This window comes from Prinia subflava, chromosome 11 (genome assembly GCF_021018805.1).
Source record: "Prinia subflava isolate CZ2003 ecotype Zambia chromosome 11, Cam_Psub_1.2, whole genome shotgun sequence".
Taxonomy (NCBI): Eukaryota; Metazoa; Chordata; class Aves; order Passeriformes; family Cisticolidae; genus Prinia; species Prinia subflava.
Window position 1 is genome coordinate 5,497,065 of NC_086257.1, and position 121,896 is coordinate 5,618,960.

At 50.0% G+C, this 121,896-nt stretch overlaps 1 protein-coding gene and 1 long non-coding RNA gene across 19 annotated transcripts; one reads left to right on the top strand and one right to left on the bottom strand.

The window, feature by feature from the left end:
- Positions 1–30,388: 30,388 nt before the first annotated feature.
- LOC134556124 (uncharacterized) lies at positions 30,389–112,691 on the bottom strand. Of its 18 annotated transcripts, XR_010081571.1 has the most exons (6): positions 100,085–100,287; positions 98,343–98,413; positions 89,928–90,017; positions 51,565–51,867; positions 50,494–50,541; positions 30,389–31,312 (listed from the first exon to the last, which is right to left on the bottom strand). XR_010081571.1 is itself a non-coding variant. In XM_063408368.1 (3 exons), exons 1-3 carry the CDS (start codon positions 95,679–95,681, stop codon positions 87,590–87,592), a joined length of 933 nt encoding a protein of 310 aa, XP_063264438.1. In that variant the 5' UTR covers positions 95,682–95,877; the 3' UTR covers positions 87,318–87,589. The 18 variants fall into 18 exon arrangements, 1 of the variants encoding a protein (XP_063264438.1); XR_010081569.1 differs by lacking the exon at positions 30,389–31,312 and having other exon boundaries at positions 50,393–50,541; positions 100,085–100,285; XR_010081577.1 differs by lacking the exons at positions 30,389–31,312; positions 98,343–98,413; positions 100,085–100,287 and adding an exon at positions 112,542–112,691 and having other exon boundaries at positions 50,393–50,541; positions 51,565–51,704.
- On the top strand, positions 96,159–99,127 carry LOC134556126 (uncharacterized). Its single transcript, XR_010081585.1, has 3 exons — positions 96,159–96,346; positions 96,944–97,589; positions 98,401–99,127. It is a non-coding gene; the product is annotated as an uncharacterized LOC134556126 (long non-coding RNA).
- Positions 112,692–121,896: the final 9,205 nt, after the last annotated feature.

Consider the following 121,896-nt stretch of genomic DNA (forward strand, 5'->3'; position numbering starts at 1 on the left):
GCTTTCCGCAGCCCTGCAAATGCTGTCAGGGGAGGGCTGAACATTGTTTCTTATAAATAATAGAATGTAAAGAGCTACAGGAAGAATCATCGCATTAGGATCGTGGAGTGGGGATAGTTCAGGGGGGAAAATCGTCCAGCAGCTAATATTAGTTTCTATTATTCCTATTTCTATTTTCTATTTCTATTCTATTATTTCTGTTTCTATCATTTTTATGATTTAGCAATGATGGGGGACTCAATTTCCATCTTTTGTGTGTTTTTCTGCAGTTTACAGAAGGTTGCAGGAGGAGGGGATGCACTGTGGTGTGTGTCCCCATGGGGAGGTGTGTGTACATAAATATAACTGTGAAACATCCTCCAAAGGGGTGAGCACAAACAGGAATATCGCAGCAGCAATTCCAGGGTTCGAAAGAGAAGGATCTCACCTGCTTCCCAGCTTTTCCTGCTTGCCACAGCCACAAGCAGAGGCAATCCCAGCTCTGCAGCTCTGCTCTGCCCCAGCCCGGCTCCCCAGTTTCTCTCCTGACCTATGGATTTGCAGGTAATCCTGCCCATGGCCCTGCTGGAGTGCTGCCAATCTTGTTGAGGTATTTAGAGGCTGAGAAGGCTGGTTATTTATCACAGCCGATTTTAAAGAGGCTTTAAACCTGGGAATTAAATTCCAGCCCACTGGACTCAACCAGAAAATGCTCAGCTGTTTTCGCTGGGGTCAGAACTTAATCCTTTAGATTTTCCAGGGCTGAGGAGGGAGGCTGAGTCCATTTAAGTCTCCTAGGGCTGAAGTTTCTGCTCTGGTGCAGCCCAGGTGACAGTGTGATGTCCAGTGGCACATTCCTGCTGTCCCCGAGCGGGAGGGGTTGGCTGGGAAGGGCCAGGACAAGGACAGGGAGCAGCGTGGGGCTTGCTGTCCTACAGTGGCTCTGATCAGGAGTGCCCTGATGTCCTCTCACTGCTCTTCATTTTGTGTGCTGCCACAGGTCCAAAGTGCCAAATGTGGGAGCCAAGTTTGGGCTCTCCATCCAGAACCAGCCCTGGCTGTAGCAGGGACCCACCCAGCTCCACATCTGCCCCCTCCAAGCCACTTTCTTCCTAGTTTTTGCTCCTTCAGTCTCTCAGATCAAGGTCTCCTGTCCCCTGAGGTCCTGCTGCTACCACAGGCAGCTGTGCTTTCCTCTGACACCTTTCCTGAGGCAGGGACACCAGGAGTGCTCACAGCACCCACCGGGTGCTCCAGGATGGATCCGGTGGCATCGTGACAGGCTCTGTTTGCTGCTCCCTGTAACTCCTCACACTGCCCTTGCCTTTGTGGATATTCCTGCTGACATTCCCAGGACTGCCCTGTGGTGCCTCTCCAGTCTCCTCCCACAGGGCTGACAGCTCGTTTGGACCACACAAGTGCAGCTCCTGCTGGTTTTGTCCATGTGCAATTGCCAACAATTAATCAGCTGGACTCCATGATCCCTGTGGGTCCCTTCCAGCTCAGGATATTCCATGGTTCTGCATCATCCTGAGCCCTCGTTATGCTGCAAAGCTTCTTTGCAGTCACCTTTTGCTGGCCCTGTCCTGAGCAGTGCCATGTCCTGGCAAATTTTACTTTGCTGCCTGCTCCCCTTCCCACATTTTTGTGCACAAGGAAGCAAAAGTCCTGCCACACATCTCTGGAGGGCTTTACCTGCAATTCCTGCCTCCAGTGCAAAGGGATCGTTGCTTCTCAGACTCCACTGGAGAAGGCTCTTGGTTCACAGCTTCCCCTTCACTCCTGGCGACTTTGGAAGTCTTTTGGGAGGGCTCAGACGAGAGTTCAGTGCCCAAAATGTTCTGAGCGTGTACAAATCCTGAGTCATGCCAGGACCATGAGCAGTCAACCCTCTCCTTCTCCTCTTGATGTGTTCTCATCTGTTTCCCATCCCTCTTTCCCCTCCAAGCCCAGCAAAGGCACAAAGTCTTGCCTTGCCTTCACATTTGGGGTCTGTTCCGTTGGCTGAAGCTCTCTAGGGGGAAGCAAGGCTTGGATTTCACACCCCACCACAGCACAGGGGGGAGGAAGAAGCTCCTCCTACACCTGCCCTGCATCCCTGACCCTCCAGTGTGATCCACACACTCCCACTGGATGGGAACCTGTGCCAGCACTGAGGCTGCAGCTGGAAGGTGCCTTGCTTTGGGGTTGCCAGGACTGCAAGAGCCCCCTAAGGGGCAGGAATCCCACCAGCCCTCAGCAGGGCTGCTCAGCCTGCAGGGCTCTCTTGCAGGGAGCCAAGGGAGTCGGACACTGAAGGACACACTGAGTGTTTCAGGGTCTGGGGCAATGCTCTGTGCATTTTCCTGTCCATGTCCCAGAAAATTCACCTGGAGCCCCACTGGAACACGTGCCGGGCCTTCAGGCCCTCTGGAGGCTGATGGAACATTCCTTAGGCAGAATGAGTGATCCTAGGAAGTCCTGGTTTTCTCCTCTGTCCCCAGGAGGAGCCAGGCCATCCAGCTCAGCACAGGAACCAGCCTGAAAAGGTGATACCAGGAGAAAACTCCACAGGAATTGCAAACCCCTCCCTCCCAAGCCTAAGCAGCCACTTCCACAGTTCACAGTGGGTGTCAGCTGCACCCGTGGGTGCCTGAAGGTGTTTTCACACCCAGCTACAGGGACAGAAGAGCTGGCAGGGACTGCCCATTCTCCATTCCCATGCAGCAGCTGGAGAACTTGGCTCCCACCAGGGCCTCTTAGCAGGGATGCCTCTGCCAGGAGGGTGAGGAAGCAGCACCTCTGGCAAGATCCAGAGTTAATCCTGCTTAGTAACAATGTGAGAGGCTTTGGAGGCTGCCCCAGCCCCTGTCTCTGTCCAGCCAGCCTAGGGATATGGCCAGCTTAGGGATGAGGTCCTGCCCTTCCTCAGAGGTTGGATTTGCCACGCGTGGGAGCGGCAGTGCCAGCTTCTTCCTCCTGCCCAGTCACACCGCAGCCCACTCTGTCCTGCTGGATGCAGGCACTGGGAGCAGCTCCCTCTCCAGCCCAACGTGGTCTTGCTTTAACGATCAGAAGGATGGAGAAACAAAACCCTTTATTGTCCATTGTTAAACTTTACTGTCTAATGTTTTAATAAACAGTCAAGTTCTTCCTCTGATCATTAAAGCTGCAGTAAAGCAGGATGGAAACCGGTTTGTGAGATTCTATCTGCATCACTGCCACACCAATGGGAGGTCCTGGCAGCTGCAAACAGCTACTCCCAGTCCCATGGCTTCCTGCCCACTCTGAGCTGTGGATCTGCTGCGGGTTTGGGAGAGGTGCAGCTCATCCCTCCTCAGGGGAGATGGGCACAGTGAGACTCTCCAGGGCCCTCCCCATCAATCCACTGAGCTCCCCTTCAGTGGAGAGAAGATAGTGCTGAGATGATGTTCTGCTCCTCAGGAGGAGCCGGAATTCCTCCTGGAGAGGAATGGAAACACCACCTTGAAACGGTTTCAGAGAGGCGAGCAATTGACTCCTGAATTTTTGACAATTGGAAGCATTTCCATGGCAGCAGTTTTCCATGTTCAGTGGTCAGGGGCAGGCTTTAAATCTGAAATTATTTCCCATTGTACCCACAGAATCACGGAGGAACTGGAAAATTCACTGGGTGGGAATTAGACCAGCTACAGATAAAGGCTTACAAACAGAAATAATTAAATCCTCAGGGTTTGGGGTGACAGGGATAGGGAATGTCATCCTACAGGTGGGAGCGAGCCGAGGGTCACCCTGCAGCAGCACCTTCAAAGCTGGGTCACTGCTCAAGTGCCTGGAGAAACTTGATCCCTTTGTTATCTCTGGGATGATCCCTGTTTGTTTGAAAGCATTAACACCCTTTAATCTTTGTTTTTCCAGGACTCTCCAGGCCCCAACTGTTGGCCGTGTGGACCTGAACATGAGCAGTGCTGGTGGTCCCTCACACTCGCTCCGAGCAGGATGAACTTCCAAACACCTTCCAAAAGTTCTTCAACGTTTTTCCTCTGAAAGAAACAATGCCCATCCCACCACCCGTCCCCACAGCGATTTTAATGGCTTTTAACAGTTGCTGCAGTCACAGCTCTGATTGTCAGCAGTGAGGGTTCATCTCCTCAGGGGTGGCTCTGTCGGCAACAGATCCCAGATTTCCTGCTCACCACCATTTGTGGGCTGTTCCAAACGTTTGTCCAGTCATAAAATTATCAGCACATTATCCCTGGGCAATGACTTGTAATTGTCTCTTTTTATTACTCAATAAACAGTTTGGAAACCAGGCCCCAGAGTGAGAGTAGGAACTCACTCGCTACTTACAGTAGTGCAAAGAGAGAGGTGAAGGAACACTGAAAGGTACCAAAAAAAGCCCAGGAAGGAGAGCATTTTGTTAGATTTATTTTAGTAATTAATGGAAAATGCAGTGTGGGACACTTACAGGGGAATGTGGAAAAAGAGGCACAACCTTGAGAAGTCCTGCAGGGGCAAGTTGCTGGAATAAATATCCTTGATAACAGCTCCAGCAGCTCACAGCCTAGTTTTCCATCCCTTGGTCCCAAATGTCAATATTCCCTTGTGAACACGCCCGGAGAGCCTCGGGAAAGAAAAATACAGCAGTTAGCTGGCACAGTACAGCTCCAGTCATTGCAGCTCTATTAGAGCCATATATTCCCAGCTGCAGCCATATATTCCCAGGCATCGCTGGGAAAAGGGGCTGTGATGGAGGAAGGAGATCGTTCCAAATGAAAAAGAGATGCAGTTTACAGAGAGCGAGAACTACTCCTAAATCTAAGCCTAATTGAATTATAAATAGCCTGGGTGCTTGCTTTTCCATCCACAATCTCGTTAAACTTCCAAATATATGGATATATAATCCCACGTTTTCTAAACATTTCTATTCAACTTTCAGTTCCAATGTGACGTTTTATATTTCAAAGTTGGCCTGTTTTGAGGAGGAAAAAAATTAGCTGAGTTCCCCCAATCAAAATGCTTCTCTCTGGGATGAATGAAATGTTGGGAGGGAATTTTTACCCCTTTTTCCAAAGGAACAGATTCCTCACTGGGAACTACCAGAAAGGATTTTATTCATTCATTTAAGCCCAGCTGAGCCATGGAACAGAAAAAAGCCCACCCTCCACCTGATTTGCACAGCAATGATTTCCAGCCTGCTTTCACATTTCAAATTAAGCTATCCAATCTATCCCATGGATTTGGGATATAGGAATTTGAGGGATTGATTAATTGGGTAATCGGTTGTGTCTAAAACAATGGTTTCTTGGGGAAATATCTCCAGCAAAAGAACTGTCCAAAGCGTGCTCTGTCCTGCTGGATGTGGATTTCTCCTGATTCCCATCACTGCAGCTCATTGTCAGCTTTGGAAATGAAAGGACTGGAGATTTTGTCTTACACACTGGTCTGACAGGCCAATCTCCAGAAGAATTAGGTTTAAATTGGATATTGGAAAGAAATCCTTCCCCGTGAGGGAGGTGAGGCCCTGGCACAGGGTGCCCAGAGCAGCCGTGGCTGCCCCATCCCTGGAAGTGTCCAAGGCCAGGCTGGACAGGGCTTGGAGCAGCCTGGGATAGTGGAAGGTGTCCCTGCCCATGGCAGGGGTTGGAATGGGATGGGCTTTAAAGTCCCTCCCAACCCAAACCATCCTGGGATTCTATGAATCCACTCCCAGGCTGTGTCACTGGAAGGTCTGGGCAGGATGACACAGCAGGAGGTTTTTATGGGTTGGGTTTTTTTTTAAGCTTTCCTGATGCCATCCTTCTATTCTGCAATAGTGTTGGGCTGGAGAGGAAAAAAAAAAAGCTCCATTTGGATTCCGATTTGCAGTTGTCAGAGCTTTTGCCCCAGGCTGCCTGGAGGCTGTTGGACAACTCTGCGCTCTCACCAGGTTTCCTTGACAGTGCCGGCAGGATTTTGTTTCCAGAGCCAGGCTGGGAAGCACAGATCCCACAGCAGCCTTGCAAACCAGCCCCAGCTGAGGAGCCAGTCCCCAGCACACGGGATGCAGTGGGATCTGTGAGGTTTGCAGAACACTCCCACCTTCCCCAAACTTTCCACAGAGGGCTCCCCTTTCCCAAAGGTTCCACAGAGGGCTCCCCTTTCTCAGACTTTCCACAGAGGGCTCCCCTTTCCCAAAGGTTCCACAGAGGGCTCCCCTTTCCCAAAGGTTCCACAGAGGGCTCCCCTTTCTCAGACTTTCCACAGAGGGCTCCCCTTTCTCAGACTTTCCACAGAGTGCTCCCCTTTCTTAGACTTTCCACAGAGGGCTCCCCTTTCCCAAAGGTTCCACAGAGGGCTCCCCTTTCTTAGACTTTCCACAGAGGGCTCCCCTTTCCCAAACTTCCCACAGAGGGCTCCACAATCAGGGCCAGAGGCACTAACGGGACCCCCTGAGTGCCCACAGCAATCACGGGATCTAGGAATGCTGTGGGATCCCTGGGAAGATCAGCCATGGGCACACAGGGTGACAAGGACATCCCCAAATGAGCACCCATTCCATTAGGACTTGGAGCTAATTTCTCCCAAGGGAAGGTTGTTGGTTCACGGCCTCCTGAAGAGTTTCTGACAGAGCTGAAGGAAGGGTGGCAGTTCCTCAGCACACCAACCCCCAGGATTATTCATTCCCCTCTGGAATGAAAACTAAAGCTCCTTGTAGGAGAGGTCAGGCAGCAGCACAGATGCTCCAGGTGCAAATTCCTGTTGCCTGAGGGAGACAGAGGTTCTGCAAGCCTGGCAACCAGGAATGACCCCTGGGATGTCCCAGAGTATTCCCCCAGCTTGCTGCCTCTCCAGGTGGGCACTAAACCCTCAGGGATGCTGCATCACACCTGCAGCTCCTCTACCTTCCACTGGTATCAACCACCACAGCCAGGTGCCTCTATTCCCACCCAAAAATACCAGATAAAGGGCATTTAGAAACAGAAAATCCTCTTCCTCAGGCAAAAGTGCTTCTCCTCACTCCACCACCATCCATACCCCCTGGATTTGGAAGGCAGCTGTACCACTGCGGGCTTGCCAGATCCTTGGCTGGCCAATTCCCAAAACCAGAAATACCATAAATAAGTCGATCTTTACCTCTTTTTCTTTCCCAATCTTTCTTTAAATATCGCTGTGAGACCACCAGCCTGAGACACACCTGGGCCTTGCTCACCTGGGCCCTTCAGTTCCACATGGACACCATTCCACACCTTTGGGAACAGGAGCCTCCTCTAAGCCTTTTGGAGGCCTGAGGACAGAGAAGAGTTGGTCAAAAGGAGTAAAGTCCCCTGAAAAATCGAGGAAGTGAGGTTTAGGCAGAGAGCTTCAATCTGAACAGCCAGTTCTGGGAGGCTTCAGAAAGCCAGAAGTTTGGGATTGGGGAGCAGAGCTGTCTCCTCCTGGGAAGCCTGGTGGGTCACACTCCTCTCCCAGACCACCAGCCCAGGAAGAGCTGTGCATCCATTTTAATCCACTCCCAAATGTCCTGCAGGATGGAGAGGGTTTAACCCCCTAAAACCCCAGGTGAGGGGATCACAGCCCTGCAGAAGGGAGGATGCTCCATGCAGGAATCACCACAGGAGCATCCAGCCCCGGGGCTCTGCTTCAGACACAGCACCTGACTCCAAACATGAGCCAAGACAAAACTGAGGCTCAGACAGAGCAGCAAAATAAATCAGTGACAGAATCTCCAAAAGAGACAAATGAAGTTGGAATTCGTCCTTGTTTATTTTAATGTTTGGAATGTTTACCAGGTGATTTATGCCCCCACTTCAATGTGTTTCTCTCTTTTTGTCTCTCTCTTTCCCTTCTTTCACTTTTTTTTTCTTCTTTAAAACAGGCAAAAAAAAATATATTTGGGAGTTAATTGGTTTTCCAGGCTTGGCAGCCAGACACTGTAATTGATCTCCGAAGAGATGGATTTGTCGGTGGGCTGGGCATGAATTTGACAACCAGGCAAGGAAAGGAAGAAATATTTCCCTCTGCACACCGAACAGAAGAGGGGTCACCCTGGCAGGGCCCCCCTTTTCCCAGTTTTCCAAGTTAAATAGTGCTTGGTGCTTTGGGCCCCTTCCAGTAAGAGGGACAGGAGATTTGAGCTGACTGGGAAAATCCCCTCGTTTAGAGCTACATCTCAGATGACATTTTTGGCTTTTCTTTTATCCCAGCTTTTCAAAGGTCCACATGGGAAAATGTCTGTTTGCCTTTAATATATGACATGGGACACTCCTTGCCTTTCTGTTCTCTCTGCTGTTTTGTCCTGCCTTGGAAGTCTATTAGCTCAGGATACCTCAAGCAAGACCCCTGTAACTGCAGCTCTTGCCACCCCACACATCCCCAGTCAGAACTGCTCCTCACCCCAGAGCAGACCTCACCCCAAACCCCACAACTCTCCCCTCTACTCTCCCCAAAAGGCTGCTGCCACCCTAAACCTCCAGGAGTTTCTTGTGGGAGCAGAGCTGTTTACACTGTGAGGGAAGAGGAGCCATGAGCTGGGGGGGACAAGGATGCCCCCAACTCCCCACATCCACTTTGCCCCACCAAACCAAATTCCCGCTGTTGGGCAGGAGGCTCCTTGGTAGCACAACAAACCTGGACCACGCACAGAGGTTTTCCTCTGTTGAAGCAAAGAAATTCATATTCTGGTCAGGCAAGAGGCCTGATCCTGCTGCTGCAGGGGGAGCTCTCCTGGAGGATGCTGTGCCTGAAGGCAGCTCCCTGCTCCCCGCTCCCAGCCCGCAGCAGATGGCAGGCAGCCGCTCCCGACAGACGTTCCGGCGGCGCCCGCAGGGAATCCAGGCTCCCACTGATCTCTGCAGGTAAACCCACCTGGGAATTTGGTGCAAAAAAGCACAGAGCAACAGATTTCCCAGAGCCAGCCCCGGGGTTTAGCGTTATCTGTCTCCACAGGGGCTGAGCAAGGCATTCTTGGGTTTGTGCCCACACTGCAGCAGGGCAAGCACTGGTTCCTGAGAAGAGAATCCCCCTCCCATCACAGAGGGGCACCCATCCCTCTATCCTAGAGCTTCCTAAAGACATTGGTTGTTTTGGAGGGTGCACATCCCAGGAGAAAAACACCCTGCAGAATTCCTCTCTTCAGCATAAGGCTCTTCCAGGCTCCTTTTGCTTTTTGCTGCACATTTATTCCAAACAGCTGTCGGAAGATCCACTGGCTGAGCTCAGAAGGAGCCAGGAAAAACCAACAGCCTCTCGTAGACAGACCCCCCTTCCCCTCATGGGCAACCCCGAGGAGGATATCACATTCCTATACACCTGCCAACCTGCCTGGGAGATGAGGAATTGCAGTCCTTTTATCCTTTAGGGCCCTCTTGGAAAAGCCAAGCTCAAGCCAAGCCTGCTGTAGTTAAGCTGCGCTGATGTGCTGCTCTGAATGCCCCCTACACCAACTGAGGCAGCGATTCCGTGCTGCTGACACTGCCCTGGCACACCCCTGCAGCAGGAAACCCGGGCTCTGCACAAGGCAGAGCTGAAGCCTGGAGCAAACTTCCACGGGAAGTTGTCGCGGCCAAGAATCCGTGACATTTCGGAGAGGAAGCGGGAATGTGCGTGGATAACGAGAATAGCCGGAGTTACGCCAGCTAAATACCAACATCTCTGCCGAAAGGGATATTAATATTGCAGGCCACCTCCAGCTAGAGGAGATGATGAGCAGATCTAACACGAGGCAGGTTTGCCTTCTGCTGCGCTTCCCTTTGCAACACCCGCTCCTCGGAGAGGATGCGGAGTTATGCAGATCCCATCCGGCTCTTGCAGTTCTTATCTTCCAGTGCTTTTTCCTAAAGACTCTGTCAAAAATACTAAACAGCCTTATTTTGCCGTTGTTTGCACCGGGTATAAAACTCCGTAATGGGAGATTTCTGGAATTGCAAAGCAGGTTTATGGCAGGAACGCTGCTCCGTGCAGGTGTAAGATATCACTCACTCCCGAGCACCGCAGCTACCGCAGCCTGTGACAGGGAAGCAGCTCACAAATGGTCACGCGAAGGAAAACATCTGTTCGGAGCTAGCAGGTACACAGATCATCTGCAAATTGCACAGCTTGTGCCTGATTTTCCCCGGCTTTGTTTAGCGACTGGCAGCTCGGCGCGGCGGGCGGCGGCGCGGGCAGCAGGGAGCTCCGCGGCGCCGAGCTGCGGCGGGAGCGCCGGGCACAGCATCCACCGACCGCGCACACGGTCCGGGACGGGCCGCGGACACTGCTCGGCTCAGCACCACTCCAGAGAGCCAGGCAGGCTTCACAGCAGGCCGAGCGGCCCTTCCCCCGCAGAGGCAGCTCTCTCCTGCCCCAGGGGTACCCCGTTTTCCCTTCTCACAGGTTCCTCGGGCACGCAGCGTTGCCTCCGCCTCACACACAAAAGATTTCCTGATCCCTGCTAGACCTTTACATCTGCTTTATGTTATGGGGCTCAGATCAGGAAACAGGAGGAGTGTGTTTCCAGCAGGCAGGATCTCTGGTTGATCTCCAGCCAGCCCCGGGACTCGAGAGCAGCTCCCAGCACTGCTCGTCACGGCTGGAAGGAAGGAGCACAGAATCCTGGAATGGTTTGGGTTGAAGAGATCTTTAAAGGCAATCTAGTCCAAGGCCCCTGGCATGAGCAGGGACACCTTGAAGTGATGAGGCTGCTCAGAATCCTCCTGTGCTGCTCAGGATCACCATCCCCTGTGTTCTGTGAAAGGACTCAGACACCTCTGACTGAGACCACAGTGCCAGCTGTGTCCCAGATCCCTCTGCCTGCTCAGGATTGTTCCAAGGAGCTAAGACAACAATTTTGCCTTGTTCTTTTTTTTTTTTTTTTTTTTTTTTTTTTTTTTTTTTTTTAATTAACAATTTTGGCACGCTCTTTATTCCTTGAGAAAAGCAAACAGAACAGGAGAAGGGGACCCATCACTGGTAGCACACTTCCACCACCCCCTTGGAGCTCCTGCTGCCCTCGGCTCTCCATCAGACACATCAACACCCTTGGCACAGGATTTACCCTGTCAGGAAGAGTTCACCACTCCTGGCACTGAGCAACGAGATTTATTAAGTCCAGGACACACACCTCAGAAATCAATGGGAATTTCAGCTGCGACTCCACTGAGAAGGGGATCAAGCCTTTTAAAATCCCATTCCTCAAGCACAGCAGTGTTGCAAGCAGCCCCATTAAGCACCTGCCCTGGGTGGGCCACGAGCTGCTGTACCCTGTCTGGTGACACTGCATGGCAGGCCCCGGGCAAGCTTTGTCACCCAAAACTGGGGTCAAGGCTGGTGAGCTCAGCCTGGAACTGCCTCCAAGGCTCATCAGAGTACAGGTGGTAAGAGGCAGCTGCTGGGAAAACCTGACTTGTTAGTGTAGAAAATGAAGGGGAAGAGGTGATAAAATTGTTCTCTTTCCATGTACCAGGAGGTTTAACATGAAGGAAGAGAAAGTGCTGTTCAAGCTGAAAGAACATCACCAAAAGGTCACAATTCACTCATTGATAAATTTAGGTGGAAAACTAGAAACTAGAATAAGGCTTCTGCCTGTCCAAGGAATTAGGGGATAGACAATGCAAGAGAAATGGTTTTTCAGCTTTGGAGAGGGACAAGATGTTTCATCAGCTGCAGTGGAAGAGGGCAGGACCTGCTGGTCCTGCCCCAGCCCAGTTCTGGTTGTTAAAGCAGCATCACTGCAACCCTGCAGAGCAAGGATGCCAGAGACAAGATGTGTGGGAAAGACAGCTGATTTAATTGAAAAAAAACCATGGCAGGTTTGAGGTTTGAGTCTGAGACAGAGCCGGAAAGCCAAGGGAAATATAAATCAAAAATCCCCAGTATTGCTCAGGAGGCAGCTGACCAGCCTTCCAGGAGAAGAGAGGGCGAAGCACGAGCAGATGTTCTCTGCTGACAAACCAGCCCTGCCTGTCCTGCAGCAGCCCACATGGAAATCCATATAGAAAATCATTAAACAATTACAACCTCCATTGAAAGGAGATCAGCCTTTGAAGACATTTCCCCAGAAACCTCCATTCGCAGTTTTCAAATAACCCCCTGCCTCATCAGAATAATTGCCAGGAGTAAACGCTTTGGAGCTCAGCAAACACTCAGCACAAGGAAAGCAAAGAAAAAAGAGCCAAGGCAACCCCGCAGATTCTGCTCTGTGCAAAGCCATGGCCCTCACACCAAGCATCCCATGGAGATGTCACCAGCATCAACCCTCGCCAGCCCCAGTGGCCTCCAGGGAAATGGGCTGTTCCCAGCAGAGAAAGGGCTTCTTTCACCAAATAATCCCTCTGTGCCAGCTCAGCACTTTGCCAGAGGAAAGGATTCGCCTGAAAAAATCGCCCAGCCAAAAAAAAAGAAAGTTCTAATACACTGGCTGGTTTAACACACAATATTATCACTCCCCACAGACAGAGGCTTCTCTTATTTTGAAGGTGCTTAAGCACCTGACTTCAGTTAGGCTGAAATACTGCTGAAAAATCTGGCCTTTCATGCAGAACCAAGATAATCTTTGAAGACACAGCAACTCAACCAGCTTTGCTAAATCAATCTCCCCGTTATTTTATTCAGCTCAGAAGAAGTTCCCAGGGATTGCATTTCTACCAGAACTTGTTAACAATTTATAACTATCACCTTAATCATTACAAACAAACAATGGGAAAGAAAAAGAAATCATTAAATTAATCTCTGATGGGGAATCCCAGAAGAGAAAATGAATGCTTTTTCAAGACTGCCAGAATTAAGGGCCAGATCGTGTGAAAACCCAGAGAGTGAACATGGGAGCAGCATCTGAGCTGCTGAGGGTGGCAAGGGTGGCTGCATTGCTCCAGAGCTCTTTGCTGTCATTCCCTACGGAATTGGCCACTGTGGTGTGATCCAGCAAGGTGATGGTCAAGGCAGGATGAGCCTTTCCAGCTCCCAGAGTGGTTTCTGACCGAGCACGGGCTGGGCAGCTGAGCTCAGCGAGGAGAGCCAGGCCCTGCAGGACTACACTGAAGGTCTGGAGCACAGCCTGGCACCCCTGGGCTGCTGGGGACAGCACATCCCGACTGCCTTGGGAGCTCTGACTGCGCTGCCTCAATTAAAATCAGCATCCCTCCCACCCCTCTGTGTCTGTGACAGCCCAGGGGGCTCCTGGTCCCAGCCTGAACCCATAAATCACGGCAGAAGGCCTGGAGGAAACACAAGGAGCTTTTATTAGCCCAGCTGATAGAGACAGAAACAAGGACACGTCTCAGAGCAGACACTGCTCTTGTCTCACGAGAACTCAAGCCCACACATTTGTCAGGTTTGGGCTAGATTTTTGGAGGCACTTTTTTCCCCACCATTTGAGGCTAAAATAAAGGCGTTAACTACCCTGCAAAAGTCATAGTTCACCACACTTACAGCCCCTGTGCTAAATGCAGAGTAAAAAGCCTGGGGGCATCTGGGGGGGATCTTTCAGTGGGAAGGCAGTGGAAGGCCTGGCCAGAGGATCCCCAGCTCAATCCCAGCCCAAGGGAATGCCACCACTCCCTTCATGCCTGGCCTGTCACTGAGTAATTGAAGGTGATAATGGGAATGGATGAATGGAGGGAGAAAAAACAGGTGGAGATATCTGCATCCATTGCAGGGAATGGATGAACGGAGGCAGAAAACACAGGTGTGATAACTGCATCCCTTGGACACTGCTGGATGCAGGCAATGGATAAAGGGAGGCAGAAAACACACATGGAGATATCTGCATCCACTACACACTGTTGGATTCAGGGAATGGATAAAAGGAGGCAGAAAACACAGGTGTGATAACTGCATATATTGCACACTGCTGGATGTAGGGAATGCATGAATGGAGGCAGAAAACACAAGTTTGATAACTGCATGCATTGCACACTGCTGGATTCAGGTCCAGTTTGGCGAGGCTTGCAAAACTCGAGACCTCCTCCACTCCCACCCTTCCCAGCAGAGCCTTTTGGGGGTGGCTGAGCGGGCTGGTCCCAACAGAGGGCACTGACACACTGACCACGGAGCGGCCTTCCCCCGCCCCTGGGCAGCCCGGTGACCTCCCCGCCGTGGAGTTCTGATCTCTGGCCTGGCAGGGCTGCCCCGGCCGCACCCAGCCCCTCTCTGTGCGGCTGCAGCTCCGCGGGGCGAGCATCCCCAGCGCCGTGCCGAGCATCCCCAGCGCCGTGCCGAGCATCCCCAGCCGTGCCGAGCATCCCCAGCCGTGCCGAGCATCCCCAGCCGTGCCGAGCATCCCCAGCCGTGCCGAGCATCCCCAGCCGTGCCGAGCATCCCCAGCCGTGCCGAGCCGCCTCCTCGGCGATGCTGGAAAAAGCTGCGAGGGGGGCGGGAAACGGGGGCCCTCACTTTTTCAGGCTGTTAACTGTAATTAGCCTGGTTTCTGCGATGTAATTATCCCGCAATCTCAAAGCAAACACCCTGGAGGAAATTGCACAGTTAAAGACAGCGCGGCATTAAAAATAAATTATGAGAGTCCTGCTCGCTGTTCCTGAGGATTGTCAGCGTTTTCCCTCAAAAAGCCCCGGCTTGGGGGAGCTGGAATCACCCAGCTGTGACTCTCCCTGCCAAACTGTCTGCCTAGACTGAGGACACGTCAGAATTCCAAACCCCCCGTTGCCAGCTCGGGAGATGTTTGTCACAGCCCAATTACAGCACGGCTGCACTCTGGGGGAGGGGAGGCTGTTTTGTTTGGGGTTTTTTCCCAGAGGAATTAAATTCTGCCGGCTCTTTAATACAGCACACGAACAAAGCGTGCGAGGTGTTTGGAAACAAGTCAGCTCCTCGCGGATCACAATATTCCTGCCTCTGGCTGAGGGAGGCTCCTCTGCACTGCCCTTTTTGTGGCTGCCCGAGCGATTCCCGTAAGGAGGACTGTGCTTTATCCCGAATTCCTGTCCCAGGAGGTGAAGGAAGGCAGGCAGTTCAAGAGTTGGAGGCTTGTGGCTCATCCTTTGGTTGGCTCCCTGGTGCAGAGCTTTGCTCAGCCCCCAGCTCCATGGCCACTGCTCTGAGCTGCGTGGCTGAATCATGGGCAAAGGAAGGAAGGAAGGAAGGGAGGGAGGGAGAATTGGGAAGCAGGGCCCAGCTCCTCACACAGCTCTGTAGAATGTGAGGAGGCCACTAGAAACGACTCAAAGCTTTCTGTGGGCCTATTTGTAATTTTGGAGCATCTTTTCCACTCTTCCTCTAAGACAGCACCAGACCAGCCTCAGCCATACACTTAAAGCCACCAGAGGACTTCCCAGTGTCATCCCAAGGTCCTTCCCTCCTGGCACTCCTCTCCCATGGCAAGCCCCTTCATGTGACAAAAGGTGTCCCTAAGGGAGGCTGTGCTGCTGTGCCCCATCCCAGGAAGGAAGCAGCAAAGCAGCACCTCAATGGCTTCAAAAGCTGCAGGAGACATTCAAACACCCTCTGAACATCTGCAGGGACGTGGCGCCACCTCCAAACCTCCACGTTCATCACCACACACTCCTTGGTTCATTCTGCCATAGTTCTGAGCCTCTGGAAAGACACTTTCTCACCAAGAGATGGCCCAGAAGAGACCAGCACTGTGCTTCTTATCAGAAAAACAGCTCCCTTCAGGAATCCTGCAAATGGGCTTCTCCAGAGCCGAGCCTTGCCCTGGCCTGTGGGTAATTATTGGGTGCTCCTGGAGAACAGACCCAGCCTCCAGCAGCACCGAGCCCCACTTAGTGAAACCCCTAATACAGCCTAAAGAATGAATCAATCCCAGTGACTCTGCTCTCCACGGATCCAGTCACTCACAGGATGCAAAGAACACGTCTGGAGAGCCCATTAAAAGCCACTCAACTGGAAAATAGTTTCTGGCCTAATTCTAGCGCTGGGGTCTTGGTTGGGGGGAGAAATCTGACAGCGAGAGCGTGTCTGCGGGGAGCACCAGGCAGAGCTGTTAACTACTCCACCAATCTAATGGATAGCACTCTCCAACAGTAATTAATAATTAATATTTGTAGCCTGCTTAAATCTGTTGACTCTGTAAACCACAGCCTCTCACTTAAAGGCCTCTCATCGTGCTGAGACAAACCGGAGAACAACCCCCACAGAGAGACTCAGCATAAACAAGAGCAGCAGCAACTCCCAGCTGCCCAGGCCCATCTCAGTCCCTCTCCTTATCCCATCTTTATTTTGTTGGGTTCAGCACCATTCCTCAGCAGTGTCTCTGTCCTGGGTGGGCACAGGATACTGAAGTCACCAAGCCCAGCCTCCTTCAGAGGGTCTGCTCATGTTTTCCTGGGCTGTGGACCCTGTCTTGCCTGCCAGGGGACGTTCAGGACAGCAGTGCAGGGTCTCCAAATGCAGACAAAAATCCCCAGTGGTCTTGGCTCCTTTTGAGCACTGGGGGTTGATTGGAAGGGTAATAAATTCAATTAATATCCCAGACGAGTCTGGTTTGCCCATGATGGTGAGTGATCTCCCCCTGTCCTTATCTCAACCCACAAGCCTTTCATTATGTTTTCTCTCAGGAGGACAGTGACAGCAGCCTGCTGTCCAGCCAGGGACACAAGTTCAGCCCACCCCAGTCCAAGATAAATCTGACGATCTATAGAAGGATTTATTGAATTCAGGAGCTGGACTCCTTGCACCAAAGATCAATTTGAGCTTTCTGGAGGCTGAAGTGCATCACCAGAGCACTGCAGTTTGCTGCCTTCCCTCCAACCAATCCTCCTTCCTGTGGATTACTCACAGCCTCCCTCTTTCCCCACCTCCCCTCATTGCCACCACCCTAACCAGAGTTTCAGCCACCAGGAGATCGCTGATGTCCCGGCCCCGTGGGGTCTGTGGGATTGGGCTGTGGGAGTTAATGGCACCCAGGGAGCCAAAACCCAGCTGGGAGGTGTCAGAACCCACGGCAGGTCACACACAAGGGACGGGGCAGGACAGGTTTGCTGGATGGCAACCACAGCTCCCGAGGACAACACCACAAACCTGAGGAACCTGAAGGGCTGGACCAAGAATTTGTGGATCTGGCCTGGGGGATGAGCCAAACCAACCTAATTTTGTGTCTGCAGCATCAGCTCCAGGGACAATGTGACTCCCACAGAAATCGCCTTTTCTTTTGACTTTGCTCCAAATTGAAAGACAGCCCTTAATAATTTTAAATCTCACGTTTTGGGGTAATTGCATATACACAGATGACTTTTTTGTAGCTGATTTGGGTCATTCATTCTGTGTGTCTGTTACTACTCCTGCTGTATTCCAAGTTTGAGAGAACACAAGAAATTCTTTTTTCCTGATAAAGAACATTATTCCATCATCTGCATTACAAATTGTCTTTTATCATAGCTGTGATTTAATCTGATAATAAACTTCTAAGACTCAGGCAATAGTTTCACTCACCAAGTCACATTTGATACTTTATTTCCCATGGAAACTTGAAATTCTGTTCAGTTCCTTTAATCAGTATTCAACAAATACAATCCCATTGAAATTTGTTTTTCTTTCCAAAGGGTAATGGAAAAAGGCCTCCTCGCTAGCATTCAGATGTGAGCACACCTAAAAATACCTAATATCAGGAAACAATTATACTTCTTCACTTGAATTAATAATTTGCATTTAGAAAGGAGGAAAATATGCCCATAAATAATTTTTCCCCAGCTTCCTATAAAAAACAAGGACAATCAATGTGAATCTGTAGTTAAAAGTACCAAGAACGTGGTTGTCCTGCAAAGATGTAAACTGGTTTTAAATTTGAGAAAATAAAACTGAGAAGCCAGACCTTGGGAGAATGGGACAATTTTTGCCCTGCGGTGCAAAACCCCAATATTTTGGGGGAAAAAAAAAACCCAAACAAAATTTTTTCTGGTTTGTGTACATTCTTTTATATTCCAAGCCACTAAGTCCTTCCCTCTGGAATCTCCTAGGGAGCTCGAGAGTTCTGGTTTCCCCAAGGTTTCCAAAAGCAGAAGGAAAATAGGAAAATAAAGAAATACTTTTCTCTTATTTCCTTTTTCTTTTTATTTGGGTTTGAATGAAACCTAATACTCAGCTTAATTAAAAATCTTTATTTGGTCCCTGAGTCTGTCAAGATTTTGGTGAGATTTCCAGAGAAATGGATGTGGGATTTGAAATAGGAAGTTCAACATTTTCCTTAGGAAAGTTGAATAGAGGGCATCGAGGTAAAGCAGGATATTTGGGGAAGTACAATCTCCCTCCCACATCCCACACCTGAAATGAGGAAAATTTGAATGAATTTTCAAAGCTTTCATTGTTGCCAAGTGTTGGGAGGGAAGGCACATCAAAAATATTTTTACGGAAAAACGTAACCCTCCTATCTGTCTTTTGTTTATCGAGGGGGACCTGGTGGTTCCAGAATTTCTGCTGGGGCTTCCAGCTGCTGCTGAGGTGGGCACCACTGTGCACGGAGTGGGAGGGACCCAGTGGATCCAGAATTTCTGCCACCTGGTTCCCACCAGGGCTGCTCACCACTGGACTCCCAGTAGCTGGGGGCTGCCAGCTGAATTCCAGCCTTCCCTCTTCATCCACAGATCCCCATCATCAGAGCAGAAGCACCTCTTCAGGTCCAAGCCAGATGGATTCAAGGGAGAGGTCTTGGACTGTGCTGCTAGGAACAGAGCTAAGACACCCCAAACTCGTGGGGAAATGGTGTTTTCCCTCTAATTTCTACTGATATTCCATGAGCAGCATCCCTGAGCACAGCACTGATCCTGACACCAGCATCCCTCCAACTAGTTCTTCTCCCTGTTCCCCCTTCTCCCCTCAGGTTCAACCCTAATATCCAACAATGCTCACTGTAGGGAAGATGGAGCGTGGGAGGTTGGAGGGCACAAAAGCAGCCCCAGCAGCTCTGGACATTCTGCTAATGACTGGAATAGTGATGGCATTCCTGTTAGGAACTGTGGGGATGACATGACAAACATCACTCACAATTATTGCAGAATGGAAGAATTGTGAAAGGCAATTTGGAATAATGAATATTTTGAAGGTAGAGCAAGAACAAAAGAGCCCCTTGGCAGCTGGACCTCTCCTCCTGTGGTGTTCCAGGGCACTCCTGGGAGGTTGCAGAGTCTGGAGCAACATCTCAGATGATGCTGCTCAAGTTGAACCACCCCGAGTCCCTCCCTCCATGTCCTGGCTCCTCTGTTTGCATCCTGCAGGAATTTTGGCCAAAACAAAACAAAATAACACAGGCCAACCCAGGCTCCCAAGAGGGAAAGGAAGAAGTTCATGATCATGAAATCATTAAGGTTGGAAAAGACCCCCAAGATGACCAATGTTCCTTCATTCAACCCCAGAATCCGGCACCCAAGGGCTGTGTTGGGAGTGGTCTTCCCTCCCCCCTGTGCAGGTGCCACCCCACTGTCCCAGCAGGATGCATGTTCTCTGCCTGGCCGTGTCCCCAGGCTGCTGCTGGGCAGGGACAGCTCGTGGTGCTGGAATGAGGCTGGATCCCCACACACAGGGAACGCCTTCACTCTTCTGCACATCAGCGTCTGAGGGGCAACACGAGCCATGGGCAGCAGCAGGGACGGGAGGGGATGGGAAAGACATCAAAGGGAGTAGGAGGAGGGGTCCAGAGGATGAGCAAAGGGGTTGAGGAAAGCCAAGGAAAAGAAGAGGGCGCCTGGGAGGCTCTCATTTGAAAGCTGAAGGCTCCCTGCCAAAGCAAACAGTTGGACATGGAGGGCTCTCCATGGCTCTGGTTCGCTTGGACCATCTGGCATTTATTGAAATTGTCTCCCTTTGTGTTTGCTCCAGTGAAGTGGGTTTGTACTCCTGCTTCCTCTCCCTCCTTCCTCCTCTCCCAGGCCAACACGTTGCTTCTGTCCCGCCTTTCATCTCACACGTCCTCACAACAGCTCTTGAACAAAGAGCTGGGGAACAAACCCGGGAGGAATCAGGGATGGGGAGAAAATGCCTGCACATGGACAGCCCCACGCATGGCCCTGCTAGCCCTTGTCTTACACACTTCCACTGCTTCCCTTGGCCCTCAGTCTGGGAAGGCAGCAGACTGAGAGGAAAGATGGAAAGAGAAATCAGAGCAGAAGTTAAGCGGGAGAACAGAAAGGCAGGGAGAAAAAAATCCTTCCAAAAGGTGCAATTGCAAAGTGATGACAGGCTGGTGGAAGGGAATTAGCAGAGAGGAGGGCTCTGTTCACCTCCTCCCCTCCCTGCTCTGCTGTGTGATCAGAAAGAAGCCAAAAGAGCCGTTTTGTTGGGAACTTTGGCATCCACTGCTCTCCCGCAACGAGGGCGAGAGACTGAAATAATCAACATTTTCTGCAGCACAGAAATGCAAACACTCAAATTCACATCTCAACTGACAGTTTCAGTCAAAATACATCCCCCTGACGCTCTTCAGTTAGAAAAGATTCACAGACTCGTTTCATGGCAGAGCCTGCAGTCCCAGGCCACATTACACAGCCGTGCTGCCAGAGTTTGGATTTCCTGTAAGTCAGCAAGAAGCCTCTGAGGCTCGGGATGCACTTCCAAGCCTATTGCATGGAGGAACCTTTGCAGCGGTTTTTCAGGAAGCCTGTCCCAGGGGAAAAGAAAAAAAAAAAGGCAAAGAACATAAGCAGGAGGGTGGGCAGAGGTTTCCTTTGCCCTGCTCAGCCTCTGGATGCTCCAGAGCCAGGACATCATTCAGCACAAGACCCCGTCCTGCAGATTCCCGACCCTGTCGCTCCACGCTCTGCTGCCATGCCCCCACTGGGAGGTCTGTGTGGACTCTGAGGACTGCAGAAAGGAGCTCGGTGGCTCTGCTGGCACAAATTAGTGGAACTGAAACTTTAGATCAGTGACAGAGCCTCTTCCTCCTGGGAGCAGTAAATTGCGACGCCGGTCCCTAAAGACCCTCCTTGCCATTAAGTGATTAATGAATTCATTAACACCTCCAGGAACATGGGAAATATGACACGGACAGCCTGCCTAGGGTTGCAAAGTATTTTTCCTGAGGAGCAGCAGAGAAGAGTGGCTAATTAAGCTATATGGCCCATGGCAGCAGTACTACATTTATCCAGAGGGGATGAGCAGAGGGATGAGATTCTGTCTCCTGCTCCTGACCAGCTTTTATTTGACCCATAACGATATGCTAAAATCAAGGGTTTATTGCTATTATAAACCTTTCATTTGAAGGGGGGAGGGAGAAGGCTTTTTACTGTAATGGCTTTAATGACTTTCCCAGCGTTCCCAGTCCAGAGCTGGAATGGTCTCAGGGTATCTGGAGGTAAGGAAAGGGGAAGGAATTGCACAATGGCCTCTTCAAATCCTACAGAGAGACTTAATTCTTGCCCTAAAGCCACGGTCACATGCTCCAGCCCATTTCTCTGACAGTTTTATTTACCAACTGTAACATAACCAACAGAGCAAACACTTGGGATGAAGTGTGAGCCGGGCTCGGGCAGTGACACCTGCACTAAATCACCTCCAGCCGTGCCTCAGCAGGGCACTCCTGCTGCTCCCACAGCCCCAGCCGGGCACCTGGGGGAGCCAACCCATCCCTGGCACAGCAGTGACAGTGCCACTGCCCCACACTTGCCCTGGATCACTGTCCCGGGTCTGGCCTCCCCTGCAGCCTTCCATCAGAGCCCAGGGGCAGCCAGGCAGGGTTAGCTCAGGAAGGGATGCCCACGTTCCCTGCTTTGAGGGGATAAATAGCTGCTACCTGCTGCTCATTTCCCTTCCTTCATCCTGGGCCCCTTTGTCCCTAAGGTTCGTATTTCACAGAACCCCAGAACGGTTTAGGCTGGAAGGGACCTTAAAGCCCATCCAGTCCCACCCCTGCCATGGGCAGGGACACTTTCCACTAGCCCAGATTGCTCCAAGCCCTGCCCAAACTGGCCTTGGGCACTTCCAGGGGGATGTGGGGCAGCCACAGCTTCCCTGGCCATTTGCTGTGTTGTTACAGACAACGTTGGGTTTAGCCACCAATGAGTGCAGAATTCCTTTCCATAAACCCAAGTGGGATAACTTTCCTTCAGCCCAGAATGGCACTGAGAGTTGAGACTGGCTTGTGCCTTTCCCAGTTCCTTGGGAGCTCGGGCTTCTTCACTTCCAGGGCAAGCTGAGGAAGATCCACAGCAATCCAGGGGGATGAGAGGTGCTCTGTACAAAGCAATTCTACCACTTGAAGGCAGTGGAGGTGGCAGGGAGCCACCAGGATTTCCTGCAGGTGTAGGGGCTTCAGGAAATTTGAAAACTGGGGAGAATCAGGCAGGAAAGATGACTCCATTTTAAATACAGTAAATTGGAGAGAGCTCAGAGAAAGCCCCTACGAAGATGAAAGGACAGCAGGTATTGATTTACGTAGGAAGATCAAAAGAGCTATATTTGTATATAGTAGTTTAGCTAAGTGATGACTAAGTGTTTAAGGGGCAGGGTTTGAAGGACACAAACCCAGAGAGGGATTGTGCAGTGAAGGAGCTGAACAGGAGCAGTAGGGTGGGAGAAAAGAATGGGAAAAGAGGCCGATCCCAGCTGCCTGCAGATGTTTTTTGGCAGGGGGATGTGAGCAGCCCTGCCAACACCCAGCCCCAAGACACACACGGCAGACCAGTGCCCCAAAGCTTTCCAAACCCCCTCCTGCACTTTGCTCACTGCAAGTTCACCTCCAGTCAGCTCATGCCCTGCCAGGAGCACAGGGAAGGTCCTCAAGGGGGCCCAGGGTGTCCTCAGAGCCCACACAGAGGGTGACACCAAGGTGACTGCACCTCTGAGTGCTGGGAGCTCTGCGATTGCCTTAACTCACACAATGCCCCAGGACAGAGACAGAGACAACCTTACATCTCAGATCCACTTCTGAGGACCCCACTGTCCTTCTTCATCCTCTCCAAGGCCTAAGGAATTCATCCTCAGTCTTTGAATTTAAATATGACTGAAGCTATCGCTTCTTTCCTGGAAACAGTGTTTGAAAAGATTAACCTGAGTATGGCACAGGACCTAATCCATCTGCAGGCTCTGGTGGCATCCCTGACTGCAGGGGATCTGCTCCATTCTGCCCCACCTCTGCTGGGTTACTCAGGATTTAGAGGGAGAAGAACGGGACCACAGCCAAAAGAGCAAAAACTCTTCTGCTCCTCGAGGTAATTAAGGCCCAGGTGGGAAAAAGCCAGTTAAAGTGACTGTAATGAGTGACTTAAATAAAATAAAGTGACTTATCCTCAGCCTCCCTCTGCAGGCACGTGTCTCCCTTGTGCTTCCAAGAGCAGAGCCAGGAGCGTTTCAGAGGCTGACACCTTGGGAATCCTCCACAGAGAAGAATCCTGAGTGCACAGCATAGGTAACCCCCCTGAGGGGTGCAGGGCTGCACAGGGAAGCATCTGGGGGCCACAAGCTTCATTAAACAGCTGAAATTTTAAGTTCCCTCATAGTCTGGAATTACTCTGCTCAAGGCTGAGCTGCCAACCTGAGCAATGCCAATCCAGCCTTCCAGAGAAGAGATGGAGAAGGGAGAGGGGAAGACAAGCAGGACAGGGAGAATCTGATAAGGGAGCCTGATTGAATCACCCTGTCATCACCCGGGACACCCTGAAAGCTTTATGGCCTTGCTTCATAGCCTGCAAATACCCAGAAAAAAGCTTTTGCTCCAGAATCTGGAGGGACATCCAGGCAGTTTAGATCAATTCTGGTGCTCTGCTCTCTGTCCACATCATTCAGCATTTTATCCACCATTTGCTGGAGTGATTCTCTTTGCTGGGAATGTTTATAGACAGCAGAAAGGGAGGTCACGAGTAAGTAACGATGAGAACAGGGCAGGTCACAGTGTGGGTTAAATGAGCCCACACGCAAGGGGCAGGATTCATGGACCCTGACAGAGCCACTAAATACATTTTTCTCACCTTTTCCTATCAAGTGTCAACAAGATCTACCCCAATCGAGGGCCCCTTGATCCGTGTGGCCAAGCAGGGGTTCAGGAGGATAAACATCCACACGTGGCTGGAAAGGGTGACAGAACACAGGGGTGTTCTGCTCAGCCAGACACAGTCACTTGACCACGAGCTGCTCACCCCCTCTTCACTGCTGAGGTACAGCACTGTGGAAAAATGTAGTCTGATGCAAGCCAGTGCAAGATAACACCTCTGGGAACCAGGAATGCAAATGACAGCTACTTCCAATGTGAGAGATTACCTCAGAAAGCACCGACTGTGGCAGGACTGAAGATGCTGTCCCTGGAGTAAGTGAATATTCATCCAAGCAGGCACAGGGACCAGGATCTCTCTGGACATTTGCATTTTCTTCTTCTCTTACCCTACATTTTCCCCTATTTCACCCACATTTGCATGACTTTATAGGAAAAAAACAACCCCCATCTAGCATGTTAGAGGCTGTGAGAGCCCTTGTGCAAAGCACAGCACAATTCTGGGTTTTTAGAGCTTTTCCAGAAGATGTGGAGTGTCCACACAGGGAGGGAGGGCCTTGGAGAGAATCTAAAATTATTCCATACACAGAACTGAGAGCTGGAAAAATTCTGAACTCATCTCATCTTCCTCAGTTTGCCAAAGAGTTGCTTAAAACAATCCCAAGACGTCTAGGCATCAGAGTGGAAATATCCCGGCTTGCAGGGGACTCCCCAGGATTTTGACAATGAGATGATGAGATTCAATGCCTGGAAGCTCAGGCCAGATAAATCCCAAAATACAGCGCAATTTCCCTGCAGGGAGGGACTTTGGAGGACCTCACAAGGGTGTGGATCCTCCTCCTTGGATGCTGCTGTAGCAGATAACTCCTTTACAGCCAGGCTTTAATCCAACTCCTGGGAGACAGGAGCAGAGGGAGCAGGGCTGGATGGCTCAGGGCATCCCTCTGTGCCCCTGCTCCCTTCCTTGTCCCCTCAGCCATGACAAGAACAGGAAATTCTGGGTAATCTGCTGCTCAGCCTTGCACTCCCCGTGAAGCTGTAGTCCAAGCTCACTATCCAAGACCTCAGGAAGGAATTTGTTGATTTATTTTCCTCCCCCAGGCTCATCTGGCCCAGCAGAAGTTGCTGGCTTGTTCTTTTTGTTATCTCCTCACCTTCCTCTGAATGGTCAGAGATGGGCTTGGCCAGGGTTTGTGGGGTGGGGTCACCTCGTTCTGCGCCCTTTGGGATCAGTTGGTGCCACCTCACCCAGTCACGCAGGGTTTCTGTGACATTTTGTGAGATGGAGGGTGCCAGATGCAGAGTTCATAACCTGGACACCACATCCTTTGGTCTGTCAAGGGATCCCACTCCTCAGAGCCTTCCAGGCCTGCCCAAATAAACATATGTAAGAGCTGAAATTCAATCTCTCCCCTACCCTGTCCCCTGGAAAACTCTTTGATGACTAAGCCCATTAAGGGAGGAGCAAATCTCCTGGAAATGTCACAGCTGATCTCTGCTGACCTTATCAAAGTGCAGGATCAATACACTGACCTGTTCGGAGCAGGAAACCTTAAGCAAAAGCCAAAGAGAAGCAATTAAAGCAGAATTTCAAGAATGGGAGGGGAGGGGGGGATGGAAAAACCCCCTATTCTTGCTCTGAGGAGTGAAAAACAAATGAGCCAAAAGGAACCGTGATGCTGAGAATTATCATCTACATAATTAGTATTTGATAAAGCAGGAAATAAAACACAACATCCATTCATCATGCTGACAGCTGTAGGGCCATGGTGCCAGGCTCTCATGGGGGCTCTGCCTTCAGCAGTGCAGGTGCCAATCCTCACCTCCAGCTCAGGAGCGTGCCCTGGGACATCCCAGGGATGGTTTGGAACATGCCAGCCATGCCCCTGTGCTCTGGACTGCCTGGACTTGAAGGCTGGAGAACCATCAGTCATGGGGACAGCTAAGGAGCTTCCAGTGAGTCTGGGACCTCAGGCACACAGGGACCTTCAGGCAGCCTAGAAAGATAACCTGACTTTCCTGACCACTGGAACTCGACCAACTCCCCCCTCATGGCTGCAGCAGTCCCTGCCCTGGCTCTGAACTGGACAAACCATCACCATTTTGAACACCTCATCCCATCCTGGGAGGTGGCAAAGCCATTTCAAACAGCCTGGAGCCAGCCTGCCTTGCAGGACAAGGGGCAAGGAATGGGCCTGGGTACCCAAGGAGATGCAGCCAAAAGATTCCTGGTCAAACACACCCATCTCAGCTCCTGTAGACCATAAAGCAGCACCTCCCCTCTGTGGGTCCTCTGATTTTCCATAAGATGCAGGAGTATTTTCTGATAAACTCATTATTAACCTTGCCATGAAGAGGGCATTCCAAAGTGAAGAGGCTCCAGAGTGCAAAGAGGAGCTGTGGTTCCCACAGAGGCCAATTGAAAGGAGCAGGTGACAGAAAGAGCACTAAACAAAATCAAAGAAAGGGAAATTAAAAGGTAAATCACTTGTAGGACATCTAGAGTGGCTCTCTCTCCAGGGTTTTGCCCAAAGGAGAGATATTTTCCTTTCTCTTTATAGCAATTTTTAAGATTTACCTTTCCTCACAAGGGTGAACACAAGGCTTTTGAAGGCAGCTCAGGGACAAAACAAGAAGAAGCCAGCTTTGCCTTTTCTGACACAAAGAGCCACGTCCCTCCTGGCAGCACCACACATCCATCCTGCTGGGCTGGGCTGGGGCAGGGCTGAGCCCAGCTCCAGACTGCCCACTTGGGACAGAACCCTCTCCATCTGCTGAGGGAGAGCATTCCACTGGAAAAGCACAAAGGAATTCTCTCGAGTACTGCAGGTGCCCCAGTCCCCACGTGGATCACATCACCATCAGCCACAGGCTGTGTGAGGCACAGGCAGAGCTCTGGTCCCAGCCCTCCCTCCTTCCCTCCCTTTTTATTTGCCATCCCCTCTAATTTCATCAACTTCTTTTGCTGGCTGGCTCTTCATAATCTCACCTCATTAACCCACGACAAGGCAGGATCTCAGCTCTCCAGCTGACCACCTTTTCCCAGCACAGACAGAGCCCTGTGAACAATGTCTTTGGGAGGTGTTTCAAACAACAACAAAAAACAGCAATCAAAGCAAGTCTCTGCTGTCCTGGGGAATTCTCTGTGCACTGAGAGCCTCATCAAACCAGGGGAAAGAAAGCAACAGCAAATTTAACAGTGCCATCCCCAGCAGCCACAGATGGCTGCAGTTCCTAAATAAGCATTACATTAGTGCAAAGGAGAGGGGGAAAAAATTAAAGGAAGAAAGGAAAATATAACAGCTGTATCTTAAGCCTGGAGGCTGATGCTAAATCTACATTTGTAGATGCTTTCAGCACTGGCAATAAAAGTCAAGTTGCTTCCATGTTAAAGGGGCACTGCTGAGTGTTTTATGCAGCATCCTCAACCTGCTGATCATTTGGTGGGAACATCCTCCAGCTGTCCAGCAGGACGGGGACCTGGGAAAACAGAAGGAGATGTGTCCACAGAGGAAAGAAGTCGGGGAAAGCATTAATATTTAATGGAGTGTTTTACACTGCTTTGAATGGAGTGTTCTGCTACAAAAAACACCAACAAAAACCAAACAAATACAAAAATCAATAGTGCACAATGGCCTTCAGTGCACTGACAGAAACATCATTCGCCCTCTCGTCACTGCTGTCATGTTAAAACCACAGCTCCAACAATTTCCCCAGCCTGGAATTCTGCTGGCTGGGCAAAACAGAGGAAAAAAAACCTGGGGGCCTTGACTTGAAATCTTGACCCCTCCAAAGCAGAGGAAATCTCACTCTGGAAGCAGGAGCTCAGGTGGGGTCCATGGAATGAATCAGAGTTACAGAATGAATCAGAGAATCCCAGAATGGTTTGGGTTGGGAGGGACCTCAAAGCTCATCTCATTCCATCCCTGCCATGGCAGGGACACCTTCCACTATCCTGGATTGCTCCAAGCCCTGTCCAACCTGGCCTTGGACACTTCCAGGCACGGGGCAGCCACAGCTCCTCTGGGCAACCTGTGCCAGGGTGTCACCACCCTCCCTGGGAAGAATTTCTTCTGTATATCTGAAACAAATTTCCCCTCTGTCAGTTTGAAGCCATTCTCCCTTGTCCTCTCACTCCTTATGTTGTCCCCAGTCCCTCTCCAGCTCTCCTGGAGCCCCTTTAGGCACTGGAAGGGCCTCTGAGCTCTCCCTGGAGCTTTCTCCAGGTGAACAGCTCCAGCTCTCCCAGCCTGTCTCAAGAGCAGAGAACCTCTAGCCCTTGGAGCATCTCTATGACCTCCTCTGGACTCTCTCCAGCAGCTCCAAAATACTTCTGATGCTTGGAGCCCCAGGGCTGGGGAAGCTCTGCAGGTGGGGTCTCACCTGAGCGGGGCAGAGGGGCAGAATCCCAATCCCTTTCCTGCTGCCCACTCTGGGGATCAGCACAGGGGGGGCACAGCTGGGTCACACTGAGCTCCTCATCCCCCACACCCACAAGTCCTGCACAGGGCTCTTCTGCACAGCTCTTCTCCCAGGTGAGGGGATGCTGGAGATTTTTCCCCATGATCTGGGAAGGAAACCATGAGTTTGCTGCCAGCAAAGAGCACAGTTGACACAAATATTGGAGGAGCAGCACATGGTGACATGACTGGGCCTCCAACATGGTGCAAGGGCAGCACCATGGCCCTGAGTCACCTCCACACCCCTGGCTGTGCCCAGCCTGCACCCCAGCACTGAGAGGAGCATTTTCCTGAGGCAGATTCTCTCCGTGGAGGGCTGAGAATGCCAAGGATGAGCCGTGGGAGCAGCCCAGGCAGCTCCCCAGAGATGCACCTTCCCAAACAGAGACAACCCAAACAGTGACATACACGTGTGTGTGTTCTCAGGATGAGGCCCCGTGCAGTCTCACACACCTCTGTTCCTCTCCTTTGCTTTTTAAAGGTCTCATTTCTCTCATGTTATATCAAAATGCAAGATTACCTGCACCATGTCGGAGCTGTGGAACCTTCTGCCTCCTCTGGACCTGTTCAGCATTTTTGCCACATTCATTTGTTTTTATTGCACCATTAGAACAGTGATGTCCTCTAAGCTAGTTGGGTTCTTCACAACCCATGGCTACTCCCTCCCTCACAAACCTTGCAGATTATTCCTGTTTTGCTGTCATATTCCCTCTCCATCCCTGAATTAGCTACGCCAATTAATTACCAGCCCCTGGGACTGCTCTTAGAGCACAGGCCCTGAGGGTGAGGAGTGAAAGGGATGTTATTACACAAGTGAGCAAGGTTTGGCTGCTCTTGCCTGAGCTCCCTTGGGATTTTCCATCAGAATGTTGATTTCCTGCAAAAGGAACAACTCACCTGGGCATGTCAATGCCAACACATTCTTGTTTCTAAACAAAAAATTACCGGAGTGTTTTGACAACATCAAAACATCATGTTTCATTATTTTGAGGGCATGAAATACTTTGATATTAATTCTAAAACACCTTTTCACTTAGAAGTTTCTCTTGTTATCCAATTGCTTTAAATGCCAAAATCAACTCAATATATGTAAACAAATTTTAATGGTTTCACAGGGACATGTCAGGACAAAAAATACAGTTAAATTAAACTCCATAATTTTTCCCTGAAATGAGAAATGCACTTCTTGCTCAGGTCTAGACATGAGTACAACATCTTGGTGGACTCTGATGTAACTGAGAGAGCCCACCCAGGAGAAATGGACAATGGGGCTGACAGGGAGTGTTGGAGGGCATGGAAAAATCCAGGCTGAGGCAGGAGAAGAAAGAGGCAGAAGGATGAGCTGGGAACAATGCTGCATGCCAAGGAACAGGAATTTGGGATGCCAGGTGGAGTATTTGCACCTGGGCCAGCTTTCAGGGAGTTTGGAATGGGAATGGAGAAGCTGCCAAAGGAGGCCATTTCAGAGCTCTCATTTCAAGGACAACCCACAGAATCCTTTCAAATCCCATCGATTAGAGAAAAACTCACCCTGGAATTTCCTTCCCTCTAAAGCAGACTGCCTGCTGTGCCAGTGCAGAGCTGCATCCTGGTGGCATGGAGACCTGGAAACATCATCTCCATCATCCCGAGCTGCTCTGAGCCTGGATCGCCGGAGAAAGCAGATCAGTGCTGAGTGCCTGGCTGGGAGAAAAGCTGGAGCCATGCTCTGAAGCACATTAATTGCTTATTAATTACCCCATTCATCACGGTGACACCCTTGTCTGCATTCCCAGCGGCACCCTTGCGGTTTGCTGGGACTGTCACACTGCTCTGGGTAACCTGAGATGCTTCTGCTGCCTCACCCCAGGCCCTCCTGCACCCAAAAGGGTGGAAAATAAACCCAAAAACCCCACATCTTAATGAGAATCCAAATGAGATCCGAATGGCAGGTTGGAAACTTACCCCTCAATGGCAGCAGGGAAATGCAGGTGAGAGGGGGCTTCCAGGCCAGGGGTGCTCCCCAGCCCTCCAGGTTTGGGATTCATGGTACAATTTGCAAAGTGTCATCTTGCAGAGCCCATCCAGGGCTTTGCTGCAGCTTCCCACAGGCAACTGCAAGTTCCCATTAAATCACAGAGAGCTGTAAACCAATCATCAGGGAAAATTTCTGTTCCATCACCGGTGCTTTTTCTTTATTTCATTATTTATAGCACTCTCTGATTTCCAGCAACTTTTTTTATTATAAAAAAAAATTATTTCCTTTGTCTGAAAATTGATATAAAAAGAAATCCATCTCTCAGCCGTCATTTCTCTTAATGATGTTTACATCAGCAGATGGGGAAAAAATCACTTTTTAAAGAGAATTTATTACCCGCTGACCCAAAGCTTTCCCATACATCACTGTGCTTTCACAAAGTTAGTTTCCACAGCAACATGATGTAACTCTCCAGCGTGTCTGGGAGCTGCTGGTGTTAACTCTTCCATTCCTATCCATATTTCTTTGTGATGGGATACCTGGGCCACATGGACACCTCAAAACTGGATGATCTCCTGAGAATCCAATCTGCTGAGTTGGAAGGAACCCACAAGCGTTATCCAGCCCTCAGCTGCTGTCCCTGTGCTGACACCCCAACAATCCCACCCTGTCCCTGAGAGCGCTGTTGAAGCACTCCTGGAGCTCTGGCTCAGGAAGAACTCTGGCTCTGGGAAAGCTCAGGCTCATCAGGAATGCTCTGCAGACAGGGACATCTTTGTCTCCTTTAATGAGACATCAAGCAAGAGGGAAAGGCTGCAGGTGTCCCAGGGAAAGGGACCAGCTGGACAGGGGCAGCAGAGAAGGAAGGATATGGATACCAGGAGATGCTCATCACAAAGTCATGGAAAGGCTTGGGTTGGAAAAGTCCTTAAAGGTCATCCAAGTCCCAAGGGAGGAACACTTTGCACTGGACAAGGTTGCTCCAGGCTGGCATTTTTACCAGTGTGGCTGAATTCAGGTTTATCACCAGGCACAGCAGGAACACCTAAACCCTGTGAGAGATCTTCCTCCAGGCCCAGCTTGTCCAGCACCAAGGCCATTTGCCAAGAGAATCTGGGAACAAAATATAACACAGGGTTCTTCAGAAAAAGGCTTAGTGAAGATGGACAGGCACCTAAGTCTTCAAAATAGTGATGAATGCCTCTGGGGTGAGCACCTTGTGCTGTGGTTCATCTCTTCAGTGAGGAGACCCTCTGTGGCTCTGAGGGACCACGTGTGCATGAACAGCCCCAGAGCCCTCCCCAGCAGCACAGTGCCCAGAGAGTGAGCACAAGAGCAACCAGCACCAGCACCCTGAGGAGGGGAAGGGCTCAGCACAGCAGCAGAAAACTCTCCTGCGATCTGGCTCCAGGCTTTGGTCCCGCAGCTCCAGCCCAGCTTCAGGCCCGGGGGGATTCAGCAGCAAATCTGGCCTCTCAGCAATCAAGGTTCAGTTCCAATAGAGACAGTTGCAGCTATCACTGCATTTATTGATTGCCGGGATGTTGATAAACAATTGATTTTTTTCCTGCAAATGTCACCTGGAAGGAGTTTTATGCCTCTCTCTACTGGGAGCAAGCAATAGCAGGAGCCTAACAAACCCAGGGAACACAAACTATCTCCTGCTAGGGCAGATAATTCCTGCTAGCAAGCAGCTGAGTAATAGAAAGAAGTTGCTTCTGCTGGGATTTGGGAGTCTACCATGGTCAGAGATGGGAAAAGCATTTACTCAGTGCTTTGGCTCAGATATCAGTGTGTCACTTTGGCACCTTATCAAAGGAATCCAATATCTCCAGCCCCTTGGCCTGAGCCAGTTACAGAGCAAGTGATCCACCTGAGGAGAGATGGCAATCAGCTGTCAGCACAGGCCTGCCAGAGATCAGAGACCAAAGAGAAAAAGGCTGTGGGACCGTGGGAGGCATGTGACAACCCCCAGAGACAAACTGTGCCGAGGGGAAAGCAGCCCCAGGAGAGCCTTGTTAGGTGAATGTGACACAGAGGGCTCTGGAGTCAAAAAACAAGCAGGCATTTCAAGGGGACAGGAGAAGTGCAAGTTCCCTGCATCTGTGGCTCCCTGAGAATTGGTGCCATAGATCAGATTAGAAACCAGAAATCTGGGAGTAAAATATAATCCAGCCATTGGGGTCCTTCAGGAGGAGAGGACCATGTAATTAACTTACCCCTAACTTTAGGGAAAACTTTTAGTAGCATTCACAGGAGACAGCAAAGCAAAAGGAAAGACTGGAAACCAGACCCTGGCAGCTCTGATCTCCCCAAACAGCCTTGGATACAGAGCTCTGCTGTAAGAGCCTTCCAAGGAATTCCAAGCGTACTGTGGATCTGTATTTCTCTCTGGACATCAGCCCTGTGTGTGCTGTGCAACAGATCACTGACACAGCACTGCCAGGGTCTACAGAGGCACAACTTTCTCCTAAACTTCCTTTGCTCTCCCTTCAGCACTTCCTAAAAAACACACAATGGCCAGAAAACATCTCCAACACATGCACAGCATGAGAGATGCTTCAATATCTGTTCCCCACAGCCTGGAAGAATGGAGGGAATCCCTGTGCTAAACCACTTCTCACCTTTCCCAAAGCACAGAGCTTCCCCAACCTCACAGCTTCCTCAGGAGCACCAAAAAAGAAAAAAAGAAAAAAAAAAAAAAAAAAAGAGCAGTCCTTGTCCTGGTCTTCCTGAACAAAAGCATTTGTGGAATTTAAAGGTGTTTTCTGAAATGAGTCTCCACCCATAACTGCACTTTGGCTGGTGTGTCAGCTGTGTGCTCATCACCACAATAATTCATCAGCAAACACCAACAGCTTTGGGAAAGCTGACTCAGGAGACTGAGACCTTATTTAGCCAAAAACACTTGCTCTGATTGATTTTTTTTTCCTAAAACAATTTAAGCTTCCTTTTCTGCATTCTGTGTGGCAGCTCTTGCACAAGTTAAAGCCTCCAGCAAAGCCACTCTGTGCTAAAAGGTATCAGTACTGCCAAAAATGATCCAAGCCCCATTTGCAATGATATGAGCATACATTGATGGGGTTACCATCATTATCAGAGATCAGACACAGGATTAGGATCATTATCAAATCAGCCTACCCATGCCATTTCCTCCACTTATCTTAAAATCCTTGAGTCTACCAGACGATGTTGACCTTTACATCAAAAAATGTCGAGCAGCCTATTTATTGGAAAGCTCCAAATTAGATGACCAAGAAGGAGCAAGCATTTCCAGCAGTGGCTCCCACCCCTACCAGCAGGATCCAGGAGCTCCAAAATGCAGAGAACTGGCTGCAGGCTGGTCAGAATAAATCCATCCATCCATTATCCATCCATTATTCATCCATTATCCATCCATCCATGCATCCCTCCATCCCTCCATCAGCAGAGCTGGCTGTGCTGGGTAGGAGCAGTGCGTGCAGTGGGGCTTTAAATTCCTGGCCTTTCCAATAACCCTGGCCCATGGAATGAGGGGAGCTTGGGATTGAGCTGGCAGTGGGAGGCTTCAGCAAAACCAGACCCTGTGGTGGACCAGGGCATGGGGCTTGGAAGTGGAACACAGCCCTTCTCCTGCTCAGGGATCCTGTAAAGAGAAACTACAATGGGTGCAGGACTCTGGAGTGGGATGTGGATGTGTGTCTCACATCAAGGACAATCCAAAACACAACCCAAAGCTTCCCATAGCCATTGTGTGGGCCAGGCTAAAGCTCCTGGTCTAACAGCAATGTGAGCCAGCAAAAATGACTCTGTTGGAAAGAGCAAGCCAGAATACACAGCCCCTGACCGTGACTGGAGCTCTGGAGGGTGAGCAGTAGGAACAACCCCACACATGCTCCCAAGGCTTTGGGATGCCAGCACCCAGCCACCACAGGCAGGATTTTCCTGGGATCACCTGTCCAGCCTCAGACTCAACATCCCATTTCCAGCGATCCTGAGGTCTCACACCTTATCCACACTGCCACAGAGCTGGGGCCACTCGAGACCTTGCCACCCATACTCTGCATCCCGGGCTGCTCCTGCTCCTTCCCAGCCTTTCCACCCGGTATTTCTGCTGGGGGGATCAGCCATTGAACTCAGCCCCAAATCCCACCCTGCTCGTGCAGAAGTCCCCCTGGAGTCCAGAGGAACATAAACCAAACCCAGCTGCTCTCTGCTGTCACAGCCTAAGTGCATTAATGTCTTTTTATCTCCATGGGGGCACTTCGGCCACCCCCTGTTTCCATCCAATTGGTGTTAATAAAATCTCTCTCTGCAGAAGTGACAAGGGAAGGCTCCACTTCTCTTGGCAGATTTTATCTGCATTGAAATGGAAGAGCAAGCCTTGTGTTCCATAAACCCCTCTGTTGATAGTTCTCATCTGCGACCCTCCTCCGAGACCGGCTTCGGGCTGATTATTCCCAAAGAAAACATCTCTATAAGGCAGCCCTCAGCTCTGGCTTGCCATCAACAAGTCAGCTCTGAAACACTTCTTTCAGCCAGCTTAGGTAATTTTCGCTGCAAAATTAAAAGGAAAAATTGTCTAGAGACAAAACATTACACAGAGCACATGGGAAATAAGATCCGGAACAGATTTGGAGTTGTGGCCAAAAACTGGTTAGTTTGGACGGAGGTGGGAGCCCTTGGAGCTGTGAGGCAGCAGCTGGAGGGAGACCTGAGGAAATTAAAGCAGGTGTTACAGCTTCCTTTCCTCCTCAGCACACGTGGGTGAGGGAGGACAGGAGTTCTGAGCTGTAGCTGAGCCCAGATGTCCAAGCTCCATGGAAAATCCTAAGAGGTGGGAAAGAAGAGAAGAACCAGCTGAGCAAGGAACACACCTGAGTGGAAAGCCAGGGGCTTTGTGCCTATCTCCAGAAGCAGGAGGTGGGAGGAGAAACTCCAGTCTGAAAGATCCTGAGGTGTGCAGAAAGCCAGCAGCATGGAAGGCAGGAAGAGGGATGCTGAGGAGAGCCAGGCAGCAGCATCCTGCCGGGATGCCATGGAATCAGTCTGTATTCCCTCCCATCCCAACAGACACGGATCAGACACTGCCTGGGTGTCCGCTGGAGTGTTGGGGTGCTGGGGGTAATGCTGTACCCCACGTGCCACCTCAGTCAAGCCTGCATGGCCAAGTGAAGCCCTAAAGCCACTTGGAAATTCTCCTGGAGGTATTTCACCAGAGCCTTGAGGGTCTAAAGACCAAGGAAAGATACTCTGGCTTCTCCCATCTCCCAACACCTTCCTTTTCCCATCTAGAAAGTTCTCCTTTCAGAAGAACTTCAGCAGGCTCAGATTTTTTCCCTGCTCTTGAAATCCCAGATTCATCTGGTGTGTCTCTGGTTTCACACTGCCTCTCCCCCATAAATCACTCACTCAGTTCTAGATTGATATTAGACATTATGCTCCTTATCTGCACAAGCTGCTGCTGAGCCCAACTGGATCTGTCCACGCCAAATGGAGAGAAATTATGAATGTGCTTCATCAGTCAAGGAAGGGAAAGGGATAGCAATGAGGAGAGACAGTAAATAAGGAAAGCATCCACTGAGTACTTCCAAAGTAAATCAAGTTACGGGAACAATTAGAGGAAATAGAGATTTTGTCTGCAATTACAGTCCTGTTGCTTCTCCCATCCACACAGACAGTTATGCAGCATCAAAATGAAGAACTGACTTGCATTTTTAAAGTTGCAGGTTTGGATTTTTTTTTTTTTCCAGCTGGGAGAACAAGTTTGAATCTCGCTCTCTCTCTCTCCTCTCCCATTAAGCCAGCTCTACTGAACTCAGCTCTAACTTGAATATTCAATTCAAAATCAGGGCAGAGCTGGGGGTACTGATGAAATCCAGCCAAGATCCCCCCCACCCACAGGTTCTGCAAAGCTTTATGCAGGAGGTTTTGGCCAGAGGGCAAATGAATGCAGCCCTAAAGCCCCTTGTGCTCAGCAAAGCACAACTGGAGGAATTCATTACCCTTTTTCTCAGGGCATTTTTCATAAGTCCAGGTTGTAGCAGGTGAACCCCTCTCTGCCCAGTCTGTGTTCAAGCAATGACAATAATGATTTCTTGATATTGAAAAAGGATAAAACCTTAACTGGCCCCATCTAATTGGTCACGGAAAGGCAAGTGATTATAGACTGGGATCTAGAAGGCAGCGATTCATAGAAGTTTTACAATTAATCTAATTAATAACCTTCTATTAATTTATTGCTGTTTCTTAAGAGGTAGAAAGGAGAGGTGTGACTGCTGTGGACGGAGACACAGCCCAGCAGCTCTGCCAGCCACAGGGTGACAGCTCGACCTTGCACGTGTCACTGCTTCCCGGGAATTCTGCTTCCAAATCCCACCCCTGCTGTGAGCATGGCGCGAAGGAGCAGCCCCCCTCGGAAGTAAGAAGTGACAATAAGTGCCCAAGAGTCCTGATGTGCTGGGACACGTGGGGACAGGAGCCAGGACAGAAGGACACATCTCCCTGCGAGGCGCTGGAGCGGAGCAGCCCAGCGGGATCTTGCCTTCAGCCAGGACAATGCCCTTGGAATGCTCTCCTGCCTGTTAAAATCTCGTCTGCTTCGAGCTGCCTGCAACCCTTTCCATCCTGGCCAAAGCCAGACCCTGGGCAGAGATACACAAAGTGCAATAAGCATCGATTTTGCCCTCAGTGTGGAGTTTGTACAGGGCTCATTGGGCCTTTTCGTCCCTGGGTATGGATTTTTCCACGTTGCAGATGGGAGATGGAGGCTCCTCACCTGGTCCAGCTTGCAGGAAGGGTCTGACTCCCCACAGGACCCCAGCTCGCTCTCAGGGCAGGATTTGAAGGAGCAGGAATCAACTGAGTTTCTCTCAGTGCTGCCAGAATGAAAGCAATGACTGCTCAAGGTGGCACTGCCTCGAGAGGACCCCAAACCCTGCTCCAGGTCGGACCTTCCTTCCTCAGCACCACCTGGGCTCCACCCTCCCCTTCCCTGCCTGGCTACATCCTCCAGCCTCCCGTGCCTTGCTCTATGTCCCAGTGGGATCACACAGGATCTCACATCCCTGCCTCATTATCCTAATCATCCCAATCACCTCGTTAGGCACTACTCCAGCACGAGCTGGCTTGAGGACAGGGGTGAGGTTGCCTTTCCCACCATCAGTCTCATCTCGAGAGCAGGAGAGTGACAATCCTGGATATGCAGAGAGCCTCAAAAGGCAGAAAGAGAAAAGTGGCTAAAAATCAGGGATATTGCAGTAAATAACACAGGATTTGACACATATGGCAGTTCCAGCCTCTTCCCTATCAGAGCTTTCCTTCCTAATAAATGTGTCCAGTTAAAACAGGGACTAAAATTAAAATAGAATTGCTGTCCTGCAAGAGCGGAGGAGAGCTTTTATGTCTTTCCCTCTCAAAAGTCAGACAAAAGGTCAGCAATCCCTAAAATTTGTAAAGCACACAGTTAAAAGAAAAAAAAAAAAAAAGAAAAAAGAAAAAAAAAAAAAAAAAAAAAAACCCCACCACACAATAGAGAAGAAATTTGATCTGAGGATTATGATGCTCCAATCCAAACCAGGCAGATTTCAGCTTCTCTGAAAGTCCCACACAGCAACTGGGGCTTCTAATTTGAAAAGAATATTTTAAACAGGCTAAATTTGCTGCCTTTTTCTTTGCCTTTTTTTTTTTTTTTAATCAAATGAGAAAATTAATTTTTAAAAATCCTCCCTGGAAAAAAAGCAGGTTTTCAGGGGAACGCAGCTGAAATTAAAAATTCTTTTGCAGGTTTTCTCTGAAGAGGAAAAGGCATTTTTCACTGAAATGGATGGAATCAGTTCTCTTTCCTGATGAAAGGAAATGGTGCTTCTGACAAATCCCTGCAAAGAGGACAGTCCATGCCAGGGCACAGAGCATCTCCAGGCTTTCCCCCAAAACCTGCCCTGGCAGAAACCCTCCAGTGCTGCATTGGCTTCCTAACTGCAGGTTTCATTTAAAGCAAAAAATTCAACTCAACTCAAAACAAAGCTCTTCAATTTGGATTTTTCCCAGTGGTTTTGTTGTGGTTTTGAAAGTGAAGCTAAAATCAACAATTACAGAAATTGCTGTGCCTGTGTAACGAGCACAGCAGTGGAAAATTCCCACCCGGCTCTGGACTCAAACTCAGAGCAGATCCTGCCCACAGGATTGGCTTTGAAGAGCCAAATGAATTTTCCTCTGAGTTACCAGGAAGCACTGCTGAAATACCCCCTGCTGGAATGAAACCCACCCTGATTACATCCAGCAAAATCCTAGCCTTAAAAGGGATCATGAGTTGCCCTCCCAGACAAGGCAGTGGTGCCCTACCAGCACAGATCCTTGTCCCTGGAAGTGCTTAATTCCATATGCTTCAGAGGATAGAAGAGAAAAAAAATAATTAAAAGGCCCTTAATGCATCTGGCCAATTAAATAAAGCTGTAAATGGCAAGGAAATAATTCCTTGCTGACCCCTGCAGCAATCAGCTGCTGACCTGCAGCATGAGAATTGATTAGCCCTATCTTAGCATGGCTTGTATAACTACAAATGTTATTATTGGCCATAAAATCATCCAGCCCTTTATGCAGCCCACTGGTGGCATTTGGCTCCCTGACCTCCCCAGCCGTGAATTTTGCTGGCTGGAAGGAACAGCCCCAGGCTGGGAAAAGCCTTTCTGTGCGTCCCTGTGGAACTGGGAGCTGGTTTCCAGTGGTGGGCAGCACTGTCCCAGTTTGCCCCAGCCCAGCCCGCAGTAAATTTGGTGCAGTGAGGGGTTAAGTGCCCAGGATAAGCTCAGCCTTGCAGCTCTGAGCTGCTGCTGTTGTTCTTCACCACGGCCTGGCCTTGGGGGCAGGGAGAGAGCCCAGGCTTCCCTCAGCCCCTCTCACTGCCTTAATAACAGGGCTGTCAGCACCAGGCTGAGTGAAATCCTGCCCTTTTCCTGAGAGACAGCAAAGCTGGGGCGGGATCTGCCCTTGTCTTCCTCCCTAAGAAAATCCCATTTTCCTGGCACAAGTGCTCACTCAGCACCTGCCCTGGAGCAGAGCTCCCCAGCCAAAAGCTGCTTCCAAACACCTTTGGAGCTGATCAGTAATGGTCCTCTCACAGCTCAGAGCCATCTCTCCACGTGTCATCCTTCTTTCCTCTGATTCCCTCGACCTTCTGAGCTGGGCTGGATGCACAGCAAGCCACACTTGGTCCCCAGGAGCTCTGGGAAGCCAACTGGCAGTGACAGTAGGAACAGGGAACAGCTTCTCTCTGGGCAGAGCTGGAGCTGTGGGATCTGGAGACCTGAGCTAGTGCTGACAGAACTGATGTGGCTGCATGGTACATTCCAAAAATCTGGATAAATCCAATGACTTTGGCACCTAAAAGGTGTGGAGGGTATCTCTGTAGAGATACAAGAGTTGGAGCCCAAAATCTGAAATCTGTGGTGCCTTTTTATCCAGTTCAACCCCTCAAGACCATCAGGGAGTGGATATTTCCTATGTCCCAGACAAACCTTGAAGACAGAGGTGTCTGGAAAGGAGTTGCTCTGTGGCAGGACACAGAATCCCATCATCTCAACAATCACTACAGCCTTGGAATAAGGAGAAGCAGGGAATGTTAGGAGTGCTACCAAAACTGGGGGTGCGCTGTGGACATATTTCCATTTGGCCTGTGTTGAGAAAGGAGATTGAAAGAGGAATAACCAGCAAAGCACAGCCTGGTGCTGAAACTTCCCAAAATGATACAAATGATCAATGCACAGGTTTGATCCCTCTGGGGACCAGTGGCCAAACTAAAGCAACCCACTCTGTGTTGGGCACAGCACCAGGGACCATCTTCAGATGAGGAATCAAAGAATTTGTGAAGGGATGCTGAGACAGAGAGTGGAGGAGTTGGGAACACGTTCCAGCCTTTCCTGGAGGGCTGGCTGTGGAGAGGAGATGCTCCATGCTGGGGAACCTTCCCCTTACCCCCTGTTCCCAACACCAGTGTCCCTCCAGCAGCAGAGCCCTGCCCATGTGCCTCACAGCCTCAAAACAAGGCATTTCTTTCCAAAAGGAAAAGAAGCAGAGGGCAGAGAAGCAAAAGGAAAGGCAGGAGGGGAAGGGGGACAAAAGGGAAGGGGCAGCTGTGCCCTCCAGCCCCAGCCCTGCCTGAACCCCACTGGAAACTCCCTCCCGTTGATGAGAGCCCCAGTTAGCGGGGGGCTGGGGACAGGAGGAGCTGGTCCCTGTGGAGAGCCGGGGAAGGAGGGAGGCTTTCACTCACCTGCAGGGCTGGCAAAAGCCTGAGCTGCTGAAACCTCTTAGAAAGGCGCCTGTGTGGGTATTTAGCGTGTTCACACGAGCAGAGCTGAGAGGGGCGGGTGTGAGTGTGAATATGCAGCACCCCAGCCCTGAAGGCTCCTGCTGCAGCTCTTCCCTCACAGCCTCAGGTCCTGCCCTGAGAGGGGCTCAGAGGGCAGCATTCACACAAATGGAAAAGCCACCTGCTTCCACGTGGCTGCTCCACGGGTCTCCCTACAACATCCACACAAGCCAAGAATACTCTCCAGAGCTTCCCCTTCACCTAAAGGAAGGGAAGGAGGAGCAGAAAGTCCTTGCTGACAGTCATCCAGCTTGGCCATCAAAAGCCTGGGATAAAATAACCTGCATTTTGTTGGCTGCATTCTCTCCTACCCAGTACCAAAAGTCCCCAGTGTTTGGGCAGGGACATTTCCCATTGTGGCTCCGCAATCAGGGTGGCAGGTGCCAGAAACAGAGAAGGGAAAAGGAAAGGGAATAAAGACAGCAAAGGAATGGCAGTGAAGGGACAAGAAGGAAAATAAAGAGGTGAGTGGGCACAAGAGCACAGGGCAGGGGGAGCTGAGTAAATCCATCAGAGGAACAACTCAGCAGCTGCTCCTGCCTTCACCCCGAGCTTTGCCAGAGCTTTGGCTAAGTCCAACAACAAATACCCACTGTACCAGGGAGATTATCCACATTCAAACAAGCAGGAGGGAAGCAAGGCCGGAACAGAGGAGCAAATGACATCCCTGAGGACGGAGCATGGCATTCCAGATGCTGGTGCTGGCTGCACATCCCATTGCTCAGCCCATCATGGGGAGCACCAGAACAAGGCTCTCCCCTCTCCCAGTCTGGAGGCCAGGACTAGGATGGTGCAGCATCTGATGAAATGTTTTTAATCACATCCACAAGCTCTCTATTTCAGCTTGTTTTAACCACAAATGGCTGCACTTGTGAGAGCTTTAATGAGTTGGCTGCACTGGGGTGAAAAGGAGCAGAATTTTGTTTCACATACACATAAAATCCCAGGATGGCTTGGGCTGGAAAGGACCTTACACTCATCCCATTCCAGCCCCTGCCATGGCCAGGGACACCTTCCACTAGCCCAGGTTGCTCCAAGTCCCAACCTGGCAACACTCCCAGGGATGGGGCAGCCACAGCTTCTCTGGGCAATTGTGCCAGGGCCTCACTGCCCTCACAGGGAACAATTCCTTCCCAACAGCCCATCCCAATCTACTCTCTGGAAGCCATGCCCCCTTGTCCTGTCCCTCCATCCCTCGTCCAAAGTCCCTCTCCAGCTCTCCTGGAGCCTCTTAGGCACCGGCAGGATCTCTCAGTTTCCCTTCGAGCCTCCTCTTCTCCAGGCTGAGCACCCCCAGCTCTCCCAGCCTATCAGTGCCCAGATGAATGCACCAAAAACGCCTTTACCTGTCTAAAAGAGACCCTTGGAAGAGCTGTACATGTAGAGAAGCAGAAGATTCAGTAATGAAGTGGTGCTGAAAACCCCCTGAACAAGTCAAGGCAACAAATGAGATGCTGCAGTCAGAGTTAAACATCATAAACAACTTTAACTCAGCCTTCTCCTTCCAGGCAAAAATCAAACCTCAAGACAAGCCTACAAGCACAGCGAGTTGTTTGTAGGAAGATGCAGGTTTTGAAAAGTGGCATATGGGTAACAGTACCTTGAATAGAAAATATTGAATTCCCCTTATTAAATCTCTGCCTGCAAAATCCATTGTGCAAAACACGAGGTCAGCTCTTCTTGTTCTGCCTCTCCTCAGCTTAAATGCATCATCCATACCAAGGCAAGGCTCCAGGATAGAGATTTCAAATAAATGTAAGGGTTTATGGAGCTTCCCAGTCAAGCAGCTTCGAGGATTCAGAATTACAAACCAAGTTAGGAAAAAAAAACCAAGTTATTTCTCAGAGATTCATTAAAATCCTTTACTAGACCCCTTAAAAATATGCACCTTAAAAAAAAAAAAAGGGAGGAAAAGGAGAAGGAAAAAAAATACTGTTGCTGCATGAACAGGTACAACTGAAATGAATTAATTTCATGTACAGTATTCAATTACAGTAATTGTTTAAAGTTCTGCTCATGTTTCCGTGTTTCTTCATCCCCACCGATGCCATGAAAGCATCAAAGAACACAACTAACACATGTCACACATGGTACCTTCTCTTACCACCTCTCCCTCACACAGAGAAGGACAATTGTGCACTGCAGTGTTTTCTTTCAGTGTGATTTTGATTCAGAGGGGTTATTCTTCAACTTTCTACTCTTCTAATCTGACACTTGACTCAAAAGAGGGGCAAGGTATCCCACTCCTGCTGGAGGAAAAGCCAAAATGTAGCACTCTTGTGCTGAACACTGAATTTTTTGCATGATGCCACCTTGAGTCATTTTCTTCTCGTCCTTTCAGTAAATACCCTGAAGGAATAAAAACACCTGAGGCTGAACAAAAGGGCTCCAAACTAACACATAACAAGCTGCTTTTTAAGAGAGTTGTGTGAGCCCTTGAAAAAATCCAATAGTCTCTTGACTTAATGCTGGAATCCACTAGAGCAGGTTTTTATCTACTTGTGCACGTTCCCATCAGGAAGGTGAAAATACAAACACAGGCACAGGGAAGCACTCACAGGCATCAGGGATGGAATTGTCAGTTCTGTCCCAGTGCCCCTTGTAAAGGACACAAGGTACTGCCCCAGTCCTCACTGCTGGCCAAAGCTGCTCAGACCACATCAGGACATGTTTTATGTCAGGCTCCCTCCTTTTCCTCAGCCAATATAAACTACTCCATGAGATCTGGATAGAGCAGAGGTGGAACAACATTCCAGCAGCTGATCTGAAGCCAGTGCTCATGACAGGTTCCCCAGAGATTCCCAAGCAATGAAACCACAGCTCCCAAAACCAAATCCTCCTGAGCCTTTACCCCTTGCACTTTGTTGGACTTCCAAAAGGTGAAGAGAATAAATGGCACATCATGGAATTATTGAGGTTGGAAAACACCTCCAAGACCATGGAGTCCCAGCTGTGCCCAATCCCCACCTTGTCACCCATTCCAGAGCACCGAGTGCTGTGTCCAGGCATTCCTTGGACACCTCCAGGGGTGGGGACTCCAAACCTCCCTGGGCTGCTCCTTCCAAAGCCTGCCCATCTTTTCATGAAGAAATTCCTCCTGATGTCCAACCTGAGCCTCCCCTGGCACAGGGTAAGGCCATTTACCTTGTCCTGTCCCTGCTCCTTGGAGCAGAGCCTGACCCCCCTGGCATCCCCCTCCTGTCAGGAGTTGTGCAGAGCCAGAAGGTTCCCCCTGGGCCTCCTTTCTCCAGGCTGAGCTCTTTTCCCAGCTTCCTCAGCCACCCCTGGTGCTCCATTCCCTTCCCTGGACTCACTCCCAGCTCCTCGATGTCCTTCTTGTCATGAGGGGCCAGAACTGGACACAGCTCTGCCCACGTGACCTCCCCAGCCCATCTGAACTAAATCATCTGTGTAAACATTGGATGTACTGAGCAGTTTCAGGAGATTCCCCAGAGCAGACCCAGCTTGGTCACTCAGCTGTCCCATCTCAAAGGCCACCAAAGATACACCAGGTCATTCTGAGGACAGCTGAACTCACAGAGCAGCACCTGGCACCACACCCAGACATTTTGGTGATGCTGCCATGGACCAGCACACAGCACATTTTCATTTCAACTCTCTGCTTCTAAGCAGGAAGCATTTTTAATTTCCTCCAGCATTGGAGATAATGTTAGCCACCACAAATGACATGAAAGACACCTCCCAAAATGCATTTTCAAATGCACCCTAAATAGTAGACACCATTCGAGTCAGATGCAGCCAGGATTGTAATTGGAAGCTGCAGAGAGTGCACTTTCAGGATTCATAATGACTGGCATTTTGCTGAAAAGGTTCCTGTAATAAAAACGTTCACAAGTAAGGGCCAGCTCCTCCAAAACATGCAGCTCATTCAAGCAACACAAAGTACCCCAAAACTCTCCAGGTGAGCTATGTGGATGTGTCCCTGCATGGCTCCAGCAGGACAAAGCAGGGGGAGTACAGCAGGAAAGGTTCCTGGAAGGACAGCAAGAACTTTGTAAGGTCTGGAATGGCTTTTCCATGAAGGGCAACCCAATGGGTTGGGATGCTGCAGCCTAGAAAAGAAGCAGGTGAGAGGAATTCAAAAATCTTGAGTCACTGGAGGAGTGGGAGAGGATCACAGACCTCCAGGATCATTGAGGATGGAAAAGTCCCCCAAGACCATTGAGTCCAACCTGTGACTGATCCCCACCTTGTCACCCAGCCCAGAGCTCTGAGTGCCACATCCAGGTGTTCCTTGGACACCTCCAGGGATGGGAACTCCAAACCTCCCTGAGCAGCCCCTTCCAATGTTTAACAACCCTTTCCATGAAGAAATTCCTCCTGGTGTCCAACCTGGCACAGCTCAAGACCATTTCCCCTTTTCCTGTCACTGCCTGAGAGCAGAGCTTGACCTCACCTTGCCACAACCTCCCTTCAGGTACACAATTGCTCCTTGAGCACCTTGTCCAGCCCCAGAGCAAGGAGCATTAGAGGGAGGAGTCAGAGATCCACAGCAAATCAGGGAGAACGGTTATGAGGAAAGGGGGTTGGAAAGTTTGCATGCAGCGCAAGGCAGGGCTGGGCAAGTACTCGGAAGTGAAATCCAGCAAGGATTGTTAGACAGATGAGTCTTGCCTGGCACAGAAAATATCCTAAGCTGAAAATAATTAGGGCCCAAGAGAGTATTCAAGGAAAGTATCAGAACTGTTTGCCTCTCCCTCCTGTTCTCCAGGAAAGCAATTATGGTCAGTGGGTCTGCAGAGGGTGGGGTTTCATCAGCTGCCTTTCCTCACTGCAGTGGGCAAAGAAACCCTCCGTGCTCTCCTGGGTTAGAAAAACACAGGGAAAACTGATGTGGGGGGACTAGAAATGGGAAAAGGGGGGCAGAGTAGGACAAACACAAATGTACAGGGTTCTACAGGCAGCCCTGAGGACTAATCCTGTTCTTACTGACTTCAAGGGAGAGGGAGGAGAGGCTGAGCTCTGTGATGGGGCTTTTGCAGCTGTGACGGGTTTAGAGAAGAGGAAAGGAAAATTTACAGGGAAAAGCAGCACCTCCAAGAAAAGCAGGTGCTCAGGTGGGGAGAGCAGTCGGCACTCGGGAAACGCAACCACTGGATGAAACTGTAGTGGTGCATCCCAAAACTCACCTATTTCCCTCCCACCCAACTGCAGCACCCTGAGAGCAATCAAAGGTGCTCCTCTCCCTCCCAGGGGTGGCTCCCTGAGCTCACTAAGACAGATGAGCCCCAAATGAGGATCAATAACTGGGCTGTGAATAAGGCAAGATGGACGAGGGAGGGAATGGGCACTGAAAAGGGCAAGTTCCAGGCAGGATTAATGATGAAGAGGGAGTTGCACTGGAGCAGAAGTCACACTGCTCTTTGTGCCTTCAGGAGGGAAAGGGTTTGGAAGGAGTGATGCGTCCCAAGGAATCCAGATGCCAGTGAAAACTCACTGGCACATCCAGAGTGCTTGTGTCTCAGTGTTATGGGGTTTAAATGGCAGCAGGGACAGATCCAGGAACAAGGGAAGGAGCTGGAAGGCCACAGGGAAGGCTCACAAAGGCTAAAGCTTGTGTGGTAACAGCTCAAGAAGGGATTGGGGAAAAAAAACCCCAAATCTGCTCATCTCAAAGCCCCTCTCTACCTCTCCTACAACAGTCCACACTTATTTCCTTCAGCTCTCATCTTCCAGGTCACAGCCCTGTGCCCAGCCAGGCTGCTGTCACAATCAAAACCATTCCTTCAGTCTTGTGTCTCCATCAGGATGTGGGGGAGGCAATAAACACCCCTTCTCCAGCAGCAGCTGCACAGCTTGCTCCAGGCACAGGGTGCTCGGAGGAATGTTACCCCGGAGGAAATCATTAAAGAAATCCGGTTAATTTTGTAATTCACACCTGGACTGCAAATGTTAAAGAGCCTGCAATAATCTCTAATGAAATATCACATTGTTTAAAGAGTTCCCAGTGAAATTCGCCCTTAATTGATTTTTGATCTGTGAAAAAACACCGTGGAGAGAGAGAGAGAAGGCATCAGTCAGACTCCTGTTTTATCCCTCCTGCGAGCGTTTTCCTGCCTTTGCTTCCTTTGTCCCCAAGGAATCAACACTACACCGAAGAAAGCAGCCTGGAAGACACTACAAAACTAATAAATAACACTCGAGTGGGAATCCTGAACAGCACAGCCTCTTAAATCATCCTGAAAAAGGTGAAGCAGTCTCCTAGGACAGCTCAAAAATCACAGAATGGGGATTCGTAGCAAGAACCATCCCGTACAAACGCCGTGGGCTGGACCTTCTCCAGCCTCAGGAACCTCCCCAACAGGACCAAGGCTGATCCCCTGTGCAATGACACATCTCCTCTTGCCCTCAGGATGTCACAGGGGAGCTTAATCCAGACATGAATGACACAGAGCAGTGGCCAAAAGTATTGACAGCAAAAACCTGGTAGAAAATTTCTGACAGTGGCAGCGTCCGGCTCAGGACGTGCCAGGGCAGCTGCTGGAGCCAAGGAAGCAGGTCAGGATTAACTCACAAGATAATGCACTGCAAAGCTCTTCCAAAACCCAGCAGCAGACTGTCATCAAGCAAATGAGCAAACAGTAAAATATAGCTGGGAGAGATGAGAGGAAATGCATCTCTAAACATCACCAGAGACCCAAATAAACTGCTGAAGCAGGCGGCTGGAAAACACCGGGCATCAATAAGGCTTTAACTAACATTTACAGCTGCCACAGAGCCTGCTGCAAATCACCAGAGCTAAAAGGAAAAAGGGAAAAAATGAAGGAAGAGATGGGCAAAGGTTTTCTGAAGAGCTGCTGGAAGGAACCACAACTAAACCAGCAGGGGAATACTTTCCATGGCAAAAAAGTTGTGATGGGATTGATGGCAGGGTGGAATCTGGGAGGCTGCCAAGGGAACAGGAAACCCCTGGACATGTTGAACATCTTCAACAATAAAGTCTTTGATGAAATAAAGAGATTATTAATTAAGGAATTACAGGGAGAAGAATCCTCACAACTGCCACGTTCAGATCTCAGTAACAGGTTCATGTGGCTAAACCTGGGATAACAATGGATAACCTGGGACAACGGGAGATGCCTTTCCCTCAATTACACAGCACTGATATCAGGTTATAATATGGCCCTGGCACAGGTGTCCCAGAGCAGAAGCTGTGGCTGCCTCTGGAACCCTAGAAGTGTCCAAGGCCAGGTTGGGCAGGGCTTGGAGCAACCTGGGATAGTGGGAGGTGTCCCTGACCATGGCAGGGGGTGGGACAGGCTGAGATTTAAGGTCCCTTCCAACCCAAACCAGTCCATGATTTTATGATTCTGTGGTTCTTATGGGAATGATCAGATCAATATTGCTTATTGTAAAGCATGTGTTGGTTATACCCTCAGCAAGGGTGGTGCTTTACAGCTCCTGCTGGAGAGCTTTCCTTATCATTCCATACATCCAAACGTCTCTGTGAGATCCAGTGAAATTTCCACCTCAGCTGAAATGGGGGAATCAGCTGGATGGGATTCCAGTGGAGTGGTTCCCCTGTCACCATGAGTTTTATCCTTGAGCAGGGCTCAGCTGGGACGAGCCTCTGCAAGATTGTCCAGGCAGAACCACCAAGGGAAGCCTTGTGTGGAGTTGTCCACCCTGAGGGCTTTTCCCTCCTGTACCAATCCAAGGAACTTCCTTCAGCATCTCTCCCTCAGCTGCCTTGTCTAGACTATCACGCTGAGCATCTGGGGCATTTCATAATCTTCTTAAGAATTGTGACCTTCAGTTCTGTGTTACAGTGACCTGAAAGTTTGTCCAAGAAAAACATGAGCTTCATTTTTAAAATACACAAATTCCCCCAGCTCAGCTGTTCCCAGGCAGGTCCAAACCATGCCACATTTTCTCAGATCTGCAAAGAGCTGCTGTATGTGAAGTGTATTTCTTCCACCCCACTTCCTTGGGTATGATCATGCACAATTAATTTTTAAAAATTCAACAACTCAGTAATTTGTCCCCTTGTATATCCCTCCACCTTCTGGGGACAAGGGAAAAAAAAAAGAAAAAAGAAAAAAGAAAAGAAAAAAGAAAAAAGAAAAAAGAAAAAAGAAAAAAGAAAAAAGAAAAAAGAAAAAAGAAAAAAGAAAAAAGAAAAAAGAAAAAAGAAAAAAAGAAAAAAGAAAAAAGAAAAAAGAAAAAAGAAAAAAGAAGAAAAAAGAAAAAAAAGAAAAAAAAGAAAAAAAAAGGAAAAAAAAAAAAAGCCAAAACCAGCTCCATACAATAGATATCAGTGATATCCCTGGAAGGTGCCAGGTGCCAGGACAGGCCATCCAGGAAGCCTTCAGCTGTCTCCTCTGGAGCTGGGCACATTTGGAGATATTTAAAACATCTTTTATGTCCAGTGCCTGCCATGCCCCACAGCACAGAAGCTGCTACAAGGGACACATGGTGACCTGGGCGAGGCCATCATGCCCAGTGGCCAGGACACATGTGGGAGCCACTCCCATATCCCAAACCACTGTTCTATCCATTCTCCCTGGAGGCTGAGGTACTTGGTTTGTTGTTTAAGGCACAATTTAGTGCACTCCTTACCTTCTTCCTTTGAATCTAATGATCCACGCTCTCAATTTGATTTGTCTGCCTTGGGAGTCTGCTCCTCACTAATTCCCATTCATCCATCTAGTTTTCCTTGTTCCCAGCAAACTGTCATTTTTCTGACTGCAACATATTCAACTCCATCATCCCAGGCGTTTTATTTGTGTGGTTCTGCTCTAACAGCGAGCATGGCTGTTTCAAATTATGCCTTGCTTTCAGTTTTGCTTGAGTGTAAAAATGTCGTGTAAAAATGAACTACCCTCTGATGAAGGCTTTCAGCCTTCCCATTTGAGGAACAGCAGGCAGCTTTTTGATTCTGGGAGCAATGGGAGAAGGAGCAATCCAGCTTTTGTTTTACAGATTGCTACAATAGATAGCTTCCCTGTAGGAAGTGCAGCACTATATTATGCTTATGTAAAGGGTAATGACTGGGAACTTGGAGAACTCTCCTCTTTGGAAGTGCCTGACGAGTGGGAACAGCAGGTGTGGAGGAAGAAGAAAGCTCCAAAGACAGCCTTTCTGTCCTGACTTTCTCTTCTTTTATGTTTGGAGACTGAACTCGGTGTCAGAAGCAAGTCGGCTCCTGCAGGTATATGAAAGTGGAAAGGTTTGAACGTGGCAAGGCAGAAACCCAAAGAAACAGGGGGAGGCACCTGTGGGGCTGAACCCCAGGGCCTGGCCCTGAGCAGCAGCAATGAAAGGGGCTGTGCTCAGCAATAGAGGCTCTTTAGCTCACTGTGGGGAAACTGGGCAATTACCCGAGGGGCTGGATGAGGGAGAGAACAAAGCGCTGCTGGGGAAAGCCTGCATCGTGTTGTGTTCCAAGAGCAGCACAGCACAGCACAGCAGCAGCAAGCTGAGGAAAACCCACTGACACCCTCCACAAAGACATCTCTGACCCACAGGAACATCAGATACTAAAGGTGCCCCTCTCTGTCCCTGCAGACCTGAGGCAAAATGCTCCTTCCCTCTGCTAAACAGCACAATGAGCCACCACAGGGAGCACAGCTCCAAAGAGGGACCCTTTGCTTTGCCTGTTCCAGGCACAAAAGACACCAAAGCCCCAGGAAATGCCACCCAGGATTTTTGCTCTGAGCTGAGCAAAGCTGGCTCAGGCAGCAGCTCGGGAAAGGACTGAAGGGTCCTATGAGAGAGCAAAGACAGCAGCTGGCACAGAGGGAGAAACAAAATGCAGGACACTGCTCCAAGCCAGGCCAGGAGCAGCTCCCTGGGATGAATCAGAAAATACAGCTTGCCTGGTTTGTCCCTGATGGAGAAACCCTCCCTCCTCTAGTCCAGAGCCTTCAGTCTGAGTCAGAGTTTTCACAATGGCTTTTCCAGTTTTGGGGGTCACATCCATTACCTACTCTGGTGTGTGTGCAGCTCCATGAGGTCCAACTCCCTGGGTGGCCTTTGGGAACAACAGAAAAAAACCCCCACAATTAAGTAAAAAGCAGCAGGAAATTCCCTGAATAGAGACTTGTATGAAAGAACTGAGGAAGGAGAAAACTCCTGTGTATTCCCCTAAACTCTGTAAGAATTGCTAAAAGCAGCTGAACAAAGGGACAAGAAGCTGCTGGGACAACACAGTAATGCACATTTATTGAGAACATGGATCAGAGCAGCCCAAGGATGTGATTTGCATCCCTTTCCAGGCTGAGTTTTAGGAAACCAGCAGCTCCCAAACAAGCAGGCAGAGGCATGGTGACACATAGCAGCCGTGCTCGTGCTGGACAACAAAGACCTCCCCGATGCTCTGAGAGGAAGGAAACAAAGATGCAGCAAAATACAGACAAATTAAAAGGACTCCACCAGTCACAACAGCACGAGGACAATGGGAGTTCTAAGCTGTATGCCAAGGGAAAGCACAGACTGAAATACAAGTGGTACAGTCAGCACAGGAGATGCTACACGAGCCTAAAATACAACTTCGTTCATGGAGCCGTGGTGCAAAAGCTGCAGGACATGAATATACAGCTGATACACACAAGGAATTGAAAGAGGGAGTGACCTGCATGATCCCCACATTATCTCTGCCAGAGAAAACCTCAAATGGTGTTTAAGGAGTGGGATGTCTCTCAAGCACACTGCAGCCAGCTCTGGGTGAGAGGAGAGCAGTACAGCAATATGTGACAGTAGCAATATATACTGGGAATGAACTGCAGGAAAAGGAAACCATTCTGAGAGCAACAGACATCTCTGATCCAGAAACGTGCCCATCACAGGATGAGGTGCAAGGCAGGAGAGTGCAGCAGTAAAATAAAACATTTGCTAGCACCGAGGGAATTCACCCAGTCAGAGAGCGCACATCCAAACACAGGGGACCAAGGAGACCCCAATTCCCTTGGGAAGAGGAAAAGCAAGCAGCAAACTCCAGCTGTGGCAGCAGGACACACACAGAACACACTCTGGAGCAGGGAAGCAGCAGCCTTACCGTGATCCCGATGCTGGCAGTCAGTGGCGATGGGGTGGGAACGCTCCTTGGGATCCAGGCTGCAGAGCCACCAGCAGTCCCACAGACACCCCCCCAGGCAGGGAGGATCCCTTGGAGGCTCTCAGGCTGTGGTTTAAGGTCTGGTGTACAAGAATTAAGTCCTCTCTGGCTGCTACAAACAGCCAGGAGGGGAGCGGTAACTCCGAGATGAGGCAGATAAAGGATCACACACAAGTGATTTCCCATCTCCAGCTTCCAACCCCGTCCCACGGAGCGAGAGCAGCACAGCTGACAGCCACAGATCTGAGAGAGACTCAGAGATTATTGGGAATGATCTAATAAAACCTCTTCCTAGTCCTGCTGTGCCCCAAGACAAACACACATTACAGCTGCATTAAGACAACACAGCTGCTCTGTAAAACAAGCAGCTCTTTCCGAAATGCCACGGCGTGGAGGAAGGTAAAATCCAACCACACAATGGCAGGGAACAGGGGCCTAAGCCATCCCATATGGAAAAGAAACAGCTATACCTGTGGTTACAGTAATCCCAGGAACAGGTCTGGCTTGCTGTGAGCCTGCTTACCAAAACAGACGCAATTTATGTTCAAAGTCAGGAAGGCTTCAAGAAGAAAACCTCAAATCACTGCTGGGTGGGTTTTTTTAAAGCCACAGCTTGCAGTCCAAAATATCTCCTGTGACTCCCACTGAATGGGAAATCTCAGAGCTTTGCCATGTGCTGCTGAAAGGAGGGCTGTCTCCAGGGATGCTTCTCTCCCAGAGCACTCTCCCAGCATCTGCTGACCTTCCCCCAAAATAAACACAGCAAACTGCCCAAAGACATGAAAAGCATCAAAACAAGTGAAACTCTTGGCCAACTGCAAAGCTGGCCCTGGAGGGCCTCCAGGAGCTCCAGGACCGAGCTCTCCTCTGCAGGAGCTCCCATCCATCATCCCAGTGCCAGTGCCAGGCTGCCCTCTCCACTGCTGGGAAAGGCAGCGCCAGCCGTGACACAGAGCAGCTCTCTGGATTAGCTCAGGGCATTCCTGGGGGAGATGGAAAGCTGTAAATCCATGAGAGATAGGCTGCTGACCTTCCTCCAGACCATTCCACCTGCAGTATTCCCAAGAGTGCCTCTCCTGCAGGTTGAGCTGGGCAGGAGTAGGGATGCCAGAGGTCTGGTAGATGCCAAACACCCAGAGAGGTGCTGAGCAGGAGGAAAAAGGAGACATAAATGAAGCACATGCCACCCTTCAGAGACCTTACAGCAAAATAGGAAGGAGCCTGGCATGAAGAACAACAACTCATTAACCTCTCAGGCCCAGCCTCTCGGGGAAGCATCCAGCAGGGCTGTGGGAGGAACCCCAGGGAGCACAGGGAAGCCAAGTGTCAGTGGGTCGATCCCAAAATTCCAGCTGTGTTCACTGCCTGTGCTTTTGTACTTTTTACCTGGGAGAGGGAACAGAGCCAGACAGCCAAGCACCAGCTACCACGGCAGCAAGGGCAGAACCAGGAGTTCAAATAGCTCTGAATTAGCTGCAGAAAAGCTGGAGGAGAGCAGGGAAGCAAGGCCCTGTCATGGGGAGAAACACCTGCTTGGGAAATGGAAGATGCCCTCATCCAGCATCTCCCATTCCCATGTGACCCCAGAGGGCTGTGTTGGGAACAAGAGATAAAGGGGTAATGGCCTTAAACTGAGAGACAATAGATTTAGATTAGATTTAGGAGATATCCTTCCCATTGAGGAAGGTGAGGCCTTGGCACAGGGTGTCCAGAGAAGCTGTGGCTGCCCCTGGATCCCTGGAAATGTCCAAGGTCAGGCTGAACAGGGTTTGGAGGAAACTGGGATAGTGGAAGGTGTTCCTGGAGGTGGAACTGGATGGGCTTTACTGTCTCCCAACCCAAACCATTCTGGGATTCCCTGATGAAGACAACAAACAGGTGAACTGGAAAAAGTAACCTAAGACTCTCAGAATTAAGCTCTGCCTGATCCCAGGAAAAACAACCCCTTTTCTGGGGACCAGCCATCCACAGGAAGCAAGCTTAGATGACTACACACATCCCCACTCCTGAAATACCCCAAACTCTTGGTACATTCCCCTCCACAAGCTCAACAAATGAGTAGAGGAAGCTAAAATGTGGAAGGGGACAGCTGAGCAGTGGGAAGGAGGAAGAACAGTCTCCCACAGAGGTTGACAGAGACCCTCACCCTCCTCACAGCCAACAGCTCTTGCATGAGGCAATTTTTTGTCACAACGCCAGAGATGTTCCCATCCCAAACCCCAGACTTCACGATGTGAAGTTTGTGCCAGCAGTGGGAAGGAGCAGTGTGCCTGCCCCTTCCAGGGAGCAGCAGGAATCGGGGGATGTCTCCACTCAGGGAGCTGTGGGTGCAAGGAGGGTGAAGGAGCCCCATGACTGCTCCCCCAGCCCAGCTCTCTGAATAGACATGGACATTTTTTCCCACATAATCCAACATTTCAAAGCCTGGGTGTCCATGGCTGGGGCTGGGACAGTGGTGGAGAGGATTGATCCCCTTTGCTGACAGCAGAGACACATGGAGTGAACAGGAGAGGGCTGCAGTGGTTATTGATTTGCTACATGACCTTGGCTAAGTCACTTAACCTCCGTTTCCTCATCTGGATATTGGGAATTATGGGACTTGCAGAGTGCCACAAATTCATCAGAGGGAGCTACTTAAGAGCTCTTTATGACTTAATGGGATTTCCCACTTGAAAATTACTCCCATGAGGATTGAAGCAGTGGGACTGGGATATTCATAGCCAGACTTCTACTCAAAGTGCTGAGCTTTATTTTTATATATATATTTAATGTTTTTTCCCCATAAAACACCTAAAACGTGTGACTCTTACAGCTCAGGAGCACACAGTCCAAACATGTCCAGCCTCAATGCTTCTTACAAACACTTTTTGAATCAACTCTGGCCATGGTAACAAGCCCCTCTCCTTGTCTGATTCAGATGGATTCAAACATTCAGAGTAGCAGACCCTGAGCCAGTGGGGAAAGATGCCCAGCTGGGTGCTCGTGGTGTGAAAGTCTGCTCAAATTCATCTGCTCCCTGGAAGAAGCGAAAATCCAGAGGATTACAAGCTAAAGGTAGCAACAATGCCCCAGTTGCCCCAGGAAGGTCAGCTCCAAGGTCCAGTTTCTCCTGTGGGATTCCACCACTGAATCAGGGAATCATTGGATAGCCTGGGTTGGAAGGGACCTGACAGACCATCCAGTCCCACCCCTGCCATGGCAGGGACACCTCCCACTAGCCCAGGGTGCTCCAAGCCCTGTCCAACCTGGCCTTGGGCACTGCCAGGGATGGGGCAGCCACAGCTTCTCTGGGCACCCTGTGCCAGGGCCTCACCATCCTCACAGGGAAGAATTTCTTTCTAATATTCAATCTAAACCTACTGTCTGTCAGTTTGAAGCCATTCCCCCTTGTCCTGTCACTCCAGGCCCTGGGAAATAGTCTCCATCTTTCTTGCACCTTCAGGCACTGCAAGGCCACAGTGAGGTCACCCCAGAGCTTCTCCTCTCCAGGCTGAACAATCCCAGCTCTCCCAGCCTTTCCTCCCAGCAGAGCTGCTCCATCCCTCTGATCATCCTGGGGCCTCCTCTGGGCTCTCTCCAGCAGCTCCACGTCCTCCCTGTGCTGGGCCCAGGGCTGGGGCAGCTCTGCAGGTGGGGTCTCACCTGAGTGGGGCAGAGGGGCAGAATCCCAATCCCTTTCCTGCTGCTCATGCTGCTTTCAATCCATAGGAAGGTTTAAATCCCTTTGTCCCCAAACTCCAAATCACTGCCCAACACAAACCAGGCCTTGAGGTTTCCTAAGAACAACCAGAGATTCCAGCTGCAGAGGAGTTCAAAGCACCTTGAGACAATGCAGGCCAAGGGTTGAGAAGCTGAACACAAAATTCTTCTCCATGGTGAATGCTTTCCTAGGGAAGGGGAGATAAAAATACCCAGTGTTTGTGCCTCAGTACAACCAGTGCTTTATGAGCTCTCACAGAGCCATACGCAGCCCTGGCACTTGAGGACCACGGGACCAAATTCAAAGATCTTTCCTGTGCTAACTCACTCCTCCATGGGGAATTCAAACACTTACCAGACTGAGGAATATCTACTTCTGCCCTGTCACACTCCCTTGCTCCTTCGTCACCCTTCCCCTCATCACCCACACAGTCACTTGGTATTTATTCTGCTCTATTTTATTTGGATTTCCTCTAAGCAGACTCATTAATCTTCCCTGCAGATGCACAGCTCTGACAGCTGGGGTCTTGACACCTCCAGAGCCAGCGAAGGACATTCTCATACTCTTCTCTTCTTTTCCCCTTCTCCTTTCTCCTTTTAAAGAAACCCTTCATACCTCACCAGGCACAAGGTTTTTGATGAGAAGGTCATGTGAACTAGAGACAAGGGGGCTGTGGGGGAGGAAGGCAGGGGAAGAGGATGCAACTCCCACAAGGAACTCCCAAAGTCCCACTGAAAAGGTCAGGATGCTTTTGAGTCCTCTGTACTGCTCCCCGACACAAAAAAATATGCTCAGCCCAGTGCAGAGATACTTGATAAAGAGTCTAATGAAGTGGAAAGAGTGTTGTAGGGGAAGAATAGTCCTCTCTCATCTCGACATCCCATGATGCTCCATCCAGTTGCTATGGAGACTTTAAAAGAGAAGGGGTTTTGTTGTCTTGAAGGGCCTTCTCCCTTCCCAGTAACCTTGACCTTTTCCAGGTTTGTGTGTTTGTGTGTGCATGTGTATGTGTTTGTAAAAAAGAGATAAGGAATTCCATTTCTTCTTATCTGGTCATGGCTCACTGGCTGGCACTGATGCATGTGGGGGGCCGTCAGCTTGGCTCAGCACGGAGATTTGGAGAGGATAAGAGCAGGAAGATACAGAGGGGAGCAGTTAATTAAGGCTGATATTGCAAAGGACATTGTTTGCCGGATAATGAATTCCATCCGCTCCAGAAACACAAGTGCAATTAAAGGTGTGAGAGATGAAGGGCAGGAGGGAGCAGTGGGTCACTGTCACTGTACAAAGTGGCCCCAGGGGCCCTGCAAAGCTGGGGTTTCACACCAGAAAACCACCACCAGAGATTATTTTTCATAAACAGGGCAGAGGAGCTGCTGCCTTGTTTTCCCCCCAGGTGAGGAAGGGCTCCCTGTGGTGTCGGTCCTTAGAGGGTCATGAGAGTCACTCAGGTTGAAAATGGGTTGATTTAGGAGGTACTAAAAGCAATGGGAATATGGAGTTAAGCAGACAGGCCCCTGCACAATATCACTGCCCACAAGTTCACATTCATTCCCTCCTCTTTCCAGGAACTTACTGGTAATTACTTAGCAGAAATTTACTTCCCATTTTTAGCCAGGCCAACAGAGATGCTCGGCTGTCGCTAGGAGCCCACTGTTCTCATGCTCCACCAGCCCTCACAATACCCAGCACACATCTACATCCCCTCTACCTTCCCCATCTCATTCCTGAAGGAGAGGGGGAACCTTGGTGCTGGAATTTGTGCTCCAGCTTGGGTCCCCTCCTGGCCCAGAGGCCACCACAGGCCCTCTGCTCCTTCTCCATGAGGGCATAAACCTCTGTGTGCCATCACCTCACAGGACAGACAAACAGGCGAGGAAAGATGATGGAAGATCATCCTTTTTGTGGGATAGGAGCCACAAAGCTTGGCTTGGAGCAGGCTGGCATCGAGAGGAAGGAAGACACGGAGTGTGCCTGCTCTATCCTCTACAACACCAGAGGAACCCCGGCAGCCCATTCTAGCCAGGAGCACAGCAAGGTCCAGGAGCCAGGCCTGGATCTGGATGGAGCTTGCACAACCCCGTTTTTAATTACTGAGGATTTTTGGTGTTAGATAAACAACCTGACACCATTTGGCACCTGGTTTGCTCCCTCTGTAGAGAAATGAGGATCTGATGTCTGGGATGCCTGGGAGCTCCTCTCCATTACCAGCAGCAGAAGCATCCCAGGGTCAGATTCCTAAGCCCTTTAGGGATTTAACTTCCCTGTCCCTAAAGAGATCACAGATAAGGTTTATGGTCACCACTAACCCTGTGTCTGTGCACTCTCTAAATTAACACAGCACTGACCCAGGCCAGATAAGGAATTAATCAAAATGAACTCCCTGAGCAGTGGCCTTGGCAGTTCTCTGCTCTCCTCCCTCCAAGCCTGGCTAAGCTTCCTCAGATCCTGACTGGCTTAAAGCAATTCTATTCCACTCACTGGTCCTGACAGCTTTCCATATCACATTCCAAGTGAGAAGAGAGTACAGAAAGAAAAAAAACCATAAAAGTTTTGTTGGAAAATATTTCTCTTTTCACGAAGGCTGCTGCTGATACAATCACTTTTCCATTTTCTGCAGGAGTCTGAGTGTAAACCTCTCCCTCAGCCCATCTCTCAAGCTTATGATCTGAATTTGTTTGTCCATTCCCAGCCTGCCAAACCATTTTCAATAATAAGATCCATCTCCTCCTGCTCAAGCCTGCATTGTCTTCATATCCTTGGAGATCAGATGTCTGTTCTCCCTTTTATCACTTGAGCTGCACGTGTTTTGATTGTAAACACCCTGATAACACTCCAGTTAGCCCCTCACATGTGAAATAATAAAGGAGAGATAACATTTCTAGACGTGACACTTAGACTGTCATCCTACCCTGAGATAACAAGGAGCAGACAGCCTGGGAGTCTGTCTTACCCCGATAAAGATCTTGTCACCATAGATACAAAAGAGATAAACTTTCTAAAATAATATCCCTGTTCATGTCACTTTGCTCAAGTTGGAGAAGTACAATTCCTCTCCCTCCTCCCACCAGGTGTGTTCCCAGTTCCTGCCATGCCCATCCCTGTGGAACGAGCCCCTGGCATGTTACAAGACAGGGATTTGTGTTTCTCACCCAGGAGGAGCAGCTGACAGGAACCATCTCCCACGATCATGTTCTGGGCACCACCAGCTCTGGCGGAGCAGGGAACTCACCAAACACTTGTTGTAGAGGGTGGTGCCCACCACAGCCCAACCAAGCACCAGCAATCCCCACGTGCTGCCCCTCCCTGCTCCCAAAACTCCCCCCTGTCCGTGGCTGTGTGGTCCATCGCAGCAGGACCCTGCTCCCTGCAGCAGGTGCCAGCATTCTGAGCTGCCTTTCTCCATGCTGACTACAAGAGATGCTTGACATTTCCGAGTTGAGGCATTTCAGAAATGACAAACGGGCTTGCAATCAAGATGAAAACGTGTGCAGAAACATCTCTGATCAGGCTGGGAGTTGCCAGGCTTAGAAGCTGAAAGCCGAGCATTTCTCCAATAAAGCAAAATAAAATGCAATAAAATTACATCATTTATTCAAGAAATACACCTGGCAATCCAATGCTACTGCGACCCTTGGGAGTTGCTTTTATTGTTTGGTTGGTTTTTACAAAAGTACTTTTAAAAGTGTTTTGAAGGACAAAAACATCCAAAGGGAACGGTTCTAAATTGACATTTTCTCTAGAGAAACAAGCTGAAATACCTGTTGGAAGTCTACCACATTTAGCTGTCTCACTGAAGAAGCAACTACCAACATCAATGTGTTTTGGTGATACCAATGTGTGTGGTCTCGGCGTTGCAGAAAATGCAAGAATTTATTCTCCTCCTGGTGAATATTGACCCTGGCTTTGCTTCACTGCATATTTGCCTCTCGGGTCAATAAATCATCATGTTCATCTCAATAGAAGTCAGTATCTGCTTATTATTATATTAACCTTTCCTGGGCAGATAACAGTTGGTTTTCCCCTCTAATAAGATATTGCACAAATTGAATAACCAAGAAAGATTCCTTTGTGACTGGACTTTTTCACCACCAGCATTCTTGCTCAGTTTGAGGCATGTGAAACCACACCCCTTTAATGCACCACATGGAGCTGTCTTTCTCCTACAAGCAGCTTTCAGAGCACACACTGAGCCCCAGGAAAAGCCCTGGGATATCTGGGAGATACACATCCATGGAGTCTGTTCTCTGGCCAACAACATGTAAAAAATGCTGCGTTATTTGGTCCTGCAAGAGGTCAGGCTTTCATCCTGGCCAGGTATTAGCACGAGCCTTCACAAAGCCCCCAGCACAAAGACAGGGAGGCTCAGCCAAAATTTGGGAAGAAAAGATATGTGAGTTCGTAAGGAAGGATGGCTAGGCAGAAGGACAGATGGAAAGCATGAGGGAGAAGGCAGAAGGAAAGAAGCCTGGCACACAGGAATAAAAAGTGACTCTTCATTATGGGGGGAAAAGGGCACGTGCTGAAGTGGAGCCCAGCCTCGGTTCCCCACACAGGGCACAGGGGACAGGAGATACCTGGTGGGGCTGTGCCTGCTGCCCTCCTGTCACCAGCCTTTGGGGATTACAGACAGCATGGCACTTCTTCAAAAGTGCAGAAGACAGCCTTGACATGCTGGCAAATTCCTGCCTTCAATAAAAAGCAATGACTTGCAAGGCTGTGTGTGAGATATGGCGACACATATGGCTGGCACAGTGTCCTACATGCTGCCTGAGCTGCCACCAGCCACCTCGCTGCCTGCAAAGCTCCTCAGCTATTAAAGTCACACGATAAAATGTAATTTGCCTTTATATCTTAAGCTCAAAAGCACCTTTAAATGTGATATATGCACTGCTTCCCTGAAATCTAGATTTTAACGGTGCTTCTTTCACATGCCCACAGGTGCCAGCCAGACTTTCGGTATAGGTGAAACAGAATGCTGGTAAAACTTAGGATAAAACATTTATCATGTTTCATTAGACTAGACTGGAACAGAATGAAATATCTGTCATTAATCTGATAGTCTGTGCATATCTGCCCAGTGAGGGTTGGTTTGCCTTGGGTACCTGCTGGGAGTGAGACCAGGGAGAGCTGAAGAGGAGGGAAAAGCTTGAGCCTTGTGGAAAAGACTGAATGAGAAGGATAATACTGGGCCAGAGGGCAGGGAAGAAACAGCACAAAGTCATTCCCATAATCTGTATAAAATACCCCTGGAGTCTGCTGCTGGATCCAAATGTGGTCCCAAACATCCCTGTGTTTATAAACACTCACTTCCAAAAGCTTCTGAGCTGCTGAACAAAAACAAACACCAGCCATGATACGAGATAAAGAGGAAACGAGCCAGAGTAAACCCTGCACTGGGAACAAAGCCTGGGAGAGCAAATACAGAGCCCCAGGGGACAGAGGCTGTGAAAGCACAGGGAAAGGATGCTCACAGGTGTGGCAGGAGCACCTATGGCCCCACAAAGAGGAAGAGCTCCACCAGGTTTTGTAGCAGTGTGGAGAACCAGGATGAGCTTTACAGCTTGGCAGTATCCTCCCTGAAAGACCCTGGGCTTTTCACCTCCAAAATCCACCAGAACTGTAATGCTAGGCACTTGGGCTAAATGGCTGCTGCCACCGTGAAATCCAGATTAATCCAGGCAGATGCTGAAGCCCTGGCAGCAAATGGCTGAGCAGTAACTGCTCCTCCTTTCCCCATGCTAGAATAAAGCTTGGCTTTGAGACAGCCCACTTCACCCAAGGTACCCAACTTCTGTAGCCAGGAAAATCCCTCCAGATTCCAGAGTGCCTGGCTCCCTTCACCAGGGGAAGGATGGGCTACAGCCAGCTCAGATAACCTGGGAACAACAGTGATTCACCCACAGCGGGGAGAAAGCAGCATCAGGCACCACAAAAAACCACAGTGGGGGACAACGTGCCACCACCTTGTGCCAACCCAGGCTTGCTCCTTGGAAAAATGTTGCTAGACATGCCCAGGGACAGGAAGAATTCCCGCACGGGGAATGGCATCATTTCACCAGCTTCCAGCCTTTGGAAGGAATGGAACCAGCTTCCATCCTACCTCCCAAACCCAGCCCAAACTGGTGAGAGGATGAAGGACCCCTGTGACACAGGGCACGGTTCATCATGGCAAGGATCCATCCCATGGAGAGGGGTCTTCCCCCTGCAAAGAGGAGGAAATGGCAGCCCAAGCTCTGTGGCACAAACACCGCGTGCGATGACGGGCACACACCCAGCCCAAAAACTTTTGGCTTTTTCTGTCTTGTTTTTCATGTGATGGAATTGAAGGGTTTCCTGCTGTGCTCTGAAAAGGGCAGAAACAATAACCTTTGCAATTAGCAGTTGGCAGAACAAGCTCCTGTCCACAATAAATTAACGGAACCAATTAGGGAGGAGGGAAAATCATCAGATGCCATAAGGTAAGTCCTGGCTCTGCCAAAGTGCAAACAGAGGCTGTTCTGGAGCACAGCCCCTCTGGGACATCCTGCTGGCCCTGAGGAGGGACAGACAAAGGCTTTCTCCCTGTGCCCAGGCTTTGTCCCAGCCATGGGAGGGGTGGAAAGCCAAGCCACACTCCTATTTGAGAGCTGTCATATGAAATTTGCTGCCATGTTCTCACCTTGCTGGTGGCAACCACATCCCAAAGGGACCTCTCAAGGCAAGGAGGGGTCACAGACCAGTCTCAGGAGGTGAAGTTCTCAGCTGGGGTATGATGAGTGGATGAACTGTGTTAGAACATTTCCTCTTGGCTTTGTTTGGAAAAGACCTTCAGTTCCTTCCTGTTGTAGCTTCTATCTGTAGGACACAGAGGTTCCCTGCCTGCCACTCCCCTGGGACAGCCATTCCCTGCAAGGGGGACACTGAGGAGCATGCCTGGTGTCCCTGTCAAACCTGACCAGCTGCTTGTGGCTGAGCTGCAGCCAGTGCCCCTACTGAGAGCACAGACCACCAGCACGGGGACATGTGCCAGAGAGGATTCACAAGGCTGAGCCATCCTCAACAACAAACGTGGCCTGAAATAATCAGAACACTGATTTTTCAGCCCCTACCTGGTCCAACATGCTCCATTCTTCCATCCAACTGAAGCAGAAAACTGTATTTCAGCTTTAGAAACACATTTGAGCCAGCATCCCAGGAAAGATCACTCTGATGCTATGTTCAAATTGACTTGGACATGAGAAAAGGCATGTGCTCCAGGAAGGGAGGAAGGAACCATAAACCAGGCAAAGTGACAAACAGCAGCATGTCAGGAAGGGGAGATGTGCCTGGTGGGCTCGGCAGAGATCACTCCCAGACCCATCTGTTGTCACCTCTTCATTAACGAGCTGGAAAAAGAAGTAAAGAGCAAATAACAGAATTGGCAGACTCCGCTATATTAGGAGGTGATGCCATCCTGCAGTGAAGGACAGGGACATAAAACAAATGAGAAGACAGGTTAGAAATCAGGGTAGGAAATAAAGAACAGTGAGAAAAATGCCTCTCCACACAGATTTACAGAGGGGATCAAAACCATTCAGGCAACCAGAAATTCCCTTCTGCAAAGGGTTCTGGTATTTCAGATTTGTAGGTGCTGTTAAACAAGAGCCAAAACCATCCCCAGAAGAGGGTGAGTGTCCCTGGTTCCACGTATCAGACAATTATTTACTGTTTGCTGGGGATTTTTCTCTCTGAGAGGAAGTTTATGAATATTTCAGGCAGCAGGGACATGAAGATCTGCCCCCATGGACATTTCCACAGTCACCCCGTGGGAATTCAGTCCCATCACTCACTATCCAAAAAGCCTGGGGATGGGCACTTGGTCTGATTTCATAACCTCAGGGTAAATCCAACTTCAGCTCCCAGGCTTTTCTTCTTTCTTTCTCCTCAGAATCCCTTTTTTCTTTAATAGGAGTTACATAAACACTTGAGTCCCAGAAGCACTGCTGTAGGAAAACAGGAATGCTCACATGAGCCTCCAGCATCCCTCTCCAGCCAGCAAAGCTCAAAGGACCCAAGCAATGAATTCATGCCTCCAGAAAAACTCAGAAATTCTTAAGGAGACCCCATTGACTGCATGCAAAAGAAAACCCCAATGAGCAGTGGCTGGGAGTGTTGTTTTTAAAGCCACATTCAAGGAGCAAGAGCAAGAGGTGCCTTGGTGGTTCACTTGGGGATCTCCTGCAGTTCACCTGGATGTGGACACAAGAACAAGATTTAGACAAGACAGCTGCACACACAAACAGCCAAGAGAGGTAGGAGAGCTGAATAAACACACAGCTCTGGGGTTTCAGTGGTTGTATACAGATATATTTTTTAAAGTATACATACAGTATTAGGTGGATGCAGAGATGCTCAGAAATCTTTGAAGATGACTTGATGAGGTCTCAGTGTGAAAAATCACCCTTCTCAGAATTTTTTCCTCTTCTTCCTTGCTTTCTCCTCTTGGATTAGAGAGCCAGCACACTGGACTATAAATGCACAGACAGCAACACTGGCCTTCTCCCAAGCCTTAAATTGTTTATAGCCCATTCGATCTGCACTTAAAGCCTTGGATCTGCTAATCTAATTGCATCTTATTTCTATGGCTGGGCTTTTTTCCTTTTAAACACCATCTTATCTAATCAACACCATTTGCATTGTGTGAAGTCTATACATGCTCCAGGAACCCAGTCAATCAGATTTAATACATCAAAGAGCTTTTTTCCTAAAGCTCAGCAATTTTTTTTACATTTTTCTTTAAGCATGAATATGTGTGCTCAAAGCAGGGATTTACGAAGATTCTGCAGGGCTGGGTTTTCTTCTCATTTTTAGGGAAAACTGTGGTGCCAAAGTGTGGCTGGAGTTTCTGTGTTCCTACACCACACCTGCTCCACTGCCAGCCCCCAGAGCGGAGATGCTGCTGTGACCTTTTCCCACGTGATTACCCCAGTTTGTGTGGGGGCAAGGAGAGAGACCACAGCTCCAGCAGGACCCTAGAACAGGCAACAGGACACAACAGTGGCATGGTGGGAATCCCAGGAAAGCCCTGCACACACCCCACATTCCCTGAACGGCTGGAGCAGGGTGATGGGAGCAGTGCCAGACAGTGACAAGTGGCCTGATGGACCTCAAGTGATCTCCTCACCTCCCTGCTGCCTCCTGCTGCCCTCAGCCTCTGGGGTTTCCTGAGAGGCCAAAGACACATCATCCCATAGGTCACGGGAAGGAGGGAGCCTTCCAGGCTGCTGCAGCTTGCTGGTTCCTGATTCATAAACACTCTGCCCCTTCCGGTGCTGACTCACGCAGCAGAGAATGTTCCTTCTCCCCTCTGTGCAATTACTGAGCACAGACATTGGCTTTTAATTACAAGAATAAAGTTCCCATTCAAAATGAACTTCTTAGAAGCTTAATAACCAAAGTTTTTAGGAAGGGACTGCGATCCTACCTGCAAAGACCAACCGCTCAGATGCCTTTAACTTGGCATATCAGGGCACACATTTGCTCTCATTCTCCAGAGTCCTTCCTCCATGCCTGCAATTTCTGCTCAGACTTGATCTCCAGTTTCCCTGGACTGCAGTCACTGCTGCAGAAATGCAACTGAAGTCTACAGGTTGTTCTCCAGCCCACTTCTGAAACGTGGTGGGAAAGCAACCGTGTCTCCTCAGCTCCTTCTGCCACTTCCCAGCTATGGTAGACAATAAAAGAGGGGGTTTGTCCAATACTCACACAGAATCCTTTGAAAAATTCATTCAAATCTGTGTGAAAAACCAGATTTCTGCTGTTTAGTCATGGTATGACTAGCCCAGGTCTCTCTTTTGTTCTAGACCTCATCCTGAAGGGTTTGATTTCGGAGCAGTGGCACCACAGCTTTTGCCTCTTGGATCTACCCTGAATGGAGAATCCCAACTGCCCCCTGCCACAAGGCTCTGGGTGGGATCAAATTAGAGTCAGGAGGAGGCCAGAACACTGATATGGGTCTGTTGGGTGTTATTTTTCCTCTATCAATAAACAAAAAAAAAGGAGAAAACACCCACATCTGTAATTTATCCACCAACTCGTTCACTCCTCCCCTTCCACAGCTAAAATTACACCATCCCAAAGACATCCCAACCCCACTGCTGAAATAATGACATGCCAAAGACTTCACAGCCTTCTCCTGCCAGACCCGCTGAGTCCCACCCTGGTGAGGGACAGGAATCCTCTTTTTCCTGGGAGAGCTGATCCTGAGCTTCAGTTAAAGTGGATTTCAATAGACTGGAATCCAACAGGCTTCCAAATTTTTCCCATTTTCTTTCTGGGTGTATTTGGTCACTGAGTCTTGTTTCTCTCCACAGGGAAGTCACTCACTAAACCTGCCAGCTTATTTAAACCTCAGCAGCCTCAGACCACTGCCATTTTGCCACCTGAGACCAAAAACCTGGAGTCCCTGAGTCATTGAAAGCAAGATGCAATTAGCACCAATTCTGCCTGGCTCACTCCCTCCTATTCCATGCCCAAGTCTGAAGCTCCTTCCTTTGTGAGCTCTAATGCGTGTTTAATGTGCAACTTAATTATTTGATTACAACAGCATAATTGTGTAATTGTAATGTATTGTGCAAGTTGGCTGGAAGGAGATGGGAGACATTTGCTGAGTGATGTGGAATCCACAGAACAACAACAGCATCGAGGAAAGAGAAGAAATCCAGTGAGACAATAATTTGGAGGAATAGTCGAGAAAATGGGCACTTTGGAAAATGAAAAGTAGCTGGACTTTTTTTTAATCTTTATAATTAATTTATTCTTCCCTCTTGCTGGGTTGTGATCAGCGAGGAATTCCCTGCTCGTTGCCAAAGCACGAGCGAGCACGGCTGTGCTGGAAGTGTGGGCAGCCTGTCCTGTCCCTGCCACATTCCCCCAAGGAAAACTCAAGATGGGCCCAATTTGTTGTGAGCTGGCCCTCGAAAAATGGTAGCAGAGCAAACACACAGAGGTTTTACTTGATCAAAGGCACCCACAGCTCAGCCACGACCACAATGGAGCCAAACAACCTCCTCTGGAATAACCTTGCCATGGAAACAGGAAGAGATGCACAGAGGGGCTCATGGCAATTAATCACAGAGTAGTAATTCAAGTTCCTGGAAGAGCCCTCTGGGCCATCTCAGTGCAACACATTTGCCCTCCAACATCTGGACTTTGGATGAGAATGCTCCTGTCTGTGGACTGAACCCAAAAATGAGGGGGGAAACCCTGGAAGACTTTGATCAAGGTAAGCAACAGACACAGGAGTTCACTGCAAGGATTGCAAACCACATCTTGGAGGTAAATTCTGAGCCCAGCTCCATGAGCTCTCCAGTTTCTCCTGCTCTCCTTCAAAAGACTTTAATGACTCCCTGTCCTCCAGCAGCCAGGAGAGCCACATTCCCAAGGAGACCCACATTCCCAAGGACACCACATCAACAAATGAGAGGAGCAGCAGCTGAGACAGCCAGCTCAGCTCCTCATCCCACATCTGGGGAGGCACAGCCTGCCTGCACCATCCCCAGTTTCTGTGGGAGATGCAAGCCCTCAGGAATTATCTGAGGGAGACCACTGAACCTGTTTCTCATCAGCAGTCGATGGATGGCTGCCGAGGGCTCGGAGCAGTGACACTTTCCACGGCGAGGGCTCCTCCTGCAGCGCTGGCAGCCCCACACGAGCCCCACAGACAGAGCTGTGCCCAGAGCCTGGCAGCTGCACACTCACTGCCACAGGCTGCTGTACAGGTGACATTGCCACTGCTGGGGTTACGCTTGTGGCTGTTTCAGCCAAGTTTCCCCCTTGAAACAGCCATCCCAAGCCAAGCTTCGGCAAACAAACTGTGGGATCCCGACCCGTTTCAAAGCCTGCTCTGGTGTGAGCACAAACTGCAGAGTAAGGAGAACTGAGACTCCCCTGATGTCAGCCACGCAGAGAGAGGCAGTGACAGCCTGTCCATCTGCCAGCTATCCAAACAAGATTAAGGAGCAGACTCTGGGACGTGGAAGTGGTCTCTCCGCCAGTAACAGTGAGCTCTTGTAGCAATGCCAGCCAGGGAAGGATAGTGAATGGAACCAAATAACTGCAGTTATAACCAGACTAAATTTGGCACAGTTTTAATTCATACTCTTAGATGAGACCTAATATCACTCCAAAGGGACTGTTTCTCCCAGGGGTCTTTCACTGTGTTCACACCAGGGTTAACAGCACAACACAATTGCAATGCAAAGCTTCCCTCCCCAGTTTGCCCATGGAATGAGCTGCAGGAATACCAGGAGACCTTTCCACCCTTTCCCAGAAACAGACATTTTGGGATTTGAATCATATACCACAACCCTCAAAAATTCTGCCATCTCCAAGCTTGCAGTGAGACAAGGAAATATTTTCTACCAAAACAAGAATTCAGCACTCAGAGATGATAAAAGTGTTTGTTTGGTGGAGTTTAGTTTTTAAAGAATGTCATCTGAAGCCAAAACATTTCTGGTTTACAATTAGAGAAAATAAAGATTTGTATGCACGCTCAGCTTAAAATAAAAAGGAAAAAAAAGAAGATTTAATGGAATCCTGACAGAGCAGATTTGGCATATCCCACACATTCCATTTCTTTATAATAAAAATGACAAGCAAACTTTCTGTGCTGAAGCTTTCTTGCTGTTTGGCTGACTGCAAGGCAAAAAGAGGCTGCAGACTGGCCTGGGCTATCAAGGATTTCCAGAGCACCTCTCTCAGAAGCAGTCAGGGCTATCAGCTTTAAAACCCACCGCTGATTCCTGTGCCATTCTAAAGGAATTCATTAACATTTTGCTCCCAGACAAAAGAGGAGAGACCTTCTGCTGTGGATGTGGGCAGCTGCTGGGCCCCCAGCAGCATCCATCACCCAGCATGTGAGGTCTGGAATTCCTGCCGCTGCACCAGAGGGTTTGTGTGCATTTCTGAGTGCCTCGGAGTTATGATGTTGTGCCAAGGCTTGTCTGACTCTTCGGGGAGGTCACTCAGACATGTTGTAATTCAACAGACGTGCAAGAAACACAATTTAGCACCATCTTTCCACCTTCCAACGACCCTCGCTCCAAGGAAAAGAAAAACAAAACAAAATGTTCATAATGTATCTGTGGCAGGTTCCCGATCTCACAGCACAGCTGCCACCCCTGCTGCCCAACACACAGACAAAATCTGGGATGGGAGGACACTGGGAGTTGCTTTTCCAGAGGAGTGAGCCTCAGGCTGGTCCACTGGTGTGATCCCTCACAGCTTCCCCGCAGTGAGGGCTGGAAACCTCTGTCAGGGAAGGAAATCTGGATTAATGCTGCTAATTAAAAGGGGCAGAGGACATGGTGGGCAGGACCAAACATCTTCTCTTTAGTGGAGGAGATGCACACAGGATATCAGAGAACTATGGAATGGCCTGGATTGGAAGAGACCTTAAAGCCCATCTCATTCCACCCCCTGCCATGGCAGGGACACCTCCCACTGTCCCAGGTTGCTCCAAGCCCCGTCCAACCTGGCCTTGGACACTTCCAAGGATGGGGCAGCCACAGCTCCTCTGGGCAACTGTGCCAGGGCCTCACCTCCCTCACAGGGAAGAATTCCTTCCCAGCACCCAGTCTAAACCTACCCTCTGGCAGTGAGAAGCCATTCCCCATGTCCTGGTACTCCAGACTCTTGTAAGCAGTCTCTCTCCATTTTTCTTGTCAGCTCCTTCAGGTACTGGAATGTCCCAGCAATCTAAGATCAAATAACTCAGTATGAGCTACAGCCTAAAATTGTGTGTGTGGACACTTGGCAATGCTCTGTACCTCCATCATATCTCTACACATCCTTCATTGTTGCCAAAAAAACTGCTAGAATTGGCACAGAGCCTGCCCCAGATTCGGGACCAGGGCTTTTTCACATGAGCACAGGCTACAAGCCCTGCCAGAGAAGCCACAAGGCAAAGGGACCAGGGCACAAGGACAAGAGGTAGTGGGCACAAACTGATGCCCAGGAAGCTCCAGCTGAAGAGGAGGAAGAACTTTTGCTGTGCAGTGACTGAGCACTGAACAGATTGTCCAGAGACAGTGGGGAGTCTCCCTCACTGAGGGTATTCCAGGACCACAGGACCCACTGTGATCCCTTCCAGCCTTACCCATTCTGGGATTCTGTGACATCCAACACATTCATTTTAGCTGGAGAGTTAGGGAATGTCAGGGCCAGGGAAGACCACAGAAATTATGGATTCTGGTGCACTGGGAACACAAGATAGATACTCCTTCCCATTGGGCTGGAGCAGATCTTCCAGAAAAATCATCCAGCTTTGCTGAGGCTTCACTGTCTGTGTTGGGAAACTGTCCAAGATTTTAGACACAAAGCCCATAAGGGAAGTTCCTCCTGGAGAAGCACACACAAAGGTACCACCCTGGCTGAGGAGGCCTCCTCAATGCCAGTCCTGGAAGACAACAACAGGAGAAGAAGCACCACCCTACTTTTACCAAGTTTCCCTGAACTTCTCACAAAGTATCAGAGGGACACTGGAGGGATGACTCCCTGATCCCCTGTCATCCTCTAAGAGAAGCTGGGGTGCTGCTTCTCGATTTTCTGTTGGTTCTTTGAATCTTAGACTCATTAGACCTCTGTTCTCAGAAGAAAACCCACCATGTCTCCTGCTCATAGACTCCAATCCGTCTGTCTTATCCGTGCATGGCTCTGAAACATCGAAATTTTTCCATTTCTCTAGGAATGTCCTGACCAGTTGCATCCCATCCTCTTCTCCCTCCTTCCCCATTGTTGATGATCCCCTCGGCCTCTCCTCTGCCAAACCCACAGGTGCTTAATTGAAAAAAATTACAACTCAACACTGTTCCTTATAGAAAAGCAGCTTTCCATGTAGGCATTAAATATCAATTACACGAGAAGCCATGCAGTGCTTTAATTACACTCATGAAAAATCATCCCATTAATCAAGTTTCTAATCAGCTAATTTCTCATAAAAAGGTGGAAACTGTTATTTTATCGATTAACTCTTAACAGTCACCCAGATGAATCAATTCTATGGGGTTTTTTGGATATATCCCATTTTACAGCAGGAAAAATTCTCCTTTATCAGAGACTTTCCTGAGTGTGAAATGAGTTCTTTGGTTCTTGTTTCTGGCAGTGCTGTGCTTCCCTCTGGGCCTGATGGTTGGAATGTGGGCTCCTTGCTCTCGCTCCCAGCATCCAACATCTCCATGAAAAGGCACTGTCATCTTTCAAAGCCCTGATTTGGGAGACTGGGTCCATTCCAGATCAAAAAGACCTGCAAAAATAGAGGGTGATACAAGGAACAGCTTTGCCTTTTGAGGGGAGATGAAAAGAGCTCGGCCCACTTAGTCCAGCAAAACAAAAGGCAAGAAGGGACAAGGCTGGGGTCTGGAAATACATGGAGGGCTGGAGAAGGAAAAAGGGAGGGTGGAAAATAGGGGGGAAAGGAGCCATTCCAATCGATGAACAAAGCAGCTGGGAATTAATATAAGCTGGAGTTTAGAAACACATGCTGAGACTTTCTAACAGGCTTCCCTTGGGAGTTGCTGGGCAAAATCTAAAAAAGGGTTTTTGCATAACTCAGGCTCCTGCAAGGCATTTGCAGTGATTGGAAAGGAACATCAGGCTCCACGGAGCCTGTCCTGTCTTCACAGAGGGTTTTCTGGGATCCACAGCCAGCCCAGACAAGAAGCCACTTGATTAATTATTGCCTCTGCTGACTTCTCCCACCTACTGCTCCGTTCAACCCCAATTACTCAGGATCAGATCCTAACAATCTATTGAAGAGGTACAGCTTTTCATTTGCATAAGCAGTTTCAGCCAACACAGTCTGTTGAGACAGAAAATATACACTGAATATTTAGCAAGTCTGATGGCATTTCAAGAGCATGTGACGGCACACAATTGATGACATCATGCATTTCTTCTGTTTCCTGGAACTGAAGTCTAATGTGGCCCAGAACTTCACCCAAAACTGATTGGCTCAGGGTTAAAAAAATTAATTAAAAGAAAGAAATTTATGCAGAGTGTTTTTACAGAGTGTTTCTAGATTTAGATGCAACTCCCAGAGAACACCATCCAGCAATATCAAATTTTATACAGAACTGCAAAATTAGATGCAAAGCCCTGGAGTAGGAATAGAGATTAGAGACAAGTATTTCTCTCCTTCTCCTGGGTGAGGTGCAACAAGCTGCTCTGTTGAGGTCCCAGGAGGGTTTGAGCCACAAACCCACTGTCAGATCATATAATCCCCAGCCTGCCATTCCAGCCTGGCAGGTGGCTGGGGCCCAGCTGCAGGAGCATGCCCAGGTTTCACAGAGACCAGCTCCTTGCTGGGATTGGCTCCTGAGTGCTCAAGAGCAGAGGTGTTCCCAGAGCAAATACTTTTTGTTGCTGTTGTGACCTCTCCTCCAATATCTGAGTATCCCTCATCTGGGGTGGGTCAGTATGGGTGCAAAACTCTCCATGGCCCCTTTCCCCTGTCCCAGGGCTCTTTTCCTGGCTCTGTTCTATACATCCTAGAGCACTTGGAGCAATCACCAGTCCATTAAAGGATGCTCCATGGGGGCATGGCTGGTCTCTAGGAAGGGCAGCCAGCAGCACACATTTGGCTGAGTATCACATGGTCTTACACAATCACAATCCATTTCAGCTCCCAAATCATGGAATCTGATAATGGGTTTCATTGGAAGGGACCTTAAGGACCTTCAACTGTCCCAGGTTGTTCCACACCCTGTCCAACCTGGCCTTGGACACTTCCAGGGATCCAGGGGCAGCCACAGCTTCTCTGGGCAGCCTGTGCCAGGGCCTGCCCACCTTCACAGGGCTCCTTGCCAATATCCCACCCAAACCTGCCCTTTTCAGCATTAAGCCAGCCTCCCTCGACCTGTCACTTCGCATCCTTGCCAAATTCCCTGTTCAGCTCTCTTGGACAACTCTCCCAATCCTATTTATTTCTCTCTTGCATTTGGCGTACAGTAACACCAGCATTATCAGGAGCTACAGACATACAAATTACCCCAGGAAGCTGCAGACACACAAATCCCCATTTGCCTTCATTCCATAGGGAGTGGCCACCCCTCTCTCCTGCTCTGGCTCCCATCCAACAGCTATGGAGGAGGTGTTTAAAGCATGAGCAGCACACAGCAGCACAGCATGGAGAGAGCAGGACAGACCTGGGTTAGCAGCTGGGCTGGGGAGCTGCCCGTGGAAAGGGTGCAGGATGCAAACAGCCTCTGCTGTGGGAGGGACAGCCTCACCCCCCTCCCAGCTGCTCTGAGCTGATGTCAGATGTGTCTGACAAGTCTCATGCATAAAGTGGCACCTGCACTGAATGGTCACATCCAACAGGCCTTGGGGAAATCCAGCTGGAAAAGGATTGACACCTGGACTAGTCCTGCTGGCAGCTCACCCCAGCTGTAGTGCCTGAGGGGTGCTGGGCACTGATGAGCTCTGCTTGGGGTAAAATAGAGATCTACAGCAGGCTGAGAAATACAACAAATCCCTGAGGGAGCCTCCAGCATCCCAGGATGTTCCTGATATCCTCAGATATCTGTAGTTGGGTCAGGAAAAAGTTCTGTTCGTTGTTGTGAGGACCAACACTGTCAGAAGTCTTGTCTGCATTGAAAAAAGCACCTCCACACCACTACATGCCCAGGACAACAGCCCTGGCCACCGATTTTAACTGGTATGAACCAGAAATCTTTCCAATGCCTGTTGGCTCTGGGGGGAAAAGGACCATAAATCTACACCTGACTGCTCCAAAGCCCTGTCACGCATCCCCACACACACACAGAGCCCCACCCTGTGCTCCCAACATCTTTCAATACCACAGCTCTGGAAGGAAAACCACAAAACCATCCCGGAGAAATCTTCCCCTAAAGAGTGCAGTGGCCCGAGTCTGTAAGGAATAAATAAAGGACCCCCCTGCGCCGTTCCCGCCGCCGCCCTCCCTCGGGAAACCACTTTCGCTTGTGTGGCCGGGACAGCATCCCCGGCAGGGCACCGAGGGAGGGGCAGGGCTGGCAGTGGCAGCTGGAGGGAAGGGGCACAGGGAGGAATGTGCGGGCTGTGCCAGGCAGCGCCGGGCCGGGGTGAAGGGACGGGACCAGCCGGGCCATCCTCCGCCGCTGCCAGCCTTTATTCAGAAATTAAACACAGCGAGCAGCGAGGCCCGATGCCTGCAAGGAGGCGGCATTTGTGGGAGGAAGGAAGGTACAACGACCCGCCCAGGGACGGCGGTGTGACACCCCTCCGTCCCCAGCCGCAATCATAACCTCTGATTTAATTAGCTTAATGGGAACGGGGCGGGGGGAAGGCAGAAGGTAGGAGCAGACGCTTTTTCTCAGGGAAAGGCTTCTCCTGATGCCCAGCAGCGGTCTCAGGCTCGCTGTGCCTGCTCCCTGGACATCCCCTTGCCCCACATCCCTTGGGAAAAAGCCACAGAGTTACAGCCCCGCGGTTGTTCTCACACACAAAGACAGGTGAGCACAAAGGTGAGCACAAAGACTGCTCTGTGAAACGCTGCCCACAGCGCTGACAGGGGGATGCTCCTCTCCTCATGCCCTTCCCGAGACCCTCCCCAGCCACATCCAGCCCTGCCAGCCGGGAGACCCCACCGGGGGATACTCCGACCAGCAAGGACAGGCTTTTGTGTCAGGGGAGGAGTGAAATCTCCCAGGGAAACAAAGAGAGAACAATTAAATGAAACAGCTCGCTACCACGCGATCAATGCCATTGAATAAGAGATTTTCAGGCCAAGCCTTGTGGGTCTCAGAGACAGCCTGAATAAGCGAGGAAGAATTTGGACAGATGATCAGTACCAATGAACCCAAGCAGAGCTTCCCAAGTGCCAGGTTTTGCTCTGGGGTCTGAAGACAGCACGCTTTGGGGAGGGGTATTTGCCTGCTGGCTCTTTGCCGCTCAGGAATCTCATTTTCCAGGATGTCAACAAGGCCAGGAGGGCCAGAACTGTACATTTGCCTTTTAGTGACAGCTGAACTACACGAAATCTGGCTCTGGGGCTCTTGGAAAGCGCAATAAATACCGTTAAGACTTGCAATAAAACTGCTCTGCTTGGCAACAGGAGGCTTTTCTTATCCACCGCTCCTCCGTGCTCCTTCGTCTTGGCTCACCAGCAGCCAGGGTTTGGAGCCCAGCCTTCCCCCCAGCACCTCAAATCAGCTCCCTGCCCTGGGGGAAGGAGAGAACGAGGTTCAGCTAAGCCCCAGGCAGCTTCACCATGCCTGGCATGGGGCAGAGGAGCCCTCTCTGCAAGGTCTTCCCAGCCCTCTGGCACTGCTGAGAAGGGGCTTCATCCCAAACTTGTGTGATCCCAGCCCCAGCAGGCACTAGCCTGGCTCCATGCTGTTGTACAAATGGGCCTGTCAGTCATAAGGGGATTTTATCTTCTCAGAGCAGGAGAATAAAGAGTTGAAAGAGACCTCGTGGGTCAACAGTCCCTGCAAGGGACACCTACTGCAAGTCCATAGGGATCCTAAACAAAGAACCACCCCAGAACCACCCTGGTTCCAGCTGGAACAGCTCAGAAATCAGACTCTCTTCTCAAGGAGGAGGCTGATCCATCCCAGCACCAACAGGGCTGTTAAACCACCATGTTCTTCCACTCTTGTCACTGCTGCCCCAGGCTCAGCAGCTCCCCCAGCTCTGGCCATTCCAGAGCATGGGGTTTAAATATTGAGTATGTTTAAATATTACATGGGGGGATTTAATAATAAATAGAATGAAAAATAATATTTACCCCCAAGTGGGGACATCACTCACAAGAACAAAAGAGGAAAGAGGAGTCTGTCCCCAGGGCTGCAAAATGTCACAGCCTCACCTCCACTTTGTCACCACAGAGTCCTTCACAGAAATTATGAGTGACTTAAACCAAGCAACACAGCAAGTGGTGAGAGAAGGGTTCCCTCTCCAAAACCTCAGCAGTGGGCAAACCCTCGCTCCCAAGCCCAAAATCTCCTTTGCCCAAAACTGCACCCTGAACCTGGTTCTTGTGCAAAGAGGAACCAGGCAAGATGGGTTCCCAAGTTCTCCACTCACACAAAACCAACCCATACCAGCTAGAGGAGCAGGATATGTGTTTCCATGTCCTTAGGATGGCACAAAATGTCTCTGAGTCATTCCTGAAAGTTATTAACATCTCCTCTTCTTGCTCCTCTGGAAGCTCCACTCCCAACATCTGCCATGGCTGAAGAGGACAAGGAGAACACATCACTCCTGAGGCCCAGACAGTGTCACACACACAGAGTGAAATGCAGCTTTCAGCCCATCTTTGAAGCCCAGCAGAGGTGGGAGCAGGCAGCCCTGCCTTTCCTAGAAGAATCTCTCTCCAAAGCTCCTGCAAACGGAGCTTCTGCACACTTTAGTGACAGCATAATTGTACATTATCTCCTACAATTTCACTCTGACGATTTAGGGGACAATACAAAGAGCAGAGAGACTGTAATATTCATATTGACATTCCCCCCAAAAGCCGCCTTTCCTGGTAAAGCCCTTGTCTTATGAATATGGAAAGCTGCCTGGAGGCTTTGCTTAAACACAGTGTGTTGGTGTTTAATCAGAGGAGGTGGAGCGGGAGCAGCTCCTGCACAACAACAGCCCGGCACTTTTTAGGATGTGCAAGACATTCTCCATTTTCATGGACAAGTCTGTTTACAATCCCTCCTTTAAAACAGCTTATAAAAGATTCACTCTGCCTCAGTGTTTGAAACAAGAGTTAGTCAGAGAACAGGGTTCTGTCTGCTATTCCTTCCCCCTGGGAATTTTTAATGAAAACCATTTTTTGTCTCAACTTTTCCACGAGAAACAAAAAGAATTTTTCTTTTTCTTCCTTGGTGAAAAAGATTTAAACACTTCAGCCACAGCCCAACATTCTATGAATTGGAATGACTGCCAGAGTGCTTATGGAGAAGAGGAAGCAAGGGAAGACTTGCAAGGGAAGAGCTGGAGAAGGGAAGAACGGTGTTTTGTGGGCTGAGTGACCAACAAAAGTGAGCCAAGTTTTTGTTGGAAATCCAGTTTCTATGACTTTCAGCAAGGATAAGAATTCCAAAAGCTGCCTGTGTCTTTAGGGGCACATCTCCCAGGAGCAGAGAAACTGCATCTTCTGAGGGTGTCTTCCACTGAGTTGACTTGGAGGACAAATAAAGACTTGGGCCAAAGAGCAAAAAAGAACATTCCATTTTCCTCTTCCCTCACACCAAAGGGTGAAATCCATGGGATCTTGCTGGATTTTTGTTCAAGAACTCAGCCGAGTCACGACTTCCCCCAAGTGGTTTTTCTCCACAGTCCATGGATCTCTCTCCACACCCTTGATGGACATGCAGCCCCTCAGCTGCTGGATCCCACCCTGACAGCCACGAGGAGGAATTCCCCCTGGCTCCCTCACTTTCCCCTCTGGATGCAGATCCTGGCCATTGATTGTTTCCCTTCAATGCTGCCACAGAGAAAGAAGTGTCTGATTTTGACAGATTTATATTTGAACTCACTTTATTTCATTTTTTTTTATTTATTTAAGGTTGTCTGTTTACCTTCTGGTAGAACTCTGAGTTCACCCACAGAAGCAACCACTGAACCATAGAAAACAACAAAACGCAAAGGAGGTACTAAAAAAAATCCATAGTATCTGTAATATCTCAATTAAGGGAGCATAAGTATTGAAGCCTGAAGTATCTTGATAATCTGAACCATCAATTCTGACAGCAGAAGGTGCCACTGCTGGAGCTGGGAAAAAATCTTTGACTTTCAGCTCACAAGCAGGAAATCTCTCTCACCCTGAAAAAACAAAAGTAATAACTATATAAAGGTATTATTTTAAGTTCTGTCAAATTCCACATTTTTGGTTTGACATTTTACCTTTTGGGTTCCTACTGGTAAAACTGTTTTTTTCCTGATCCCATGAGCATTCTGATTTGTCAATATTGCTGGAAAGGTTTAAAAGAAAAGATTTTTCCACTTCCCCGAGCTGGCCAGTTGCCAGGGATTCAAGGAGTATAAAAGGGGTAAGCAAACTTTTGGTCATGGGCCAAAGCTCAGAGCGTAGGGCAAGAAAATCTGTTCACAGAAGACACCAGTGAACTAGAAAACATCTTTAAAGATGGTCAAACACTTCCTCAAAGGGTCTGGAATGGGAATTCTGGGAAATAGTCGTGGTTCAGGGAGCATTTTGCTGTCAGGTGCTCTTTCACTCCAGTTCCTCCCTCTGAGGAGCAGCAGAACAGACAGCATTGGTATTTGGAAAGCTTTCCTGGTTCTGCACCCATGAGTCCCTTGGACAATCCCCCTCCAGAAGGTAAATCCTTCCATTTGATATCCTTCCAGGTCAGCGGCCAATCTGTCACATCCCTGGTGTGACCTGGCTTTTTTAGGAGCCAGGAAGCCACAGGGAAGTTCTGCTTTAATCCCAGCAAAGGGCAGAGCAGCAAAGCTCGACCCTCCAGGCAGTGGCTGAAGGGCACAGCTCCTTCCCTGGCCACCTGAAGTTTTATCCCAGTGATTCCAGGCAGGAGAAGGGATTTTCTTCATGGGCATGAGAAGAGGTTCAGCAGGATGCAGTGAGCATCTTGCTCACGGCTTCAAAACCAGGACAAAGACAGGTCCTCCTGGGAAAGGGCGATGAGTGTCACCAAGAGCACAGAAACAATTCCAGCCTCCCAGCTCCAGGGCTTGGCAAGGCTGCCCAAACCTGCCTGAGTCCTGCCAGGTTCCCCACGGTTCTCACCGCCTGCTCCAGCCCTGACTTCAGCCCAGGCAAACACCATTGTCCTATGGCTGGGCTGGACCTGCAGGGACCTCTCCCCAGGTCACTGGACTATTGCTCTTCCCAAGGAAAAGTGAGGCATTTTGCCTCTTCCCATGCTGAGCTGGATATTGGGACCACCCACCCAAGTGAAAAGCACAAGCTGGGCCTGCCCAAGAGCCATATGTCAGGAATGGGAAGGACATTCCAACCCACTCACCATGGAAATTGTCACTCTCTGCCTCCCGGGCACCAATCACACTCATCCAGCACAGGCCCCAGGCTCCCTGGGATGTCAGCTGCCAGCCAAGGACACAGGCTCCACTCATCCCTGCTCTCCCTGGAAGCCAGCCGAAGGGCTGGAACCAAACAACCACCAGGAATTCACATCAGACCTTTCTGCCTCTCTCCAGCCTTAATGTGGTGATGGGCACTGGGGAAATCCCTCATTATGGGCCACCAGCACTGCTGGGTGCCCAACACAGGGGGGAAAATCCCTCATTCTGCTGGCACCCAAGAGCATGAGTGCTTCCAGAGTGGTGCTGTGGCGTCTCAGCCCCAGGCAGCCTCCCAGCCCTCCATCCCAGCAGCAGGTTTCTCCCAGAGCTGCTCCCAGCAGCTGAGCTGTCAAAAGAACCTGGCCTCGAGCCACCCAGGTTAGTGCTGCGTGCTGGAGGATGAACTCAGGAGCCCGAAGCACAGCTTCATTTTATTGCAATAAAGAGGAATCAAGTAATGACAAGGCAAGGGGTGAGCGATGGGGTAATGGGAGAGCTGCCACAGAGCAGAGCCAAAGGACACCAGCTCCTCCTGCTCTTTGCCTTCACCTACTGCTTGGAATTGCCTGTGGAAGCGCCAGACTCTGAGGAGAAAGCTGTCACTGAAGGACTAAATCATGGACAATTTATGCTCAGCCTTTGAGCCCAGCAGCTTCCTCCAGCTATGGAATTAATGAGAGTCCGCCTGGCCCTGCCTGCTCCCACCTGCCCAGCCAGGCTGCACCCCTGCTTTGAATTCCCCCACCATCAATACTGCATTACCAGTACTGGCTGGAATTGCCACCGAGGAATAATTGCCAAGCACAGGGCACTTACTTTTATGGCAAAGGAAAAGTGGTCCTGCCCACACAGACACAGCTCTGCTCCAAGACAGGCTTGCAAAGGAGTGGGTGAAGCCCCGAGGTTTGCTGGCAGGATGAAGGGGTCCCCTGAGGTAGGTTTGGTTTTACAGTTCCTTGGCCAAACAGATTTTCGTGGTACCACATTCTTGGCCTTATTAAGATCCCAGGCAAGCTCAGCTGACCATTTACCCTAAATTAGGGCCATCTCCTGGCCCTCTCAACAGCAGGGCCCTTTAGCAGAGCTAGCAGTTTCCCAATATGGCACAAATTACATGCAGAAACACGAGAGCGCTGCCAGACTCCAGCTCCACTCCCTCCAAGATTGTTTTAGCTGGGATGCTCCTTGGACTGGAACCGCAGAAATAATTTGCCAGTGAGAAACCCAGACCTTCAGGTGCAATCCAGGTATCCATCCTAATTCAATTTTCCCGAAGAAGCAGAGTGTACCAGGACAATCAGAAAAGCAATCTGTAGCTTTCCTCAGATGCCTCACAGCAGCCCTTAATGGAAGAACCATAAACGAGATGTCCTCCCCCACATCAAAATGAGATTTTAGCAAAGCCCACCTCCACAACAGATTAATAAATATGCCGACAGTTTGTGCCAAAAAAAGTCAGATCCAAATTCCCTTAGAGATGGGGAAGAAGGGGATGAGAACCCACTTGGTAACCTCTGTGACTGATAGCAGTCCCTACAAACAGCCAAGTGCACCAAACTTCAAAGGGGTTGAGAGAGGATTCGACCGTCTCTTCCCCATGATTTTTGTGCTCTTTGGATTTTGCTCCCACTGAGGCACCCACAGTGCCCAGCTGGCTGAACAGGAAGCTGATAAGCTCGGGGTATCACTAGTTTAGTGTGATAACCACAGTAGGCATGGCCTAGCAAGGAGAAGGACCACAGGGAAACCAGCATCATCTCCCATGGACCCCATGAGGGAGCCCCCTCCTCTTGTTTGTAGCGTTCCCTTCCAAACGGGATAACAGCACTGCCTGGCTTCCGTGGACCCTGGGAGGAAGGGGAAACACTCTCAGCTGCTCAGGCACTGTGCTCATGGGAGCCAGGCAGGCCTTTCACCCAAGCAGCACATTAAATATAAAAGAGAAGTCGCCATGGATGTTAATGTATGGCATCAGGATTTATTCCCCCCTCCTGTTCTCAGCACCACGTGACAACATTAATTAAATGTGTTTCTGACCCTGCTGCGCTTCTTTAAATATTTGCCATTCTCCACAAGCAGTGTTTGGTTAATGAAATGAAATTAATGAGCTCATTAGATTGTGCAGTAATCTTTCAGATGCGAGCCCAGCGCTCGGAAGCGCTGCTCCCTTTCTCCGCTCCCGCGCCGTAACTTGGCACATTCAGCTCCACAAGCAACGGCTGAGCAGGGCAGCAATCAATTAACAGGGCAGCAGCCCCAGGAAGGGGAAGGAGGGGACACCAAGGCCAACGAGGGGCAGCTCGGGGACTTTCCCACGGGAGCTGGTCCTGCGTTCCGGGCGGTCCCTGGCACTCATGGCTTCGTTCGGCGGGTGCTTCTCCAAGGTGAGGATCAGCTGCAGTAGTCTGAATCCATGGCTACAACCACTCTGATTTGTATGGCAAAGACAACAAGCCTTGGGAAAGAAGAGCTGGGATTAAGGACTTCCAGACATGCCTCCAAGAGCAGCCCTGGCTCTGGCTGAGACACAACAAGGGCTGCACTGCAAACCGGCCGAGGCCACAGGGATGTCCACAAGCCTCTTCTGGAGCAAAGAAAGCCCATGGGACCCATGTCCTTCCACCAGGCAACTCCCCACACTCTCTTTGATGATAACTCACCCTGATTCCCCCCATGCTGATCCAAACAACCCTCCAGCATCCAGCCTTCCCACATTTCCCCCCAGCTCAGAGCAGAATCCCCATCCTGGTGTCCACCACTGCAGTACAGCCCCAGGAGCAGCAAGGGAGACTCCTGGCCTTTGGGCTGCACCAACTCACCAAGCCAGCACAATTCCCACCTTTTTCTTTTTGAGCAGGAAGGATTCTCCCCAGAGCAGTGCTCTGTTTTCCCATTGTCTTGTGAAGCTTCGTCAAAGAATTAATTCAGATCAAAGAGTCTCCACAGCAGCACAAAATCCCCCAATGGGCAGGGAAAGGAGGAAGGGGGTGGACAATAAGACAAAAAAGCCTCCAGTAAATCTCTTTCCAAGAAAGCGAATGGGAGTAGTTTCTGCATGCACATAAACCCCATAGCTCAGAGCCTGTGTTAGCTATGGTGACTCCCAATAGCTCCAGAGGAATTCCGGGTAGGAAATGTATGCAAATCAAATTCTCACCATGGCTGTGCTCACTGGCAGATTGGATCACAAAGCTTCATCAGGCTCCCATCCCTGGGCTTTTGTCTTTTACCCTTTAGCCCAGAAGTCACATGATGGTGAGCCAGGCCTGCTGGGATAAAGCTAGAGAGAGATGAGCACGGCCAGAAGGGAGCGAGAGAAAAGTTGAATCACTGAAAAATCTCCAGATCAAAAAAGGAAATGATACCCCAAGTCCCCACAAAAGCATCAAGGAAACAATGCCCCAACCACTATTGCAGAGCATTAGAAAAGGAAAACGTCTTTGTGCTCGCAGGTGGAAAGGACCAAAGATGGAAAACCCAAACGAACAGTATGCCCACACTCATCAATTGCACCAACCTCCTACACCCAAAAGATGATCTCAGAGGCCTCTTGAACTGTCCCTCCTCTGCATCTCACAGGATCATCCTATGTTAGCTTGAGCAATCCAGAATTGTCTCTATCTGCTTGTCCAGGTGGACATCACAACCCCCAATATGCCAGGCTGAGTTCAAACATCTCAAGGTTATCCTGGTCTTTCACAACCCCTCACATCCTTCCAGCCCACCCAGCGAGGTTTGACTTTCCTCTGCTTTAAAGGATCTGAACACTCCTGCCTTTGGTGACTGATGATTAAACAGAGAGAAAAGCACAGCCATCATTTATCCACGACCTTGGAAGGGCTGCAAATAACGCTGGCTGGCTGATGGCAGGTCCCCTGGCCACAGAGTGGAGGAGTGGCTCTCAAGGGCAGCAGGGAGAATAAATCCAGAGGCCAAGCTGACAGCTCCCCTACACTCTGCTGCAGAGAGGAGCTGCACACACCTGGAAGGTGGGAGAGATCACCTGAGGCAGTGGGTGCCACACAGGAGATGATGCACAGAGGATGAGCAGGGGTGGACAGTTACCACAACCCCTGGACAGCTCTGAAAACAGCAGTGCTGGATCTTCAGCGGGCTTTCCACCAGCAAACTCAGCAGCAAAAATGTGGGAGACTCAACGAGGACACACGGGCAGCCATTCATTTCACTGAGGATGGCCTCTGAGATGGTGTTTGCTGGGAATTACTTACTCCAAAAAGGAAGGTAAGTGAGTCTTTCCACCCTAGAGCAGCACAAACAGCATTTATCACCACATTCATATCATATCCCTGAGTTTGCAGCTGGATCCTGCCTTCCATCTTCCTCCAGAGGCAGCCACAGCACAAAAATCAGGTCCCCATCTGCAGAGCTGATTTTGCTCTTTGCAGGCTGTGCAGAATCCATTGACAGGGAGGCAGAGCATGGCCAAGCACACCAGCAGGCTGGTTTGTGCACCTGGGAGGGTTCAGTGCCAGGAACCATTTTCCAGAAGCCAACACCACCCCTCCCACAGGTCTGGGGTCCCAGCCCATGTTCACAGAGCAGCCGTGCCTCTTGTCTTCATCCTGGTTTAGCTGTGTAAGCAACACTGCTTCCACAGCCTTGCTTTGTTTCGAGTGGGTGAACAGATCTTCAGCCTTGTTTAAAATCAAATAAAAATTCAAATTTTGCCTCAAGTACTGCAGCCTGCTTATGCTTCAGCCTGGCTCCTAGAGCCAGAGTGAATTAATGCCCACAGCCCTGTGAGTATCTCCTGGCAGGTGCCTTTGCCCTCGCCCCTTGCCCTTTGTTTTTCCCCCACGGATTGGGACCTGCAGGGATGCACAGCAGCCCAAGCAGGAGATGCTTTCTGGCAGCTGGAAGCAGTGCCAGAATCCACGGGGCGGGTTTGGTACAGATCCTTACAAATGCAACTGCTCTTCCGAAGTGTATTTATATCTTATCTGTGCTGTTTACCCATATGTTCAATAAATCATTATTCATTATCTGATAAGGTGCTTGCAGGAAATTTCTAAGCCAGGCTTACAGTTAGCACCGGGACACGCTGGGAATACAAATGGAGAAATAAACAGAGCATCTGTCTCCAGCGAGGCTGCTGTGCTGCCAGGGGACTGTGGTGACATTGCCAGCCAGGAGACCAAAGGCTGGGTCACCCGGCCTGCTGGGCTGGGGACAACAGGCCTGTGTTATGTACAACAGCCTCCTTTTCAGCTAATTACACATCCCAGATCCCTCCCGGTGATAGAACTGACACTACAAAGCGAGCCATGTTTCCTCTCTTCTGCTCCTCATTCATCTCTGCCCTGCCAGGCCCTCACCGCAGACAGGCAGGGACAGGCTGTGCTCCTCAGCATCCACAGGAACCCTGCAAAACGAGGGAGAAACTGGGAGTGTAGATCTGAGACAGCTTGAACAGACAGGAAAACTCTTCTTTGTGCCTTCTGTGGCCCAGGCATCAAACCAGAGGAGAAATATTAGAGCAAACCCAGAGCCATCTCTGACACTGTTCACTCCCTTCGCCTGTTCCAGCATGGAAAGGGGACATGGGAAGCACCTGGAGATGTTGTTCCATGGCACATCCCAACTCCTGTGCTCTCCCCTCTGATGAACAACACCAGGAACTCACCATGGCCCTCAGTACACCCATGGCCTCTCTCATGTCAGCTAATCCCAGGCTTAGCTGCACTGGATGGATATTTCCATGTGGAATAGGGGAAGGAAAGTGGAGGGGGAGGGCAGGGAGTCAGGTTCAAGTCATGTGAACACCAGCCCCAGCGTGTCTTCAGAGCAGGCTACAAGGAAGTGTGACATCCAATTTCTTGGGAAGGGGAGGCAGAACGGTAATTAAATTTCTGATCTTGTTAGCCAATTTCTCCAATCGCTGCCCCCGAACTGGAGAAGGGGAAGGGAGAGGGGAGGCGTTTGCGTCAGCGACGCTTGTGAGGGAAATTAGGTTTTCACGGATTATTGGGTTAGTTCCACTTCTCCCACTTTTTAATTTATTTGTCTGTATGTGCTGCAGAGCTGAAAGGCCGAGAATTCCACACCCCCCCCCTCCTTTTTTTTTTTTTTTAATTAAAATCTGTAGTTTTGGAAGATGAAAACTTTGAAAGGGGGGGGAGAAGACTGCAACAATATAACCATGTCAGCCAAAATCTGCTTCCCTCCCAAATTTTTGTTAATCCCGCTTCAAAACAAGAGCCTAATAAGATCTCTCACTGGAACTCAAAATAGCCTCTGGATACTTGTATAAAAGAAAAAACTTGTTAATGAACGTTTTTTATCTGAAAAAAGGACAGAATTCACTTGCCTACTGCTACTTGCAGGTTGAAGTTTGGGTTGTTCTTTTTTTTTTTTAATTCTCCTGTAATGCTACAAAGGAAATTCCAGAATTGCTGCCTGTGCAACCCTGGGCCTCTATTATTTCTCAAAAGACAGTAACACTGCCCCTCTTTCCAATTTCTTTAGAAATAGAGGAGAAGACTAAAATGTGCCTATGGGCAGTGTTCAAGTAAATTATCTGTATGATTATTTCCAACTGCCTGCTGAGTGGTTTCCTAGGAACAATGCCAAGGGGCTATTTTGTTTAAGGTTTCTGAATTTGGGATAAAAGAGAAACAGAGCAGTTCACACAGCGCCCAGACTTCCACTTTGATGAAAGGTTCGGAAAGAAGGAACGGCTGCACAGCTCAGCCTTGGCTGGAGGAGGCTTGCAAAGGTATCTGGGAAGCCAACAAAGGCTGGAAAGAACAACTTCTGGAAGACAAAGTCACACAGCTGCAGTGTGAAATAGCTGGGGAAAGCTCTGGCCAGAGAATCGTTGAATCATTAAGGCTGGAAAAACCTTCAAGATCATCGAATTCAACCTTCAACCGAATCCCACTGTGCCCAAATTTCCAAGTGCCACATCTGCTTCATTTGTGGACATCTCCAGGCAGCCTGTCCCAGTGCCTGACCACCCTTTCAGTGAAGAAATTTTCCCCAAAATCCAACCTGAACCTCCCGTGGTGCAGCTTGAGGCCCCTTCCCTTTTTCCCAGTGCTTGCATCCCTCAATAACCAAGGTCGGTGTGTCAATAAGTGGGTGGGATCAGGAGCCCGTGGGATTATTTCACACCTCGAGGCAGTGCTGGCCAAGCTCTCTGAGCTGCCCCATCCACAGATACTTGGAAAGCAGAGTTTGGCTGGTTCTTTCACCTCTGCCCACTCAGTGGTGTGGGTCAAATCCACCCACCAGGCTGCCCATAAGGGAAATCCACACTGTGAAATCTTTACAGACAAAATCACATTCATTCCTGGGACCTTTTATAGGGCTAGACCCATGGGTGAGACCCCTCCGGTGGGACAGGAAAGAGCCCAAGCCAAGATCACCCAAATCTTCTAAACACCTAAGTACAAGAGCCCAGACTAATCCCACCCAGCTTCAGCTACACCAAATCTGGTCCATTTTCCATGGAGAACGGAGGTGACACCTCCAGGCAGTGGGAGAATGGGCCAAAGGCCAAAGCCAGACACACACAAAAGCAGCAACTTGTTCTGCCTCCACAACCAGGATGAAAACATGGCTGAAGCCTTGATTAAGATCCTCATCATGGCCAAGCTCCAAGCTGACCCGCCCTCATCAGGCTTTGCACTTTGGAAAAAGCTAATTCTGATGGCAGTGGAGAGGAAGGGAATTTACGCTGCTCTGCCGTGACCCAGACTTCACAGCCATTCAAAGTGAGCAGCCACGGCCATTAAAAACTTCACTTCATGCACTGAAGAGGCTCATAAAGAGAGTGTGAATTCACAGAGCACTGCCTCAGAGAGCCCATTCCCTGCCTGTCCCACAGCCTGCCTTTGTCTGAAATATGGAATAAAAGGGAGCTTCATATTTTACTTCAGACTTGTTTCACTCTCCCCTTGTTTGCTCTTCAGGCTGACTAAAGAGGAAGTGATTTATAAAGGGAAAACAAGGGAAGTGGTTCTAATTAATTGGCCATAACCATTACAGCTGTACAGGCATCCAGCAAACAGAGGGCAACAGTGCTGAGACAGAGATGCAGTACCCTGAAAGATTCCACAATAATCCTGCTCCAAGCCAGAATAAAATTAATTTTTCCCTCATAGCTCTGGTACAGACCCCTTGTCCAAGGCTCCTGGCACCTGAGCTGCCATTTTCCACACAGAGTCAGCAGGAGAGGGGAACTGAAAGGGGTCTCCAGCTTGAACCTCTCCTTGCAGGCCCTCCTTTCCCTTTCTAGAGAGGGCTCAGGGTTCATTTTCAAGTCAGCTCAAGTTCAGGGTGTAAGGAGGGAGTCTACCTAAAGAAATCTCAACTCCAAGCCTAGGATGAGAAGCTTTTCCAAAAGGCTCCATCAGCCCCTTCCATCTCCCAGCTGGGAGGAGAACAGGGGGCTCCTGGGGCACTGCAGAGCGGAGGGGAAACAGAAAGGCTATTTTGTGTCCAGAAACAAATGTGTTTGTTCTGCTTTCAGCAGCCTTATGGCCAGGAGCACTGGCCTCGGGGGAGCCATACATCTCACATTGCAGGTGCCTGGCTTCAGGAGGGGGAAACTCTCCAGCTTTCCTAACTGCGAGTGCCAGAATTTCTGTATCCAAAGTTCATCCTGACCTCAGAGGGTTGGCCCGCTCCGTGGGAGGAAACAAAGCCTGGGCATAATGGGAACAAGCTCATAATTAAAAGTGCTCTCGCCTTTATGAGCCCCCAGGTCGCAAAGCTGCTGCGGGAGAAGCTGTTTCCATTTTCCCTCACTGCACAATGGGAAGGAGCAGCCTGGCAGGTGCCAGAGCCTGGGTCTGCAGAGGGCAGCCCTGCAGGTCACCCCTGGGAGCCTGCACAGGGATTTTTATGAGTGGAAGGTGTGGGGAGCAGTTAACCAGGACAGCTTTTAGTAGGGAAATGCAGTAATAGCTGGGAAAAGAGGGCAAAATTCAAATAGCGCTGGGCATTCCCATTTACCAGAGGCATTGTTTATTCAGGAAGAAAGCCAGGCTCCTCCCAGCTGTCCCACAGGAGCAGACACTAGCTCAGAGACTGTGATAAGCTCCAGCTTCTGTAACAAGTTCAAAAAAAAAGACACCAGTGTTTGCCCAGCACTTTGCTGGGGCTGAGCTCGATTATTCTGTGCCGTGGGAGATTAACACAGGCAGATTGCTTTGTGGACTCACTGCCTCCCCACGGCCCCAGGCAGATTTTCCTCTTCGTGCTTTGGAAAAGGTCTCAGGACGTGAACTTGCATCCAGCAGGGAGCCTGAGCTGCTCCAGGGGCCTGCTATTTCCTCTCCACCTGGGATCCAGGCAAGCCAGCACCTTTCCCAGGGAGTCTGGCTGCTCATCTGCTCTGTTTGGGACAAGGACAGCCACAGGCAGGACTCTGTGTCCCCAACTCCCAGGGCAGCCCGATGTCCTTGCAAGGTGGTGGGACATTCTTCCAGGCAAGAGACTCCAATAAAACCAGAGTTCCCAGGAGGAACAGCAGATCCCAGCAGGGAAGGGAAAGCGATTTCTGTGCCTTCTTGGCAGTTCCTGCTGTGCCCCTTGGAGAAGCCAAAGCCACCCTAAAGAAAAGGCCACTGTACCTGGCTGGTGTGAGGGGCTGCTGCTGCAGGGAGGCAGGCGCAGCAGGATCTGTGGGGAAGAGAGGAAATGGCTCCAAATGGAGGAACCCCAGGGAAGTACTGAGGACACTGGCACAACCACCAAAGCCTCTGCTGTGCCACCAGGAGATTCTAAAAGAGTTGAAGGGGAAAAAAAAAATTAATCATTGCAATTTTGGGGTATGGCCTATGTGCCTGTGCAGGCAGCTCAGCAAGAACAGCTCCTGGGACACCAGAGTGGCACACAGGGATGCTCAGGGAAGGGGCAGGATGGAGTTGTCCTGGTGTTAAGAAAACAGTGGTTTTATTCCAGAACTCAGATTAGACCAAGAACAGTATAAAACAAACTGAAGGACAAGCACTCCTCTTGGAGTGGAACAGGTCCCTATCATCAGCTCAGGGTAAGGGATAGAGCCCTTGTCTAGGCAAGAGCAGTGGAATGTGACATTGAGCAGAAGTCAGACAAAACCTGCTGCTTTTGGCAGTAGCAAACAAGCCACACTGCTGGCAGGTGCAGGGGGGAAAGTGCTTCTTCCCATTTTCCACAGAAAACTCAAATCCAGAGCCTCTGCTGACCCATCTGCAGAAGAGGGGCTGGCCTGTTACCAAGCTCCAAGTCATACATCAAGGAGGGGGAGGGATGAGGCAGAAGTCAGGGACTTCTGGGCTGCTCCCCTACAGCAGGATGGGCAGTGGCAGCCTCTGGCAGGGACAGTCCCCCCAGCTGGACACCCCTGGCCAGAGGCAAAGGCTCTTTGGCCCTGAGGTCAAAGCTGGCACCACTTTGGAGGCTCAGAGATGTCCAGGGATGGAGGGGACATTCTGGAGAGAAGGGCCAAGGAACGTGTGAGCAGCTGCTCCTGTGTTTGCTCAGCTGCTCCCACCTTCTGCTGAACCACTGCCGGGGAAGAGGAGAGGTTTCAGCCTGGGGTAGTCATTCCTTATATGTCAGACTCCAAGCAGAGGTTTGGAACACTCAGTGTACGCTTCAGACAGCACCTGGGGAGGCCTCATCCCATGCAAGACAAGCTTTGCCAAGATCTTGTTCCTGCTCCTCCAACAACGCAGTTTACTCACATTGTGTTGACTGCTAGTAAGGAAGGGTGAGTGACCCATGACCAGTAGCAGAGCCAAAGGCATGAAAACATATTTTCTCCTGGGCTGTGAGCAGATTTTGAGCCCACAGCCATGACCAGACAATGGTGGCCTTCACCATTAATTCCCACCATTTGGCCCTGCCCTTTGCAAGACTGGAATTTCAAACAAGCAAATCCCAAATGCAGCACACAGGCCCCTTACACAGAGGGCAGGTTTGGGTTCAAGACCCATGCAGTGGAAATGCAGAGCAGTTCCTTGCATCCCACCCCTCGCTGCAGCTCAGCATGCAAGCTCCAGGACACACAGCCCATCCACACAAGGGTCCTCTGGCACAGGGACGCCCCCATCTGTTCCCAAAGAGAGCAGGTTTGGAAAGGATGGGAAGATCACTCTCCTGCTGGAAAATAGCCCCAAGCTGTGAGGTGGTGGGGTGGGGATGTGTGAAGGCTCCTGTTCCCAAGGCAGCAGGCAAGGCTGGACATTCATCCAGCTCTCTGCTCACACCAGGCTCATCTTGAGCACAATGGGGTCAGCCACAGGTACTCACACTCCTGAGATGCAACTGCAAGTTATGCAAGGCTCTGCCAGGCCAAAACTGAACCCCTGGGGCTCAGACTTCCACCAAAAAAAAGGTTCAAGCATGAGACAGCCCTGGGTAACAAAGTCCTTGACCTGCACATCCCTCAACTCCAGCAGAGCCCCTGCTGAACAGCACCATTACTGCTGTCATGGCTTGCACAGCACAGGTACCCCTGAGAAGCCACCCTGGTGGGGAGCAAGGGGCTGGCATGCATGATACAAGCAAGAAAAGGGTGTTCACAAGCCCAAGAAGCACAAGAACAGGCAGAAAATCAGTGACAGACCTCCAGGACCTTGTCTTGAAAGGAATCGTCCTCTGCTCCTCTCCATCAGCTCCTGCTGAGTGCTCCCGCTGATTGTGCTCCTCAGAGGACCTGGAAGAGTGGCTCAATCAAATCTCACCCAGCATCACTTATTTTTCAAAAGATTTTGGATGTATAATCAAATCTTTGACACATCCCCCCCCACACACATGCACTTTTCAAGCATTTTCCCAAATTTCTGGAGGCTTTCACTTTACCACCCCAGCAGAAATGGACATTTTCTCCTGCCACAAGCCAAGCACAGCCGTGTGCAACCCTTTGTACAGGATTTTGTACACAGCAAACAGGGATGGGCAGGATCACCCACTCTGATGCCTATTTGTAACTCTCTAAAACATCTTTTCAAGCCCTGCTTATATCAATCTAGCTGTGGTAAAATACACAAGGCACCAGGCAAAATAAAGGGAAACACATTTAACTGGAATTATCTGGGGAGCCAATGAGTACACATGGCAAATGCAGTTTGTCTGGGGAATCTCACAGTCCACAGAGATTGGATACTCAAAACATGAATCCCAGAAACAGCTTATTTCCACCTATAATGAGGAAACAGGATCCACCCTGTGCTCAGACTTCTGCTCCTTGCACTGCCACCAGTGCCAGCAGAATTATCCTCCAGCAAAACCCCATCCTTACCAGATTCCTCTTTCTGCAGCCACTGAGGTGGAGCTAAGAACAGCCCAGCTGGAAGGAACTCACAACCACCACCTCATCCAAGAGCCACTCCAGGGGTGGCCAAAACTTAAAATATGTTATTAAGGGCATTGCCCAACCAAACGTCTCTTAACTACTGACAGGCTTGGAGCAGTAGGCACCTCCCCAGGAAGGTTCTTCCAAATACAGAAAGGTTGTTCCAGTGCTTGACCCCCATATTCATGTCCCTGAACATCCTTTTCCAATGGTGGAGTCCAGAACTGGACACAGCACTCCAAACACAGAGGGATACCCACCTTTTTTGACCATCTGTGTTTTCCCAGTCCAGGACGTGGTTTGCCCTCGTGGCCCCACACAGCATCCCCAAACCTTTCTCACAGGGCTGTTCTCCAGCCATTCCCATCCCAGTTCTCTTGTCCCTCACAACAGTCACCAGCACCTACCAGTTTATTATCATCAGCAAACACACTCACAGTGCATTCAGCTCCTGTATCCAGATCACTGATAAAAATATTGAACAGAAGTGGGCAGGCATGTGAATCCATGCTGTGTGCACCTAATGATTTCATTGTCCTTTAAATGCCTTTAATAGTGCCCAGTGTGATCCTCTCCATTTTATTTTTCCCAGGCACTGAGCTTAGACTAACAGGGCTGTAGGCTCTTTCCTCATGCCCTCCCTGTAAACTAGAATAATTCTGGCTCTCTTCCAGCCAGCTGGGACCTCCCCAGGCCTTTGTAGAGGACATGCTCCAGCTCCTTCAGCACTCTGGGATGAATCCCATCCAGCCAGGCCAAATTTATGGATGTACAGCTGATCACAACCTGCTGCTGTTTCTCGTTAATCTTCGTTAAGCAGCTCTTGGTGGGAGGGGTTGGTTGATCTGGCCTTGCTGAGGGGGCTTGCACAGATTCCTCCTCTTCTACCACGTCAAGCCCTTGCCCACCTGCTCCAGGAGGAGCAGCTCACCTCCCTGTGCCCACAGGGGAAGGGGTGGGCTCCCAGCACATGGAATTCCTGTGGTTTGTGTGCTCACAGCTCGGCCCCACAGGCAGGACACACCTCCCCACCCCACCACTGATCCACTGCAGGTTTTCCTTCCAGTAAAATCTGGAAGCTTCCCTGACCTGGCATCAAACAGGCAGCAGAAGAGCATCCCTAAAAGGCGGGTTAGAGCACTCCTGGCAGACCTGTTTTAAAATAAAACCATGAAATACAGTATGGAACTCATCCCTGAGGGATCTCCATGGGCTGCAGCAGTCCCAAGCTGCAGGGAGGGCTGTCCAGGATACGGGATACAGCCAGGATCTGTGGGCACTGAGTGCTGTGAAGAGCAAAGCCCTGATTCTGCAAGGTGTCCTTGGAGCCCCATTATTTGTGATTAATAAGGCATGATGCAAACACTTAGTTAAATCAGATTAGATCAATAGTACACCATGAATCACTTCTATAGGTTTCCTATAATATTTATATAGACTGCAGTTATCAGCAAGAGTCTCCTGTAAAATTGTCTATGCTGAAATTTATTTGAAAAAGTACCTTTTATACTCTATTAAAAAAAGCAAACTGACTTTTTTATTCTCTCATAGAGCCGAACTTCCCAGGCAAAAGCTCAGGGAACAGCATGTGGCTTTGCAAAACAAATATTTTGAGACTGCTGCCTGTTTTATCACCTCCTGGAATGGGAATTCCACTTCCATCCCTGTTCCTCCTCAGCTTCTTACACACATACAGTGGAAAAGAAATGTTTTAGCTATCTCTGCTCACTGTTGGGAGGGCACAAGCAGGAGTGGGACAGAGCCAGCAAGGGGTGGGAAAGCCAGCACACTTCCACACTGGTCCAGTGATGACAAAAAAACACTGTGGCAAAGATTTTCATGGGGTTTCAGAAACTCCTTGTGCACTAAATCAAGGCAGCGAATTTACAGCAAATTAATGAAACTAATTTTCTGACTGGAATCATCATCTGTGAATTATTGTGTCTTTACTCATTAAATAAATTATCTGTGTCTTCCAAGACATTAAGAATGCATCATAAATTACAGCCCTTCATAAATAATTTGCTTTTTGCCTGGGTTTAAATATAGAGGGAGAATAAAGTGAGGGGAAGAGAAGAATACAAGAGATAAGGGAAGCAAAGAGGCAAAAAAAAAAGCACAAAGAGAAGGGAAGAGAGTGAAATTGAGAACAAAATGAATGAAGAGAGGAAAAAAAACCAGGTGAAAATGGAGACATATGTCCAGCTCGGAAGGGAAGGAAATGAGGAAGGAAAAAAGGAAGTGAGGGATGAAAGAGGACAGACAGGACAAATAGCCCTGTGCAATATTTCAGGTCGGTGTTAATTGCGACTTGGCGAACGTGGCAGGAAATGAAGCGCCAATATCCAAAGGCTCTGGTGACTTTTATAAATGATTTCATTCCCGTTGAGCTTGTTCCATGTCAATGAGTACAAACATTCTGTCTGAGATCTCTGCAAAGGGACGCCAGCAAGGGAAACACACTTTGTCATGGAGCAGTGACAGCAGTTACCGAGGGGACCCCAGATTTGTAAATGACAACAGAGCCACGGCTGACTTGTCAAAGAGGGGCAAAGCAACACCCCCTGGATTTGTGCTCTGGGCTCCTGCTCCAGGCTGGGCCAGAGCAGGCAGAGCTGGATCCCATCCCTGTCCTGCCTCCAGCTTGGCTCAGCCCAAGGAGATGGTGCTGGCAAACACAGCACCTGCACACAGGGGAAACCTCCTTGGGACACCGAGGTGACTCAGGTGCAGACCTGTGCCCACGGGATTTCTGTCCAGATATCATCCAGGACACCGCTGCCCATCCCTTAGTGCTAAAGCCTTGCCAAGGATCACAGAAGCTCCTTGTGGGTCCCTGAGCTGGAAGGGACCCACAAGGAGCAGAGTCCAACTCCTGGCTCTTCCCTGGGCATTCCAAGAACACTCACAGCTTTTAGGACTCACCAGAGGCTGCCAAAGTACCAGCCAAACCACTGTCCAGAGAGTGGCCAGAACAGGTTCCCTCTCACTCAGGCCCTTGGCTGCTTCCAGGTCCACCCTCAGTTTGACGGACACCAGGCCTGAGGCAGCAGCAGCAGCATCCCCTGCCTGCCACACTGCAAGAAATGAACCCAGGCCAGTGAGGAACAGGTTTGGTGCCTGTCTGCCTGCACTCTGTGAGAGCCTCTCTGCGTGGAGATCATTCCCACTGAGTAAGACCCTTCTCCTAAAAAATTAAGAGCTGCAGCTTAGGGAGATTTCTGATGAGAGGTGGAACAAGTTAATACTCACGATGCTGCTGAAGAGGCCCATGGGACACAGCACAGCCATATGACTTCTAACCAGCAGATCTCAGCTCATTTGGGATGACCAGAAGTCATGCAGGAAAACTAGAGGAGCTCCAAGCCGAACCTTTTGCTCCTGGTGGAACTCCTTAGCTCAGCACCAGAGAACCGCAGCCACAATGACCTTTTAGTGGCCAGCTCAGAGCACATCTGCCTTCAAAACCTGACGTGGCCATTCCCCTGCTGAGCTGCCCAAGCCAGCTGTGGTTTTCACCCTGGCCTGGTGACACTGAGTCTCCTGTCCTGCATCCTGGGGTTTGGCTGTGTCAGCGCCATGGGCTGGGGACAGGGCAGGGTCACGGCAGCTGGCTCACCCCTGGCTCCCTGCAAGCACAAGGGTGTTCCTGCAGGAAGCTGGAGGGTGGCCAGTCCTGGGAGCTCCTGGAGAATGAGCACAATGGCAGCTGTTTCCTATTTGGAAGTGGAAGAGCTCCGATCTCATGATGTCATGTCACCAGTCAGGACAAAAGGAATGTTTTCCTTCTTCTTCCAAGTCCAAACACAACCCAGGGTACATGGAGCCTCAGAAAGTCTGCTTTGCAAGCATCAGATCTGCTGGTTAACAGGTAACAGCAACACCAAGGCAACAATGAAAGTGAAGCCCCAACAGGGTAAGTCCCAGAAGACAAGGATCAAAAAAAACATCTCTGGGAAGCCCCTGGCCAGGCGACAGCACACACAGCCTCGCCACAGAGTCACAGAATGGGTTAGAAGGGACCTTAAAAATCATCTCATACCAACCCCCTGCCCTGGGCACGGACACCTCTCACTAGAACAGGTTGCTCAGAGTCCCATCCAAGTCACAGCTTGGGTTTAAATACTGTTTCTGAAGGATTTGGGTTTGGGAGTCCACCAGCTGTATTTAAAACAGCTCCATAAAGATGGAGGAATGTGGCTTTTGGTACAAAAGGGGCTCCTTGCTGCAAACATCAGAGCCAAACACAACATTTCAGTGCAACTTTCACTGCACTAGAAACCTGCCTGCTGACCCAGGTATCTTCTGCCCTAAACTCCAGGTGCTGAACTCCCTGAGCCATGCACAGAACATCCCTAAACTTGAACCACTTCAACTCTTCCCACTGTTTGGATTTACCCAGTTTGAGGCTAGAAATGGTTTCCACAGCTCTTTTGACCATTAGCACAGCAGCCAGGTTCACCACCTCGGGTCACCACCTGTGGGTGCTAAATCAAAGCTTTAGGGTGCTCAGGAGATTCTGAGCAATCAAGGAAAAAGAACATCTAACAGGAAAAAGGAAAAAATTCAGTTTCATGTCTTTTTTTGGGGAGGGGGTTAGCTGGGTAAGTGACCTCCACACACTTTCCCCAACTCCCCCCCATGCCTGCTGACAGGGCTGAGCAGAGGGGCAGCCACAGAGTGACACTCACCTGGAGCACCCACCTCTTCCCTGGCCTCCAGCCAGCCTCTCCCAGCAGGACCGTGGTCACACAGCACCATATAAGCTTTTCTGGGAAAAAAACCCTTTCCTTTCTCTGCCCACAACATCCACAGGGTCACATCACACAGGCTTTTCACACCTCTTAAACTGCACAATTCCCTCACGTTTCCGCCTTGGCTGCTTCTCAAAGAAATGACCCCAAATCCCGTGCAAGCTGCAATATAACCTGAGCCTGCCCTTTCCATCCTTTCCATTCCCGATGCCAGGAGAACACCTCCACTCCAGCTGCTCTTCCCACACGAGTCCAGCTCAAACTCCCACATCCTCCTTCCCCGTGCTGCTCTGATGCTCCTGCAGTCAGCCAGCTCTCAAGGGAAGTAACATTTCACCAACTCCAATAACTCAGGATGGAGATCAGCTGGTAATGGAAAAGCCTTTCCCAGAACAGTCTCCAGCTGATTTTGGAAAGAGTCAGAGCAGCCAGCCTAGATCCTACCACCTCCATGCAGTCAGCATCATCCCTGGAAATTTTTACCTCCCTTTTCCTTGGGTAAAGGCCTCTGTTCTGCTCTCTGTACCCAAGGGCTCTGCAGAGAACTTTTTTCCCACTGTCAGCTCAGATTGTTTTGAAACCCTGCTCAAAAAAAAGGGGATTTTCCATCAGTCCCTGAAGCAACAAGTGAGTCCGGCCAAGTGTGAAGCAGGTCACTCTCCTCCTTCACAGCTTTTCACGCCATGTGTTCTGTGTCAGGACGTGACAAGGGCTGGCCTTGGGGAGGTGCAGGAGGTGGCTGCCACAGCCCTGTGCGCCTGCAGCTCCCTTCCCTCCCTCCCGAGCCAGCACACATCTGCCCCACAGCAGGAGCACCACTCCTTCCTCCCGACCCAGCAGCATGGAGAGCCAGAGATTTATGTACTCCGCGATTTTTATGTGCTCTCAAGAAGGGCTGCGGAGGGAAAACTCCGCCACTCACAAAAGCCTCCATCTGTGAGTTTATTTATCCGTGCTGGGAAGGCTGTTTATTCTGTTTCAGGGTGGAAACTACACTGGGATCGCAGCTTAATTGTACTGTTTGTTGAATTAATTGCTCTGTTTGATCGGCCTTTCTCTCATCGTGCTTGGGAATGGAATGGCTCTGCTGCAATGTGGGAACAGAGAGGGTTGGAGCTGTTTCTCCTGGCAGCCAGCATGCAGTGAGCAAGAGGGGCTGTTCGGGGACAGCACGAGGTGCCTGATGCAAATCTTGCTGCAGAGGGTGTCCAGGGAGGCCAAGCATCCTGGGAACAGGGCAAGGGACAAAGGCAGAGAAGCAGGTGGAGGTACAGGATGCTTGCTTGGCCTTTCATTTTTTCCAGCTGCTCCCTGCCCAGCCAACCACCCAGGATCCATGTGCCCTGCTGTCCAGGCTGGCCCTTCCATGACTGGCAGCCTCTAACCACCTCTCCTGCAATGAGAGTGAACGCTGTGAATTTTCCAGGTCACCTGATGAATCATGGGATGCAGAGCAAACCTCAGCATTGTTTTCATATTGGAACATTTTGCCCCTCACTTTCATTCACAGGTTTTTTTTCTTTTCCCTTTCAGGCTTTGCCAGCAAACATCCAGCTCCAGTGAAATCCAGCTTGTGTCACATTCCTTTTTCCACTTTCATAACCACAGCCCTCAACTTTTTAGGTTTTGTTCCTGCCTCTCCCACTTCCCACACACGCTTCCTTCTGCCCACTGGCTGAAGCACAATGACCAGTGGCATTTCCTACACACATTTTTTCAGTTCCACTCTCTCTCTCCAAAGTGAAACAGCATCAGGATTCCATGGGGATGTCATTGCTCCTCTGCCAGCACAGACAGGACATCTCTCCCTGAGCCACACCTGTCTGGGGAGCCTTCCCAACACAAGAACCAGGCACTAAAGGGAATCAACCCCACGGCCACCCTCCTGCCTTGTTGGCAACATCCCAACACGGACAGCAGACTGACTTCTCCCACTAATTAGACATCCCAGCAGAGTTCAGGGGGTATCTCAAGCCAGGAAGGCACAATCCCCGGAAGACCAACCCTCCCCACCTCATCCTGCCCCTTTCACTGGAATCTGCAGGCTCTGGGAATCTGCCTTCCACGACAGAGAGCGAGCTGCTGGAGACAGCAAGATGTTTCAATCAGCAGATCTCTGGTGTCTGAGGCAAACCCATTCCTTGCTGATAAGGAATGAATACTGTCTGTGTCTGTCCGGGTACGTGTTTCTCTCTCTCTCTATTTCTCTTTTCTCCTTCATAAAGCTGTCACACCAAAAATAACATATTAGTGGAAGGAAGGAATGTCAGCTGTAATACAATAACGTGGTTGGGAGGCTGGGGGATGTGCGTGCCTGGCTGCTGTGCCAGAGTCTCTCTGCACTGAGCTATGGCTCAGGAGTGCCTTTCCCTCCTCCTCACCTTGCTCTCCCACCAGACATGGAAAATGGGATGATAAATAGGAGGGAGTGCTTATTCAGCACCGTTCCACTGCCAAAAGCCACCTGTGTTTGACACTGCAGGAAGATCACACGTTCCCAGGACAGAGGCTGAGGAATATCAGCCCACTGATAATTCACCCCTGGAAGTGTTCAAGGCCTCGTTGGATGGGGCCCTGAGCAACCTGCTCTGGTGGGTGGTGACCCTGCCCACAGCAAGGGGTGGGACTGGAGGATCCTTAAGTGCCATTCCAACCCAAACCACTGCAATTCTGCAACCACAGCAGGAATGGCCAGACCACTCCAGGCTCAGGCTGGGCCACAGCTTGAAAATCCAGTCCCCAGAATTGAGTGGAACAGGGTCTGGGACAAAACACGTGGTAAGGGGCCCACTGCTGAGATCACCTCTTGATTTTAAGGCCAGGAGGGCCTGATGCTTCTCTCTGGCCTATTCAACCAGTTTCTGGCAAAATTTCCTCCATGGAAAACCAATGACATCTGACAAGCCATATCTTGTACGTAGGTAGCCAGTACCTCAGGAATGCTTTCCAGTTGGACACAACTGATTGCATCTCCTGCTTATCTGTTCCAGCATCCAGACACTTCTGCAAAGGCAAAGAAAAAGAGGAAATACGTAAAGAAGGAAAAGCCACCTGCCCCACACAGGTCTCTTATCTTCACTGTGAATGTGTGGGTCCCATTCTGACACCACCAGGCAGGAGCCCTCAGGTGTCAGGCTCTTCTCTCACCTTCCACACTTCAGGAGGCAGCACTGCCTATTCCAGCACTTCCCACGGACCCACCCCGGGGCACAGCACTATCACATTTCACAGTGGTGCAGCTTTTCCAGCCCCAAGCCCTGCCTTGAGCAGTGCCACGAACTGAACAGGCTGCAGGAGTGCCAGGGCTGGGATCCAGCCCTGTGGCCCGCTCTGAGTGAGGCTCCCCCGTGGCTGGTGCAGCCCCGCTGGCTCCCAGCCCACTGCAGAGATGTTCCCCCTTCCCACTAAATGTTCTCCTGTTCCTTCCCATTCCCTCCTCCCTGCCACCCCTAATGCAGGACCAGGGGAGCTGACAGGCAGGATCAGGCACATGGACATCTTGTCCAGTGTCCAATTTGGGGATGTGCCAGGCTGAAGGACAAGATTCCTACCGACAGCACATATGCAAATCAGCGCTCCTTCTGCAGTTTTTAATAGCCCAAAACTGGTTTAACTCTGCAAACACAAAGACCAAAATCCCTTTCAAAATGTGTGTTACTGTTCCAAAAATTCTGGCTACTTTTGATATGCAAATACCAACCCAGCCTCCTTATAAAACTTGCCAAGTTCTTGATTTCATTTTCTTAATTCCATCCAGTAGCACTGAAGTTGCACAGAAAGATGTCAAGTGTTTCTTTTAGCAGTTCCTAATTAATTCAACGCCTGGTCCTTTCTGTGGGTTGTTTTCCAGCCCCTTCCATTTCAGCCTGGTCAGTTGTTGGAGGTATCTGAGGTATCCATGAAAACTAATGGGGCAGGAAAGTCACTGTGATGACTCTTCAATTAGCTGGACAAGGATGTGCAGCGTCACGGAAAAATGTTTCTTCTGCTAATGAGAACTAACGATCCCTTACCTGGGGGATTCTGTGCTCTGATCAAAGGAGCCCAATCAAAACCTCTGCAAATTTCTGATTAAACCAGACAAAAGAGGGGAGAAAGGCACCAACTCAGATGCTGAATAGATAATAAAATTCACTTCCCTTTTTCCTTCCCAGAAAATGGTAAATCTAATGGGCATGACTAAGCAGCTGTGAGGGAAGACGTGAACAAATTTGTAAAGCAAAGGGGAGTTTAAAGTTCATCTCATTTTCCCCTTCTGCAACATTGTCTGCAATCATATTATGATTTAAAGGCCACCTTTCCCCCAGTGGGAAGCGGGTGAGAAGGGTATGATTCAATTTTGCATGCCAAATGTGATGGGAGAAGGAGAAAGGCCAGGAGGCACAGGCAGAACAGGCACATCCCCTTGGCACTGTTAAATGTGTGTTGCTTTTTCCAGTTCCTCAAGGTACAGGGTGGGAAATAGAATAATGGCACAGTGGCATTTTCTGTCTCAGTTTGTACATGGAAAAACTGCACCTTTCACTGCTGGGAATGAAGCCAGAACAAATCCTGATTCAACCAACACCAACCTTGGAAGACCCTGGTCCACCCTGAGAAACCCTCTTGAAGCCAAATGAAAACCCTGCCCTTTTCCAGGAGCTGTCACCGTTCCCTGCTGCATTTCCAGCTCACCAGAAAATGCTCCTGCTGCTGTGGGCTCACACCTTTCTCACTTGCCAGCAGGACTAATCTCAGCTCCGTGTCACTGCATTCCAGGGTGGCAGCGGGGCTGTTCTGGTTTGAGGGAATGGCAAAGGATTATCCCAGAGGCTGTAGAGGAAGGCAGCAAAGCACCATGTGCTGCTGCCCAGGAGAGCTCTGCCTGCCACCCCTGGCCCCCAATTCCTTGGTAGGTAACATTTTTCTGCAAATTACATCCAATTCCAAAGGCTTCATATCAGTAAATGGCCAAGGTGATATTGAAGAAGAGAGGCAGAAACGGGGGGAAGGAGTTGTTTGCAGGAAGGGGAAGTGCCAGTGAAAGAGATTTAAGACAGAGGTGACCTCTCAGGAGCAGAGCAGATCTGGATGCCAGGAGGTCTCCACAACTCCCTGACAGGAGGGGGCAGCCAGGGCAGGGTCGGGCTCTGCTCCCAGGGAACAGGGACAGGATGAAAACAGCCTCAAGATGTGCCAGGGAAGGCTCAGGTTGGAGAGCAGCAGGAATTTCTTCCAGGAAAGGGTGGTCAAGCCTTGGCAGGGGCTGCCCAGGGAGGTGGTTGAGTCTCTGTCCCTGGAGGTGTCCAAGGAATGCCTGGACATGGCACTCAGTGCTCTGGGCTGGTGACAAGGTGGAGATCAAAGGTTGAACTCAATGATCCTGGAGTTCTTCTCCAAGTCAGTCATTCTATGGTTCTGTCTGGACATCTTTTGTCACTTCTGCAAGTCCACAGGCAAGTCCCTTTGCTTGGCTCCCATTGTCCCTTCCCTCCCATGGTGGATTCACCTTATTAACAGCACGGCCCTACACAAGGATCCTCCCATGCCAGGCCAATCCAGGGTGTGCAGGTGTGCCATGGTCAGAATTCCCAGTGCCCAGCATCCTGAGGGGCTTTTCCCCTAAGGAATGCTCTGAGAAGCCACCACTCCTCACCCAGAGGGCAATCCCAGCATGGGAAAGAGCAGCTCACACTCCCTGGCTGCCCACACCTGCATCCCCCAGCTCAATAAAACATCATAAAAGCAGAGGAGTTCCACGAGAAGCACAAATAGATCAATAACATTAGAGCTGCTCTTAATGGCTGCCTCAGGTTTTTCATGTGACGCCTTCGAAAATGTCCAGTAGTGAGTAATTAATGACCAAACCAAGTAATTGCTTTCTTGATTTTTCTCAAAACTAGAATTCACTGAAAGAACTTAGAGCTTTACTGGTGCTACACAGTAAATTAATTCAGTAAGTGCTGATATTACAAGTCTGGGCTGCCTGTTAAGAAAACACAGCAGTGCTGTAGAGTCTGGCTTTTCTTGCTGTCTGAGGTAACCCTTTACAGGCTGCTCCAGCTGCCTGCCAGAAAGCAGCTCAGCCCTTACATCAACATGCACAGATTTTGCTCCCAGGGGAGTAGCTTGTCTTAGAGGAGATGCCAGGACCTCACAAACAGGGATTAAGGCAAATTCTCCCCTTGCACTTTCCCAGTCACAATGTGGGGGTGGAATCAGGAGCATGGGGGCTTCTCAGAAGGCACACCAAGGCTGGAAGGGGGACCACAATGACTGCCAGACACCTTTGAACTGTCCTCCTCATGCCCATCAAGGATACCTCCATGGTACTGACAACTCCAGCCTAATCCAGGGACTTCTACCCCTTCAGGAGAGGTAAGAGAGAAGCCAAAAGGGGTGACAAAACAGCAGCAGGTGAGGAGCACAAAGGGAGCAAAGAGAAAAAGGCAGAGATCAGAGAGCCTGTCTGTCTCTCCATCACTCCTGGAGCAAGAGGATGGATGTGGCTCCAGTTTCTTGCCACATCTTCTATTCCATATGCTCAGTTTCTGCTGAATGACATCTCTGAAAACAGCCTGAGGTGTCACCTCAAAGGTGATCCATCACTTGTCAGCTGTGCCTGCTGATCCACTGCAGAAACCCAGGACACAGACTCCTGGCAGCCCTGGCACACCCTGCACACAGCTGAATGCAAACTGTGCAAGAGACTTCCAACACTTCCATTTTTACTCCTTCATGGATTTACACGACTTCAGCCACCATCTACCCCCACACCACAGGAGGAATTGCATGCAGAGCTCTTCACAGGCAGTGAACAGAAGCACAGACTCTAATCTGCACTCACATTGCCTGCTCGGGATGCTCACACAACCTTAGGCACCCAAAGAGGAAGAGGATGATGAGAAATTCAAGACATCCATCGCTCATGGCACAGCCTGGAGAGAAACTCACATAAAAGTAGAGGTCCTAAGAGGGGAGAGGGGATGCAAGTCCAGATCTTCCAACACCTCTGGCCTTACCCCAACAACCCTAAATTCCCATCATCTGCAGTATGAGACACTCATAAAGTGAGTGTTGAGAACACATATGTGAGTGTGTGGCTGCATGAGAGAGAGAGCACAAGACAATGAGCAAATTACTGAAGTAATCCTTCCATCCCCACAGTAATGAATGATTTTTTCCCTGCTCCCAGGAGCATGGTTGTAGCCTTGGAGCTTAACATTCAATCTGACATGGACCTGCAGCACACACTGTTAATCCCTCTAAGCACAGTGACAGCTCCCAACAACCCCCTCAAGCAGAGGAAGCACCACGTTCCTTCCCCATCTTTCCATTACCATATTTTTAATTGGCTGTGAATATCCTTTTGCTTTTGTCAAAACAAGTTCTGCTAAACCACCGCTTCGGATATGAACGGGGGAGCCAGGAATCGTGAGAGAGAAGCCAAGAAAATCCCTGTGTAAATGAAGATTTGTGCCGAGGGAGGCACGGGCAGAAGGAGCAGGAGCTGCTGGTACAAGCGATCCTGGGATTGCAAGAGTCCACACAGAAGTTCAGAGATCTTCAGCTGAGTGAGACAGAGCCTGGAGTACAACAGGCAGTGCTACAGAGAAATCAATATTAAGAGCATTTGAAGCAGAAGGCCCTGGAAGAGATACTCTGTCAGAGGGAACGTGGCGAGAGGAGAAGGAAGCAAGAGGAAAGAGCACACAAATCATGCTCATGCACACAGGTACCTGACATGAGTTAGAGGCTTCTCCCTTGTTTCCTCTCTTCACTTCTCAAAGGAAAATGAGGTCTTGACAAAAGCTAAACTTTATGAAAAATCTTCCAATTTTCTGTTTCTTGCTTTTGGTTTTAAAGGAAATTCTTTCCCTTTTGAAAAAAGGGAAAAAGACAGCCTCTTTCTTCTAAAGAAAAACATTTTTCAGAAGGATGTCATAGAAAACAGCCCAAGCTAAAGCTGCTGGCCAGGTAGGGAGGCAGATTTCTGCCCAGCACTGTGTTCCCCATGTCCTGGATCTCCCAGGCTGACCGCCCAGCAGTAAGTGTAAAACAGCCCTGAGCAATCTCATCACATCCACCCTCACAGCCAAGCTCAGTAAGGGAAAATCCACTCAGTCTTGCAGGCGGGGAGGCTGGGACACAGACTCACAGGGGGAGAAGTTGTTTAAATACTCTCTCACGCAGCAAATCCCACTGCAGTCCAAGCCAAGTGGCACATGGAAACCTCTCCCGTGCCTAAGCATCCCACTGAGCCCCTGCCCTTGGGATGGGGCAAGAAGGAGATGAGTCAGGCTGAGCACTGTGCTCATGGCACTTTGGGAAGAGCCAGGATGGGGAGGTCAGAGCTCCCTGTGTTCATCCCAGGACAGACAGCTTTGGGTCATGTTCTTGATCTGGTTTCCATCCTTAACACGTCAACCAAAACCCATCTTTACAGAAGGCCCAGTACAGTCCCCAGGGACACGGGGAAGTGACAGTCCTGATTTGTTTCCTGCCCTTCTGGGGACTCTGTGGGGCAGCAAAGGCTCTTAGATCAGGTCCCAGCCACTGCTGAGAGTGACAACTGCAGAAAAATCAACCCTGACTTTGTTCACACAGTGAAATGGAGAGAAAACCCTCGTGGAAAGAACCTGACCGTACGAGGGGAAGGATTCAAGGCCAAGATGGATGGGACTCTGAGCAACCTCCTCCAATGAGAGGTGTCCCTGCCCATCCCCATCCAACCTTATCCCTGCAGGGGAGTTGAAACCAGATGATCTTTAAGGTCCCTTCCAACCCCAGCTGTTCTATGATTACCATCAAACACATTTCCAGAAGCTTCAGTGTGTCACTTGCAAGTCCAGGGAGGGTTGGCTTCGCTGTGTTTGAGTGGCTCATTTTTTTGTTCTTGATTTTTTAGCACAAAATGAGTTCTAAATAAATCAGCAATGCACAGAATGTGTACAGATGGAGCAGTAGGGCCGCTCCACAGAGATGCAGAAAGGCTCTGTGTCCTCAGGGATGTGGGGAGCAAGCTGCTTCACCAACCTGCTCCTGCAGGGTGATTTCCCTGCCCTTTTATTCCAGCAGGCAGCCCCCCCACAACAAGGGCTGTACACACCAGTCTGGGCCCGGAGAGCACTCAGTGTCCCTGCCCTGGCACAGGCAGGGGTCTGGGGCAGACCCCAGGGTGTGACCCAGGGCCACGAAGCGATCCCAGCTCCGTGTGGCATTCCCAGAGCACCAACACTCCTCGCAGGAGAGCTGTAAAATATGGAGATAATTCTCCTAATGACCCCAGCATTTAAAGGCTGATTAGTGCTGCTTCTAAGAGAGCTGGGCCAGGGACTAGAGTGGTACGAGACAGCTGGCCCAGGATTTCAGTGCAGGTGTCAAAGGAGATGCTGCCAGCACAGAGACCAGGCTCCCTCCTCCTCCTTCATCTCCAACCCCAAGCCATCAGGAGACCAGAGAGGAATTCACACGCTGGAGATGTGAATCATGCCCCCACAGATCAGCTCCTGGCCTCCTCCTGTGCTCAACAGAGTCCTGCTAAGACTGTCTTGCACAAGGGCAAGTTAAGCAGCCAAAAATTGGAGCAGCTCCCGTGAGGCCATACAGGTGAGACCCTCTGTTGGGGAGGGTGGCCCTGCCACACAGGGGAAGTGACAACTTAGGGTCTCACCTTGCACGTGCCTGCCTGGGGACCAGGGGGTCTTTGCAGCACCAGATCTGGGCCTCCAGGTGCAGAGTTAGACATGCTGGGGGTTTTCCCTTCAGTTAAAGCCTGAAAAGGGAGCAAAACACACAGGGCGAGGAAGACAACCAAACCTTCTCAGAGACTGCTGCAGAGCACACCTCCACCAACAGTGACAGAGAAATTGAATATAGGAATGGAGAATGGAAACTGGATATGGAAAACTTCCCAGCTGACATGTCACCCAGACAAAGCTCCTAATCCGGGCTGCCAGCCCCAGAATAAAAACAGGTAAGCCAGGACGTTACTGGACAGAAAGAGGCCAGATCTGCCTTTTTCCAGAGTCCCCTGGAACAAGGACATGACTTCATCAGCAGCTGCATTACAAAGCGTTTGCCCTGCAGCACAAAACTCAATATCCCCTCATCGGAAGTGCAGACTTATCTTTGGAGGGTCTCTCCACCCTGGGAACACGTGCAGCGGGGCTGGCAGCCGTCCCACCCCACACCTGCCCAAACACACATCTGCTCTGCATCACTGCAGCACTGAGCCCAACAGGTGGGCTTGGTTTGGATCTCAGCGACTGCCCGGGGGATTTCCCCTCTGGGAGCCCCTCCTGCCCCCTACAGAGAGCCAGGGGACAGAGCTGGGGTGCTGGCACCTCTTGGGGTGCCCCTCATGGAATAAAAATTGAACTTGGGGAAAAAGAAATTCAGGCTACAGGTTTCTGGTTCAGATTTTTTTAACCAAATCCAAGGCTCAGCTTCTAATTCTGACAGTTCAGTTTCTTGGAAATTTAATCCCTCTGCTGAAGCTGAACACAAAGAGAAAGCAGCCAAGCCCAAACTAACCTGAATTTTCAGAGTGAGAGGAAGCAAATCCTTCCTACTCTCCTAACAGAGCCAAATCCTGATCCCACAGAACTTCTGTGATCCCACCCTGGCTTTGGCCACCAGTGACCAGGAGCCTGTGTGCCCACCCCCACACAAAGCCATTCCCAAGTTTCCCCCCCACCACCCCAGTGCTCTGCCCTGGCCAAGCTCAGGAGGCAGAGTCCTGCATTCAAGCACTTCCCACTCCAGTAGGATCTTTCTGCGAATCCCACCACCAGCTGCTAAAGCAAACCAGCCCCTGGCACAGCCCCCCACCCTGGGACTCCAAAAAGATGTGGTTTTCTGGAGATGCCAATGACAGCTCCACAATGGCACAGCCAGATTGCTCTGCCCCTCAGGAAGAGAGGTCAGGGAGCTCAGGGGCTCCCTAAATGCAGGCATCACCCTCAAACAAAGCAATTACTCCCTGAGGCTTTTCTCCCTGCTGCCCAGCAGTGGGGTGAGTGGGAATGGCTCAAAGCTGCACCAGGGAAGGTTTAGACTGGACATCAGGAAGAATTTCTTTACCAAAAATATGATCAAACCCTGGAACAGCATCGTTAATCTCTCAAGCCTGTCACTGGTTAAGAGACATTGGGCTAATGCCCTTAAGAGAACCCCAGGATGGTTTGGGTTGGAAGGGACCTTAAAAGTCACCCTGTTCCACTCCCTGCCATGGGCAGGGACACCTTCCGCTAGACCAGGCTGCTCCAAGGCCTGTCCAGTCTGGCTGTGACTTTTGGTCAGCCCTGAAGTGGGCAGGAGGTTGGACTGGATGAACATCCCAGGTCGCTTCCAACTGGGATATTCTATCCCTTGCAGCCACCACTGCTCCAGGGCAGCAAGCATTGCCAGCGATTTTAGCACAAAGCCAGAAGAGGAGCAGTGAGTGGGGTCAGCCAGGCACAACCCAGGACATTGCAGGTGAGGCTTAGTCTGAGGACGTATCCCAGGGGAGCCTGCAGAGAGATGAGCTGGCCCTCAGCACTCCATATACACCAGGAGTGCTTGGAACAGCACCTGGACTGGCCTTGGGAAAGCTGCAACAAGTCTGAAAGCCAAGCTAAAAGTGTGGGGCACAGATCAAGCCCAGCACACAGGTCATGGAGAGAAACACCCAGAGATAACACCCTGTGGTATCCCATGGGAGTCCATCCCACACTGATCACTGCCCTCTAAGGTGAGCATACCCCTGTTCATCCAGTTAAATCCAGGTGAAAGCCAAATACCAAGAGACCCAAGGAACAAGAAACAGAGGGGAGACCTGAACTTTCTAACCCACAGTTTGCACTTTGGATTTTCTCCAGATATTTCTATGCCAGGTTTCTTTCCACTATGAAAGTCTGAGAGGCTTTAAAAGCATGAATTTTTCCAGGCATGGAAGACACTCGGTTGACAGCCCCAGAGAGTGATTTTATGTGCACAGGAAGAACAAAGAAACCCTACATTATTTTAACTCCACTGTAGAGATACAGGTCTCAGAGAATAAAGATTACCCAAGCAGGCCTTGGGAGCTCAGCTGAGACCCCTCCAAAAGGAACAAATCTCTTGTCCTACCTGCTGTGCTGCCTCCCCTGCAGCTGAGCTCCTTCCTCTCTCACTGCCATGTGTTCTTTCACCACTTCTACACCTTTCTTCAAGCCGAAAATACAGCTTAATTTTTTCTGCAGCTCGGAGATTTGGCTCCTGACCTTACATCTTGCATCTCCAAACTACAGTCACCTCCTGTCCTGATCTCAGCTTCCCAAGCCATTGGGGAACCACTCTGGGCTCTGAGAACAGCAGCTTCGCACCATTTGCTTTCCTGAATTTATCTTTGAGTTGCTTCCCTGAATTTGCTCTCCTGGAAATAACATTCCTTCTTTTCCTTCTTCCTTCCCTCAAATACTACTGCAGACTGCTGCAGGGACTGTGTCCACCCCTTGTGCTCTGCTCACATCCTCAAATCCCAGCAGTTAACCCTGAGGAGCCCCTCCCTGAGCTCAGCACTCCTGGAAGCCAGGGCAGCTGTAAAATTGATTTCTACAGTCCCTGCCTGCACAATAAAGCGAGCCACATCTCCCCACCCTGCTTTAAGCACCTGGCCAAGGGTTTGCCATATATAACTGATGGAGATGGGCAGCACCTGCCCAGAACCCATTTTCCCCTCAGCCATAAATCACCAGGAGGCCCTGGAGAAATTGCCTCCTCATTCCAGGGGCTGGGAGGAAGCCAGGAGATGGAGTTTGTACCAGCTACTGGTGCCACACATTCCCCAGTCTGTGCTCACATCCCAGAAGTCCTGACCTGCCCTCCCAGCTGATGTTTTGTGGCCGAGGGCAGAACCAGCTGCGGGTTTGATCCACACTGTGATGATCACAGCAGCAGCTCCCACCACCATGCTGCTGCTGGGTGAAACAAAACAAACCTGTGAGTGTCTGAGATGGGTGCAGGAGAGAATTCACCGCTCTGGGCACTCTTCCCCAGAGGGCTGGGTGCTAAATCTTCCCCTATCTGCCACGTCCATCCTGCAGGCTCTGGGCTTCAGCAGCCAGAGATCTGTTTCCTATAAATTTTCTGCACAGTGCCTACAACAGTTGTAGTCTCTCTAAAATAATGATTGGAGGCTGGATAGAGGAGAACAAACAGTTCAGCTGAACAGTTTATCTGATGAATTTAGCCTCTTCTCCTGTTCCTGCAATATCAGGTGGACAAATCCAATTTCCTCAAATGCATTTGTTGTTTGAGTTTATTTGACAAATACTTCCCCAAACAATTGCCTCTACATTCACTTAGCAAATATTTAAAATATGAACTGTGCTGTTTAGTGAATCCCCTGGCACTGCACTAGTCCCCAGTGGAGCAGAAAAGTTAGGTTTCCCCCAGTATTAGTTATTTCTGCATTTCAAATTAAATTTTTTGCCAGCTCTCATTCTATTGCTGATAACACCAGATGATTTGGTGGTGCTTATTAGGAGAAGAGCTGGTCAGTTGTCTCCCAATGAAATTGAGTTTTCCTGGGAAGCAATAACCCATTGAAGCAGACACATTTCATCAGAAACACCCCACAATCAAATGACTTGCAGCAGCTGAGGAAAGGTTGCCTGGCAAATCCAGCTCTCAGAAATCCCTGAGGGTTGCTCTCCCAGGCTCTGGCCCTGACTGGTGTCAGTCACCTGTCAGCTCCACATCTCCAGCTGAAAACTGGGAAAATGTGGCTTGGTTCATCTTCTTTGAGCTGGGGGAGTTCTGTGACAAGCATGGCAGTGCAAGGGATCCAGAGAAAAGGGTGTCCCAGGCATTTTTTGCCCCAAAAAATGAGCTGGGTTTGGGGACACTTCACAGTCTAACTCCTGCCTGGAGTTAGCAAGAAGCTGGAGCCAGGGGTTTTCCAGGAGGAGGGAAATGGGAGACAACAGGCCTAAACTAAAACAAGCAGATATAAACACAGGATAACACAGCAGATGGGCAGATGGTTGCCCAGAGAGCCTGGTCTCTCTCTCCATCCCTGGAGGCTTTCAAACCCTGGTCTGATCCCAAAGTTAACCCTGGTGCAGGATGTTGGACAAAAGACTTCCTGAGTCCCTTTCCATCCAAATTATTCCAGTCTCTGATCCTGGGAAACCCTGTACAAGTACAGATCAAGTTAACAAAAATGAAGGTTGCGCAGAGTTGGAGGGATGTAACATCATACCTTGGCTAAGGTTTAGTTCTAGGATTGCCTGTTTATAGTGAGATTTGGGGAGAAATAATAATAACATCCAGTTTTGGTCCAAGCTGGACCAGAACCAACACTTGAAGAAATGCTGAGGAACAAACATCTGCATTTCAGCAAACTCAGCTACAGAGACTCATCATTTCAGACCTAGGGAAAATCAGTTTCTAGGTCTCATGATTACAAAGAATAACTCAAGAGCTTGAAGAGTTCAACCAGAACCAGAAGGCAAATAAAAAGAAATCACAATTCATTATTCATCAAGATCTTCACCGATCTGTTACAAGACCACGTCAGGATATTTTAGCACTGCAGGTATCAATAGTGCTAAGAAAACCTGCAAATGTGACTTTGAAATTTGCTTTTTTTGTTGTTTTCTGCCAGTGAAAATCTCGTTGCTTGAATGTTCTTGGAAAGTCACCAGGGAAAGGTTGGGAATATCGCCCAAGCAAATTCACTTAAGAATTCAAACAAACACATCAGGACACAATTTTGCTTTTGTCACCCAGCTCTGAGGGAAAGCTTTAAAAACCCAGTTAAGGAGAGGGCAGGCAGTAAAAGAACAAATACTTCATTAAACTTGGTTTTGGGCAGAGGAACAACAGACAACCCATTACTGGAAGAGCCTCTCCTGCTCTCCAGTCAGCCAGGAGCCTTTGAACACGACATTGAGTTGGACAGCAGCTCTTCATATCCCAATTATTTATTCTGCCACTTGGAGGGATGCAGCCAGGACAACCCATCTTTCTAAGCTGTGTACCACTGTGGAAGAGGGAGGAATTTCATATTCTCATTCCACAAACTCCCACTCACTGCCAAGAGCAGCAAATGACACATGAGTACACCAGGCAGGCAGACAAAGAGAATCAAACAGGCTTTCAGAGACACCAGGAGTTCCTTCCCTTGCCACTGGGACACTTTTCGCATCCAGAAAAACCAAAAAATGGGCTCCACGTGGTGCCTCTGGAAGGGCATTTTTTGGGGGTTGTGCTGTGTTTTTAACCTTCAGAGCAGCCATGCTGAATGTTCAGAGCACTGGCTAAGGGGAAAGATGAGATGGTGCGTTGGGGTTTTCATTCAGAGCTCCATGGCCAGGGCTTGCTTTTGGATGCAAATCCAGGTTCCTTTCTTGCCTTGAGAGGAGACAGAGCTTCAAGAACCACAGAGTTTCTCTAGGATGGGCTGCCCAGAAGCTTTCCTGCAGAAAGCTGGGTTGTCAGCCAGGCATCGAACAGAACCATTCCTCCAGCAAGCACCCAGACCTTCTGCTGAGGGCTCCTTGCCTCCTGGGAGATGTGAAAATGCCTCCCACCAGCCCATCTCTGGCCTCACAGAGCTAAAATAATTGGGATCTACAGCCTGAAATGAGATTTTTCCAATTCTCCATCCCTGGAAGTTGGTTTCTGTTAGGTGTCTTGGAGAAGTCACGCTTAGTTCAAAGGGGCTGCAATTGCTCCTGGACATCCTCTAATCCCTGGCCCCATGTCTGCCTCAGCCTCTGCAGGACACTCTGTAATGGACTGCCTCACTCTGGCTACATCCTTTACACCTCTTTAGCTCCGTGAGCAGATGGAGCCGAGGGACAGCAGAATTTATGCTTCTTGCTCAAGCTGCAGCTTGGCTGGGTGGAAATAAAAAACGGGAAAGGACCGGCAAATGGCACCGTAACAGCATTTACCTCCTGGGCTTTGCAGCCTCTGTCTGTGCCTAGGTAGTGCTTGTATTGTCAGCATTAATCCTGTGCCTTCCTCCCCAGCTGAGGAGAGCAGGCCCAAGGGATGGTTCTCCTCCCCAGCCCATGTGATGGATGGAAGGAGCTTCCAGAAGTGAGGAATACTCTGCTGACAGAGCCTGTGCATCGCTGCTGGTTTGTACCGGCAGATAATCCAGCCCAGACCGTTTCCTTCAGGGCGTGCAAAGGAAAACCAGGAAATGTTTCTGACCTCTGAGGGCTTTAAAGGGAGAGAAAAGGAGGCAGAGGTATGAAAGCAAGCAGGGAGATTGACAGGGGCTCGGGAAGGAGCAGCATAATAGGCCCCTAAACTCTTTACCTTTCTCCACGTTTCGTGCAATCGAAGGGGAGAAGCAAAACGAGGAGAGGGAGGGAATTATAATGAACGTGAAAGCTTCCAGATTAATTAATTACCCCTTTTAGTTTGTGAAAAAGCAGGCTAGAAATATCCACGTCTGCTCCTCTTGGAAGGCAACCCTGGCGCCTGCTCCGAACATCCCCCCAGCCCGCCTGCGCGGGGATAATTAATCCATTACGGGATGGATCCTGCCGTGCTGCCGTAAAAAAGAGATCTATTTCTCCTCCGCTCTCCCCTCCTCCCCAAAGAGACATCTGAAACGGATCGTGTAATAAATGTTTCTTGGATGGAAGGAGAGGTATTGTTCTCCGGCCGTGGAAACAATCCCGGCAGCAGGCCCAGCCAGGAGGGAGCGGGGCCGGATGCTTGGCTCGGCGGCTCCCATGACATCCTGAGTGGCAGGGCAGCCTCGGGGACAGGCCCTTGGTGTCCCCTCTGCACAGCAGCACTCAGAGGGCAGGGTGAGCTGCCTGCCACCCAGGGGGACAAGCCCTGCTCACCCAGGTCTGTGGGGCTGGAGGTGGCTTCCCTCTGTGGAGACATCCAGGCACTGCCTGGAGGGCAGCAGGACACTCTGGAAAAGGGAATTGGCCCGGAGCCCATCACAGCACACCCCAAAGAGCTCCTCGGACCACACCCATCCAACCTCCATCATTCCTCTCCATCATGCCCCTCTGGAATGCAGCCCAGGCTGGGAGCAGCTGCCTTGCACAGCTCCAGGCAGAGACCAGCCTTTCCACAGGCAGCTCTCCTTCAGCTTGACACTTCCCTTTTGTCCAAAGGACCTGGAAACAAGCTGTGCTGGACTCACCGTGTCCAGCTGGAATAGAATAGATCCTCCTCCACCGAGTATTTTTTATTCCTGGCCAGCCATGCTCGTTATCCAAGGTGAGATGTTTCACCACCTTTGTCACCCCCCTGCCCTACGCTCGGAAGGGCAGGAGCTCTCCTTTGCTGCACACACAGCACAAAGGCTGCTGCAGCAGGATATGGATTTCCCCACCCTCTCTAATTAACAAAACCCACATGCCGTGCTCTTCGTTCCCTTGGCTGGTGTTTTTGTGGACCAGAATAAGAGATTCCCTGAAGGGTTTCCCAAGGAGAATGGGGTGGGCTGCCCATCTCCTGCCCAAGACCCTTTGCTCTGCAGGGCTGGGTACCCTCAAAGCATGGAAATTGCATGAGATCAGATCTCCCCAGCGCTGATCCCAGCCCTGATCCCAGCATCTCATTTGCATCAGTTTATCAGAAACATTGCCTCTTGCTGCTGACATCCAAATATTCTTTGCATGGAGGAGCTGCTGACATTTATTCCTGAATTGCCACATTGCAGGAGCTTTGGCTAAGACTTGTGTTACATGGGAAGAGAGAAGGGACCTTGTTACTTGGTGAAGATAAGTCCTCTACAGCCTTCAGTCTCGATTAGATTTGGGTCACTTCCTTTATTCATTTCCCTGGATGGTTTTTTTAAGGCTCTTTCAAAGAAACACTCGAGCTCAGTACAATGTTCTTGATTGCAACCAGAACTGGCTGAAAAATGCTGAACTAATTGAAAGAAATTTTCTTTTTCATTTCTTCCTCAAAACATTTCCAGGGTTTCTGGTCAGTACTTGGAACTGTGAAAAATCCCCCTGGGCTCCGCTGTACAACAGCAAAAGCTTTTTCCACTGCATCAGCAGCATTTCAAAATCCTGTGAGCAGATCTTAGGGCAGCAAAGTGACTTCTCTGTCTATCAAAGACACAGGGATGTCACGACACCTGTGTGTTTTCATCACAACACCCCTCAAACAGACATCCAGGTCACACAGAATAGTTCCCCCCCTCCAGTTCTCCATCACTGCAGGCTCTGAGCATGTTCTGAAGCCTTCTAAGAGCAGTTGGCATCATTAATCCTCTCTATTTCATGGGGAAACTGAGGCATGGGGTGGCAGCAGCTCCCACAGCATGGAATCATTGCATCATTCAGGTTGGAAAAGACTTACAAGACCATCAAGCCCAACCTTTGACTGAATTCCACTTTGCCCACGAAGCCACATCACAAAAAGCCACACCTCCTCATTTTTCAAACGCTTCCAGGAATGGTGGCTCCACCACTCCTGACCCTGGGGACCTTGTTCCAGTGCCTGACTGCTCTTTCAGTGAAGAACTTTTCCTAATATCCAGCCTGAGCCTTTCCTGGAGGCAGAAATCTGCCACCTCCCAAGCCCCCATGGGGATCTCCATGTACTAAACCTTGGCAGGGGGGTCCTACCATGCACAAACCTCCACGTCCCCCCAGAGCCACAACAACACAGCTGGAGAGACCATCCCTGCCTCCAGCCCATGGCTTCCTCCTGGGGCTCTCACTGGCCCGTTCCTCCTTCTCTGTGGCTCCCAGGAAGATGGAAAATTTCACCTCAAACAAGAAGCGAACCAAACAACCCCCACCCGCAACGCCCGGGCTCTCTGGCAGAGCGCAGAGCTTCTGCATTGCTCATTTTCTGTCAAGTTAACACCAGCTGAGCAATCTCCTTTCTTCCCCGTGCATTTCTGCTCCTGGTGGTTCCCCCTCCCCTTCCTTTCTTGTTCCATTTCAACCACCTCAAGCAGAAGGCCCTCCGAGGCACTGGTGACTTCAAAGACACCAGGTCCAATGTGCAGCAAGTGATAAAAACCTACACAGCATGTGTTGGGCAAATTAATATCCCCTCCAGAGCCACCAGCTCCCCAGTCCCAGCAGCCCCATAATGAGATGTGGTACTGAAGGGGAGGGGGAGCTCGGTGCAGGGGGAGATGTATTTAATGTATGCAAATTGACTCACATGCAAATTGGGGCTAAGTTAAAAATAACACGAGGAGTTGTCTTTTAAAATATTTGTTTATTCATTAGGGTAATCTCTGTTATCAGTCACCTCTTTCCTTGCACATTAAGTGCTCAGTTTGAGGGAAATTTGTGTATTGCAGGTCTGGGGGACAGCTAGTTGCTGACCTCAACCACCATACAACAACCCCAGTTTTCCTCCCCTTCCTTCTCATCCCTTCTACTCATAGACTACAGGGATTAAAATCGCCTTTCCTCAGAGAGGAGACACTCAAAGTGATGAACTTCAAGGTCGCCAGAGCTGCCCAGAGCAGTTCTTGACAGCCAGAGCCTTCCCCAGGGCCAGCATCTGTCACAGCTGGGCTCAGGGTCACCAGGCTGGGTGGAAGGCACAACATCAGCCTTGCAGCTTTCCTTCCCTCTGCTGACCAGGGACTGCACCCCAGGAATGGCTGGAGCTGTGTCAGGGAGGGTTTAGGTTGGATGACAGGGAAAGGTTCATCCCCAGAGGGTGCTCAGCACTGACCAGATTCCTTAAGGGAATAGTCACAGCCCCAAGGCTGCCAGAGCTCCAGGAGAGTTTGGACAATGCTCTGAGGCCCAGGGTGGGATTGTTGGGGTGTTCTAGGCAGAGCCAGGAGCTGTACTCCATGATCTTTGTGGGTCCCTTCCTGCTGAGGACATTCTGTGACTGTGAAATAAGGATGTAAATGCCTCCTCCCAGGCTGAGCTCTGCAGGGCAGCCCATCCTCCCCACACCCAGCACAATAATTAATATTAGACCCTGCCATTTACACTAAGCACTGGGATAGCAGCTGACAGAGGCCAGTGCATCCAGCTGATCCTGTGATCCCATGGCAATCCCACTGCTGATCCTACCTGGCATTACAAAGGAGCACTGGGGTTTTGAACAGTGCATGGAAATGGGTGGTGGATGCCATTTCAAGATAATGGGTGCAGTCCTACTCCCTGGGGGGTTATTCAGAGACCAAGAGCATCTGGTTTGTCCAGAGTTGGACACTGAGCCTTTGCTGCAGGCTTAGGAAGGGTCTCAAGTGGGATCTACATGGAGAGCAGTTCTCCATCCAGCCATGCTGGAGTGTGTCAACACTTTGCAGTGTTTAGGCATCCAGGGCCCTGGGAGATGGGGGCAGGAAGGGTATCCTCTGGACTGAAGCACAGAACGAGCCCTGGTGTCCTGCTTTCACTGGGACAGAGTTAATTTTCTCCTAGTAGTTAATACATTCCCCACCAATTGCAAAGGTCTTGATGGTACAGAAGAGGAGTGGCACTAGACAGAAGCTCCAACCATCCCAAGCAAGAGAACAACCCAGACAAAACTCTGCTGCAGCTGTACCAAATTGTCAGGGTCAGAGCTGCTGCAGCTGGACCATCTCCAGGTCCCAGAGGATCACGTTCTGCCATTCCTGTTTTGATAATTCCTTATTACTCAGCCCAAGATTGATGAAGTTACAGCGTTAGCACAACCCTCCAGCACCTGCCAATGATCAGGAAGTTTCTTACTTCATTAGTCAACTCTGCTCCTCTTGGGAACCTTGTTCTTCTGTCCTGTGCATGTCAAGAGCTGTAAAAACAGAGACTAAAGGGAGTCTAAGGACAGCAATAAGCATTACTCATTTTCTTTCAGCTGGAATTCTAAGACAACATACAAACAGAGATTCAGCCTTCCAAGAGCCAGGATTCCTGCTCTGGGCAAAGAGGAGCAGCAGGGCTGAGCCCCCCTCTCCAAGCACTGCCCACTGGGAGCAGCCTGCTCCTCCTCTGCCTCACCAAGGGACAGACCTGAGCAGGGATGTTGATGGAAATCCCTCCTCACAGCAGCAAGGGCAGATTTAAAGTGACTGGATTAAACTGCATTAACCTCTGTGTGGACATGGTCACTCCAGATTTAAGTGGCCATTGCTCAGTTTAACAGGAGCCTCTTCAATGTGACCTAATTCGCCACCTGAGTAAATAAGGCAAACCAAATAAAGGTCAATGACTGTGAAGAAGTGGCTCCCCAGAGGAGAGTGACCCACTCAGAGCTTACCTATCAACACAGATTAACAGCAGACACCATCTCTCATCCCTCTGCCTGGAGCTCCCACTTGGAAGAGCCACTGAGTCCTGCATGGGAGCAGGACACCAAGAGTCAGAGGGTCACCCTTAATTCAGGCAGGAGCAACGATCACAGGTCATGTCAGCAAGAACAAACTCTCATTTCCAGGAGCTCAGCTCTTGCCTCCGCCAAGGAGGTTCAGTTTGCCAAGAGATGGGAACAAGGCAGGACAGAGAGGAGATGTTGGTGCAGGCACTTCCCACACACAGGGACACAGCAGAGCACCACACTGAGCTGCTCCCTCCAGATGCCAGGTTGTGGCCATCCCAGTTTGAGCTGGAGGAAGCTGAAGTTTATGACCTGTCAGGAAGATGCAGGTGATGATGAAATGGTAGGGAACACCTTTTCAGCCTTCCCAATCTCCCTCACTGGGGAAGGCTGGGAGAGGGAGGCTCCTGAACCCTCGTACAGAGGTGATGGCACAACACCAAACTCAGCTGGCATTGGGGAATGGGAAATCAACATCAGAGCAGCAAAATGGGATTATACAGATTCATGGACTGGAGATTAAAAAACAGATTACAGGCACAAGACAGATACCTTTTGCTTCCAGTGACTGGGGATTCTGGGCACAACTGGAATGGATGCTAAGAGAGACCATTCCTGTCTGTTCTCTTTACAGAGCACCCACTGCTGCTGCTGCTGGAGGCAGGGACCTGGGCTAGGTGACCCACTGCTGTCCCAAGCAGGCATTTCTGTCCCAAATGGCCCAGCTTGCAGGCTGCTCCTCCCCACACCACTCCATGTTCACAGCTCCTGGCCCCCAGGCAACACATCCCCACTGCTGTGGTGGGCAGGAGCCTCTTGTCCGCCTGTCCAGAAGAGGATGGACAACAGTAATTATTCATGCTACAGCAGCTGCTTTTCCAGCTTTCCCTGAGCTCAGCCAAGTCAGATGTTTCTTCTCCCTGTGCCATCCCCCTGGCCCCACCCCTGCTCCTTCCCCCCCAGGTTGTCACTCCCAGTGACATGCCCCACTGGTGACCGAGAGCTGGTGGCCGTCTCTTGCTGTCACCGAGGGCTGAGGTGAGCGATCCTGCCAGGTGGTGCATTTTCCAGAGGATGAAGAGCGACTCAGCCTGAATCCTAATGAGCTGCCACCCCTCCACAAGGGTTCAGTGATGCTTTCCCAGTGTCAGTCAAGCATAAACAGATTATCCTGCCCAGCCTGAAGTGCAGGGACCACCTCCCTTTCCCATTTGTCAAGCCCCAGCAGCTGCTGGTGAGAAAACACGCTATAATTGCTCTCCAGAATTACCTAGAAGGAGGTTGTAGCCAGCTGAGGGTTGGTCTCTTCTCCCAAATAACAGCCAATAGAGGATAGAGGAAATGGCCTCAACTTGTGCCAGCGGAGGTTTAGGTTGGATATTCTGTAAAATTTCTTCACAGGAAGGGTTGTCAAGCACTGGCATAGGCAGTGGTGGGGTCCCCACCCCTGGAGGGATTTCACAGATGTGTGGGTGTGGCACCTGGCACAGGGGTCAGTGGTGGCTTTGGCAGTGCTGGTACTGGTTGGACTCCATGACCTGAGAGGGCTTTTCCAATCTAAAGGTCTCTGTGATTCTCTAAAGATTCTCTTCCAACCTAAAGGGCTCTGTGATTCTCTAAGGAGGATTCTCTTGGACCCTGTGTGGTGCTGCAGCTGCTGCCCTCAGGGCACGCTCAGGTCAGGGGCACCTTCCAAGTGTGGGAGCTTCTCCTGGAGCTCCAGGGTACAGCCCAATCCAGCACAGAGCTCACCTGACCCCCAAGGACAGGTGTGCTCTCTGCCAGACCCAACTGATCTGTTTCCCCAGCTCCCAGCAAGAGCTGCTGCTGCCCTGTTGTGTGGAGACAGCTCGGAGTTGGTGAGGAATTTGTTTCCCCCTGAACTCAGCATCCTCCATCCTGCTCCAAATCCTTGATGGAACACACAGCCAGCAATTCCAGGCCAATGTCAGGCCACACCTCCACTCCCAGATGATTCTTTCTTTTCTGTTCACTGGTGCCAGTGATCACAGGAGGGCCTGCAATCTTGAGACTTAAGGGTTAGAGTATGGTGAATTTGAGCTCATCCCAGATCAGGGAGTGGTGTCAGGAATTCCTGCTTTCCCTGCAGGGTCTGCTCTCTGCTAGCATTGCTGAACAGCCTGGATATGCTCCCCACCAAACGGTACAAACTGGAATGCTTCCTAATTAACTGCATGGGAGAGGATAAAAATTCCCTGCTCTTCCCAATCCTGCAAAAGTCAGGGATGTGAGGAAAGACACCGGAGAAGCAGAGATGGAGGGGCCGTGGTGAAACACGTACCCACCAGCATGGCAATTCCAGATTAATCACCTAGGGCTCATTAGGTGTCCACTTCCATGAGGTGCAGCACGCCCACAGGACTAAATAGCAGGGCCTGAAATTTGGAAACATCACAGCTCGAGGCACAGGGATGCTCTGTGAAACTCTAATTGCAGGATGTTGGGCAGGACTGTCAAACAGCTGGCACAGCCACCCTGTCACCTCCAGGCCTGCTGCTCCCTGACCCGAGCCTGCAACCACGGCATCCCTTTCCAGATCCATTAATTCCTGCCAAACACAGCAGCTCTGAAGAGCAGCAGAGAGGAAGGAAGGCAGCTTGCTAATGCTCATCACATCCCCAGCCCAAAGCTGCGGCAGAGCTCTCCACCAGCCCCACACCCAACTCTGAGCTGCTGGAGAGGGTCTGGTTTTTGAAAGGCTCTGCCACTGCCCGACCTTTGGCTGAGGATCAGCAAGGTCACGGTTAAGGAGGCGCCGTGCTCCTCGTGGCTGTCGCTGCTCCTGGCTGAGCTGTTTCATCCTGGCTGCCCCGGCTGCGGGAGCAGTGCTGGGTTCAGCTCCCAGTTCTGCTCCCCGCCGTCCAGGCGGGGCACGTCCCGCTCTGACGGGGAAATCAAGGCGCCACAGCAGCAGTGAATTATTGCTCACAGAGAGGGCCCGGCGCCCCGCAGCTCCAGGGTGAGGTGACCTCCACGAATACCTGCGCACACACTCCCTTTGAGGATTTGATGTGTGAGCACCAAGGCTGCACAGTAAACCAGAGATTAATGCACAGCTGAGCAGATCATTCCTAGGCAGGAATACAAAGCAGAACAAAGGCCTTGTCATGCCTTCAGTTTCTTCCCCACGGTTTTATTTTATTTATTTCGTCTACTTTGGAAAAAAAACTTCCTATGCACAACTTACAGCCCTGGCTTTGCAAAACTCAGGCATGCAATAGGAGCCTCCTTCCTTTGCAGGAAGCAAAGCTCCTGGAAAGCCAAGTCCCCAGCAGAGTTTTCAGGCAGCCAACACATTCTGGAAGCCTCGTGCTGCTTCCAGGGGATCTGTCCTGGCAGAGCCACTCAGGAAATCCACCCCTTAATGCCAGTCATATGCACCATGGAGGTCTAGAGAGCACCTGGTCATTCAGCAAAACCCATTAAATTCTTGGCCCTTGCCAGGAGCCAAGGAAGGTATTTTGGGATCACTCTTCCACCTGGCTTCAAAGCATGCCAAGAGCAAAAGGGAGAGCTGAGCTGAGTGTGGGGCTTCACATCATACCTTAGCAGAAGGAGATATTCAGAATCATTGAGTCATTGAGGTTGGAAAAGACGTCAAAGATCATCGACTCTGACTATTACCCAAACTCCTCCAGACCCACCAATGACCCATGTCCCCACATCCCACACCCACTTATTTTGTCCTTCTTGGGACAATCTCCTCCATGCCCTACTCTACTTATAGAACTCTCTGAATGCTGTTGGTATAGAGGTTTTCTTGTCAGAAGAAGGTTTTCTCCTTGCATCCAAACAGCACAGAATCACAGGGTGGTTTAGGCTGGAAAAGCCCTTTAAGACCATTGAGTCTGACTATTCCCCCTGCACTGCCAAGGCCACCACTGACCCATGTCCCCAAGTGCCACATCCACATGTCTGTTAAATCCCTCCAGAAATGGGAATTCCACCACTGCCCTGGGCAGTCTATTCTAGTGCCTGACAACCCTTTCAGTGAAGAATTTTTCCAGAATATCCAGCATAAATATGATCCTCAGGCAGGTTTGGGGATGGCAGCTGTCTGCAACACAGGTTGGGTGCTGGCAGGATAATCCCCTGAGAGAAGCACAGAAATAAAAACACACTCATGTCTGTTTTCCAAACAACAACAAAGGGTGGAAAGCACCCTCCTGGATTTGGATGGTGGGGGAGCTTGATGTCAACACAACAACTGGGCCTGACCTATTGACATTTCTGCAGGCTCCCTATTCCTGCGTGGGGGCTGTCACTTTAAATTTGAATTGCCTGGGTTTTTCCTATCACAACAGCCTGATATTTTTTGCTCGTGAAGAATAAATATTTACAAACCTCCACTCTCGCCAACAAAAGCATTCTGCTCCAGAATTTTCTTGGGGTTTTGTTCTTTTTGTATTTAAACAGTTTTAGAAATTGTTGCCCAACACTTTAACTTCTCTTATTGAGACACAGTAAAAAGATGCACGAACCAGGGGAAGGATCATGGCAACTCTCAGCTCACGGTCAAGGGTTTTCAGAGACGTGTGGAAAAACGACCAAGAGCATCTTTAGAAAATGCAAAGGATAACAGCACAGTACCTCCAGCCAAGGACAGGTCACCAGGCTGTAGGAAATGTGTTTTCTTGGTAAACTTATGAGGGCTCAACCATTTCATACCATGTGAGGCTGTAAACAGATTAAACAAAATGCGGCAGCGCTGCTCCTTCAGCCAGGGGAGCCGACTCCACATGGCTCAAACATCTCAGGAGCTGGAAACAACAGCAGAGCCCAGCAAAGCAGTGGCCAGCTCACCCTTTATCCATCCCAAGGTCTGTCATCCCTACGTACCTGACAGGCCACCCACATGCAATGCCCTGCCAGTGCAGCTCACTGCAGTGGGACACGAGGGGCTCAGGGAAGGTCAGGGTGGACACCTGGCAGGACAGGAGCTCCCAGCACCAAAGCTGAGCCACCCACACCCCCCTGCCCAGTGCAGTACAAAGGGAGTTGTGTTTCACATCACTGCCTGGTGCTGGAAAGAACATTGTGTCCAGCTCTTGTATTCACACCCACAAAAAAATAAAGGATTGTCAGAAACAGCGAGTGCAGACAATAGCTACAATAATAAATTTGGGGTGTGAAAAACCAGCCTTGAGGTGAGAACCTGAAAGAGTTCAGTCAATTTAGTTTGCTAAGGAGAAGGTTAAAAAGCAACTTGACTCCAGTCCAGGCATTGCTACCCAGAA

Excerpts from the sequence above, each read along its gene's own strand:
- LOC134556124 (XM_063408368.1), bottom strand. The coding sequence starts at position 95,681 with ATGTGGGAGTTTGAGCTGGACTCGTGTGGGAAGAGCAGCTGGAGTGGA. Across the intron at positions 90,018-95,347 it reads GGAAGAGGTGGGTGCTCCAG|GTCCTCTGAGGAGCACAATC; the intron begins GTGAGTGTCACT and ends CCACTCTTCCAG. Across the intron at positions 88,099-89,927 it reads TTCAAGACAAGGTCCTGGAG|AATCTCCTGGTGGCACAGCA; the intron begins GTCTGTCACTGA and ends CAACTCTTTTAG.